Source organism: Vanellus vanellus, assembly GCF_965231255.1.
Source record: "Vanellus vanellus genome assembly, chromosome: 9".
Lineage (NCBI taxonomy): Eukaryota > Metazoa > Chordata > Aves > Charadriiformes > Charadriidae > Vanellus > Vanellus vanellus.
Genome location: NC_138914.1, coordinates 8,052,216 through 8,196,394, shown reverse-complemented (window position 1 = coordinate 8,196,394; position 144,179 = coordinate 8,052,216). Strand labels below are relative to the sequence as shown.

The window sequence follows — 144,179 nt, the reverse complement described above, 5'->3', positions numbered from 1 at the left end:
AATGTCTCGATTACATCAATTAAATCAAATTAAAAAGAAATACTTTATTACAGAAGTGCAGCTTTAGTTTCACACAAGTTTCTTCTGCGACCAATGTTAATATTCCTTCAAGGCACTGCTGGTGAAGCTTTCCTGAGGATGTGTATTGAGAAAGAATCAAGATAACTGGTTACTCTTAACTGAGTTTTCATTTTCCCAAGTATAAGTTTACAGACAGGCTTCCAATCGATGCCTCTGGTACCAAATGCTTCTCTCAGGGGCATGCTGGGTCTACAGATATCTACTGAGATCCATTTCATTTTCAGTTGGGAATATCCTGGTCCATGTATTAGCAGTTGTGAAGAACTGCCTGCTCTGTTACCGCGGCCTTTCCTGCACTCGTGGAAGAGGGAGCAGGATTTATTTCTTTGTATGCTATTCATCCTAAAAGGATTACATTAATATGTCCCAAGGGAAATAGGGGATAAAGAGAATTTGTAGCCATTCTCCCTCACCGTTTGTTAACTGTGGAACGTGATTAATAGATTATGAAACAGCATCATTTGAGTATTTTCATTCCAACTAGTTGAATTTGGAATTGATTCATTTGCCTTTACTGTATACAAGGTTTTCTTCCCAATAGACATGTCACTGAAGGTTATTTTGATAAAAATCACACATTGTCTTGTCATAGTTGTAATCCCTTTGTTTGCAGGCTGTGCTACGATGGCAGTTTCCTCCTTACCCCATTGTTATTTGCCTTGGGTTTCATTGTTCACTTCTTGTTTACTCCTGCTTCATATTTCTTACTAAGCACTTCAGAGATTTTCATGAGTTGAGGATAAGACCTTGAGATTTTGCTTTTGTCTGTTTAGACATAATTTTGAATTATTGTTTAACTTCTCTATAGCTTTTATACTTTTATATTGCAGGTATAGCAAACATAGCTGTCCTTGTCTTCCTCTCTTTATTTGAGATTTAACGGCTAGTAAATCAACTGACATTAAAATGACTCCATGCAATGTACAGAGGTTTAAATGAACCAATGAAGGCATAATGCACCTGATAATCTGAAAACAAGTGATGAAATTTGAAATGATTTTATTTGGAAAGACATCTAGAGGTCAAGGATATTCTGAGTTCTGTAGGGCTGAGTGTGGGTTTTGTGTGTTTGGGGTTTTCTCTTTCATGGTGAAATGCAATTAAAAAAAAAAGAGGTCTTTGTTATTTTAACTGTTCTGATTCATTATGCTGACTCTTAGTGCAATATGGAAATGAGAGGAGCAGAGATGCCTGTTCATGTTACACTGTATAGCCCCAGTGGTACGAACAAGCTCAGTTCAGCGCAATGCAAATCTCTTTGACGCGTGTGGAATCCTTGTGACAGCACTGCTCTTCCCTGCTGAGATGGCAATAAAAAGCTGGTGGCCAAGAAACCTGGGGAGTGGTTCTTCCACTGTTCCTTACGGTCTCAGGGCAATATTGTGAAGGAAGCATCCTTGACGCGTCTTTGTTTGGAGTGCAGGAGGCCAGAGGGTGAGAGGAGCTGTTGCCAGTTTTCTGCACAGTGTGTGCAATTCAGATCACGTCACGCTGTGTCGGCTGCAGTAAGGAGGTCACGAGCGTCCTCTTTTCAGCTCTACTGAATGCCATGGAAAAGATGGACATCTTTGAGTACTGCATTTTACTCAACTCTTTACTCATCTTTTCTAAAATGAAGGATTACCAAACATTTTTAGAAACAACTTCTGGATTGTTTTAAATCTGAGATACTCTGTGCAAGAGGAACAAGAGAACCAGAAGCTGGTAACAATGCTTGTGGTTTTGGGAAGCACTTTAACAAACCAGACTCTGAAACATGACTTTAGATCCCACAGTTTGGGTCTTTGTGGTAATTAGGGAGTAGAACCGGAAGAACCCCCTTTTAACCACAATCAGTTTTGATCCTGGAGGGAGCTACTGGTGACAGTCCACATGGGACTGCAGGAATAAGCCACCGTGTTTGTCTTGTAGGTCACTGGGAAACAAAGGCTTTGGACCAAAAATGTACATGTAGCGACCTGTCCTCTACAGGAGAGGCTGGCAGTTTCTGAAGAGCCACATTGGGTATTTTCCACCAAAACAAAATTACACTAGAATGCAGACTTTGTTGGGAGATGTTTTCAAGGAGACTTATAGTTCTTTAAGAGGTGAACTTAGATTTGAAAGTATTGGGCTTCCAATGGGTTTTGATTTCCATATTGTGCAAATACTAATGAAAAACAAATGCCATAGCCCGTTTAATTAGGAAACAAAACTTCATCGTGTTAAAAAAAGAACTAAATAATACATTATTCATTGCAGATTGTACATTTTGGTTAACTTTTTATGCTTGATGGCTTCCTGGGAGCCACCTTCATCTTTAAGCATTTCTTGTTTGCTGCCTTCTCTGAAACAGGCATCATTTATAGTTTAAACCAAAGCTCAGTGTCCACCAATACTCCATTTGAAGGGAGTAGTTTCACGCTGCATTATATTTTTGACTGAAGTGTAAAAATATCTGTCCATTAATTAATTAAATTTGCTCATAATTCTTCACTTCTCCTCACCTTACTTAATTATTGAGGCTGTTCAGCCTGGAGAAGAGAAGGTTCCAGGGAGATCTTATTGCGGCCTTCCAGTACCTAAAGGGGGCCTAAAGTAGGGCTGGGGAAGGACTTTTTACTCGGGCATGTAGCGATAGGACGAGGGGGAATGGCTTTAAACTGGAAGAGGGCAGGTTCAGATTGAACATTAGGAAGAAGTTTTTCCCTGTGAGGGTGGTGAGGCACTGGCACAGGTTGCCCAGAGAGGTTGTTGAGGCCCCGTCCCTGGAGGTGTTCAAGGCCAGGCTGGACGCGGCCTTGGGCAACCTGGTCTGGTGAGAGGTGTCCCTGCCCATGGCAGGGGGGTTGGAACTTGATGTTCTTCAAGGTCCTTTCCAACCAAAACCATTCTACGATTCTATGATCTGCATGTGGACTCAAAGAGGAGTGTTTTGTAGCTTGGAGCTGAAAGGATTTTGGATATGTATTTGGAAGCCTTTAGCCGCAGCTGAATGTCATTAATCAAGAAATTCACCATTTAATAAATGCCTAATACAATGAAAACCTTTTGTTTTCCCAGGAAAATATTTTCCTTTCTTTCCCATTTATTCCACAGACTCCTAGAACATACTTTAATGTAGATTAAAATTCCTTCCATGTTTATTTCATGTCACACCAATGTTTGTTTGTTTTGCTTTGCTGAAATACCTTCAGTCCAAGTTGATTAGAATCAATCCAACTTTTGTCTTGCACTTATACAGACATTTATTAAATGGCAGAAATTAGATGATCAATGAAGAAATGGTAGTGGGAGTCAAAGCAAACCCTCATAACCTTTGCAGCCCTTTACAGTAGGATTTTGAAATGAGTTTTTTAAAAAGACCTTTATAAAATCTTTCATGAACAAACAATTCAGATAACATTTGTTGGCAGAAGAATTTGAGAGAAGCAGAAAACTAAATGAGCTATCTGATTCCTGATCTAGTTTTCATAAAATGGTCAGCTGGCCTAAACAACCGGCAGAAAAATTAACTCTGTTCTCCAAGACAATGTCCAGAGAGCAAACCAAACTGGATTCAAGTTGGGTGCATGAAAACTTGTAACATCTTTTCCTTTTCAGGATTTTCAACAGCAAGAGCTATATATCTTCTAAAGAGCAAAATGCTACCTTTTCTCTTTCCCTTCTTTTATTACAAGCACACAGCCATCCAGATTTTGACTTCTAACAGCCAACAGAACATGAGCCAAAAGCTTTTATGCAGATCAGCTTAGCAGCTCAAAAATGGACATGGAAATCTCACCAAGGAAAAATAAAAATGATACAGAAGAAAAAATAAAAAGGACCAAAGAGCAACAACAAGCCATTGTCTCAGTGTGAGACTGCTCACACCACAAAGTTCCGTTTTACCGGTGCTGAGTGACTGCATCTCCATCAGACAAATGATTTGTGGGAATTCTGCATGTCTGTAGATCAAGTGCATGTAGCTTTAGGCAGTGGCCACTTTTGAAAATGTCAGCCATTAGGAGTCAAAGCAAGAGCTCAGTGAAAGGAAGCGATCCAAACACGGGCAGTTAGACATGTATTAAGCCATCTTGTTAACTGCGGGGTAACTAATTCTGGGACTGGTTTGTAAAGAGGTTGGCCCATAACGAATCGGAATCTTGACTATATCAGATGAAGACCATCAGTAGAGAGACAAAGAGGTACAAAGTGTTGGAGTGACACCTAAAGACATGCTATTTCATAATCTCTGGGTTGATATGATGCATTGCAGTGTCTCCCTATCTCCAGGAGACCATGACTTCAGAATACTTGATAGCACCATTAAGCAGCTGTGTAGCACTCAAACCAAAACACAAAAACTCAGGCTGAAACACTGGAATTAACTGAAGAGAATACAAATTAGCTAACAGATTTATTTCTCATACTGACATAATAAACAAATATTGATGGTTTCCTGTGGTGTAATACATCCTTATTCACTGCTTCACAACTCACTCGGAGCTTCATCATTTTCTCTTCGCTGCTTCTAAATGGGTGATTTATCCCATACTTCTCGAAATATTAGCCTGTTTACAGACTTCAGATAGCTAACAGATTGTGCATCATTAAAGTAACAATGTGGAGACTTGCAATGGTAGATTGTTGTGCTATTCACCTTTATTTTCTTTTTTATGCATCGGTTTTGAAGAAGAGAATGAAGCAAACTGCATCAGCTTTGTAGTTAACAGAAATATTTTGATTGTGGATCTTTGTAATGCCTTTCGAATAACTTCAGCATCTCAGAATACCTCCTACCTTTTGAAAATTATGATTTGCTAGGCACATAAATCAGAAAAAGAGCACCAGTTTGCAAATAACGTGAAGAATGATGGGCCCCAAGTTGCAGCCTGAAGAGTCAACTCACATAAAATGGCACAGGGTAAAATCGAGTTGCGAGTTTCAAATGAATGGAGCCCAATTCAAACGCAGTGAAGCCCAAACACTCCTTGTGCTTGATGTATTCACAGTTCAGAGGAAAATAGCGACACTTTCTCCTATCTTGAGCAGATACCCAAGCCCTACCTCCACGCTTCTCAAAGGCAAATACAAAGAGTAATCACTGCGGGAACACTGACTGAAACAGTTATGTATGATAAACATTATTTCCAGCCCTTTTCTTTACTCTCAGAATGAGAAATACTCTCATGCATTAAGTATGTAATACTTACTTTTCATAATGAAATAACCCAAATATCGAAAAATGTAATAAGCATCTTCGCAAAATTTGTAGATGGAATCTTTGTGTATGTATAAATTGACAGGGTTTCACCATGAACTTTCAGAAAGCTAAAATCTCCTTCACAGGAATTGTCAGAGTGGTCATAGTCCAGCTCTGGACTTGCACAATCCCACAGAAATTAAAACATTCCAAGTTAAGGTTTATAACCACTACAAAACGTGTTTGAAGATTTTGTACTAATTCTGAAATGTAAAAAAAAACCAAAAAAACAAAAAACCCCAAAACTCTCACGGGATGTAGTATTATTAAAATTTAAATAAATAAAATGCCATAATGCTAGAACTTTTCAGTGCAGAGAGGGTAGTGCTCAGGTAGCACAAGTCTCACGGATCTTTGACAAAAGTTATTTGACAGACTTTATTCCATTGTTTCCACCTTATTATGTGGAATTACTTCCAGATTTATGATTTTATTTCTTGACATTAACACAGAATATAAATTAGAAGTTACTTTATAAAGTAAGCTCTACTGAGATTTTAGAGTTTGGAATCAAACTCTGCATAGATCAAAACATTTTTTTCTGTATCACTTGAGTTTTACTAAATGAATTAAATGCTTAAAAAAGTTTCTTCCACCCTTCCAAGATTTAAGACGGGAAACTGTGTCTAATTAAGCTATTTTGTGCTATATTCTAACACATCAGTAAAGTTATTTTATGTAACATGTAAGATGAATCAAAGGCTGCCCAAAGGTGTAATTTGTTTTTGGGGCATTTTTTGTAAACAGTATGTTAGAAAATGTAATTCACAGTTTAATTTAAATGAGGAAAAAAACAGATACATCAATGGACAGTAAAACTATTTTGCCTAGATAATTGATCTTAGAAAAAGGAACATTTTAATTAAATCTTCCATTTGCAATTTAATACTCCAATTTTGCATGAACAATCGTTGGTATGAAATGAAATACGTAAGAGGCACACCAATCACACTGCTTTCAAGTGTGGTGCACATTTGCCTCATTCAATGTTCGTGAAGAAAAGGGCCACTGATGGCAAGGGCTGGAAGAAACTGGTTCCCTAATGCCTACTTGGAGTTTCGTTGGGTTTTTCTACCTTCCTTCAAGGACTGAATGATTTGGTCCTCTGAGAAAACTGGAATTAGAGGTAGATTCTTTCTATGAATTATCATCCTTCTCCAAGACAGCAAGGACGTTTTCACCAGTGCCTCTGCCCTGGCAAGGAGCCCAAAGCGCAATTATTTTTCTTCTTCTTTTACTCCAGGTTGCAGTAGCTGGTATTTCCGAGTGCCTTACTGGAGAGTCCCAGGACATACGTCTTCTGATCTACCCTGAGGAAAACAGGTCTCCCGCACTGAGCGTTGGGAAGGAAACCAAGCTGCGGTGTTCAGTGTTTTCTTGGTCTAAAGCAGAGACTCGCTGCCAAAACTGTAATAGAGTCAAAATGAAACTGGAGAGCTGTTTTTGTTAATGGTATTAATAGCCTTAGCGGAAAAAAAAATTATTTCCCTTACTCATCACTAAAGTAGCCACTGGAGATTGAAGAGCCTTCTTGCATTCCCTTAACACGGTACAAATTCTCTTATCGAACTCCATTCGCCCCTTTTGGCAGCGCCTGCTGGACCCAGATGCCCGGCTTTGGCTTGAGTTCCTGCTCCAGCAGCTCCGCTTCTCTGGCGGACATCTCCAACAACTGCACTGGCAGCTTCCACATCACCTCGGGGCCTGCTGATGGCTTGCTTGGCTGGACAGCGTTGCTCTCCTGGCTGCCTTTTTATTTTATATCAAGAGGAATATTCCAGCTTTAATCTGTCTGTGACTCTGCCCAAAGCCTTACTGATACCTCTGATCTCTGCAGAGGTTGTGTTGTAGTAATCCCACATTTCCATGTTTGGTTCAGGCAGAAATCTGCTCTGAGGACTTTGAGTCACATACAGCACCATGTGCTTCTCCTATAAATCAGTGCTGTGGCTTTTTGGATACTCCTTGACCTGGAGGTCCTTCACAGTGCAGTTTGATCTGATGGACCATTCTTTCCAATTGCCCAGACTCTCGCCTCTAGGAAACCAAACACATTTCTATAGCATTGGTCTGATCCGTTTCTTGGAGAACCGGGCTCTGGTAGGTCTGTCTGAGGTAGACCATTTTATCTTCCTTAACAAGGTAGGCAGGTAAATCTGCTTGCAGTAGGTGAATCTGTACCCAAAACATGCAAAAGCAATCATTTAGGACAATGAAATTGTATTGGCAAGAAATACAACAGCCCAAGGAGCATGTTAAGTGATCAGCAGGGTCATTAGTATTGACATCAGTCATACCTCTAAGTTAACACAGCATTGTCTGGAAAGGCAGTGCTCAGGAGATATTGCTTAAGATTTCCTAAACTCTGGACAAACTCCACCAGCTTCTACCCAGCCGCATTCTTCATTTTCTTTTTAGAACCTGCAGCTAGAGCAGATTTGAATAGAAACTTGCATTTACAGCAGCGCGTGTATTTTGATGCTCACCTCATACCAAGGCTGCATTAATAAATTTAATGGGATTGCCAGGACCCCAAATAGCATCTGTCAACGTACCTTCATGCACGCCCTTTGGAGGAGAAACTGTTCCCCCCGAATATTTTTGTTGAAGGATTTCTTTACAGCCTTGGTAGCTGCCACTCCTGTCGCATGATCTGTTACAGCAGATTTACTTCAACGAGTACCACGGGCCGCCTGAGGAGCACAGTCCACATCCACCACCTGACCCAGGAATCAATGGACACTTTGGTGTCTGCTTTCACCTTCACCCAGCAAACCACACAGTGCGTGAGATGCTGAGGGACATCTGTAAATCGCAATAAACAGAAAATGAACATACAGTTCAAGCCCTTCTCTGGTCTTTTTCGTATTCTGCAGGAAAACCAATCAATTCCCAGAACTGCTGATAACATGAAACTCCTGTGCGATCAAGTTCTTTCCTATTTCACTGAATTATTTCAAGTGGCTATTCCTCTGTGTGCTTTCCCATTTCTGCATAGCTGTAGATTTCAAGCTTTCCTGTACAGTACTGCAAAACATAATAATCCTACTCCTCTCCATCCAGCATAATAACATCTGGAGATTAGCTAATAAATCTCGTTTTTAAAAAATAATACATTCTTGATTCTTTTGATTTGCTTTCTGGTTTTCTAGATTAGATTTCTCCTGCTTAACTTGCAATTTTTCTTTTCTATATACGGGGGATAGGAAAATAACTTTTCATTTTTTAGTCCAAAACTGAGATTTACATGAAAAATCAGCAGCTCAATCTTTAAAGAAAAAAATCACTGGAAATCATTAAAACTGTGGTAACAGTACAGTAGTGTATAGTGTTTTCAGATTCAGAGAAATCTTGTGGTTTTTTCTCTCTCCTATCTAAATCATAAACACTTGTGATTAATACTCCTGTATGGAATCTTTGCAAATAAATTATTCAGGTAACTGAGCTCTTTTTCTGCTCATGAGTTGCTGTGATCAGATCAGGATTGCTGCAGGTGTATTTATCATTAACAGCTGTTCAATGAAGAGTTGGGGTTAGACCTCTCTGCATACGGCTGTTTGCAGCCCATTCACATCAGTTATTGAATATTCGCTATTTACAGTGTGGGACTGGTCACCCGAGTTATCTGGGTTGCTCTTGGTGTCCGATGACAGACACTGTAACAGTAGGAAATCCACTTGTTTACATGGAAATAGAGACATCTGAGGGAAGAACACCCACACCTCAAAGATGTACAAAAGATTATTCACAAAAATGTTTTTTGAATACTGAATGACTGAAGAGCCTGAATGTAGTCAAAACCAAATTGCTCTCTGGAATTCAAAGGAACATATTCAGAATCTGTTTGCAACAATCGGAGACCTACATTAAGAAACTATCTGAGGCTCCCTTCAGTGTGTAGCATCCCCTGTAAAATTAGTTCCTGCATATGTGTGCTCATGTGCATCCAAAGGAAAGACTGAGTCCTAAGTGAATACCTCTGGTTCTCTGATTTACTGTTCTGTGACTTTTTGCTACATTAATGTCACTTTACCAGCAAGAAGCATATCGGTATGAACAGAGCAACTCCCACCAGTGATCCCACCGCTTCCCCACTCAGCAGTGAGCTCATCCCTGAGCTCGTCTTTACTCTGGTGTAAATCAGTGTCACTGCTACACAAGCCAGCATCTGGCCTCTAGATTTTAAGATGCCATCGTATCCCTGCATTTATTTTAAGTTGAATACAGAACTTGCACATCTATTTTTATCTGGCACTACAGCACTGAGCTGGAAGGGAATAGCCTGGAAAGGAGCACGCCTGACCTCGGTTCTGCTGGTATTTTATCCTATGATTGTTCTGGGACTTCAATACAGTTACACTGCATTAACACTTGAAAAAAAAAAAAAAAAAAAAGATTTGGCTGGGATTTGTTTTCCTCTTTTGGGGAGTGGTAGGGAAGCAAGTGAGTGATTATTACAGTAATATTTGAAAATTGCTAGAAATTAAAAATCAAATATCATCCCTCAAAATTGAAGGTTTGATTTTTTCTGTTCTCATTGACAACAGTGGGTCAGAGGCTGGTCCTGGGAAATGAGCTTTATACCTCGAATGAATAACCGTGGTGTCTGGCTCATACTGGGATAAAACCCTAGCAACCGAAGTTGTCAGATATATCTAATCGAAAAGCAGGAAAAACAGTAAACAGCATTCAGGACCTCTGGGAACAATTCCTTCCCGCGAAGAGCAGACAGGGGAAAAATCTTTACCTGAGCTACTTTCAAAGCAAGTTTTCTATGGAAACCGATAGGTACAGGCGAATACCATGACCGCATCTCTCTGAATTGCTGAGCCCAGATCCATATGGCGCCTGGAGCTGGGTGGTATCACAGGGACAGACCCAAAAGCGTCTGTCACTGTGGAAGTGACATACACTTCAATAAATCTGAGCACATCTCAGCAGTGTTTTTCTATTGATAGAGCGTCTTGATAAGAGCTATTACTATGCAATTCTGCCTTTGATACATTTTCTACAATACATGTCCTGAGTGGAACAGAAGGAGAAGGGATGAAAGAATATTGGGTCAAATTGTGCTACTTCTCGTGGCAAAGCTGCATGCCCACCGCAGTCTGTGCACTGCCAGTACCCTTCTGCTTAGAGCTTCATTGCTTTCAGACTTGTTTGACATCAAAGCAATGCTAATTTGAAAACTGATATTTATCTAAACTATCACCTCTGTACAACCCCTAATTGGTCTTCAAACTTATCTGATTACATGTCTTTTTTTTTTTTTTTTTTAAATACAGGCCTAAATATTTCTGGGTCATATACTTGTGTTCATCGACAGCACTGAATATGACCTCTATTCTTGAATGCATTTGAATGCGCTCAAATCAATATATCTAAAATCATTACTTCCATTCAAATCTGAGCTTAGAAATGCAGCTCAAGGTTCTATTAGACCAAAAATTTGTCTGATTCCTTTTTTAAGCCAGGCCCACCCTGCTTTTATTTTGTTTCAGCTCTGCACAAAATGCAGAGGAACATCTCAGAGCCCCCAACTCACCAGCATCCCTCCACAGCCGTGGGCTCTGTAAAGGATAACAAAATCAGTGGATTTCAGTTTGTAAGAGGTTATATGCAAAAAGTTAAAGGAAACAAATGAATAAAGGGGTGTTTTTTTCCCCCTCATTCTGAATTACATAGTGCAGAAACAGAAGTGATCCATTTATTATTTTGTGGATGAAATAGAGCTGCCAGCATTATCGAGGCAATACTTAGATAACCCCCATGAGAGATAAGCAATAAAAAGTGCCCTGCAAGCAATATTACCTACTAAAGCACCATGGCCAGATGGATATACAGCTGACTTTCATAGAGCATCAGTGATAAATTACTTCCAATTTCGTATGTGATTTATAAATATTCTTTGGAGACTAAAGAAATATCTTCTTATTTTAATTAACCAACATTTCTTCTCAAAATAAGGTGAAAATCTCAAGTGCATCTGATCCAAACCCTTTCACAAAAATTTTAGCTATTAGCTCAGAGAAAGTCACAGTTATGCTTCCTTATCTTTCTCAAACTGGATTTGTTCTGGGCAAATTTTTAACAGATGGTTCCCAGTATCTAATGAATACAGCAGACCATTACAAATGGGACATGAGATACACTTAGATAAAGAAAAAGGAGTTTGAAAGAGTGTTTAAAAATACTTCAGAAGTTCAGGAAAATGTAGCTAAATTAGATCCAGGTACTTCATAATAAGCTAATGACTTGAATTAAAACAACAAGACATAAAATGTTTTCAATTTGAAATGAAATTCATTTAGCATACCTAATAAGCCTTCCTCTTGTTTGAGAGCTTTGCTAGAAGCCCAGGAGTAACTAAGCAGGAGCTCACCCCCTCCCTTCATTAAATACTTTATGGAAAAAAAAAAAAAACAAACCCAAACAAAAACAACAGAAAAACAATTTTATTTTTTTTTTTACTAGAATATACATAGAGGATGAAAAAAGGAAAATGCTATTATTTAAGAAATACAGAAATAAAAATTTGGAAAAAAAAAAGGTAGCAGAGCTGAAGAGCACTCCACAGCTGTAGAAAAAAGAGGTTTCTGAGCAGATGTTTACAAAATGTCTATACAGGGCTCCAGGTGCTGATGGTCAAATGTAATGGGAGAGAATAAGCAACGGGTGTTCTGGGAAAGAGGGTGCTGCTGAAAGAGGCACAGCATGAAGGGTAGCTCTGTGGTGGCTGCTGCTCTGGGACCCTGATCTTATTGTCATGCAAGTAGGATTTTTCTCTAACTTAGCCCAAACTCTTTCAGTCTTAACTTAAATATTAGTTGTGAGTACAGCACAAAATGAAAAAAGGCAATTGCAGGTTAAAATTGTGTGTGAAGCAGCTTCTCTTTAGGTATCTTCAGAATATGTAGGACTTGCTATTGCAAGGTGACAACAGGATTGCCTGAAAACTTTCTTTTTTCAGCCTGTGTTAAAAAGACCGTCAGAGACTTGATGCTCTCTTACTGTCTTGTGTAAATCAGAAAATGTGAAGGAAACTGAGTTTTGTACCTGCCGTAACTAACACCCAGCTGTGTCCCCTGCAGCTTCGGGGGAGAAACCGTTTCTAAGATAATGAAATGTTAGCTCCTGAAAGACTTTCCAGCATTTGGAAAGACATCACCAAACTACTGAAACTTCCAAATAGTGGATACAGCTCAGTCTCTGTGTGTGGGATGCTATAGCGACCTGTGATTCACAGAAGAAAACCTTAATGTGGTTGGTTGATTGTTCTGGCGGGGATTTGTAAAGCTCTACCAGTACTGATTCTAAATGTGGTGGCTCATCGTTGACCAGGCAGCCCTGGGAAGACCAGGCAGCCCTGGGAAGACCAGGCTTGGCTGCTTGCTGGGAGTCTCAGATTGAAACTGCAGCAGTGATGCAACCATGGTGATAAGAGTACTGATCTCAGTGTAACCAAAATCCGAGCAGACAGGAACATTACCACTGGGAACTGAATGGGGCTTTGGGAATTGATGCTGCCCCACTTAATCTTGCTGGTGATTATCATTGCAAACCTTGAGCAACACACCACATCTTAGGGATCCACCTTATTTGGTGTGGTGAGAAGCTGTTGGCAGTTGTTGAGAGATGCTGAAATTAAGAAGGAAGGTGGAGGGAGTGCCATAAACCACGTTCTCTTCCCTGCTTCCCACCATTAGGGCAGTCATGCAGTGTGGAGCTTGCTGGGACTGCTTGCTCCTCTGCTGTGGCATGGCCGTAGGCAAATCATCGTGCTGCTCTATGCCTTTGTTTGCCTTCCTTTCTCCCTCTGTTATAACCCCTTTGGTGTAAGACTGTTGGGTAAGTTGAAACCAAGCCCCTGCGTGGAGTCTTGCCTTGTTGGAGAGGCGCCTCTGAGGGCTCCCAGGCAGCTGGTGGAAAACCCTAAATACAAGGCTTGAGGTAGAGCTTAAACCATCTGTATATGCCACTAAGCGTTTGTGCAATCTGCAAGTGATACTGCAAAACTGATAATACCTGCTTAGAAAAATTAATATTGTGACAGCAGTTATTGTAGGGAGATGCATTGCATTTTTAATGACAACAGCTGTAATTTTCTAAAGAGATGGCTGCAAAATCTGAGAAAGGAGAAAAGCCAGTAGTGCCCTATTTGTCACTATGCAGTCTAAAATGTCTTCAGATGAAAAAAAAAATCCCAGTGTGATGTGTGGGATTAGAATCTCATATGAAAGTGTATTGACAATGAAACTGTTTTAATCAGTTAAATTATCATTTTGTACAAAAAAAGACAGATTTGCTTAATAACCTCACTACTCCGGGGAAGTAAGAAGAAATTGTCAATAAAAGCAATTACAAGTTAAATGAGAGAGGCAAACACAGTACAGGATGGGTCTTGCCATTTTTTATTTGTAATTGCAAATAATTGTCCTCATACAAAGCAACTTACCCTGTGTGTCATATAACGGATCGATTCTGGTAGATCCCCATTAAGATAGATTTTTCCTTTTTTACCTAGCTATAGTTAAGTGATGTTTCCTCAACAGGACTCTTCCTGTATGCTAATAAGAAAGCTTTTACTCGGTAGAGATTGCCTGAATTGAGATAAAAAGTGATTTTTATGATCACAGATTTAAATTGAGGTTTGCTCGTCTCCCCCTCAGTGTGCGTATTCAAAAAAGGCTCTCAAAAAAAAAAAATAATTCAGGGTAGGCAGAAGCCTTGCAAGATTTCAGGCACTGCTATTAGTATAAACCCTAAAGTCCACTTTTCTGTGGTCATAACCACGCTTTACCCCGTGAGCTGGAGCTGCTTCTCCAGCAGGCTCCGTCCCTCCCTCCACCGCTGGGTGGGACTTCGCAGGAGGAGCCAGAGGCTCATTTCAGCAAAGCGTTTGGGCTGATTTTAAGTGGAAAAAGGGCAAGGCCATCTGTAACCGGAGATACCATGCTGGAGAGCAGGACTACAACAAACAGTTTAATAAACTATTGTTACTGTGGGATAGTATTCAGTGGGGAAGGAGTACTTCTGCAGTCTGTATGGCTGTTGAAATCCCTAAGTATGGATGAAAACTGGGCTTCAGCACATGGGGGTCTTTCCCTTTTTCCTGAAGTCTCAGGTTAGAGCTTATTTTACCAATGAAACAGCATGGCCTGCTAAGGAATAGTATTTTTCATTGGTGCATATATTAATTTTTTTACATAAAGAAAAGCTCCCCCTGGGGAAAGGGGTACCTGGATTGAGCAACTTTAAGGTAGTTTGCAACTAATAGCTAACTTGCAGAAATATTCAAGGCCACAGTAGCAACTGGTTTCCTTAGGAGGAGACTAAACCTTCTCCTTGTGAACAAGTCACTGGGTTCAGTGTGAGAGACCACTGCCGTTCCGAAAATCTCAAGTTTACAAGTGAGCAGATGACAGAAGTGTCTCAAGTGCTGATGAGTTTATACGCATAATGCACTGAAGTGCAAATAATTATGACTTGCACTGATCGCAGAGCTTTAATGTAGCTTCAAAATTCAGGGTGAAGTTGCACAAACACTCCTCTCCATTAGCAAAGCTGCTTTAAGCCTTTCCCGTTGGCTCCTTCCCTGCCTGCCCTTCTGTTGCAGATTGCAGTCTCCATGGTGCAGATCGCACTTGTTTTGGGGGCTGTGCTGTAAGCAGGACAGATGTAATTATCCGGATTAAGAAACTCAAAGCACAACAAACCTTCAGGTTATATTTTTTTTTTTTTAACTTGTATTATTTGCTGATCCAATTTACAGCACAGCCCTCATGTTATGATGAGATGGAGGAACCGAGTGAAGGTGCGGGAGGAGAAAGGGTCGAGACCTTTGGTGCTTCAGCCTGAGAAAATGCCCTTCTGCCATCATTGCTTGTGTATTGTTTTGTCAGATGCCACCCAAAACCTTTCTTCAACTTTCTCATTTCGACATAGATACTAGGGATAACACTCTTTTGTGGTGTTTTTACCCTTGAAAAGAATAAAATTCCTCAGATAGCCATGTGCTCTTAGACTGAGTCTGTCTTTTAAATGCAATGTGGGTGTTTTGTTTCAACACACCTGTGTGCAATGATTCGTGGAGTCAAACTTCTATGCTGGTGGAAGCAGCAACCTGTGGCAGGATGGAGGAGCAAGTAACGAGCGGGGTGGGGGGGCATTTCCCAATGCTGCAGCAGTTGAAAGACTTGCAACGTGGAGCTGTGGCCACCACCACTGAGCATCACAGTCCATATTTAACCAGAATTGGCCCTATGGAAACATCCTTCTTTTCAGGGTAATCCTGTCATGTGGCTCACAGGAGGTGAAAAGCAACTTTGGATCTCTCAGATTCTCCTCTTTCGAGTTTATTGAAAATGATTGGGGGATTGTTTCAAATAGCTCAGAGTGAATAAGTCACCATTCCAGGTGTTGATTGTTTTTTTTGATTACAAACGAGTTTGCAGTCCACCTGAAACAGATCAAACATCACTACTGGGAACTGTAAGTGGGGCTTAGGCATGTCTGGAAATCCTACTGCTGTGTATATTATGAGAGCAAGGTAGCAGAGGTGGCCTGTGCACTGCAAAACCTAATTTACATTGTTGAACAGAAAAGGGAAAAAATGAATTCTTTTTTTTAAATAAGATTGGAAATGACAGCTGAAAGAATGTTGCATGTCCCCAGCAAGGGAAAAAGAATGAAGAGGACACCTATTATGACAGAAAGTATTGAAAGTCCAGAATATTTGTTCTCAAAAATAGAAATGATGAGCTGGCTCAAAGACCTGCCTGATCTGGGCTGCCTGTTGATAGATCTGTCTCACTGCTTTGTTTTCCTTTTAACATTCTATTTCCCCTTTAAATCTTTTTTTTTTTTTTTTGGGGGGGGGCGGACGGGGACGACACAGGAAATTGTTTTACATTCTTTTTTTCTAAATTGAAGGCTCAAAGAAGTATGCTTGTAGTTTGGAATCTGGAGCTGTAGAAGACCAAACATGTTTTTTCTCTGCTATGGAACAGCATGAAGATGGAGGAGTTGGGCAAAAGAAGAGAATTTCCACCACCTCAGTTTTTAACCAGAGCAGTGTTCTACTCCCAGCTCCCAGGGGTGCCGGGAGCCTCCCCAGCCCCAGTACTGGGACTGTGTGTTGTGACACCAGCTTAACCAGTGAAAAGCGTGCCCTTGCCCCCTGTCCTCCTGAGTGTCCATCACTTCCGCAGAAGTTTCTGCCCCTCCAGATCTTCCACGCTGCAGCTGTAGTTGTTTCTCAACCCAATTCTGTCAAAAAGATCCAGTTAATTTGAGCACTTTTAATAGTAGAGGTTTTTGGTTTCCTTTTTCAACCTGGATGGTTTTGACAGACTGTGGAACCGAGTGGGCAGGGGAGTGAATTACACTTGGACAGATGGTCCTTTAATTGACGGTGCTATTGCTACTTCTGTGGTGGTGCTGTGATACTGTAATAAACCCGGCAGTGATCATAGCTCTATTGTGGTAGGTGCTATACAAACAGAGATGGAAATAAATCCTGTCCTGGAAAAGTTTACCTCCCTGTAAGACAAAATATCCAAGAAGGGGGAGAAGCTGGGGTTACGCAGGTGAAATGATGTGTCCCCCTCACCACTACAAGCATGATGTAGTCCAGATCCTGTAGGGAAACCCTAATAAGAGCAGGAGCTCACAGTTACTCAGACAGATGCAAGGGGTTTATGACCATGCTGGCTGCTCTCAAAAGATAATTATAAATTAGGACTCCAGCAAAGTTCCCCTCTGGGGAGCAATGAGTGTGAACTCACCTTTGGGGGATAAAACCAGACCGGTCCCTGCCATTGTTCCTCAGTCCTTTTCACGCTTTGCCAAAGCCACGTCCCTCTCGGCTGGGCAGGGGCTCAGCCTCGCAGCTCTGGCACGGTGACGGGAGTGTGAACGTCGGTGTCGCTCACAAACTGACGGGGGGTTGTAGGGATGCGGTGGTGCTATCCTGCTGATACGGGGTGCAGAGCATCCTTTGGCTGCAGTGGAGGTGTCCCCTCTCCCCAGCTTGTCTCCAAGGGAAGAGCTCACCATTACTCCTGGCAGAGTTTGTGGGGTCCAGCAGAGACTTTTGCTCTACGCGCTGTATGAGCATGCAGCGCAAGTTGCATGGCATGAAGGGCATGCATGCAGCCCAAGCAAACAACAAAGGGTTAGAAGGAAGCATTGTTTTCCCACTTCTACAAAGAGGAAAAAAGCACAGGGAAATAGCAAGTTAGATTCCCTGAGGTGAGTCCGTCAGGTTGCCAGTTTTAGTTATCTGATAATTGGACCACTGCTGTCCCGTGGGACAGTTTTAACAGAATTTTAAATTGACAGAATAAACGCTTTGCAATGCAGTACACATGACATTTCCCTGAAAACTCTTGAGGTCCGATTAGTTTTGCTAATATTCTGGCGTATGACAAGGCGCTTTCGCAGGTATTGCCGGGTGACAAGCCTTTCTACACAATGAACCCAAAAGTTGTGGAAACTTAGCGGAGATGTGCCTGTCAGCATGGGGGTGCAGTAGAGGAGGAGAAGTGCTGGGCACCAGAAGCAGTACACCACAGTCTGGGTTTTGGAGCCTGCCTCACCCATGGGGCTGGACCTCCTGGTGATTTGTCAGACTACAGAGGCTGCATATCCTTGGGATACCTTCAGGTTTAAGGATAAAATAATAATTTTACTTGTAAATAACTGTTAGTAGTAATAGAACATTTTTCAAAGAGAAAGCAAGCCAGACACAGGATTCAGGGAACTTTATGGAAGAGCAGCACTAAGCTGTAGCCCCTCTGCTCTCGTCTGCTTTTAGTAGTAGGAACCTGGGGACCGACGTCGGGAAGGCTCTTTTGGATGATTCCCTGTTTCTCTCTGCTTCTGCTGGAGTCAGTGGGGAGGCAGGCACTGCTGGTGGGATCCAGCCCACAGAGGTTAGTCCAGGTTCACAAAGCGAACCGCTAACAAGACCGAGGACCAAACTCATCTGTCGGCTTAATCACGAAGCCATCGCTTCCTGCAACCAGCAGAGCTCTTCCAAACCTGGCTAAATTAATGTGATTGTATTAAAGGGATGCAGAAATGTTAATATAGTGGATAATAATCTAATTATCTTCTTTGTACCACAGAGTTTGTTGTTTTTGGTTTTTTTTTTCATTTTCCTCTAGGCTATGTTACCCATTATATAGAATTACCAGAATGTATAATCTCATCCTAATTGCTGATTGATCATTTCTTCTTTATTCACACATTATCTGACCCTAGAATATGGCTCTGTGTTATCAGGGAAGAGGTTCAAACTTTGTTAGATAAGATCAGGAATTTCTCTGACAAGTACGTGTACCTGGAATACCAATCCAGACACATCAAAGGACTAAAAGGGGAATGGGGATAATCACAACAAATATCATATCCCAACAGCTTACTCTGTGGTTTCAGCTATGTTTTTCTCCTTGCATTTATGTTTAATTAAACTAATACTATATGATGCTGTTAGCAGGGTTTCTTATTCTTCCTTTGATAGTCTCAAAGCCAGTAAAATAGGCTGCGGTGGTTGAACAATTATGCAATTAATGGCTCAATGCGGTTGGCAAGTGTGTTGCTAGGGAGATAGTCAAAATGATTTTTTTTTATTAGTGCTGTAATTCAAGGTGGGTCCCAAAGAGTATTGTAGTTTCTGCCTTGTTTGCTGTCATCTCCGCTCTAGATGTCAAAGCGAGAGAACCTTGCTTGTGTTGTTTTGAGAGCATAAAGGAAGTGGAACAGAGGACATTTTACTGTATTGATTTTTCACTTGTTTTTTCCATCTTCCGAAAGCATTTTCTAGCCTTTTGAATTTTCTCTATCAATCATGTTCTTTTTCTTATTGTTGGAATAGTAATAAGATGTTCTATATAAATGTCTTTCCCTTATTATAGAATGCCCTTAGTCTGGCTGTAGTCTATAATTATTTTCTGCTCCTACTTTTGTTGGTAAACACCAGCATGAGATTTTTCTCTTAACTCCTTCACAGTGCCATGACTGTGATTTTATTTCCCAGGGGTATCAGCTGGGCAGATTTAAACACTCCTACCCAGTATGAGATAGCATGTGTCTATCCATGACTTTGGAAAGCTCGTCCTTAGGAGTTGCTGGCCATAACTATGCCCAGCCTAGGAGACGTTCAGACACTTGTGGTGGTTCATGCATCAGTGCCTGGTAAAACCAGCAATACCCAGCACAGCTTTGCTGGTCAATACCTCCAGGGTGGAAATATCTCTGTGCCAGAAAAGCAGATGGACATGCTGGCAGATCTCTGCACTACAGACATGGCCAAACACCTCTGGCTTCAGGGAAAGGCTCCACTGACCTCCTCACAAATGTTTGGTTTGAGCTGAACAAGTTCAAGGTGTGAATGAAATAAGGTAAGAAAAGAGGCCTCTAGATATGTATAGGGTAATATAGGTGATGTCACACTTAAAGGTGTCTTAAAAATGTTCCTACAGTGTTGTCCAGTGACTTCTTGGTAAAGATGTATATTGAGGAAGCCATATCATGACGCATCTTAAAACTTAACCTTGCAATTTGTGTGCTTTTGTCTTCTGACTGCCGGTATAACAAAAATAGTTAATCCATGTGGATGTAAGTAAAGGTGAGATATATCCTACAAACAGTGAGTAACGCCTCTTACACCCCACCCCAGTCGGCACACTATGCTTCACAGCGTGCAGCCCCAGAAAAATAAACCCTCCTCATCGCTCGTATCGAGCCACTTTCATCTGCAGTGAGATGATGAAAACAGACCTGTGGTCCCAAGAAAAGATGGTTATCTGCTTGGGTTTCCAGGAAAGCGCTGAAAACTTGGGAGGAATTGGCTTCCAGGCAAACTCCCCCTGCACTACATTTGCAATTCCACTCTCTCAATTAGCAGTGAGCTGCCGCCGGGTGAATGGCGTTTAGCTTACAGGCTTTGAGGGACTTGTTTGCGAGACGCTGAGGCTCCTGTGCAAGGCATGCTGTGATTCTGTGTTTTAATGACATGTCAGAGTGATAGCCTGGGACAACAGAAATCCACAGACATGGAGATTCTGTGCATTTAAGGTTTTCCCAGGATTTAGGGTATTCACAAAGATTTCCTGAAAAAATGTGTCATATTTTCCAGCATATAAAGTTCTCACTTTTGGGAAATGAAATTTCTGTTCTCCCTCTAGTCCTGGGAGACAGGCTAGAAAGTGAAAAAGGATGTGTTTGAAATCTATGGCTTGGCAGGATTGAAAAAAACAGGTTCTTTCCTTTCCTCAGGAGTAATTTTAAAAAAATAAAAATCAAACCAACACACCTGTGGTTCCCCCCCTCTGTTCCACATATAATCAGCAAGAAGATGTGGAGGACAACCGGGAGAGGTTTGCCAGGGCACTCTGTGACATCTGTGGCTGTGCTGCCACGCATCCCAACAAATGAATTCATTCTCATTTCAGAGTTTCTACACCAACCGGACCAGCCACCTGACACTGCTCTTGCTCTTTTGCTGCTTCATTAGTATAAGTTTAAACCTCATCTTTCGGCAAAATCACTGTGGATGCTGCTGGCTATAGGACCTCAAGTCCCTGATTTAGAGCACTGCCTGGGGGTCACAGGCTTGATGCTGAGCAAATCTTGTGTGATTAAATAAATATTCAGATGATGAGCAAAACCGCTGTGTGGATGAGCGTCTCTGTAAGATTGTGTTAATGACAAGTGAGTCATAGCATTTAGACTTGTGCATCTGTTTATGAAGCTAAACAGCTTGCCTCTGCTCCTGTTCTGTGTTTATATAGAAATGAAGTTGCGGGAGCTGAAGGAAATAGCTCAGTCTACAGAAGAGTATGATGGGATAACACCAAAGGGTGTTAGGTCTGGAGGTGAAGTAGATGACTGGCCCACTTTTGCACCTTTGAAAATGGTCACATTGGTTTCAGTTCACAAAGCCGCTCCTGGGAAGGAATGTGCGTGGTGGTACGGCAAAGCTGAAACAGTCTGGCTCTCAGGTTTGTTACTGTAAGACGAACAAACAGCTTGTCTGAGCAACTGGAAAAAGCAGGGCATTATGGCACCTGCTTTTTCTGCAGGTATTAGGAAGATGACCCAAAGAAACATTTTGCTGATTGACATAGATTGATTAGACCAAACTGTAGCGGGTCATAAAGTTGAGGATGCAGTTTGGTTAGACACCTGAACACTCACTGTTGTTCACCCTCCACTTCAGGGTTTTTATTTTCATTGCTTTTCGTCTTCTAAAGGGACCAGAGAGATCAGAAAGAGAAGGATCACTGAAGGACAATTTGGTATTTCACTCACAGGGATCTGGACAATGTGAAGATGACTAATGCAGCTATTTCAGATGTAAGAAAATACATCCAGTAGACAGCGAACAACCTTACCCTTGATTCTTTCTAACAGAGCTTCGTAGGTGCATTGTGAGTTGTTTGATTTTAAACGTATCTTTTCAAGAGCTGTGAGCAGAACAAGGCCAAATCCTCGGATGATGAACAGAATCCTCGTGTGGATGAGTTTCTCTGCAGCGTTGTGTAAATGACAAATGAGTCACATCATTTTGACTAATTGATCTTGTCTTGTGTATTTGTTTATTAACATGAAACCGCTTACTGCTGTTCCCATTTTGCATTTATAAAGAAATGAAGGTTGGAAGTAGTTAACAGTTAGGTTCCCATTGAATTATAATGCTAGTGGGTAACCAGGTGTTTTCAGGTGGTTTTTCATGCACTTTTTTTTCCTGAATTAAAATTTGTGGATCTCCACTGGCCAAATGGATGTCTAACTGCATCTTCCCAATCGGATCCTGGGCCGCGCGTGCCTGCCGGGGTTTCAGGCTGCTCGGGGACGGCAGGTGAGGCACAGGCTGTTGTTGTGGCACACTATGTACTGCTCCTACTGTGGGAACTGCGGGTGTAGAGGGACAGTTGGGTACTCCTAGGGTGACTCAGGCCAGCTGGGGGTTGCGTTGCGTATAGGGGTGCCCAGCTCTCTTCTACGCGACTTAGCAAAGCTGCATCTGCCAGGTAGGTGCCCAAGGTTAGGATGGTGATTCTGTTTTTTGTCTCTATCCAGAGACTGATCTGGACTTGAATAGGTCACAAGTATATATCATCCAAAAAAAAAAAAAGACTCGTTGAGAGGAAGGTATGCTAAGCTGGAAAAAAATTGGCATCCTCTTTCCTTGTGTGCTGTTTGGCAGGACAGTATTGTGTTTGGCAAGCGCTGCAAGGTTAGAACCTTGTTAGAAGAATGAGTATCAAATCATAGTTTTCCAGTTTTGAACCTTTCCCCCCCGCCTTCTTAAACAGGAAAAATAAACCAAAGTAGTGTAAAGAAGTTGTTATCCAATGCTAAAATCAAGACACAAGCAAACAAAAGCCTATAGAATAAAAAGGAAGCGTGACAATGCTTCGCTTCTCTCTCCTTTCTCTTTTGGTTATTCCTTTCAAATGGCTGATACACTTCAAAGCTTCTACAACCATTTCCTTTTGTTTTCTGTGTAGTTCCAGATTAGGAAACTAAGGGAACTAAATCCTTCAGAAAATATAATTGCTTTTCATGATGGGACATCCATGACCAAAGAGGTTTTAAACCTTCACAACAAGCAGTACCTTTCCCAATGTGTGAAATGGTTAAAAAATGTCCACAAGAGGAAAGCAAAATTAAAACTGAGGTGTTCGGAGATAACTGTAATCCTACGTGGAGCTCAAGAAGTAGAATTAAGCAATTGTATTTAACTGCAGAGGCAGAATTAATCTCAGTACATTTAAACACACTTTGACAACTGAATTGGCTATCACAAGCTACTGGAAAAGAAGCTGAGAGCAGTTTTCTTTCATGAATTTTTGGACTTTTCTCACCAATTAATAAGTCCAGAGACTTAAAAGCATTGCCATAGATTTTGAAGCTAACTGAATTAAAGGGAGGTTTGCAAAGAACAAGCTGTACGTAGTCATTTTCAAATTCATATTTCTTCCGTAGATTGTGAATGGAGAAGTGAAATGGACTCTGATGCCAGGTCTATAATAAGCCCAGAGAAGAATGCAATGGGAGGAAAGCACAAAGAACTGTGTCCTGTGCTGATGTGGAATACTGTAGCCCCCCTCTCTGTTGGGCTGCTTCGTAACTCGACGAGGCCACGTTCTTGAAAGTGTTCTCAGTAGGTACATGTTGGCTGCCCAGGCATTGCTGTAGCCTTGGGATGGGACCGTGGCTAAAGATACTATTTAACTGGAAAAGGCCAGAGGAATTATTTTCATTTCAGTACTTGATATCAAAAGGAACTTTCAGCACTAAATACATTTAAACAGCCTGAGAGGGAGGAGGAGCACGAAGGAGGCAACTATAGTTCATAGTTGACTGTGCTCTCGGGGTGACACTCACTAATAACTTGAAGATGTACAAAGCCTCTGGTGGAAAACTTCAGTGACGTGTAGCATCTTTGCAGAGGTACATTATCCACGCTGCCTTTAGTGGCCCACAGTATAGCTGGATAGAGAGCTTACGTGACTTTTTTCTCACCAGTTATCAATGGTTTCTTTGATGGAGAATCCTGGCAGTTAGTTCCCCTCCTGCTTCAGTATTGGTTTTAGCAACAGGAAGAATTTTACTGTCTAAAATATTAAACAAGCCTTCAAATATTAAAGAGTTAACATTCTTTTAGTTGTTAAATTTGTATTGCAACCACCTGGAAGCCGTGGTGCAGGCTGTACGTTTGGAACGGGTACCACCGGCGCTGGCAGCACACGCTCGGAAGCAGAGAGCGGCTCTCCACTCCTCACCTCTCGCAGCCTCGTGCTCCACACAAAGGGAAGAGCTTTCTTTTCAGAATTTGTGACTCTGTTAATTGATCTTCTAGGAAACAAATCCATGCCAATGAGCCTAAAGGGCCAGGTGGATCAAAAGAATAATGGACGGGTTGATGTTGAGGGTTTCTTCTTCCCTTTTCTGTTGCAGTTTTAACTAACATGATTCATTAAAATTGGAAAGTAGATAAATGGCAAAATCTGGTTTCGGTGATAACTTCTGGGATCCAAATGCTATCCCTGTTCATCCCCTGTGCTGAAAACAAAGGAACAAATAAAAGATTGTTGTGAAAGGAGAGCTAAAAAGAGCTAATGGTGTTCGGAGGTGAGGTGTCCTCACCCTCCCTCTGTCCCCTGGGCATCGCCCATGCAGATGTGCAACTGCAACACCGTCACCAGTGAATTGCACGAGCAGCTGCTCATCCTCCTGCCAGGAACTGGTGGGAAAGAAAGGGTGCTGAGCGTTTGCAAACCTACCTAAGGAAATCATGCCGTTTGTCCGAGCCCGGCTGCGGACCCCAGTTGCTGTAGCTGCAGTGCCACGGTGGTACAGTGTGGAAATGCCCCAAAGCTTAGTTTTCCAACTGCCACCAGGCAGCTGCAGCAGTGCTGGTGTCAAACCCATTGTCTGAAATGGGATAAGAAAGTAAACATTCAGCTCCAAGTGTCTATATTTCTAAGGGGCAAATGACATTTCATAAATACTCAACTATGCTATTCTCAACATCCAATTTTCTATATTGGATTCATTTCTCAAATCTACTTACTCAGTTCAGAAGACTGAAATGTTAATCTAACAAGTCCTGCAGTTTCATAAGCAGCATGTAGCTTTTCATTTAATCTGACAGTTGCATTCAAATGACCCTGCAGCTTTAGGGCATCGAGGCAGCCATTATTTCATTATAACATTTCTATACAATAATAGATAAATCTATGCATGATAAGTCTTGAAAGAAAATAACATGCATATGGTATGGCTGGTATCAGCTATTGAGACAATGTGCGCTGTTATGAAAATTTGTCTATGAGCACCTCAGGAAACCTCTATTCCCAGAGGCCGGATATCAACTGTGCAGTAAAACCGAGCTGTTCCTCACGATAGTTTACAGTTTCCCTCATCTGCAGAGAAGGAGGCTTTTTGACCTCTGCATTGGGACTGCCAGCAAAAAAAATCTAGTTAATGACAGTTCTGGTACATTTTAGCATTTGCCATTTTGGAGCCAGCTAAGACTTTCTGTTCAGTGCACCACTGAGCAGTTGTCAGTTGTTAATCAGCCGAAGTCAATTAGTGTTCTTGCTGTGGATTTGTTCAGTGTATGACAGCACTGGATGGCTCTATGGGACTGGAAAGCAGCTGGAAAATGGGAAAGAGACATTTCTAGAAATTCTTTGGTTCTGTGCTTCAAATTCAAGACACCTTTGGAAGATTTCACCCTGATTTGTAAAGAGAAAGTTTTAGCTGGACCCAATTAGCCATTTTATTTAGCCTTCCAAAACCACTGGCCAAAAGTACAGGGCAGTCGGTTTATCCTCAGAACGGTCACCTTTAGTTTTGCATCCGGGTGTAACCTGCTGGGTAAGGGATCCCCCAGTAGATGAACATGGGACCACCCTGGCGCTCGCAAAACACCTTTGCCTCAACGGGCTTTTGGTCTGGTCATATATTTTCACTGGGAATGGACTAGTCCTGGGAGCTGCTGGGGAACGTGAAGGGAGTCCGACATACAGATAATGGGCAATAAGGGCAAAGAACGCCTTCTTTTTGTGAGAACAAAATGCTGTGCAGGGAAGTGTGGGGTAACCTCATCTGACCTCTTACCTGACCGTCTTTGAGCCCTAGGTGGGTCTCGAGAGGTCCTGAGGTCCCTTCCAGCCTCAGTTATCCTATGCTCCTAAGAAGGTGGGAGGAAAAGGACAGTTCATAACTTTCTGAAGCTCTAAGAAGCAGCGCTGTGTTGAGTCTTAAACAAAATGCAAGTTGTTGTGTTTCTTCTTCTCAACTCTCCCCTTCCAGAGCAGCACAGAAATCAATTAACTTAATTCCTTCTTGTTTTTAAGAAACGAGCTTTCATGTTTATAAAAGTTGAGATTCTGGTTTAAAGGTTTTAATTTTGTTTTAAAGTTCATCCATTTCTCTCCGGAGATGTATTCCACGGAGCACTGAATATATGCACGTACACGGACAATGGCGATTCATTAACTGGATGAAGTGTGGGGACTTTTCATCTGTTTTGTTGACACTTCCTTTCATATGGAAAATCCAGTGCCAAGTTTTCATCTATTCTTGTTGTGTCACCTCTTGTAAAAGTCAATATGTCACTATTTTCTGTATGTCAGCTGAGACTGATGGGAGTGCTGACTTTAAAGACAGGTCAGAAAGGCATTGGGAAAAAAAAGCAACAACCTTTGCTAAAGCAGAGTGATGCTAAATGTCACAGAACAAAGATTTAGATGCAATTTAGAGAGCCGACATGCAAAATGTGTACACTGTGGAGTTCGGAGACTTGGTTAAAATGTAACGAAGTCTGCAATATTGTACCCAGAAACCTTATTACTTCCTCATTCTCCCCCAAAACTCCAATGTATCTTTTAAGGCGCTTTTAGCAGTGCTGCAGGTCTGCATCAGCTGGTGCAAAACTCAGGGGCGTTTTTGCAGACTGTTGTTCAGCCTTCCCCATCAGTTGGAAGTGTATCTACTCGTATCCATTTCAGGATATCCTCTCCTTTTAGATTAGCCCATTATCCCTCAATGGATTCAGACTAAAAGTTCGGCTTAAAGCTGCTTTCGGCTACCCAGACCGTCATTAAAGCAGCCTAAGGAGAGAGCGGAGGCACTAACTGGAAGTGCTTCAGACCTGGGAATTCTGCCCTGGCGTCAGTCCCATTTCCATTCCCCGTCCCTTGCTATTTTTTAAAATTCATGCATTACCATAATGGTGCGAAGTACTGCAGAAATCCATACTGCAGCTTGCCTTCAGCACGCAAGAAGTTTAGTCTGAGAGCTGAGCTGAGAGACTTTTATTCATACACGTAATTGTCATCACAAAGACCTATCCTCCCTGCAGCGAATGGGATAGAGGGATTAGGATGCAGATATCTCTGCCTGTCACTCTCCAGAGGTCACTATTTTGGATTGATGAATTGTGAACCAGAGTATCTGCCTGTGTACAGTTTAAGACCTGATTTTTGTCTGTTCTTTCCTGTGACCTCTATTGTTATGCCCATATTGTTACTTCAGTGCTGGAAATCAAAGGCAAGCACAGCCAAAAAATACTGTGAACAAAAAAAAAAAAATTAGCTTTAATAACTCGGTCTTACCTTTGCATTTCAAAGGATCTGTCACACCATTCAAAGAGCCACAAGTTTTTAAAGCTAATGCCACCTATACCGGAGACGCTATTTTATTCACACCAAAAATTATTGATTCTTTAACTGAATTTGAGTGAAAATAGAAGTGAACTAGATACTCTCTATTCCAGTGATGTGCTGTAGAATCCTTCAGTTCTAGGTCGCTTCATTTTATATACATATCTATATGCGTTTGTGTGTATATGTGTGTGTGTATATATATGCATATGTGTGTGTGTGTATATATATATATATATGCATGTATATATATAAAAGCATACAGCCAACCCTGGAAATGACGGAGAAGCATTGCTACCCGGGTGTTCAGTGCCCAGTGTGACATGAGTTGGCTGCTTTCCTCCGTGCTTGATAGAGACCTGTTCCCATCACAGATCTGTCATCACAAGTGTCATGAACTGACAGCATCTCTGCCGAGAGGCTCGCAGGTCGAGGAGAAGACACGCTGGAACCACTTGCTTCTCTCAGTTGTTCCTCTGGTTTGAACAACTCGCACGGAGGATACAAAGCTGGGCTCCCTCTGGGAAACACGCAAGTGAAGATCTTCCTTGCAGGCCCTGCCGCAGATGGAGCAGCTTTCTGGTCAGGTATGTCCAGATTTCTCGCGCCGAGCTACGGACAGATTTCCTTTGCTAAACACTATTCAGGGCATCTGTTCCCCTGAGCACTCGGGACCTCTCTCAGATTTACACACAGGTCTTTGTGCTCAGAGAGAAAGCATCATTATTTCACAAAGGGTTCCTGGATATTAATGTATGATTTTATGAGACCTTATATATAGGAGGATGAAATGAAATGAAAGCAATATTCTGTCATTTCTATTTCCATGCTCCACCTTTTTTTTTTTTTTTTTTGGAAAGTATGAAAATAAAGGAAAACTGTCGAAACAATTTAAAACCAAAAGATTCTACTTTCAGCTTCTTCCAATAGTTCAAGCTGTTCCCGGGGAACTTTGAGGGTCTTACATCCAAGATTTTAAGAACTTTGATCAGCACAACAGTTTGAATAATTGTGAGTGACAGCCATAATTATTTAAACTATTGCACTGTGTAGCCCCACCTCCCCTTTAATGGTTCAGGGAGGAATATATGTATCATATTAGCATAAATTTAATTTACTGTCTCGTATAAAATGCAAATCAATAAGGCTAAACTTGAAGTAGCATTCTCTTAGTTTTTAAGGCAGGGCAAGGATTCTTACCAAGGGCGAGGGATAAACAAATCAACATAAATATGTGCGTAATTTGAATTCATCTATGAAGACAGAGCACAGTCCTCCTAAGTGCCCCCTTTAGGGGTCTGGCTGATGCTGGTTTAGGATTTCTAAATTTTTGGCTGTCTACCTGCCCGTTTTCTCAAATGTGATGTGATGCAATCCCCCTCAAATTCTTTGCTAGAAACCCTTATTTACGCGCATTTTGAGGTCAGCTCTATAGCAATGCCAGTGAACACCAACTGAGGGTGTGAATTCCCAAAATATTTGCAATCCAAGACCAAGATCTAGCTTCTGCTTTAAGGCTGACTGATAGCTTAACTCGCCGATGGATGATCCATTTACTTCCTTGGGACAATTAACCCAACAGCAGTTATCATGGCTATGGGTGCCAGCAGCCAGCACCATATCAACATCTCAGAAGCTTGTAGCCTTCAACACTCAATCCATACCTGTAAATGCTGCTCTCCTGTACACAAAGGCTCCCTTCAGAGCCTTGTTTTCTGGCAAGTCTTGGGAAAATAAACAGGCTTTGAAGTATGCCCTGAAAGTCTTTCCAAACTGCAAGTCAAATGCGACTTCCTACAAGATGACAAGAGTTTAACATGATTCGTATGTTTTTTTTTATATATATATATATATATATATATATATAAAGTCAAAGTTCTTTATTTATCATAGGATTTGAGAAACAAAAGTCTTCTGCCTTTGATTGCCTGGGAGAAAACATTTTACAGATGCCTCTATAGAGTTCTAAGGGTTGTTTAAAGTCATCTGCTTTTCTAAAAATGGAAGTTCAAGGGAAATAATTTCAAAGAACCTCAGAGGAGAGAAACCGAACTTGGCATATCTTCTCATTTGTATATTCTTTTGCTCTTATTTGAAAGAAGAAAAAGTCTTGTTGTTTTGTGTAGACAGAGGAACTGAGATGGGAATTGCCAAAAATTTAAATCAGCTCCAAAGAAATGAAGACTTTTTCTATCACCTGCTGAAATCAACAGGGTATTGCCTTTGCTTCATTCCAGAACTGGACCTGGATGTAGATAACGCAAATGGAATTGTAAACAGAGGTTAAAGTCGGAATATAATTGTTAAACCTCTTCAGCCTCATCAATTCTTTATTAAAGATGCTGTTCAGAGCAAGGCATTTGAATAAAATCTCTTTAGGAAACTTTGGCAAGACTGAAATGTTGGAAAATGGTGGAAAAGTGTTCTTTTGTTCATTTTCCTAGCAGTTTTCACTATATGTTACCATCTGTGTTCAAAGTACCATTCTGTCATTATTATCCTTTTTGTGAAGGTGATGGAAATGCCTAGTAACATCTAGGAGATTTTCTAGGATTGGAGGATAATTTCTAGTTGCAACTTGCCTTCTTCATGTACAAATAGTGTTTCTGGAACAGAAGTGGTCAGAAAGAGCATTCTGCATTCCCCCTCACCAGGGATCACTCGGCCTTTGCAACAGACACTTTGGGAATCTGCTGCTTCTCTTCAGGGCTCCATTTAGAAACAAATACTGCAAAAAAAAAAAAAAAAAAAAGTCTACACCTTTATTGAAAAATGTTTATTTTATTCATCCACTGAAAAACATAACCTGCAACAACAGCGAGAGGCTTTATAAACAGCCTGCAAGAGGTCTCTCTGGCCATTTCTGCTTAGAACATAATCTTAAATCATTATATCATATTGAACTCACAAAAATAAGAAAAGGCTTTAATTAATTAAAATAAATAGATTGATAGCCTTTCATTTACCATTGGCATGCTTACACTTGGCACCTCCTGGACGGTTCACAGCAATATGACACAATAATTTCAAATTGGATGAAGTGATTATATTATCTAATTTAGAATACAGTTGCATCATGGGAAAGCAGATTATCAGACAAAATGGTGTGTCAGCTTTATTCAGGGGAAAGGAGAATTATATAGATTATTTTTCCTTCAGATCTAATATCTGTTGTTCACAGTAAGTGACTGTATTTTCTGCTTGGTCATAGTTAATTTTCTTTCTGTTTTTGACATATTTTCCTGATTTTCATAAAAGTATCCTGTGTGTAGTATTCATTACCTATGAAATCAAGTTCTGTTTTAAGGTAGTCTCTCAATTTCATTTATTTGTGTCTTCATCTAGCTCCATTTTTCCCCCAATGTATTTAGGGCTCAGTGACTTAAGACTCTTCTCCAGAATGCTCAGAAGAAAGCATTAGACAGCTCATTTTCGTCCTCTCTAATCTAATCTTCTCCAGCCTGCACACAAGATCTGTGCTCCTCCGTACCTCTTGTCTAACAGCCTGGGTCAAGCCAGACCCTCTCTGGATTTAAGTCATTGAAAGGCAACGGTGGTATAAAGCACCTTCGTCAAACATGGAGTCATTTATTACCATGATCATAATAGCCATTTAAGAATGGTAAGTTTCCGAAGGTCATCCTTAATTAGTTTACTGAACTGTATCAGCAGACCAATATCCAAAGAGCGAGTTTTTGCTTAGTGTCCTCACTGCTTGCTGTCTTTCTGACTCTCATACTTACCATCTTGCCCTCTTGCATTTGATGTTTGATCAATATTATCAGAAACCTGATCTGGTTGCCATTGAAATGACTGCAAAACTTTCTTTGTTTTGACTGGAAACATGACCAGGCTCAGATTTTTGTCTTTTAATTAACAAGAGGTTTTAAAGATGAGTCTCATTATATCTGGCTTCATTTGATCTGTGTAGTGACCTTTTCTGGTGCACTCATGGATGCGTTTCGGAGTCTCGCCGGTGCAGAGGAGAGCCCTTTCCACAGGGTCGAAGGGAGCAAAGCAGCAGCAGAATAAAACAGCCAGCTCTGAAGATGTCCCAAGAAGAACAAAGACTACGACTAATTAGATTACTTTATGGCAATGTTTAATCTTTACAAATGAACTGAGATTTGTTTTCCATCTCCACTCCCTGGTGGTATCTCTGAGCTATACAATATCAGCGTATTCTTTGTAGATGTTCCCAAGACTGAATAAGACCCTTGTGAAAACGTCTAACCATCAGACTTTGCTAATCCACTTTTGCAGATTAATGTCTAAACTGAACTATAGTATCTGTCCAGCAATAGTACCTGGCATTCTCTCTGCTGTTTTCAATACACCTTCGTATAATCGCCGGTCCCAAAGAAAGGATTAGTCTGTCATTTCTTAAGGTTAATTCATCTTCTTTAAATCCCTTTTCAATAAATCTCTGAAATTAAGAGAAATGTTATAAATAAGGGATTTAATCAACAATGTAGTTTTAGTGTTCATTTCCTTTTAGGTCGGTCTGGTCTCTATGCTTTCTAAAGTCTGTGGAGATTATTCTGTTTCTCTTCCGATCTTTTCATCTCATCTATATGAAATATTTAAACTTTCAACATTTAATAATGATGAATAAGATCAAGAATGGAGCTTACAGCAACTTCAGGAAAATTCTTTCATTTCAGCCGGTGACGTCCTGAGAGCATTAAAGTTACAAAATCAACTTTCTTCTGTTTCCTTTAGGGCGATATTGTTGCTGCTCCTTTTTCTTGAAATATATCTTTTTTTTTTACGTTCTTATCATATTTCAGACTTCCTGACTAAAAGATACACATTTTGCCTGGTCAATTTACCTATAAAACATTGTTTTTTAGGTTGTTTTTTTTTCTGATATCTGGGTTTAGGAGTGGCCTCAGGTCTTTTGGCTCCTTAGTTGAGCAGAGGAGAGAAGCTTTGTCCTGTCTGTGAGCCCCACGCAGGCTTCCCCAATGAAATTATTAAAAATACTACTTACTGAATGTGAGGAAGCATTGAACGACAGGGATCAGAGGAAGAACTGAAGTATTTATCACAAGTGCTTCTCAAATCCTAAGCTTTTAAACTCATTTTAATGTGCCAAAATCGAAAAGATTTCTAGTGTCACCTTTATTCTTTTTTAGTTTCACCCCTTTCTCTCTGAGACAATTTTGAACTTCCATAAGACAGATATACAAATAACTATAAGAAGTGGTAATTCTCTCCTTGTGATTCTTGCATTCAGATGTATTGTAATGGATGCTAATAATATATATTTTAGTTATGGGATGTTTATTCAAGTTGCATACTTTTCCAAAGGGCATATGCGATTTGAGGATTTCATTTGTTTGCTTTCCCCAATACTCTATATCGAGGATAACACACCCAATCACCACCAGACATTTCTGCCTTTTAAGAAAAAATATTAATTAATTAACAGTTCCAATTTTTGTTGTTTCTTCTACTAAGTACATGTTTTTTGTATGCATTCATAAGTTAAAGCATCATATCTCTTTATTCAAAAATTCATCCAAGTTATTGATCAAATTCCATTTCTGTCTCGTTTCCATCCATGCTTTGAGTTAGTTCCTCAAATTAATTACCCTTTACACATGTGTGTATTTATTATTTTCAATTTTTTTCATTAATGAGCACATCATAATTAAAACACCTGTATAAGCAAAGCTGGAACAAAAGAGTTCAGTGATTTGAGGAAGAGGGTTTCCTCTTTCTTCATCTCCCACACACTCCCGTTCATAATTCTCATGTTGCCTTATTATTCACCTGTCATTAAGGGGATGAAGACATTCTGGAGATGGAATCCTAACCCCCTCATACTGCTCATGCAGTGAATAGTCAGCAGTTGATCCTCCTGGCTATTGGCAAGTGAAACCGGTGCAGGGGTTGGAAGAAAGTGGTAGAAGAAAGTGATTTCTCTGATGGTCCTGCTCAGCCCATGGTGCTGATAGTGCCTGGGCCAACACAGATGGCAGTATGAAACCTGCGTTTCTGAGAGCTTGGTTCTAAGTGGATTGTGAAAGAGCACAGCAAATTCTGTTGAAGATCTGAAAATATAACTGAGGTCCTCAAAGTCCCAGGGCATCCCTCTCTTAAGCCCATGCATGGCCTTGGTGGTATTAGGTTGACAGTTGGACTCGGTGATCTTAAGGGTCTTTTCCAACCTAATAGATTCTATGATTCTATGTCCCTAATTTGAAATGGACTAATGGTTGTACCTAACAGGAACGGGTTTAATCTCTTCTCTTTTCTCTCTTTTCTTTCTCCTCTTCCTTTCTCCTCTTGTCCTGTTGTGCTTGTTCTAGTTCTTCAGGAAATGCCTGAAAATAGATCATTATGCCAAGATGAGGCTCCTCTGATCCTTCTTTTTATCACCTCAGAACTTTTTAATGGTAAAACATATGTAGGTTCTGAAGGTTGTTCCTTTAGAAGAAGCCTTCATAATTACAGCTCTAAGGCAGAAACACGTCGTAGAGTTTACATGCCATTTTAGTTTCTTGTTTGTTCTGCTTTACTTTTATTTCAAATTGGGAATGTAAAAATAGCAAATGTCTTCATTTTGTTTATGCTGATTTCATGACTATAGAGGGCAAACTTTTTCCTGGTTTCATGGCTTCATTTCATATCTTATTCAACATTTTACTGTGATCTTTTTTGGTCAATAACAGAAGAGGCTTTGGTGACTATCTATCTGTTCCTTACTGTATGCTATTTAATAGTTTTCATTTCTTGGCTTTACTGCCATTGTCTCAAAAAAATGTGCAACGGCCAATGTATGTGTCAGAATACCACCACCAAAATACGGTAATGGTAACATCCTGGAAGGCGTTCCCTGCTCTGGTGTGCTCCTTGTCCTCCCTCCGCTCAAAGGAGCACAGGGAAAAAAAAAAAAGAAAGAAAAAAATGTCTGAAAGTTTCCTTTTTTTCTTTTTTTGGTAAACTTTGTTTCTCCCTGCCTGGCAGGAGGGAGAAGCGGCTAATGTCTCCCTGCTGAAAGCATTAACTGATTGCATTGTTGCTTGAGCACAGCAGCTGTCCTTATACATTTAGACTCCCAGTGACAACAAAATTAAGGCAGCCTCCCCTTCTGTCAGGCAATAAAATGATTTTCTCAACTTCTTTATTTCTTCTGAGAACTTCTTAGTGCCTGCCTTTCTATAAGTGCAGTGAGCTGCTACATTCAAACCGATCATAATGAAGGGGACCTTTTACTCAGTGTTTTCTGCAAAGGAGAAAGGAAAATTAAAAAATAACCCAGATTCCAGTGCGCCCCGAGGACTGATTTCCCCCACTTTTCCATTTGCTCTAAGTTTGTTGATGTGAGTGGGTGTTTAATCTCATTTATACCACCAGTGCTACGCCTGGTAACTGCCCGTTGCTTTCTGGTATCTGACTAAACGGATCTTGCTATGACACCTGTGGCAAAGCACCGTCCCCTGGCAAGGAGGAAGGAGGGTGCTCCTGCGTGGTCTTAACCATTTCATTTTTGAGTCTGGAAGGGTCCTAAAGCTTTCTGCTAGATGGCGAAACTAAAGCATTATCCACACATTTCTGGCAAGCTTTCTGTGTGCCAGTGTCTTCGGCATCCCCTGGCAGGCTAAGGGCTCCCAGTTGGGAGTTGGAGCCAAATGCCATCTGCTCTTGCGGTCCTACTGGGCTGCGTAGCACGAGGTGGGTAACAAGGCCTTTGGATGTCTTGCAATGACTGTGATGGTCTTCTACCACTGCTCTGGGCTCTGTCAAAATCGATCTAATCAGGCAATTCAGGATTTTCCCGTCAGATCTGCAGGAGGCAGCTGCCCGCCGGCAGCAGTGCCAGCGGTGCCAGGGAGACAGACCAGGAGGTGGGGGGTAGCACGGGGTGGGCTCGGACTCGTGAGGCAGCTCAACCAGCCCCATGGTGCTTTTCAATAATTTTATACCTATGTTTTTCAAGCCCAAGGGCTCACTTTTCTGACTCACCCAAAGATTTGGACAATTTTCTTTCTTTTTGCCCTTTGTAGCAGACAATAATGTGACAATGAGGCCGTCTTCAAAAGACACGTAAAAGTCCCACGTAGTTTCCCCTGCCAGGATCTTAAGATGACATAGAAGCATAACTTACTAAGAAAATAATTTTAAACGCAGTCCTGTCCTCTTTCAATGACCTATTTTGGATACTTCTCTTCAAGCGGGCGTCCTACCTGCAATAAAAGAGCTATAGGAATTGAAGGTGTATCACTGCTGCTGAATAGCTGAAGTGTATTTACGTTGTGAATATATACCTGTATTCTCAGCTTCTGATTTTATATATATTTAAATTTAAATATGTACTATATTAAATGGGGAAAGAATCCTTCAATCTTTAATAACTTGTTTTGCCCAGTTCTGATTGTGTCTCTTTATGTGCAGCTGCTAGTTCCAGCTCGATACTCTAAGAGCACCGACTCTACTACAACTTATAGATTACAGGGGAAAAAAAACCCCACAGCACTAGGCTAAATCATCCAAATTTGCCACAGCAGGATCCTTCACCTATTTTCTGAAACATTTAGTTTCATTTTTTCCTCTCCATCTGACCCTTGCAGCTCAGTATTGGTAATTAGCCCCCTGCTTCCTCTGTAGCTACTAAAAACTGGGGAAAAATAAATGTTTCCATTTTAAACCATTATTGCAAAGGCACAGCCGTGGAACACTGGAGACTAAGTCATGATGTAAGGGCAATTTTCATAAAATGACACTCAGGCATTTGGGTTCTAGCCTTCAGAATTAAGAACAGTATATTTTCTTTCTTTCTTTCTTTTTTAAATGAAAAGTTGAGGCAGTGTTATTTCTGTGGTTTCAGAGTATGAAATCTCAGCTTGAGATGCTGTCAACCTGAAGTCCCTTATACAAAACCCTCCAAATTGAGATGATAATAAAAATTAGTATTAATGTAAGCAAAGTAAAAGTCTTTGGGAATGTGATTTCCTCTCCAGTGGTACCCAGAGGAAATGGTGTCTATACGGAAGGATGGCCAAGCGATGAACTTTTTTTAAAAAAAAATGTTATTGCAGAAGATCTGCAAAATTATTTTCTATCACACATAGTCCTAACAGTGCTTGAGAGCTTTTCATAGCAGCGCCCTCAACAAAATATCCTTCCAATTACTGCATCTATGTCACTCAAATCCAAATTGAAGTTTAAAGAATCCAGCAAAAGGTTAGATCAGCTGCTACATGGTTGCCCAGATCTGAACTTTCTGCAGACAGATACAATTAAGCGGATATTTCATTAAATCAGTAAATATGAAAACCAGGCAAGAATTTACCAAAAGCTCTAAGGAAGGATTGCACCTTGCTACCTATGAATCTGCTACTCTGCTTCTTGTTCAATCTATGGATTTAAATTTAAATCCTGTTCTCCTCTTTCTACAAGAGACGTATTAGAACAGATGTTATCGACTCAGAACCTAACCCTACAATGGCACTGTGTCCAACTCACCCATTTTTCTTATGAAATGTGATGGTTTTCTTTAAGCTTCAGCTGCCTGTATCAACCAGTTGTACAAGGAGCTCATTTCAAGAAGCGTATTTCTGACGGGCAGGATTGAGGGCCTGGGTGCACACTGAAGGCTCAAAAGGTCCCGTATTTATAAATGATAAAATTACTGCCCAGTTTGGGTAGCAATTGTGATATTTTTTAATGCATTCACCCGGAAGTAAGCGGGTGCACACAGTGAAGGCACTGATGCTCGTTGCATGGAGGTGCAGAGGAGTGTAGTCGAGATGAGACAGGGCAGGACACCCCACCCCACTGGCGGCTGATGCTACGGAATGGTTTTCAGAGGAGATGGAAACAACTGCCGGAGAAACATGAAGGATCTTACGGTGTTTGCTGGCTTCATTGGAGGACTCTGGCTCCGCAATTCCCGCATCTCTCTCCTCTGCGCTTCTTATGATTTTGAGAGATTAATCTGGAAATAACAATGCCTTTTTGTGTGTTTTTATTGAGTTCCCCTTTTCCTGTGAAGGTTTTATCTTCTCCACTGTTGACTTGATGCCATTCTGCTTTAGAAATTCTACTCAACTTCAACTTTTCTTGTAGCACAAAGGCAACCCGAGAGCCCTTCAAGACATCATTAAAATTTTTATTTCCGTGCCTTTCACAGCCCCTGGAAATACATATTGTACTACATGCCATCATTGTAAATAACATTTCTCTTAATGCAATAATCTCGGTCTAATCTTCCAGTGGTGTGAATATGCTAAAAGGAAGGCTTAAACAGATAGATGCTAAATAAATTAAAATGAGCTAAGGGAAGATGCTTTATAACCCTAGAAATATTGCAAGCATTATTTAAAGTAGTTAATATTTTTACAGCCTTGTGAATGTTAATCTCTGGGAAATCTCAGGTAGCAAATATAGTTTTAATTCTCAATTTTAGTTATCACAATCTGGAACTGTAAATTAATTTCAACACTATAAAAAGTAATAGAGACGTTTATTTTCTTAAGCAATCTGGCTTATTCAACTGCAGACTAAATCTGAATTAATGGTCCTAGTATGCCGAATACAAAATTAGTAATAATGTGAAATGCACATAACGATAATATCTGCTGGAAGAGTTATAATGCTGAGGTCCAACTTTTTCTCATTAATATACTCCATTACTATTAAAAAAATGATACTGAGCTTTCTGTCTGGCACTTGAGTGCTTTTCTGGTGACTTCTTTATAAAAAATGACACCTTTGGCAGTATCACCATAGCCTAAGTGTACTTCATTCTTTTGGGGATGCAGTAAACGTCGAATTATGGTGCCGGTTGTATTTGTATAACTAAGAAGCAAACTAAGGCAAAAAACTTAGAGACGTCACTGGATGTGACAGCCAAACTTTCAGGATAGATGGAAGAAGTTGCTAAGCCCTTCTTTTAGTCATAAAAAATGGAAACTACTGGGATCAACTATGAAACCCCACCGCTGGTCAACGAAAACGCCCTGCTGTTCCTGTGCTGCCCTGTCCCATAGGAGAGGTTTCTTCAGTTGTAGATTGAGGACTTGTATGAAGCTGTATGCACGTCTGCAGAAGCGCCAAGAGAAGCGACAAGGTGCACCCAGAGGAGCGCATGAGGGGACCGAAAACACAGTTGAGAAAGAAAGTGGAGAGGCTCAGAGGCTCTGGGCGGTACATAGTGAGCTGTGAGAAAAAGTGTTTTCCAGTGTTTGATCCTGTTCTGTGTCAGAAAACAGCACTGCTTTTTATACTACTTTTCTTTTTCCTTAAGTGATAGAGCACTGCCGAAGAGAGGTATTGCTTTGTTTGTCTCCCTAACAGCAGCATCCCACCAGACTTTCACTGCCCCTTGACTCACTCAGACCAAGTTTATTAATGCAGGAATTTTCCAGCAATAGCCAGGCTATCCTGGTGTTCATCCAAACATAGCCCTGACAACTGCATGCAACTGAAGTGTCCGGGCATGGTGGGGTGGGGTTGGCCTGGTGCAAACCCGGTGGAGGAGGTGGGGTTGGTAGCCTGATTCCTCACACCAGGTCCCCATGGCGAGCTCAGCCCACCCGTGCCTCCGCTGGGCCCTTCGTGCTCAAAGGTTATTTGAAAGCCCTTACAAACCGGAGGTGAATCGCTCTGTCCTTGTGGCATTAAACAAAAGTCAAAGCAAATAGCAAAGCAAGAATGAACTTATTCTCCAGCATTAAAGATTAACATCTTTGCTGTGCGAACTTGCAGAGAGATCTGTCCCATCCCTGTGGATGCTCAAGGGCTGTCCTCCTCCCCGGAGCCAGACCCTTAAGAGGGGGCAATGCTGGAGGGTGTCCTGGTTTGAGCAACACAGGATTAATTTCTCCTTCAGTAATTTTACTTTTCAGTAAGGTCTTTTCTAATGCTACGGAAAATGGCATTTCTAGAAGAGTCTAAGTGTCTGAATTGGTGAAAATATTTACTTTACAGCCAGCTATGGTGTGTGGGTTTCAAGGTGTCTGTGTTTTCGAGCTCCCCTGGTACGGGGATGAGGAGCAGCGAAACCCGGGCACGTGACCCACTCTGGCCAACAGGGTTATTGCGTACCACGAATGTGACATTTGATATAAATTAGAAAGTTTGCTGCGAAGTGCTCTCTCTCCCTTGATGACTGCTATCCTGAGAACTCCTCTCCCCGGTGCCGGAGCCCTGAGCCCTTCCCTTCCTCCCAAAGCCGCAGTGTTCGCACTGTCCCACATCGGCTGTCCCCTGCTGGGAGTGCACAGCTTCTGTGGATAGAATGGGCTGAGGATAATCCTCGTGTGTTCTATATTGGTATTGAGATCAATACTGGTTCTTTAGTATTATTAATGTTAATTATTTAGTATTATTCTATTAAATCTGTTTATATTTCAACCCTCGGGTTTCCTTGTTTTTCCTGATTCCTCTTTCCGGGTGGGGAGGGGCCATCGTGTGAGAGAATAATTGTCTAAACAACAATAAATTGTCATGGCTTCTTCAAACCATAACAGAGGGCTGTCAGCTCTCCGTTTGTATTTTGTAAATGGGGTGAGAGGGGATGGAAGCATTCCTGGTCACCTGCCGCTGCATTTGGGGAGGATGGTCTGGGGGCAGTGATGCCCCACGGGGGTGAGCAGAGGCGGGGGGGCACTGGGGGAGGCTGGGCTGGGCTGGAGGGGAGCGCGGCAGCCTGCGGCGGGGGCGGCAGCTCCTCCTGCCGAAAACATAACCACCTCCAAACTTTTTTATACCTCAAGGTGTTCCTGCGGTGAAAGTAAAAGGTTTTGTGTTCAACAGCATTTATTTTATTTATTTATTTTTACTTTGGGCTAACGAGCCTGAGTCAGGAAGCCACGCAGGGAAAATCAGTATGCTTTCCCAACAGCGCATGCATCAATTTAAATCTACAAAGTTGCAGTGGGCTATATAAAGACTTATTAATCAAAACATTAGCAAAATATTGACTGCGCACGTACTCTGTTAGGCCTGAGAGATCATCTGCGAAGTAAAGCTTGAATTAATCACTTCTTCTCATAAATTAATCTTTGCAGCATAGAAAATATGTAGGAGATATTTGTGGATATTTTTCTAACTGTGTTTTGGTAATTGCATTCTCTAATTTAAAACTATTTCCACTCAACAGTTGTCATGTAGAGGGTAGAAACAAAAACTCAGGGTATGCAGCCAAAGTACCGCTCACAGAACAAATGTTGTTTTGGAGCGGGGCCGGCTGCCGTCTCCCCCCCGACCCCCCTGAGGGGATGAGCCCAAAGGCTGAAGCTCCCACAGGGGCCAAACACAACCACGGAACAACACCGAGAGCGTTTTGCCACCTCTTTGGGCTTAAACAGCTCTAGTGAACACAAATCTAGGAAAACCTGGTCAGGAGGATTTGGCGGTGCCCATTGCCTGCGAAGATACAGTTGTATCACGAGAATAAAGCAAAAGAGAACGTGTTACTGATTGAAAAAAAAAACGAAACACCATATTTTTGCACCCAAACAAAGAAATGTTCCCATTTTTCTTTTTAAAATCATGGTTTGTTTAAGAAGTCCATCTTGCATCTTCTAAACACACAATATTATGCTGAAGTGTTAAGTAAAGATTAAAACACGAAAACAGTCTTGGCTGAAAAATTCGTAAGTTTTAGGTTTTGTTGCCTGTCAGAAACAAAAAGAAAGAAAACTGGAAAACACTAAAACCCCAACTCTTCACAGCTCCAACAGGGACCTGCATTTTTGACAGCTCTTTACAAACATGAAGGCATCCACATTTCCATCGGAAAGTCCCTGTAAACTACTTGCAGTTCTCTGGCTACCAGCAAATTGCTTTAATGAAGACTTTGCATGAAAAATACGTGAGTGTTTTAGTGTACTTAGTCCTCAAAAGGAAGGTCATAAAAATCGAGCATCTCTGATAAAGCAGTATGTGATGTGTTTCCCAAACTGAACTTTCCCATGCGCGGAGGGCAGATGTCTTTCCGCCCCTGCCTGTTTGGTTGGGAGAGGCTCACAAATTCGCAGACAGCGTCCTGGCCACCTTGAATGATGATGAAAGCCTCATTAAACACTGGATATTGTACCGATTAAAAACCAATGGCATAATTTGGCCCGGGCTAATTAATTTTATTAAATGCTAAGGTATGTACCGGCATAGCCCGGAGTGCTTATGAATGAATAAGTGCTGGCAGGCTTCTTTCACCTGAAGTTGCAAACTGCGGCAAAGTGAGTGTACAACAGCCGATGTCTTTAATTTAAAAAAAAAAGAATCCGTTTGTAGGGCTGGCATAATGGTAAACAACGGCCATGATTTTATTTCATATGTGCCTTTTAGTGGTTTTATGAAGATGTTTCATGAACAAAGTTTTAAAGTGCTAGGCATGCTATTATTTTATTTCCTCAGAACAACTAATAAGCGAGAGAGCCGGCGGTGTGTTTATAGCGGGATGCATTTATAGAAGAAATCTTTCAGCGGCTGAGGGGGTAATGGGGGAGGCGCACACATCCCCTAATGCAGAGAAATGATTGGGAGCTTAAACTTACAAATCTAACAGCATAGCTAAATTAGACAAATTATTATAGGCCCCAGATACCAATGTCTGCTATACACTGCCTACTGTGGCAGAATCACTCCTGTGATTTTCCTTCTCAGAGGAGAGAGGGAAAATAAAAAATGTATTAGTCTTTTCATTGCACAGCGCTCTATTTTCTTCTCCTTATATCTACGTGCGTGTGTTTGTGTATATATAAAAAAGCTCATTTAGTTACTAACTTTTATTTTTAGCGTTATTTTTGCTAAGTGCCCTCAGCTCCTCTGTGCCTGCCCCGGGGTGGGTGCGTGTCACCGCAGGAGATGTTTGTGCCCCACCACGCTGCGCCTGCCCTGGGGCAGCCCAGCCTGCAGTGATTTTGGAGCTGTCTATTCAGTCTTTGGAGACAGCAATTCATTCTGAGGAAAAGAGTGAAACCTAATCTAAGTCTGTAAAACCGATCTATTCTCTGCATTAAATCCATTACTTAATGGAATAAACTTCATCTTTTGCCAACCAATACAAGAGGCATAGAATACAGTATCTCTCTTCTAACAGATAATTGTGATAGATACGGGGAGAGAGGTGTGTGTGCAAATTAAACAGGAGCAGAAGGATTATTTTATGGTTTAGACTTTAGGAGAAATTTTCAAAGCCTTTGTGTGTCTCAGTAGCCTGGGAGAATTTTTCTGTGAGAGAGTATCTCTGAACTGGAACAGTGTAGGTGTTTATAGACGTTCTCTATAGAAGTTATCTCTTGATCTATAATAATTTTACTTTACATATTTCACTAGATAAGGCATATGTACAAATATATAAAATATATACATATATAAAAATAAATATAGTAATACTGACTTGTAAACCTCATGCAGAACAGATTACATGAAATAAGAATAAAAGCGTTCCATCCTATAGACAATTCTGAAATTTCTTACCGCTGTAAATGACAATGGTTCAAACCTTTATTCTGAACTATTCTTTTTCAAAACACTACCAAGCCCTCTTTACTTGCGGTAATGCTGGAGAAATATTGTTTCTAACGTAAACCGACGTGTGTCTGCGCTTGTGCACACCTGTACAAGCTGGAGTGGGAGAGGGTGTGATAAACCAGACACGTCACTCGTTATAAGCTGACAAAACTGCTGAGTGAAATGTTTATATGAAGCAAAACAGTGCATGTAGCAAAAGAAAAAAAAAAGTCATAGAATCAGAGACGTAAAAAAGAATATCCAGTTTAATTCTGAGTCACTGGAAAACATATCTGCTGAAAACATCAAAAATCAGTGTGTTTTGCTGTGAAGAACCAGTGTTTTCTGATGGGAAACTATTTCATGAAACATTTCCAACCGGCTTTAGCACAAATACTGCCAATTGTCATTGTGTGGGAAAGTGAAGAATATATTTTATTTTACCTTCAATTCCAGCAGTGTGCAGGAAAGTGGCCTCTTTAATAGAAGCCTTTGAGTCAGAGAAGTGGCGGTGAGGAACATTGCCCTTAATGGGACAATAGCCCTGATGTTCCTCTGCCCCTCTCTTGACCTTGAGTAAGCAAAAGCGTTTTTATGAAACCCCACTCAGTAAAACGGTGTTTCTTCAGACAAGCTCATAAAATCAAATAATGATTGGACGGCCAAATTTCTGGATGCTCACAGCTGATCATTGCTTTTCCATTTTATTGTATTATTTTTTTTTTTTTTTTAAAGTATCAGGAAAACCTGCTGGCTACAGCAGAACTTTTCTGCAGCTGCCCACCTTACTCTTTCTCTTTTCGGAGGGCTTTAACAATTGATCTGTCCCACTGATGCTTCTGTATGTTTGCTGTAATTTAGCTATATCGCCATACCATTATTGGAAGTAGCTTCCAGCTTTCAGGGCTCATTTAAAATCAAAGAGGAGCCGACTTTGGCACCCCTTGGTGGCTGCTGTGGAGGGAGAGGGGCTGAAAAAACTCCCGCTGTGTCTTTCACTGTGGAGTTTGAGACAAAGTTTTCTCTTTTCTTATTTGTTTCCGTATTTCTTCATCTGGCCTTTTGGGGGCCTTTTTCTCCCCCCTGCTCTGTTACGACTCCCGAGGGTTGTGCAAGGTTCTCCAGGAGCGTTAATTCCATTTGAAATTTGTCACCGTAAAAGAAGCACTGAATCCTCAGTGGGGAGAAAAAAAAAAATTGGAGTATTTGATGTATGGCTTTGCTTTCTTTGTTGGTTTGGTTTTAAATTTTTTAGAAATTCTGCGGGATAGATTTGAAGCTTGGGTTGGCAGAGAGCCTCAAAAGAGAGAGAATCTACCCATGAGAATATCTGCCTTTGAAGTTAATTCAGTTTTCCAGGCTCCTAATGAACTAAAGAAGTTGCAGGAAGCCGCAATACTTTGCCCGGGTGGTGGGCTGGATCCGGTGTAGGGACTCCGGCACTCACTCGAAGGTGGACTTTCCTTTTCCTTAGCCAGGGTGGCCTGAGAAGGCAGCTCCAGCGGGAGAGCTGCCAACCCCCGATGCAGAATAACCAGCCGACTATATCAGGGGCACACGATCCTTCTTACCTCCATTTGGGAAACCTTCAGAACGGCATTAACGGCAGTTATATTCGCTTTATGGTACTGTAAAACAACATCCCTATGGCAGAGCCAGCTAGCAGAGACGCCGGGAACAGCTCTTAGGTGTTTGAACTTTGTTTGCTGCAGGTAACACTGAATATTGAAAGAGAAACATTTCATCCGTTGAGGGGACCTTGGGATGCCTCAAACCTTCACAGAATCCCAGAATCCCAGACTGGTCAGGATTGGAAGGGCCCTCTGGAGCTCCCCCAGTCCCACCCCCCGCCAGAGCAGGGGCACCTCCAGCAGTGGCACAGGACACGTCCAGGCGGGTTTGGAATGGCTCCAGAGTGGGAGACTCCCCCACCTCTCTGGGCAGCCTCTGCCAGTGCTCTGCCACCCTCACAGGAAAGAAGTCCCTCCTCATGTTTAGATGGAACTTCCAATGTCAAGTTTGTGCCCATTACCTCTTGTCCTGTCACTGGGCACCACTGAAAAAAGACTGTTCCCACCCCCCTGGCACCACCCCTTGAAGTATTTATAAGACTCCCCCACAGTCTTCTTTTCTCCAGACTAAAAAGACCCAACTGCCTCAGCCTTCCCTCCATGGGAGCCCATCTGAAGCTCCCAGACTCTTGCTGGGTGAAGGGGACAGAGATACTACGTTAGAAACAGCAACAAGCTCTGAAGAATGCGGCCACCAGTTGACGTTAACAGAATGAACAGCAGTTTAATCCCCTTCTTTGAAATTCAAGTGTCTGCCTGTCTTTCTGCCAGCCAAGCCCTCCAGCTCGTTACCTCGCTATGATCGCGGGCTGGATTTAACCCAGCCAGGGCAACAGCGTAGGGGTTAAGCCTTGTAACTTCTTTCCTCTGCTCTGCATCAGCGTTTGTCTCCTATTTTTCTCTGCTAGAAGCAGGAATACAAAAAAGTACTTCTAGCTCAGCCAGTGGATGATTTTTATCAGCTCATTTTAGTCAATAAAGAAAGAAGTCAATCACTCCTGGAAAACAGCACTTTCCAGTACTGTATATACCCGGCCAGTACAATCGCAGAATAAATCAATAACCGCATTAATCAATACGATGTAAACTGCTGATCTCTGTGGATAAATTGTACTGGTGTAAGAAGGTTTTCAAATAAATTCTAAACCCACTCAAACTGCATAGGCTTTAAATCTACTAAGGGCAGTGGGACACGTGAATGATTTGTGCTGTTTCTCTTTAAAATCTCTGGGATAGCAGGGCTGCAGAATAATGTAATTAAATCAAGCCAGCAGCGCTCACACACTTCCACACACAAAGTCTACTTCAATGAGAGCCCCAGAAAATATCCCTTAACTCAAATCTGCCGGCAACAGGGGATTTCTGGCGTCGTGAGACACCTCGGGAGGAAAGGCCAGGCTGAATAGGAAGGGGTGGACCGAGAAGGTCACCATTGATGAGCTACAATCTGCTTATTTTACAGCCCCTGCAGCTGTAGATTTTGCTCCTCTAGGCATCTCCGTTTTTTATAAACCCCTGAGCCTAAGCATCTCATTACATCTTGCCATAATAGCGGTCCCATGCAAGACCACTGGTGGAGACTACGGACACATGGCTTGTACGGGAAAAACTGGGCAATGCCCAAGGAAATTACCATGTAGTGTAGCAATAGGACAAGGGGGAACAGTTTTAAACAGAAAGAGGGGAGACGTAGATTAGTTATTAGGAAGAAATTCTTTCTTGTGAGGGCGGTGAGCCCCTGGCGCAGGTTGCCCTGAGAAGCTGTGGCTGCCCCATCCCTGGAGGTGTTCAAGGCCAGGTTGGACGGGGCTTGGAGCAACCTGTGCTGGGGGGAGGTGGCCCTGCCCAGGGCAGGGGGGTGGAACTCAATGATCTTCAAGGTCCCTTCCAACTCCAACCATTCTATGTTTCTATGATTCTATGAAGCTGGACTTGCGGCAGCAGTGTGGCTTGCAGCAGGTTGTGCCTCTGCTCCAGCTGCATTGCCCTATGTGTGTGGCTGGCAAACAAACAGAAGGAGACAAACAGGAATATAATTTGTGAAAATTTGTGTTGGGCTTTTCACCATGGGTCTGAATGTGTTGTGGAAAAGACACTTTTCCACAACAGGAGGAAAGGAGGTGATGACAGCCATGAAGTTGTACGTAGCATTAATAAGAATGCAGAAGGGATGGGCGCAGGTAGTGGGGATGGGCTGAAGGGAGATTTCATGCTTTAGCATAATACTTAATGGAGCTATGCTAAGCAGGTCAGGGTCATACCAGCTGTTTATGGCAGAGAAACCAGAGCCGTGCATGGCAGTGTCCAAGCAGAGCCTTAAATAACCTGCCCCATCTCCCACACCATCTGTAGAAAGCTGTATTTACTCAAGTGCAAAAGTTCTAGGGACTTGAGCATATCTTGTGAAAAACTTGCATATTGTAAGGGGTCTTCTAATATCCTCCTGTGTTTCAGAGTTATTCCAATCCATTCTCTAAGGATGGGAAATATTTGTAGCCATTTTTCAGTACTGAAATATATTGGCATACATAGAATAAGTTAAGTAAAGAAATGATACATAACAGTATTATTAATATGACATTTTAATTGCTACTTCAGACATATTTTCAAGCACTAAGTGCTAGGAACTGATAAAAAGAAGTTCATATTAAAAAAAAGCCTGAATGATTGAAGCCACTTAGAGGCGTTTATTGTACCATGCTGTCAAAATGTCCAACTGACCTTTTCTACGTGGTAAATTTCTCCAAGAAAGATTTTATACAAGCTAATTTAATAGCACTGATTTCCCCCGCCCCAATATTTTTTGGAGAAGATAATGGTCAGAGCAAGAGAAATGCCAAATTCTTACATATACTCGGAGGATGACAAGGGGCATTGTATACGAAGTCTCTGCAACCTTGTTTAAACTTTTAGATAGACAGATCTTTGTGAATGCATCGCTTGCCATTCTTTTACACTTTCAGTCCGTAACAGTCCTGTAAGTGGCAGCCCTCCATTAATTCACACTCGGTAGCAGAAGGCTGCACACAGACATCATCTCAGCTCGGTGGCTGAGGTAGGCTGGACCACTCCTTGGCATAAATAATGCACGGACTGCGAGGCGATGCGCCTTCCCACGCTACCTGTGCTTTGAAGAGCTCGTCATCCTTGTAGCAATGGTTCAATAGTTCGCTGCTGGTATTATCGCACCCCAATCCATCTTCACCCAAAGGTGACATTGTGGCTGCACCTACATAGGCACTTGAAACCTAATATTTGGAAACATTGAGATGCAGCAACTCTCTGGCGCTTCGAGGGAATATGTGGGGGACTTTGGAAATAACACTGCCGGAGGGGATCAAAGGCATTGGTTTATTTAGACTAGGACAAGTTTTGCCCAGGGAAAACAGTTGGACACGTGCTCCCTGAAAAGACAAAAATCTGTGGAGGGGAGTAGGGAGGGAGGCAGGATCCCCAGACATCGGCCCACAGCAGCCCAGTGCATCCCAAACCCTCTCTGAACAGATTAATTCTCTCTTCCACACAGGCTCTGCAAATCACTGGGGGAAATTCTCTGTGACTGCAGTACAGTCAGATATTAATAAAATCTTTTTCCACTTTTACAACATATTTATACGTAAGTGTGATTTAGAGCTCTGTGTCAAGTCGTCACCAGGGCTGCATTCCAATGGCCTGCAGAAAACATGGGGTGTTTCTGCACTTCAGGATAATGTTGATTTAGGGGCTGGTACAACAGCACACACAGGCTATTTTATTCAGTTTCTTGGCATTTGTATTCAAAAATCTCCCTATAAAGATGGGAGAAGGCATTAAAAAAAGTTTAAACGCTCTTAAATCACAAAGAAAGATCGTGTTTAGAGTGAACTGAAACATTTGGATAGACTCAAAATTGCTTTTTTCATGGAGAAATATTTTGTTGATGTGTTAACTTTAAAATGAAAATCTCTGACAGTGACTCTTTTTCATTTTTTGGTAATTTGCTTAGGTTATCAAAATAAAATAGGTATTACTCTTCCAGCTATTGGAAAACTTTGGCTGGTCTGTGATTTGATCTGGTGCCTCTGCAACCTGGTAAGACTGGGCCTAAGGCTCCCTGTATTGAGCACCTTTAGGTGGAGTTTTTAATTGAGTTCTCTAGTTGCTAAAAATTGGGAGCACTGCAGAGATGTTCTTTTTCCCCTTTTCCATTTTGACTTCTGTTTTTTGGGGGATTTATACTGTCCCTATTTTCAAACTTCCCTGCAACCACAAGTGGCAAAACTGTTTTTTGACCCTATTTTTTCTTTTAATGAAAGCTGCCAGTCATCTGAACTCTTTCTATTTCAGCATCAGCTGCTTTAATAATATTTTCCCGTAAAAAGGAGAGCTGGGCTTTCACTGCTTTGGGCGACTCAGACATCAGTTCATCCTGGTGAAACACCAAAAAAGAATTGGGGAGCTGAAGAGAAGAAAACGAACCTGCAAAAGTTAGAGGGCTACATTGATTTAGGGAGGATGGGGGAATTACCATTATATCTATATTTAAAGGTATTCTCCTTAAGAATGCTTAGAAGTTCTGCTCCGAAGGCTTAATAGTCACTTGGCAATCCCCTTGTGCTCCAGCTCTAAGGGACTTAAGCAAGGGCATAGCTTTACCCATGTTAGGGATCTTCCTACGGTGCCCCTTACTTTAAAAAGGGCTACTTCCATGGGAATGACAAAACAAGACTAAAGTAGAAATCATGAGGTTAAACACTGGAGACATAGAGAGCCTGATTTTGAAAAGCGTCTTCTACAGCGAGAAGAGCACTTTGCAAAGAACATCAGTAATGAGCACAGAAATGAAAACAAATCTGAAGAAATGATTCGTTGTTTAGTTTTGCTGCAAAGAAAAATGGTTTTACTTCATTAGGATATTATCAAGATTTTTAATACCATATCCACTTCTTTCTAAACTGTTCTCTTCTTTTGAAAGCTATGTTAAACCTCTTCCTAATAACTCCTGCGATTAGCATCTCTGTAGAAATCCCAGAGGACAGGCTTCTAAAAGTGGCATTATATTTCTAGAGCCTCCCTGTAATTAAGCATCTATCAGCCCTTCTATTCAGTTGTATATAACTGCTCTGCAGAAAATCTCTCTTCGCTTGCATAAAGAGAGCTGTTTTGTTTAAACATAGCAGAAGGATTGCATTTATGTTATAAAATATGAGAATTTTAGATTCAATTTAACTGGGAAAAAAAAAAAAGTACCCATTGCTTAATAGAAAGAAGAATGTTTGCGAGCGAGCTGCCGTGGCAGAGGGCAGTTCCCACTGGAGACCTGCTGGAAGGGATGATGCAAAAAGCTCTGTTCAGAGCTCCACCAAATAGTGGTCAACTCTGTGAAACATTTTGTTGAATTCAATACGGGGATTATTAAACAGCACCAGGTGTAGGTGGCATTCGCTTATCCACAGTAAAGAAAAAAGCCCAGGTTTCGACAGTCACTTCGTTAGTGAGACTGCTGCTGCAGTACCATAAGAACGTGAAGCACATGCTCTTTTGGCTTTGATAGTGTCAACACAACATGCAGATGTTTAACGGTGAACGCAACCCCAAGTGAAGTGTCTTGTCCTAGGGACTTAATATCCTGTTCATCCTTTCATCCTTAGATCAAAATTGGACACTGTTCCGTCCGTGTGTGCCTTGGCGGCGTTTTTATCATTTTTGATTTTATTTTATGTTGATGCGCGCGGAGTTCTCCCTGGAAGTCCAACACATGGTCTCTGTGAGCAATCTCAGGTACCAAACTTTTGGTAGCTTCCTACATCTAGTCACATTTTAGACTCTTTTGCTGCCAATTTAGCCTCCTATACCCATGGATAAGAAACATGCTTAATATGCTGTTTGAAGGATTATCATGCACAGACGAACCTCTATCCTTTTGCATATTGGTGTGTATATCACCATCCCCATTTGAACCTTTTTCTTTAAAAAAATATTTGGGGACATTTGATTCACTTGTAGTTATAAATGGATACAAAGTTGACACAACATGCATTTGACAGCAGTGAAAAGAAAATATACTTCAGAGTGAAGTGGGAAGGAAGACAAGGTCCCCCAGTAATGATATGAGACAAAAAAATACCTTTTATCTGATATTGTTAAGGTTGACACGAGTGTGACTTCACATTTTGAGCTGTATCTACTGACTTGAAAGCAGTTCTCACTCTGGTGTTTAATTTGTCGTTCTAATAACTCAATAGATTGAAGGGCTAATTAGATTCTTTTATTTATATTTCAAGATGATGAAAATCAGTGTTCTTCTCATTTACCTTCATACCCAGCCCAAAGATGAATCGTCACTTTCAAGCTACAGCTAAGAATAACGATATCAGGTGAGAGAGCAACTGAACCTGCTTGAAGACAGATCTATCTCAATCTCCCTTCAAAAAAGGTATTCAGCATCTCTGCTAGTTTTGTTGATCAGAATATTCTTTGCATGAAAAAGTCCTTTAAAATGTATTTGAGAATATATAATGTATCTCATATTATAAAAGGTACTGTCTCATTCAGATGTGGTTCAAGGCTTGCTGATGCCATTGAAAGTCTTTCTATTGAATTCAATGGGCTTTGGGTTGGTACATATGATTGCTTTTATTTAAGTTTCTCTTTTCTGAAGAAAATAGTACAGTACACTTCATATAACGCGTTGTATGACACCCCTTGTAATACAAACAAGTGCAAAAAGTAAACAAATAGCTTTTATTTAATTGAAAGTGGTGGTTTTTTTACAGGTTACATTGAAGAAAGAGAGATAAATAATTTCCACATCACATGCGATTGCGAGTCTCTTCTTCTCTCAGTTCTAACAGCTTGGCACAGGTCTTTCATGTCTGACGTACCATTACACTGGAGTTTCAATAACTACTGCTTGTAAAAAATTTGAGACCACTCTCCTTACAATCTCAAGTTATGTTTGGCAACACTCCATTTAATTAATGCATATACATTTAGCCATTAATTTCAAAGCTTATTTTTAAAAATTAATGTAACATTGATATTTAATGTTTTCTTAATAATAGACCACTTCTATCTCCCTCCCCTAACCCCACTGTTTTTCTTTATCAGGAATGTTGATCATGGTGAAGTATTGAGATAAAATCTACAGGTGGTTTGTTTTTAAAAGTCTGTGGCTGAGCATTGCTTTAATCATCAAGCAAAAGGGTATACAGAGAGAACAGAACTCAACAGCAGGATCCCAGATGCCAATATATGTTTTACCCTTTGGGACAATTTTATTACTCCAGAGCTTAAACCTGTAAAAATATAAGCACACAAAATTTTCTGGAAAAAGTAAACTTGAGTCAAAAAAAGAGTTGTTCTATGCATTCTAGCATAATGGTAATCTCTGTTTTATTTTCAACATGAAACATTATCCACAAATGTTATTTCTATGTGTTTTTTTTTTTTTTTTTAAGTGGTAGCAGCAATTCCATGGAGTATGGTTTTGAATCAGCTTCCCACCCTCCCTGTGAACATCTGCTTTTTGGGCAGTTTGTTGCAAAACTATGCTCCATTTTGCATGAATAATAAGGTACTCAAGAGAGCAGAGGCTGGACCCTGGGCAAGCCCACCCCAACCATGGAGCAGGGCTGAGGTTCTCCATCTCAGCAGCAGCAGCTCCAGAGCAGAATAAGAGCTGCATTAGGCGTGAGAGCTGCAGCTTTGACTTTAGGAAGAAAGTGTCTTCCCTGAGCATTACACGCCAGGGCAGATGGAGGCCTACACTAAAAATAAGGTCACATCTAGGTCTTGCGCAAAATACTTTCTCCTCTAATTAATATGAGAGTACCAGAGTCTAATCTACATGTATCCGGCATTACAAGGCAATGGGGGAGAGGGCCCCTACGGTAATGGAAAGTCTGTTAATCTGTTGTACTTCATACAGGCACAGAGATTTCTTATTACGCAATAACATTCAGAGAAAAAAAAAAAATATCTCACTTACTTGATATTTTTGGAATCCTAATTTCCTCACTGCTGCTGCCATCCCCACCGTCACTGACTGTTCTTATTTCTATGAGATAATCTTCTTCAAATGGTACCAGGAGTTCAGCTGAAGTGCTGTTTGTCTCCAGAATATGTGTTTTGCTATGTCTGTTTTGTCTGTACAAAATCTAAGTAAAAACGGATTAGAAAATAAGTTATTTAATTTGTTTTAAGTTTTAATGGATTTTTTTTTTTGTCTGAGAATATCTTCTGTCATGTCCCAAACTTTTCAGAGCACTATCAGCATCCTGCAGAGTATTAAACTTAATTCAAAACATAGAAATATATTCTGCAGAATTTTGTGATGGAGACCACAGTGGAAATTTACTCCAGCTTTCAGGAGAGCCTTTATCTGCTTGAACCGGGGCTCACCTGGAAAGTAGAGTTATGAAATCCTTATCCAATACACTTATGCACTTCTGTAAATATGGAAGTTAGAGCACCTTTAAAGAAGACTTCAATCTGTAACACCTTTTATATCTGGAACTCATCTGATGCTGCAGGAACTGAGGTTTTAGTGTTTGGTTTGTGTTTTTTTTTTTTTTTAAATTTTGCCTGGTCGCAATGAGCTTTTATATTTAAATAGAAATATTCACATTGACTTCTGTTTAAAATTACCACCTGCTAACGAAGACTTGGGAAGTTGCATAGCTGTATGTTTTTAAAGACTTCAAGAAAGGACAGAAATTTGGACAGTTGCATCTGAGTTTGCCCTTAGGAAGCACATTTCCACAACTAAACATGACGGATCCAGTGCCTGCAGGCACTTAGGTCTTTTTGCTAAGGACCGGTTGGGCCAAGGTGCAGAGCAGGCTGGGGGGGCTCGACAGGGATCCTGCAGACTACGAACAGTGTTTTTCCTCCAAGAAGCCTTTTCTTCCTTTCTAGGACATCAACGACAGTGTTTGACTCCTTTCCCTTGACAATCTTTTGACATATTTATGCTAAAAAGAGCAACTGAAGAGCAAAGCAGAAGGAGAAACGGGGATCAGACAATAAATACCGCAGAAAGTACTTAAAGCGCTCTTTCCACATCCAAAGCTAATAAGCGAGTGTAGCCTGGAAGCAGGTAGTTGGACACAAAGGAAAAATGCTTAATAGTCTAGTTTCAACTTTTTCCCCAGTGTGTGGAGCTACTCAAACACACTCACTAGGGTGTAAAAGAATATGTTATCAAGAAAGACTGCAAGGTGGGATTTTTTTTGTGTCCTTTTCCTCCCTAGGCTTAAATAACTCTGTGTAGACACTAAAATGTCTACAAACATGAGGGTCTTCATGCTGAGAATGTTCCCTCATGTAAGCGCTCTCCATCTCCATTACTACAGTCCTTCAGGAGTAAAAAAAGACTTTCCATAAGTCCTTTGGGGTCAGAGCCACTGCAAAGAAACTTTAAACTACATTTTCCTTTCCTTAAAAAATAGATTTATGGAAGTGCTTTTTACTTCACTCACGTTGATCTTTACGCATCTTCCTACCTTTTTCAATGGTACATTTATGAATTGCCAGAGTCAGAACTTTTAAATGTGGTTTATGCCTGTCTCTAATGCTTGAGAGACTGTTCTCCCCTTCTTATATATGTGTGAAACTCCTTTCCTAAAAAGATGTGAATGCAAGAATCTTGTATGATTACAAGGGAAATGGGGCAAGAGAGATCCAGCATTGGGGACAGAAAATCCCAGTGTTGGGATAAAGAGGTCCTACTCTGAACGAGCACAGCCGTTCTTCCTTTGGTATAAATGCCAGCCAATCATCCCAACATCTGCAAAAAGTCACTGTTTTCCAGGCACACTGTTTGCACCTTTATTATAAACAACATGTCTGAATAATGAGATAAAGAGATTACTTACTTTGTAGCCTAGCACCTCTGATTCATTCTCCATTGTTTTCACGTGTTCCCAGTTCAGGCAGATTTTGGAATTTGTCAGCTTCCAGGCAATGTTTGCTGGGGGTTGACTTGGTGCTTTAAAAAAAAAACATGATGATAATCACAAGATACAAGTGAATATTAATTTGCATAGTGTAATTGAATGAGCTGCTGACATGGAAGTAGCAAATGCACGGATGATTCAAATCTAAGAGAGTAAAAAATATTTTCCAGTCCATCGCTGCTCTCGTATTAGTCACAATAAAGATCTATTCATAGCACAAAACCACTTACTGTGAGAGTTCATTTTCGAAATTAGGAAAAGCCTGACAGTGTCTGACAGTTCAAGTTATATTTGATAGATTTTGTTTAAGTACTATGTTGTTCCTATCTGTATTTTAATGTACTAGAGAATGTTTTGCCATACGGATTTCAGAAAAAGCTAAAACTAAGAGCAGAATACAAAAGACAAGATTTTCATCAGCGATGAGGACAGGTTACAAAGAGCTACACATTAAAGTCTCCATGTGATCCATCATGAAACATTGTAGGATTTTATAAATTCTCAGCACAATAGGCTGAGGGTAGCTTTTCAAAGGCTTTTCACGCCTAAGTGCCAGGACTTTGAAAATTTGCCTACAAGTGACTGAAATCGAATCCTGTGTGAACATGTGAAGTTGAAACGGTGCCTTTGAACTGTATCTCAGATTTAGAACAACACATTATCTCCTTCTCTGTGGTGCGTCCTGCCAGACCCTGCCTGGGAGGATGGCGCTGGGGGTGTTAGAAGAAATGAGGTCTTGAACAGAATTAAGAAAAAGAAGGAGAGATTTGGAGGAACAGGTTGTGAGTGTCCCAGACCTGACTTTAAAATTCTTGATTTCTGGGACCCTTCTTTTCTCCCTACAGTTCCTATATACTGACGATTAACGTATACAACTTGGAAGGCACTGTTGATTTGATGATATTCCACAATTGCAATTCCCACGGAGATAGAATAAAGTGATGGTGCCTGTTGTTTCATATCTATATGCTTCATGACTGTGGAGAAGTTTAATCCATCCCACCAGTAGGGAAAAGAAGTGTTGGTGGACCACCCAGGTGAATATAAGCAGATGTCCTTCCATGAGCCATACTGTCAGTGCTGGAAAAAGATTAATTTTCTTTTTAAAGGCATTTATATACATTCACGTACATAAAACTGCAAATTTATTTAGATGTTGTTTGAAACCTCCTTGTCGCTTTCAGCAAATATTTTGTACAAGGAATTTGGTAACAAAAAGCTCACAAGTGGCAAAGGATGTCAAATATTTATTTGACTGAGTACTCTGAAAAGTCTTGGAAGCTCTCAAAAATGGGTGAATACCCCCCTATTCAAAGCTTTTTAGCAGAGCACTTAAAACCATCTTAATTCATAGTCTTAGGGCTGAAAAACTACCAGAATAGGTGGTAACATAGCACTCCCCCAAAACTATAGTAATACCTGCAAGCAAAAACACTGCAAACAGTTATTCAGCTCTAAGATTAACAGATCATTTCCACAACTAACTTCTCATCATCAGCGTTGTCAAGAATAACAGAAGTCCCAAGCATATGCTTAAGTTTATTAAAATAATGGTGTTACTCACAAGGTTTAGGTAACACTTGGCTTTGTTGCTATACTGAGTTGAGGTTTTATCTTCGCAAAATATTTCTTATATCTATATCTGTTGATGTATGTATTTGTAAAGAATTAGAAAAAGTAAAGCAATCTCTAAAGAAAGTAAAGAAACAGAAGAGCTGAGCCTCACAACAGCTCCTAATGGAGCAGGATGTTCATGGAAGGAAGACATCATTTCCACTTTCCTAAGTAGTTTAAACTTAGACCAGGATATCAACTTAGACTTTAAATTGATCTTAGATAAGTATGTTTCAATCAGAATTGCACCTATTTGGCAGAAGGAGTATTTGAGTTTTGCTTAGTCTCTACAATAATGGCATGCACAGATTATTGTAGGAATCCTGGGCAATGAGTAGGAAGACAGTGATATTACCTTGAAGCTAAAGCTGCTGCTGTAGATGTACATTGTTTATATTCTCTTGACATATTATCTCTACTCATATTGAAAGTGCTTGCATCTTTTCAGAGAGCAGAGCTTGAAATTTTAATATATGTTTTTAAATATTAAAAAGATTATTTTGACTTTAATTTTTAAACGAACCATTAGCACAATCCTGAATTTGACAGAAGATGAAGTCAATGTAAAACAAAAGCAAATTTATTCCTTATATGTCTTGTCACTTGACTGCCATGTCTTTAATTTGTCTTTCATACATATACAAATATAGAGAATGATTTCCAAAGCTGAGTCTATTTTCCATTAAGACATCGCCTGTGAGAAGGGTTCTGTTTCAGTCCTTAAGAAATACCTTCTCTGGCTTTATTTTGGTTTATGCTATTTACATTAAATAGTAACTTTTATCATGAATTCATTTTACAAGTTGGTTCCTGTCTTGTATTTTGAGAAATAGCCTGGAATGGCACATAGACAAAAGGACAATCGGTGAAAGACAGGAGAAATATTTTGCTTTTTGTGCAAAAGGGCTGATCGATATTTTACTGGGAAAGCATAGTCCAAGGAAAGTATATAAGAAATGGAACGCTTAAACAGTAATGAATTTAGGGCACTCTAGTACGTAGCAGATTACCAAGGTTTCCTGCTTTATGACTATTTTGCTCTTAGTGAACGATTACTTCATGGGTTCAATCCTGCAGGATGGTGCTCAGTGTTTCTTTGTTACCTTGGAGGACGGGCCCATGAAAGCATTGGTTTCATGAAGCTTGCTCCTCACAAACAGAATAGCATGGTTTTCCTTCTATAATTGCAGAAAATAAATAAATAAATAAGCCTAAATAGTATTTATATGAATGTATCCTATATGCTACCCCCTGTAGTGCACAGTGTAAAGGTCTCACTGAAGCACTGTAGTTGGAGCATTTAACAGTTTTCTTTAAAAAACCTCAAACGTCTTCCCACACCCAAACCTGTTGTTTGACCTGTGGAACATCTTTCCTTTATTGACTCTGCATCCCTTTTGAAATTTCCTGAAAGCAAGCGGCGTGCTCTTGTGATGCAAAAGGAAATCCTTCCTAGCGGTCGCTATGCTGCAGGAACACAAACACCGGTGCTATCTAATTTCGTAGGTGTATAAAATTACTTTAGCATGTAAATAGAATAGGGTAAATGAAATAACCTTCCCAGGTCTGATTTAAGCTGATGAGAATTTTGGCTTCCATTGACACAGAACTGAATCCCAAGCTAAACCTTATATTAGTGTCTTAAATACTAGAGTTTGAGTGAACTTGATGGTGACCACAAAAATATTGTCAGGAAAGAGAGAGAGAAGTTTCTTAGTCACAGATTTTGTTGCTTAAGTTTCTGAAGAAATTTGGGATACAGTTTTCTTTGCTATTGCAACATTTAGCAGAGATGGGTCACTGTAGGCTGAAATGTCACTATCACACTTGGGAGTTCGCAACATTTGTTGTACGAAATTGAATACTCACGTGATTTTTTAGTGGTGACATTTACCAGGGTGCTAGAGGGCCCCGTCCCTGCAGTGTTGTAAGCTCGAACTGTTGCAAAATACACTGTGTTAGCTTTTAGTCCTGTGATATTTTTGGCTGTTACATTCCCATTGACTCTGACTTTACCAGCTGTGCTTTCCTTGGGATCATCAGTCCAATATAAAACCTGAAAAGCGAGAACAAGAAACAGGCAATACATTGTTTTCCATCAATTACAGATTTGGCTGGGAAGCAGACATGCTGACAATGAAGATTTCAAGGAATACAGGATTTTTCATATTCCAAACTAGCAGGAAATAGAAATAAGCATGAATATTTATAGAGAAGAAATAAAATTTCAGAGACTGAATACCAATTAAGTAAATGAAATCCTTAGCTTTACAGATGTCCAAAAGGAAAACTTTGATAAGGTGAGAAATTTTAAAAGCTTGTTTGGTTTTATGGTTTGAATATATCTGAAGAAAAGTTTAAAACATACAAAGAAACATTTGTCTTGGGCATCTAAGAGGTTTTTTAATTATTTTGCACCCTGTCTCTAGTTTTGATTCAGTGGCAGCTATTTAGACCTGGGGTTTTTTTTCAGTAATTGATTTATGAAGGTTTGCGTACAGACATGACTCCTATTGCCTTCATTTATACACTTAGAATGATAGGACAGAATTTAAAGTATTTCTGACCTGGTTTACTCTTGATTTATCTTATCTAAAAAAAAAAAAAAATATTTTTTTTTCGTTGTGCAAATAAAATGCCCAGGAATGATATCTGAGGTTATTTCAAAGTATCTCAGCTAATAATACAAAAACCTGCCCTCCCTCCCACTCTGCTGGAGGGACCTCTGGTCCCATGGATGTCAGATGAGTTGACACAGGGTTTCTTCTCCCACCGGGTGCTGGAGCCCAGAGCGAAGCCAGCAGCAGCACAGCTGGCTGAGTGCCACCGGGGTCCGGCAGCATCCATGCATCCTTGCAGCTCCCCCTGCTCAGACCCCGAAATGTCTGGCCCTGGATTTGGCCCTGGGCTTGGTGCTGTGCCACCAGCGTCACACTCCAGGGCACAGGGCAAAAAAACCTGTCAGACCTTAGTAAATGAGCAGGTGCTCATGAGGAACGGGAGTGAGGAGCCAAAAGCCTTTCAAATATGCCACCGCACAGGCTTTGGATAGTGATGAAGCGCATTTGTCCTGGTTTCTTCTGTAAGCAATGTGATGGGTCATGTGCACGCTCCCAAACCATCAGGTACCCCACGGTGCTCAGACAGCGTTACAGCTGCGTAAGAAGAGGAGGATCAGCTCCGTTTTGTGGAGTCAAGCGAGTCCTTTTATAGTAGCTATCACAAATGATTAATCTTGAGGTTTTAATTTACATTACAAAAAGTCTGGGACAGAGCTGCAGTTCGGTCTGTAAACGCTTGTGATTATCTCAGGTGAAATGTTGCTAATGAGAGTTGGGTGAAGAGCTCCACTGTCTGTTGACTGGGGAGCAAGGGTGGGGGGGAACCAGAACACAAACGTGGCTGGGAAAAGGACATCTGTAAGGTGTCAGACACCAGCACCAGTGGCCTCACCTCGTAGCCCAGCACCCTGCCCGTGTGCCTGTTCCACGCGATGGGCTGCCAGGAGACCTCCACCTCCGCTGCTGAAACGCTGAGTGCCGAAGCCCCCGCTGGCGCTATCTGCGGCTCTGGGTGATGGGAGAAAACACAGCTGGTGGAACATTTGTGTTACCAAAAGGGTGGGAGGTCAGAAACTGAGGGAGATTCAAAAAAAGAAGAAGAGATTCTGGGGAGAAGCAGCAGGCAGGGGCTCGGGAAACCTGGTGTGAATCCCTAGCTTTGCTGGTTATTCTGGAGCATCGGCAAAAGAGAATTGTTCAAAACCGCTCGTTACCCGTAAGATGGGACAGATTTTCAGAGATCAGCTGCGCTGAGTGGTCTGAGAAGCTGGGCCCTCAGAGAGCTAAACTCCCAATTTTCCCAGCCCACTAAGTGGGAGCTCCTTGGGGATGAATGAACATGCTGTCTACTGAAAGCAATTCTGAAAATCTGCCCCCTGCTCTTTTTAACTTCAATTTCCCATCTTCTGTCTCGTGTCTCTTGTCAATCTTCAATGAACAGCTTTGAGCAGGCTCTTTAATATCCCTGTGGAGATCTGTCTGATCATATCTGGGACCTGTTGATGCTACGCAACTGTTATTAATAGCAGTAACACACATTACCATCTTCTCCTGAGTAGACAATGGATACGGAGCTCAGGGTGCCTTCTCCTTCGTTGTTGTAGACACCAACTTTCACTTCGAAAGGAGAGAGAGGTGTAATGCTTTCGTTCCTATAAACGTATTTGCTTGCTTCCACTGAAGCCACCACTGCTTTTGTCCAGGTTGTTGAGCCAAGAGGACGAAACATGACGATGTAGCCAAAACCTTCCCCGTTTTGTAGCTCTTCTGGAACTGGCTGTAGTGACAAGGCAGTCAGTCAATAAGCATTTGCAAGTATACACTGTTTTAATTGAATCTTCGTTCTCTGAGTATATTTTAGTGCTATTGATTTAGTTGACTGCGCCTTAGAGAAGATAATAATGTTTGCTCCATCAGTCAATGTAATATTGAAATAAAAATCAAAATAATATATCTATTGAGGCAATTAATTTAGAAACAAAAGATCTGATCAGCTCCGTTAAAGTTATTCTCTTTCAGGCACAAAATTTTCAAAATTAAAAGCGTTTCACTCAGCACAGGTTGTAGCTGATTTTTTCTCCCCAAGGGGTATAGGAATGCTAATTTTAAAGAAATGATTTTTAAAGGAAAAAAAAGAAGTGGGGAAAGGAGCAAATGTGTATACACAGAAGTGTGCATCAGCTGTATAATTGCCTGCATAAAAGTGCAGCACTTACATATTTTTTTATCACAAATCAAAGTCTCAAGTGCACGAACATATTCTTATTTAAGTTTGTTTAGAGCAGAAATGTTATTGCAAGTCAACATGGCAAAATTAATGTTTCTATTAATAAAATCTCATGTCAAGCTATGTATTAATGACTCATACTGAACAGGCAATTACATCAACACTGTATCCAGTGTGAACTTTTTTGTTTTCTTGGGATAAAAATACTGCTATATTGACTTCTGAAAGCAAGGGAACATTTGTGAAACAAGAAAAGATCAGTAGTACATGGAGGAAGGAAGTGTTTCTCAGCAAAACTTCATTTATTTTACCTGCTTGCATGGAAGTAAGGTGCACAGGAAAGCAGCCGTGAAAAATAGTGCAAAAAGGGAGAGAAAAACACAGGGGCAGAACTGCAGCCCCCGTGATTGTCCCTGCCTCCAAACTCTTCTCCTGCAGAGAATCTCCTGGGAGCACTAACGGTGTGAGATGATGGGAGAAAAAAAATCAGGAAGTACATTAGAAGATTTCAGGGCACTTTTATTCTTTTCTTAATAAATTCCTTCTAATTCTAATAATAACCCTGTCCTGGCATATATAACAAACTCGCCTTTCCTTAGGTGTTTGCAAACATTAATTCCCCAATATGCCCCCTTCTCCCTCTTATCCAGTCCTGAGAGAGTTAAGCATGAGGGATGATGGCGCACTGGGGATTTGCAAGAGTTCAAGCTTCTTTCTAGAGCATTTAATTTGTTTTTGAGGCTTCCGTGACCTCAGATTTAATCAAGATGTTTAGTGAGTTCATCACAGAAAGCAAGAGTCGTGTTCAGTGTTGTTAGCTTGGCATAATTAGTATTTCTTCTGACTGTTTTTCAGGACACACTATGGAGTCCAACAGGATAATTTGATTGAGATCTCTCAGGTTGTTTTCAATTTTCATGTTCTTCTGCTCCCAAAGAGTAGATCAGTAGAGGAGAAAATGAAACAAAATGGTGAAAGATCTATATGGAAGAAAACTTAGTTTAGTAAAAGTGAAGTTCAATTCTATTTGGAGCACGGAGAGGGGAAAGCATTGGCAATATTATTTATCTAGTGGGGCTTTTTTTCTTTTGACCTCTTTTTTTTCCTATCACTTTCCTTCCCTCCCCAACAGGCTGGTTAAATGGCACAGTTTTTCAGCGTCCAGGAGAACACAGGTAACTCACTCAGCTGATGAATAACATCCCTTTTATTAATTCCTTTTCCTTTCCTTCAAACTGTATTCGTGAGCTTGGTTATTTCTTTGGAAAAAGGATGAAGTCGAGGGAGAGAGTAGACTGCTTCCCTTGCTTAAGCTGAATGAGAAGTCTTTTTTTTTTTTTCCCCTATGAATAAATGTTTTCCATGTCTTACGAAGGGATCACTGTGTTTTTTGAGGCCCCATCCCAAATCAGGAACTAAACAGAGGTCATCTTGCGCAGCCCCTGAGGCAACTGATAGTAAGATACATGGCAAGGCTGCCCGGCCCCTGCCCACCAGCCTGGGTGCTGCTGGTGGCAGCGGGTAGCTCCTACTTCAGTCAGATGCCCTCAAAGCCAAGGGAGAAATTTAATTAGGTGAGTCTCATTAACATCACATGTGTTCTTCAGCGGCAATGAAAAATGCAGAGCTGTGTTTTGGGAAGTCTTCTATAGGGGGTGGAGCCCCAGCCAAGCACCTGCCCCATCACCGCATGAACTTCGCAAGATGTCATCATCGTGATGCCCATGGGACGGCTGCTGGGTGGCTGGAGAAGGAGGGCTCCTTCCCACAACGTTTCCCTTTCCGCTTTCTGAAATGACCCGCACTCACCCATGGCAACTTGTTGTATGGTATTAACTGTTTTGGAAATGTATATTCTCTCCTCTCACTGGAGTGCTAGAGAATTAAAGGGCTCATCTCCTTTAACGCATAATAGGATATGTCTTGTCAGCACAGTGTTCCAGAATGAAAAACATGTAAACAAAAGTATGAAAAATGTTAATGCAGAAAATGGCCAAGCAGATTAGTGTGTTAAGCACCTCCTGTACAATGGAGATAAGAGGGTTATACAGACTTCTAAACATCTTTATAACATGCCTCTTAAACTGTTTACTTTTATAAACTGTTCTCTATAACACAGAACACTTGCTGTGTACCTTACAGGCTGTTTCCTTTGCAGACGCAGGGTGAAATCCAGGCTCAGCCAAAGCCAATGACCAAAAGCCTTTGGATTTCAGCAGGGCTGTGATTTCACCCATGGACTCTTCCCCATTAGACAGCTTAGGTTAATTGACCTAGCAATTACCTCCCATGTGATGACCAGCTCAGAACGGCTCCCTCCTCCTCCGCTGACGTTTGTTGGCTCCACGACAGGAACTGAAGAAGAAAAGACGTTGGTGCTTGCAACTGCCCACCACTACTGCCGGGGGTCGTGTCAACTGCGGGATTAGAGCTTTTCCGAGCTCACATGCAGCTATTCTGCCTTCCAACATGTAGAACAGGGACTATATTATACAACAGTACATTTTAAATGAACCAAAAGTATATTTACACATTTTCACATTTCTAAGGCTGAAGCCACAGATGTATTCGATACATGAGTACCCTGGTTCAAAAAATTAATTAAAGAAGCTAGTAGCATCAAGTATCTGACATTATTATGCCTCATCAACTAATTGGCAAAATGATGTTCCATTCAGACTGTAGCTGCAACACTACTGATTTACTAATTATGCATTTGTTCAGTAAACATGTTGTTGGAGCAATATATTAATTTTTTTTAATTGGCTGTGTGCTTTTCTTAGGAAATTCAAAACTCATAATTTGCTTTTCTCCTTCTCCCAAGACTGCAAGTGTCCAGAAGTTTGTTGATTAGAGCTTGATTTCCCCAGCATTGCTCCGGGTGTATGGCACCATAGGTACAGGGTCGAGGTCAAGCAATGTGCTTGATGTTCCAGGCTGAAGGGGCTTCTCATCCCTCAAACAGCTCTTGGTGGAGAGGCAAAGAAAATATCAGCATTTCTTGCCTCTTGCTCTGTGTTTCCATAAATTTGCCCACCCCATTGGCCTTTAAGTATTGACAGTTTTGGGAAACTGGTTTCTGATGTAACAGATGAAATTTAGACAGACCAGCCTTGTTCTTATTGTATAGTGCTATAGATCTACTTACAGGGATGATATCATTTTCCTTTTCAGACGCTAGAGAAGTATAAAGAAGAGGACTTATAAACCCCTTATAAGAGGGCATTTGTACTGTTTGCCATCTCCAAAACATTGGTACTATTTTTATAAATTTCAAGATTGTTTTGTTGTTCACTTCGTTCAGCTCTCACTGTCTGGGAATTGGATGTGTTGAGAGGGCTGAAGACAGGGTCAGAAATAGGTGGGACAGTTATATCTCAGAAGCTTTTTCAGACATTTGGGATAGTTTTGCCATGCCCGTCTCCCCATCCCCATGTCTTCCACCCCACGTTAGCCCAGCTGCAGTAGAGGCAATAAAGGCAATAGACATTTAAGTTCACTTAAATTTATGTGAAACCACTATTACTTCTAGCTTCAACTCCACATATAAATCTTTACCTGATTTCATCCTCTCTAGAAATGTAGAAATTTCACAATAATTTCATTGTGCAGTCATAAAAGTGAGTGCAAGTGCAAACGGACTCTCTTTTGGAGAGTTTAGCATAAGTATTCAATTTTGTCACTCACAATCAATGTCTTTGTGCACATCAGAGGCAAATAATCTAAGACTGAGAAGAACAGCATTAAAGGAAAAAGTGACAAGATAGACTTTCAAGCCCAGTGTTTCACTGTTTTATGAACCAGTTGATGCTCAATTAGTTCATGTGTTAAATGTGTTCGGTACTTACTACATTTGCATGGGGAAAAAATTTGTACTACTGCTCAGCAGAGCCTCAACTGGGTCATAGTTGAGAAACAGATGAAAATTTACAGCTGAGTGCACCAACAGAGGCTCAATTAATTCTTTGATCCATTTTAATGAAATGAACAGCGGCTCATTTGCATCCACAAATCTACTAATGCTTAGATTTCAGCTGGCAAAATAGCTATTATAACAGCGAAGTTCAAATTCACCCTTTCATGGCAGCCTTTTGCTGTCCACACTGTCATACTGCTTTCAGTTTCCTATCCTGATAAAAAAAAATAAAGATAAGCTCTTACTTCTCCCACTGTACAACTATGTTTTGAGACCGAATGATTTACAGCAGTGAAGAAGTTAAGCAACTAAACCTGAACTGAGTCTTCCTATTCCTTTTGTTAAGCTTCAGATGGGGCTACAACGTAAGGAAATAGTGTTCCTTGTGCTAGTGACTTGATAAATAATATTAATCTTATTGTTTCTTTCTCTTTCCAGCCCGAGCCTTGTGAATCCCTCTAATAAAAAAAAAAAAATAAATAAAGCTTTAAAAGATGAAAGCTTTTACTGACTATATAGGTGGTTTTCAATACCACGCTTTACAAACCCCCAAGGTAGCACCAGCAAGAAAGACCTTCTCAAGACTAATTCTTACTTCATGAACAATCATGTGATGGATCTGTTGGGAAATTCAGAAAATCTGACCTCTTCCTGTCTCCAGCTTTTCTTTAGCCTTCTCTTTTCACACTGCCCCTTACTCTTTGCATGTGAAAGTTTCCTGTGGTTCTCCTGCTGGAAGAAGGGGTCATGGACCACTCGTGCATGCATCCCCCAGACACCTAAGCCAGGATCCGTGCATCTGTGCAGGATGGAGGCTCTCAGGCTCTTCCCTTTGCTTGGGAGAAATCTGCAATCTACTGTACTACCACACTGGCCAGGCAGTCCTGACTGCACATAAGACTCGTTTGCACCTGGAAAACTGACAAAGATCTATCAAAATTGGTGTTCTAATGAACAAATAGTTTTTTCTGGCATCAGAACTCAGGAGAAATTTTTGCTTCAACAATAGGCAAAAGAACTTATTAAATGTAAATCAACTGATTTAATACATTTTGAAGTAATTCTGCCTTGGGACAAATATTGTAGGTGTGGATCCCCTTTCTACAGATATATGTTTTTTCTGCTGCATAATCTACTATACTGTATTTTGAGTTCTGTCTTGAAAAGCCCCTTGCCAAACTTCAGAGCTTGGAAAATGAGATAAACAGAGAAGAGAAAGTGGATTGTAAAAGCTGCTTCCATTTTACTGCTTTCCGTCCTATAAATTCTGGGTTTATAGGTGGAAGAGTTGATAAGCAGGGGGCTGGGAGAAACATAAACCAAACCAAAGGTATGGGCTTCAAATAAATTGTACCAAACTCAGCAGGTCAAAGGACTGACAGTGTCGGTCATCCAAGAATGAGTCCTCTTCCTATGAGGTTCCAGGTCCCAGAAGATAAATGTGTAAAGGTTAGACAGGCAGATAGTAAGGATCTCGCCCTGGAGTCAGTGGAAGCTATTAGTTTCACTGGGCTTTGGATGCCGTAATTTATTTCCTCCAGTTAAAGCCAATATCCTGTCCCTACTGATGCCCAGATATCAAACACCCTCTGCAGCAAAGGCGTTACGTGCTTGCGCGAGGATATGCCAGAGAACGGCCTTTATCATTTTCCATGCAAGTCCCTGAGCAGGGTATAAAAGCGGTTATAATCGCAAGAAAACAAAGGTTGCTCCCCAATTGCTTGAATGAAAGCTTGTGTTCAGGCACGGGGATTAGATATACTTTGGGACATATCAAAGGGAGGAAGAATGGGCCAGCTCCAGCCTTTATTGCTGGCCCAAGCGATCTCCAAACCAGAGAACAAAGCGTGCGGTACCTCAATTGTGTCCAAGCATCCCTTGCGTGGGTAGGGCGGGTCAGCTGTCATGAAGCCATAGCAGCCACAGACTAAAACGCCAGACAGATATGTAAGTAACCCTGTAGGAGTGAGTGGCTCTACTGCAGTGAAATTCTCACACCCGGGAGCTGGCAACGTGTCTGTGTGGAGCAAACTGACAAACTAGGGACTTACCTGCTGCTTTAGTCTTCAGTAGAGCTGATGGTCTGCTTGGCTCCCCAACTCCGACGCTGTTGCTGGCAACCACACGAAACTGATACTCAACCCAAGGGCTTAAGTCAACCACTGTTGCCTTGTGAGTCCTACCATTAACGACTTCAGGAACTGAAGGTAAAATAAACATGTCACACAAATTTATTTTTGGGGTAATTAACGGCATATGCAAAAAATACAAAGCAACTCTCAAATTGCTCACCTGTTGCAGCTGCCTGCCATCCAACTGAGAAAGGAGTCCTCGTCTGAATATTGTAGATCTGGACTGGACTGTTATTATCTACTCCAGACTTCCAGGACAACACAGCAGTAGTGCTAGAAATATGTTCAACTTTAACATCTTCTGGTGGACCTGGGGGGCCTAATACGATTAGCATTTTAAGATGAAGGTATTAGAAAGAGAAGATTCATTGCTGGGTTGGGTCTGATGACTCTTACTTTCTCACATCAGTGGAATTATTCATGAAGCTGCAGTTTCATAAAAGCAGCACAATCTCTAAATGATGGCTTCATGCCTGTATTACATTTTTCTAATTAATGAGGGGGTTTGAGTCAGGAAAATAAATGTCTTTATGTTTTTAATATGAAAACTGCAAACAAGAGAATGATTATTTTTTTTTTGTCTAACAAAGAAAGTTACCCAATGTGCCTTTTGCTGCACCATCCCACATTTTCACAATTCCTACTGAATTTAATCAAAACTGAGGTTTAGAAAGAGTGCAAGATGGTGCACTGTACAGATTTCTGATTTCTGCTAGGTTTTAGAGGCTCTGCTCCCATAACATTTCCCTTGCTGCTGACAGTAAAAAGATTAGTTAGTTGACCATAGAAAATAATTTTTCATATTATCTCCAAACAGTGGAAAGGAACCAGGTCTCTTGATCTTTTCCAGCCTGCACGGTGACCCAGAGATGCCCAGCAAGGAGGCAGTGGCAGCGGTCTGCAGAAAATAGAGGACTTACCTATGCCCTGCCACATTGACCTGCGTGGCCAGGACAGTTCACCTTCCAAAGAGGCCATGGCAGAATTGCACAGGTCTCCCTGGGTTAGCTGCACATGAAGATCGTGCTGCCCAGAATCTCAGTCCAGTTCTGGGGTCAAGGGTACAACATACATAACGTTTCACTGTTGAAATATTTCACTATTTCATTTAAACAACAGCTGATGCTCACAATTTCTAATTCCTCCAGAAGATATATGTGTCTACATTTGACAGACATACCTCTTACAATTATATCTACCGTTGCAGATTGGCTGTCTAAAGTTGTTTGTACCGTGCACACATATTTCCCAGAATGATGTAGCTGAATATTTCTTATCATCAAATCCCCAACAGATTCCTGGAGATACAAAGAAAGTAAACTAATCACTCACAACATGCTTCCCATACTGGACATTTTTATAAATTGCTCAATATTAATAAAAAATTCAGCTTTTAAATTAAAATATTCATAGCTATCATCAGTTTCTTTCATGTGGACATTTTTATTATGGCTTCACAAATAACTCAAGCTCTTTTATGAAATTCAAGAAAGAAAAATAAATGGCTGCAGCCCTTGTAAAGAAACAGTGATTTGCCATGCATATAAATAGTGATGGAAGAATTATGATAAATATTTTTGTCGTCTAAAGACTGTGGCAAACAGTTTCGTTAAGCACTAAGGAGTTTAAGAAGCTTACTCTTCCAATTCTTTCAAAATGATGTATTCCTCTATTAAAATCAATTCTATTGCCATTGAATGACCATGTGAACACCACGTCAACGGAGGGGTCGTGAGACACCTGGCATGGAAGGACTATGCTTTCTCCAACTGTTACATCCATATTAGAAGGTGGAATAGTAATTACAGTCCTTTCTGTGGAAAAAAAAAAAAAAAAACAACAAAAAAACCAAACCAGAAATTCTTTTTATTAAAATGCTTATAAAAACAGCGGATCTTGAATGAGTTTTGTACCATTTGTGAAATTATTTTAAATTGGCCCAAATGTTCCATAATAAAGAAAATTATCTCTAATACAGTGATGGTTTCAGAACACTCTTACCCATGTGCAGCCCATTACTTTTGCAGTATCAATACAACGAGCACGCTGTGTGCTTCCGAGAGCGAGCCGATGTCAGAGGCAACGTGCTAAATTAGTCATACGTTACTTTCTAAACCCCATAGTCAATAGACACGTGTTCAGCTCGGAAAAGTGCAGACTTCATTATTAAGACTGTTAAAAATATGCCCACGGTTCTTCAAACTTGGAAATCTTTCCTTACAGGAAACTGCAGCCAAAGCAAAATTGCTGTTCGTCTCCGCTTACTTTATATATTGAGATCCTTAATCTATATTAATGTTAGTGATAGCTTACCGCACGGTGCTGCTTATGTTACAGCTTCAAAGAAGCTATCTTCACAGACAGAAAAACTATTTATGTAATCTTTTTTAACCCCTTACACCAGCAAACTTGCAGCTCTTATAAGGGGAGCAGTAGCTCACTGAAGGGGAATGAAATAGGTTTATACGGCTTCACTTTTGCTGATATGACTGGCAGATAGATTAGAGATAACAACCACTTTGTTGTAAGCAATTCCCTTGAATAAAGCTTTTGTGCATGAAAGTGTTATGAAATGGTGAGAATTTAGAGGCACATGAATAAAATGAGAGCAGAATCTATTCAACAATGTTAATATGTTCTGAAAATAATGTGAGAGGAGGAGAAGAATATTTGCACGAGCTGTATTAGTTCAGCGTTCATTCTGGTTTAACCCTATGTGTCAGGAACGTACTGGAAAATTCAGGATTTTGTTTTTACCAAGGCCTTGGTTCCAAAGGGCTGATGTGTGATAGGGCATCCAACCCCTCACCTCCAAACACTTTGACATTCAGACTATCACCTTCATTGCAGAAAATGATTAATACATAAGTACAGACCGGCGATATGGGCTGAAACTTGAAGGGATTCTTCCCAGCACCTGAGCTGTGCTGGAGGAGTGACTGTTATGGCAGTGGTCAATAGAAACAAGGTAGACTGTTGCATTTTCTGCTAATCTTTTAAAATAAAACTGGATCTCACTGGTTTCAGAGATATACCTGCTGTGGGCATCAAGTAACATTTTCCAAGAAAAACAAAGAAAGAACTTGTCTGATTTTTATTGTTATAGAAAAATTAGGTGTTTTTCTTCTGGTGTCATTAAGAGAGTGTCAGAGGTTCTGATCTTGAGCTGGAGCTCAGACTTGGAACACACTTTCTCAGATTTCTCTGTGCACTCTGATTGCTCTTCACAGCCACGTAAAACTATCATCGTGGCAGGTCCATCAGTTTGTCTGAAGTCAAGGACTGCAAAATGTGAAGGCCTCGGATGACTGTCTTAAAGATACTCGATCATTAGGTTAGAGAAATCTCTTCCTCTCCCTGGAAGCAGTGTGTCAGATGCAATAAATTCCAGATGATTCAAGGGCCATATTCTTTGTTGGCAAAACTCCACTGATTTCAGCACACGCTGGCAAAGAACTTGGCTCCATAAATCTCAAACGAAGTAATTCCATTGTGAAGTACAGGTAACTTTTATAGACTAATTTTGAAAAGCATCTGGGAGCTACAGAGAACCTCCGCAAAGTTTTCTTTTCTTGCTTTTCTTGCTTTTGCTCCTTGTTCTCACAGCTGAAATAGAACTACCTGAATAACACTTTGAGGAGAGAAATTCTATTACTTGCAATAATGCTGTATATGTTAAAAGAAGTAAAAAGAAATAATACCCTGGTATAAGTTAAAAATTGGAAAGTTGTGTTTCTGATAGCTGGAACTTCTCTTTGCCACTAGCAGGTGGAGAGGCATGATCTTCTGGTCTGCTGTGGTCCTCCAAACTCATCATCTCTTCCTACGAAGTCATCCTGTAAGACTCTCTCCTTCCCTAAATCTATAAAGCATGTGCATCTCTACAATGAGCTTTTAAAGCCAATGAAATATGCCATCGAAGAAACAAAGTCTTCCCCTGAACACCATGATAAACCTCAAAGTGGAAAATCTACATTGCTCTGAATATTTATAATACACTCTCTCCCAGACTCTACTTGGGTATTGTCTGCTCTGTCTTTAGCTGTGCAAGAGAGACGTATTCCCTCATAAATGATGCAAAATGTTACGCCTGATTTACAAGAGGGTGTTGAGGGGTCTGGCAAGTCACCTCATGTAGCCCCTGGGTCTGACTTGTGTGGTGGAGCTGGTCGAACCAGGAGGTGGGAACTGGCTCCTCTGAAATCACTGCAAGGGTCAACTCCGCAGCTCCTGTCTCCTGCAGAGTGTAACTGCCCCTGGGAATGGAGAGGACTGGCCCTAACAAGGCTCGTTTTCAATGTCAATTAGAAGGGAAACGGCATGTTTCCCAGGCCTTCCCTTGGTACGTTCTGTATCTGGGTAGGAGTTAACTTAGTGGCTACAGGGTTCAGCTTCCCAGCCCCCTCGGGTAGACCCCAAAGCTTAAGATGAGCTCCTTGCTGCCAAGTATCAACTGCTGCTGGTATTTTATTTGTCTTACTTAAAGTTGACTTGGATGTATCTGTTCTGCACTGCTTTGATGACAGCCTGAAGATACCCTCTGAACTAGACATTTCGTTAAAACTCCAAATCAAGGCACTTATACCAGGGATGAAACTCACCTTTTCTGCTTCTAGTTCATTCAGCATTAATAAAACTTTGCGCCACTACTGAATTTTCCATGTGTCAAGTACTCCCTGCCCTTCAAATTTCTCTTTAAAACATCTACCCTTCATGAGACCCACATCACCCCTACTGCCACAAGACTTAATGCCGCCTCGTTTTGTAACTTCTGCTTCTCTGTATTGGATGGCTGATCACCAGGATCAGTGCATTTTGACTCTTCTACAATGCACTGTGAACAATTACAGCATTCTATAAATAAGTAAAATACTATAAATAAAATCAATTCATTCCTATGGAAAGGTTGAAGTAAAACTAAGCAAGAATGATACAAACAGGATTGCATGGAATTTGTAGTCAGATTCAATAGTTACATTCCAAAATCCATAGAATACAAACAGAAAACGAAGCCCCGTTTTTTGTAAAATCTTTAAGCCTCTATCAAAGCCAGTCACCTATCGTACAGGAAGGGACCATTATCTCCAGTCGGTTGTAATGAAAGTGGCTGGGACTTTTTTGAAACTTTTCTTCATTAGAAGGTTCCAATAATATTATGGTTGCCTCATTAGGTATGTCATGTAATTTCTTGTGTCATTATTTGATCATACAGTCAAGGAGATCAGAAATAAGACATCTGCAATCCTGTCATAGAATGTTATTAGAAGGAATAAAAATTCCAGAAATCATTTATCTGTTAAACCCTATGGAATGCCTCCTTAGGGAAAATATAAATATTCTGAAATATTCTGAAAAAAACGCAGTCTATAGAACCCTCTAATGGAGGGTATTTTGGAGTATCAGAACATCAAGGTTTTTTCTTATAACAATCCCAATAGCTATATGCTGTTAGTATTATAAGAAGTCTGCTTTCTGATTGGCATGAACCTATTTGCCTCCACCAAATAAATATGGAAAAATCTCCCGTTGTGAATTATACTGGGTTTGTGTGCGAGGTGGTTTTTTTCAGTAGTGTTAGCTAAAAACCCCATTTTATTATGGTATTATCATCCTCTGGTATCTCTTGTTCTAGCCCGCTCATATCCAGTGATACCACCGATACAGAGTGGTTCACTTGTGCAATATTTTCTGCTTCTTTTATGGGGTTGTCTTTAAGACTTCCACCTCAAATACTTTTAAAAGCTTCTTAAAAGCTCTTGGTTCTACATTATCTATCTATCTTGCTTAGCAACTGCAGACATGCAGTACATGGCAAATCCCATTCCGGAGGAGAAAATAGATAAGATGTTGTGAGTGCTGGAGGTGTAATAAAGACTTCTCACACAAAGAATAAACAACTCAATGAGCAGCAATAAACTTAATTTGCACATTAGATATGCTTTTCCAAGTTCTGACATTTCAGTTGAAAATAATGCTGAAGCAATGAGGCCTATAATTGAACAGCCAAAACTTCTCCAGAGGGGAAACAAAAACAAATGTTCCCTGCAAACAAGATCATTTTTATACCATGTTGTTACTCGGTGTTTTAATAAACTTCATAAATGCCAAACAAAATATTTTTTTCATATTTTAATGTCGTTTTCCCCTATTGCTCCATGAGGATGTATGTATGTGATATGTGAAATGGTATATAACCTTAATGAAGTCAGAGCTGCCGAAACCCTAAAGTTCTCGGTTTATTCATTGCTAGCTGTGCTGTAACGTTGTCTCAGATTACACATTGATGCACTGCACCAATGCTAATTGCTCTTTCATAATATGAGTATGAATAAGGCTTTTGCCAGACGCAGCAGGTTAGGGAGCAGGTCATGCCTGCAGGCTGCAATAACCATTCTGAAGTCATTGAAAGCAAGAATATTAAGAAAAAAGAGCGCGTTATAAATTACACTTAATAATGTGTTCTTCTTGTAACTACAGACATTATTATTATTAGATGTTTTGCAAAACTGATCAATATGCTTATTATAATCTCAGAAGTTCCACTTTTTAACTTGTTCTCCTCATTTAAAATCAACAAATATGAATACTTTTATAAGAAAGCATCTGTATGGAAAAGATCACATTGGAGCAAACAGAAAAAAAGCATCCTAAGTTTGCCTCAGTTTCCCTTATTTTTTGTCAGTGATCAAAGCTCAGAACACAGTCATGTCGTATGCTGCTCGCAGAAATGTCTATACAAACAATATCTCTTTTCATGTCCTCCAGTTCTGGACTAGTCCACCTGAGCAATAAGTTTGTACAAAGTCTTTTTTACTAAGGGAGAGAGAACATCCGTCAGCGCAGCAAAAACTTGAGGCAAAGAACTGCTTTGGACATAATGTGTTCTAATGTGTTCCACAATGTCTTTTACTGTGTTTCAAAGAAGGATGAAAAATACTGTAGGGAAGGCACTGCGCTACAGAGCATCACTGGATTGGGAGCAGAGCCAGAGTGTGCAGTAACACCAGAAGCTCAGCCCCAGTGCAGACAAAGCAGCAGCTTTGGAGGGAAGGGGGATTATGGCAGATATGACCATTTGCTCTGCTGTGTCTCCTAACCCATAACACGATTTTCTGGATGTTTAAACTGATAATCACAGGATGGCTGTTAGGGAAGTTGTTTACACACCTCCAACTAAAGCATCACAACATCTACAAATAAACCTTCTGGCCTCACCAAGGTGAGGAATCATAGGTCATGGAATCATAGAATCACAGAATCAGTTTGGTTGGAAGAGATCTTTAAGATCATCAAGTCCAACCGTTAACCTAATACTGCCAAGTTACCACTAAATCATGTCCCTCAGCACTGCATCTACAGCCCCCAGGGTTGGGGTTGGCGACTCAGCTGCGAGCTGCCCTCGGGGGTTAGAGCAATCGGGATGAGCAGGAGCCTCTCCGCATCCCATCCTGGGCACCAGCCATAAACATGGCTCTGAGCACTCTGAGCGCGAACGGCGTCTGCACAACATGCTGCGAATTTCAGTAGTTAGAGGAGGCCCAGCTAAAAAGTTACTGAACAAACTTGGTCCTGTTTTACCTCAAACCAGGACATTCTCCCTTCAGAAAAAGATCTGTTTAGTCACATTAACCTTTAGTTAATGGTTGAAATGGTTTAATTTACCCAAAATCTAATGTAAGAAAACACAAGCAAAAAAATCAAATGCTTTCAGAGAAAAGGGAGTCCTGTGAAATGAGGTGTCTTAGTATCAATATGCAGGAAAACGAACTAGTCTGAAAGAGCGGAAAATACCCTAACGGTTCCCTTGTTTTATTAGTAACGGAGCAATTAGTCTGAGGGAGGGCTGTGGAAGATGGCCATTTTAATATTCAGAAGGAAAAGTCCTGTGAAGGGCCAGAGAAAGGTTTTTGCTTGGCTCTGATTTGTTTTGGAGTTTTTTACCAAAGTCACGCGCAGCAGTTGGGATGCAGAGGAGGAGTGGGTGGCCTCAGGGTCTGCAGGAACGCGACGGATGCAACACATATCTGCCCCTCGCTGAATGGAAGAAACCCACCTGATTTTCAGATTACTTCACGACACCTTATTTCTTTTTTGGCACCCCAGCTTTGAAGCCTCTTCTGCAGTCGCAGGTGTAAATGGTAAACTGTAAATGAGCTGAATAAACTCACCCGAGCCCACAGCACGGGGTGCGCTGAACCGCCACGCTGCCCCGGTGTCCCCTCAAACTCCGGCTGCCCACTGCCTGCGCCAGTGCAGCCCCACACCTGCGGCGCCTGAACGGTACTGCCGTGCAAACGTCATTATTAATGTGACTACCCGTTTCTGTGGGCGTCTCGGGAGACCTCCCTGATAAACAAATTGATCATCAGAGCGGTGCCGTCGTGAGGTTTTCTTTGCTGCGGGCAGCGGAGAGCTCAGTTTCAGCGTTAAACTGCAAGGAACAGCCTGTCAATACCAGCGCTGATCGGCACAGACTTGGGCGTCCCAACGAAGGAAAAAAAAAGCAAGCACATACTTTCTAATATTGATAAAGCACAAAAGAAAATATTAAAATACCTTTCACAATCAGGTTCCCGGAACTTCTGGCAACTCCGAACTGATTTGTTGCTGTACAAGTGTACACGCCGGCGTCTGCTTTGGTGATGTTATAGAGCCTGAGACTGCCATCCTCTAGTAAGATGACCCTGGGGAAAAAATAAATAAACAAAAAAGAAGAAAAAAAGACTTCTGTTACTGGAACTGTAATAGAAATGCAACACTACTTTTGATATTCAAATGTTCCCATTGTGCTTGTACTCTCCTACAGCAAGCTGAATACTTATCAGCCAGTTTTCACCTCTGCTTATTATTGATTTCTATATTATGAATGTTATATGGACATACTGGAGTTGACCGTTAGCTTATCTAGCTGACTTTCTTGCAGCAAAATTTGGAGTCTCAAGAGAAAGAAGGAAGACCCAACTTGTTCCCTAATTGTGCTATATTTTACCATGGGGTTTTTGTTGTTGGGTTTTTTTTTTTTTCAGATCCCAATGCTCCTATGCCACACTAATGTTCTGCCTGAGCCCAGCTGCCTGTGCAATTTTGTCAGGATTATTAAAAGATATTAGCAGACTAGCTGAGATGCTGAAATGCCATCTCACAAGCCAAGGAGCCAAATCAAATACATCGCTGTCTCACAGGGCCCTCAAATCACCTTATTAGTCACTATGCTGTTTACACCAGTTTGCAGAGTATTGGGTAAATTGCATTTAATAGTAATTTCAGGACCACTCCTGGGTTTTATGGGCAAAATTAATTTCTAAGCTTGTTCATATGCTTCTTCATGTCAATGAGATACTTTAGAATGTAAGTCAGTACAGAGTTTGGCATATGTTTTCCTTAGGAAATGAGCATTTCATTAGGAAAATAATATTATCCCGTAATGTTTTGTTAATTTTGTGCCAGCTTCTCCATCCATCTGTTGCACTTGGTAGTTGTTGAAGTTCTTGACCTATGTTTTCCAAGTTTAGGACAGTGGGCTGAAAGACACGAAGTTCCTGGAAGTTTCATGAAAATGGGGTCAGAGTCTGTAGGTATAGCCCCTCTTGCCAATAAGGCCACTGCATGAGCACATTCCTTAGTAGGCATCAGAGAATCTGCACCCAACCCAACCAAATGCCACACTTTCTTCCGTCTGACAAAATCCAGCTGTAAGTCACCAATCCACGGGAAAACAGGCTTCATTAATTCCAGCGCTCACAGAAGCACTGCATTATTTTTTTATATTCCTCTTTTAATTGACATTTAAATCTAATACAAGGCTCCTTTTATAAAAAGAAAATATCTAATTCATGCATCACAGCTTGGGTATTTCATATTTATTACTAACAACATAAGATTGGCTGATGTGATGAATTATTAAAGGAAACGAACAATAACAAGAGCAGAAGTTGAAGCTGGCAGTAATATCATAGCCATTAAACACACAAAAACCCCCATCATAGTGTCTTGCTGCATTCCACTCTGGTATTTATACATTTGTAGCTATATGTGTAACACACGTTAGACCTTGTTCTGCTTCCCGTTACAGGCTGCCAGCCTCTCAGCTGGTGGAGACAAGCGCTAGGCTGGGATTTCTGGCAGTCTTCTTGCTTACATCCCCCCAGTTTCATGTCTCCCGCTCTTGCCTGACCTTATTCTGCCGAAAGACCTCCTCCTGAGCAGAGTAGGGTGGATTTAGGAATGAGAAAAGCTGAGATGTCCCCATCCGTTGCTGGGGTGTGGAGCTGAGAGGGGAAGGGATTTAGGTTTGAATGAAAAATCTTTGTTTCCTTGGCAATAATCACCAGGTACTGCAGCAGTCGTTGGCATGCGCTTTGTAGTACGATGAGAAAATAAGTTCGGGTTTAATAATCCATCATATATCCGTACTAAACTGGAGTGGAGCAAAATATGAAGCAACAAAGTACGTTCTTCAATATAACGCTGTAACAACTGAATGGCATTTTTTGGATAAAGAAGGAGGAACAAGCACGAAAGAGCTGAGTCTTTCTGCTGTCTTCACGATGCTGTGCATCAAACCGAGAGACTACCGAGGGTCCCTCTCCCTCTCAGTATGGAGACACACCTGATGACAGAATTTCAAAAGCAAGTTTAAATATGAAGACACATTTGCAAGTATTCCACTTCTGCCTCTGCAATTTTCTTTGTATTAATGATACGTTTCTTCAAATCAGTTTGCACCAGCCACAAGAAAACACCCTCATAGGAAACTGCTGGTGATAAAATAGTTGATTCAATTGCCTGGTTAGCTAATGCATGGTGGCTTCATCAAACAGTCTCAAAAGAGTTTCAAGTGTGAATCAGCAAATGTTCATAAATTGGATACCTGAATAAAAGTTATAACAAGCCACCGGAGTGTCCTTCTCACCATCAAATATTGATGCCCTGTTATTTTTACTGCAGTTGCACCTACAAACTCTAGGTACAAATTGGACTCCAGAAGTGGGTATGAGGCAAAAAAAAGACAATCCCAGGCCCTAAAAGCTTCCCATGTACGCAAATACGCAGAAAAAAAAAAAGCCTGTAAAATTACAGAATAATAAAGGGGAGAAGCTTTGAACGCACAGGCTCTGTGTTTAACCTCCTGTGAGTTTCTGGCGAGGGCTTTTTCACTGAAGTTTAGTAATTTTTTTTCCCCTGCATTCTTCATCAGGAATTGAGACCTGAATAATTCCCAGCTTCCTGATTGATCCGCTAAGAGGGGTTTGTACTCACTCAAGAGCTGACGAGGTAATGTTTGATCTGAAGAAATGCTGTTCTGAAACAATAGTTCAACGTCTGGGTAGGCTGAGGGTGGAATGGCACTTTCAAGGGATCAAAACGGAGCTTAGCAAAGAGAAACCATGAGCTAATAAAAGCTTCTGAGTTGTTTGAAACAGAGGTCGCGCTACCTAAAAACAATTAGGGAGCTAGCAGTAAATAAGATACTAGGGCAGAATTTATGTAAAAGCACAAAGGACTCCAGAGTAATTAGTTAGCAGGGAAGGGAATTAAAGAAAAAAGAAAAAAAGTGAGTAATTTCCAGCTGTACTAAGGTCTGCGTCAGGAGAGGGATGAGAAAGCAGAGCGCAGCAGAAAATCAAGATGATGCATTTCAAATGCAAGGTAAAAAAAAAAAGCAATGTGAAATACCGACCCGGTTGCCACGGACAACAAAGTTGCCATAAACTTCCTCAGAGCCACGACTTTACGCTGTGGTGGGTTCAGAGGGGCTGCACTTTATCCTCTTCCATTTGTCTTTCAAATAATGGAACTGTGCTTCTCAAGGCAATGGGAATATCTCCTTTAACGGGCTTTGGATCAAGCTCTAACAAATGATTGGAAAAGAAGCTGCGAAATGCAGGTCTCACCTGCTGAAGGGCTTGCTGAAAACTGTTACTTTTCACAACATTTTGGACTGCGTGAAGGCTACAGATAATAATTCCTAGCATTTGCATGAGAAGACAACTCCAATTCCAAGTACTGCGACAGGACAGAAAAGTTTAACTTGTCCAATATAATGCGAGTAGAATATTTTGCCTGCTAGGAAAACTGGACTTCTCTCAATAAATAAACGAGTGCCTGTCGAGGGACAAGAAAGAAAAGATTTCAAGCAGATCTGATAAATGCATCCTTGCAAAAGAAGAAGGAAGAGTGAAACGAGGTACTCGGGACACAGCTGTTCATAAAGCCCTCTTGCAGCAAGGGATTGCTTAAGCGTAAGCCTAACTCTAAACTGGCATCTCTGACTAACAAAATGCTTAAATTCCTATCAGAGCAGTGTCGATGCCGATGTTCCTGAATTTCACAGGTGCTACCTCTGGGTAAATAGCTCAATTAAGCAAAGTTGCTATCAGGAAAAGAAGAGATGAAAATCCAGTTCTAGAAATCCATACAAAGTTCCTGCACACAAAGGCTAATTAGAAATACCCAGACATACCATTCCATATGTAACGAGCCTGGGAACTTACCCTGCAAAAAGATGGATACGTTGGATGCAGTTCATGTGGATCACAAGAAGACAAGACGGACCTTAGAGGCCGGATCAGAGACACGTCTCGCCAATTTTCCACCTGCGGGGTGCCCATGGCAGAGGGGGAGGGCATAGTAAGGATGCAGCCGCAGGTGCCGCAGTCCTTTCCCAGTGACCTGTAACCCTGGGTGTGGGTCTAGAGACAGCGCTTTTCTAAGTAGGATGAAATCTGTCTTCAGGAATGAATCCAAAGCTCTTTGAGCCTTTGCAAACCTTTAGTCCCACAACGGTTCACGAGAAGTTTTTCTCTGGTTTATTTAAGCATAGTGCAAGCGGCGTCCTTTTGTTTGTTTTTAATCTACTCATTCCATCGGGTTGATCCTCGTCCTCATCCTCTGTGAGTGACTCCATTAGTACACAAGATAAGTGTTATATGCAGAAAGGGAAAACAACCAACCTACCCAAGATCTGCTGGAGTCAAAACTCCGCGTGACGTTCAAAAAGAAGAGTTTGCAATGTTTCCGCAGAAGACGTGAGACTGGGAAGAACTGAGAGCTCATTAAAATTGTCGCACATCCTTTTTAAGTAAAGAACTTGAGAAATCAAGCAGGGATGATAGGTACAGCTTTTAATTAACCAGGCCAAACAAACCACCTCCGAAAGTGTTGTCTCATGTGAACAAAAGATTGTTGATGGCTATTTGCTTTCATCTTAAGAGCATGAAAGAATAATATGTATTTAACAAGGCTGATAGAAAAACAAAATCTGAGAAAAGAAAGAGGTGTCAACTCATTAGATTTTAAAGTGCAGCAGAGGTAATTTTTGTGCACCACTGTATTGTTCAGCCAATGTGTTTTACAGAGAGGTGCAATTTTAATTCATGGATGCGAGTTGCATTAATTCAATACAGCAAATGTCTTTGAAGTTCCCATCAAAATCGGTTGAGCTGCAATGGTGTAAAACTGGGGGTGAATCAAGCCTCCTTCTGCAGCTTTCGGCACTGCCAGCCGGGTAGCTACCTCTTCAAGGGCATAACGTAATTCCTTTCAAACTAAAGTAACCCCGATACTTAATGTAAAGATTCCCTCTTCTCTTCCTCTGTCTGCCTCTAACATCAAGTGTCTGACACCTCATAACATTATTGAAGTCATCATCATAGCGCCGTGCAGATAAAAGGGGAGTATGCTGGATCTGATGAAATCAGAGGCAAAGTAATTTTTATTATCTGAGAAATCCTATTTGAAACCGTGTCTTCTCAGTCTCACTTTACTGCTCAAGAGCCAAAACACTCTTGCTTTCCCGGGCTGTGGAAAGATATATTGTTTATAAATTTCTTCAGACATGCAGGCAGTCATTTGAGGCAATAACTGACGTTTCTAATTTTACAAAGATTGAGAAGCACGAGAGGGGCTGAATTAAAAAGTACAAGGGGAGGTAAGCGAGGGGCAGAAACATGAGCACAGCTCCCAAGTGACTCGGAATTACCAGTGATTTATGCAGAGGTAAATGTGAGTAAAGTTTGGCTGAGTGAATGAATCGTACCTGCCCATGACAGCTCTGGTATTTTTGAAAAGGTCCCACTGAGTCCCATCTGAGATCCGACTGTCTGTATTATATGTTAATGATCTTTGCACCTGTTTATCAATTCTGACTGTAATTTGTATGCTAATAGTATTGCCATTTAATAAACTATGCTTAAAAGGAGATTTTCCTCAGCTGTATGCTGGTATAAATGAGCTTCAGAGTTGACTGACAATTAACTGGAAATAGAATAAACGCCCTTAAACTCTGTGTTAACTATTTGGATCAAAACAAAATTACGCAATCTAGCTGAACAGACTTATTAAAATATTTTAGAAAAGAATACTATTAGCAGTGAGAGAAGGTGACACTATAACACTGCTCTTTGCTATTTCCTAAAGTTTCCCTCTGTTCCTTAGAAGGAACATTATTTTTGCATAGAATCGCTGCAATTTACTACCACAAATATTTATTTTATGTAAATATATACAGACTTTTGAACTGAGTTCTACTCTGTCATAAAGCTTCCAGATAAAACCCAGTATTTTCAGGAGATGGTACTCCCTTTAGCATAAAATAGCAGAAGTTCTTTTGCCCCGTCTTTAGCATACTCAAGTATTAAATGTGAGGCAGATGTTCTTATGCGATGACCAAAGGAAAAAAGGGACAAAAATACGACGTCTGTAGTCACGTGCCTAAATCTCTTTCAGTAATATGTCTCAAAACTTGCAGCTGGGGAATACTGGGCAACAGCACCTCTGTGTGTACAGGAAAGACGGACGTGTCAACCAAACAACTAGGTTAGCGATGAAACAACCAAACAAGCAACCCCCCAAAACGTTGCTTGCCATGTTTTAATCCCTGCAGCTTTCTAAACCCTTGTGCTAGTTTTAAGGTGCTCGTGAGCCTGTTCAATCCTCAGTCTGCTGCATTAAACAAACATGCATATTTCTGGTCTTTTCCCACATAGACAACTTCTCTCGTGTCATATTTACAAGATATGTCCCATTTATGGCTCTTCTCTTCCCTAGGTGTCTTCTTGCCCTATTTCAAGTCTGCATCTAACCAGTGGATGTCACGAGAGGAGAGATTTAGTTTAATCCTGGACAGAGACAAGAGCCATACCTTAACATGTCCAGGCAAAAAATAAAGATTTCTTGCTTATTAGTCTACCTTGTGCACAGGACATAATGAAACATCATATTTATGTAGCCGTACGTTGATTAGTCTGAACATTCACAGCAGAAAAAAAAAAAATCTAGTGATAAAGTAGTACACTGAGAAGGAAAGGATCAGGAACCAGACTTTGCGAAATTCTGTGGTGAGAATCCAGGTAGAAAATGAACTGAATTGCCAAAGGAAAAGGTTGCCATTTTTTTCTATTTGCCAACAAGTCCTGCTGTTTTTCTGAAATCTTTACAACTCTGGCACATCAGAGAAAAGTTCTTTCAGCAGAGGATGGTATACCCACACTACTACTATTCAATCTAATCCCACCATTAGTCATTCATACAACCAAATTCATTCCAGATGTAAACCAAAACCCTTAATATGGGACTTAAGGAGAATTTAAACAGTACGTAAGGCCCTGAATTACCCTCTGTGTGGGAGTTTAATTCACTTACAGGAATCTTCTTCCCTACCTGCTTGTCAGAACATATTTCAAAAGTAAAAGTACAATAAAACCTGCTGTTAACTTTAAAGTATTCTGCATATACAACAAGCAACAGACACCAGGTACACCGCATGGTACTGGTTTGCTTTCAGAAACCCTGGACAGCCCGTTCAGGTGTACATACTCATAGTAGATACGCGGTATTGGAGATGAACAGTGTTCAACTTCAGTGGTTTCAACTTCCTTGCTCGTGACTCATCTTCTTTCATCTGCGTATTGCCCTTGCTCTCATCTTTAGCTCTCATCAGCTCGAGCTTCTTGTGCCTGTTCATTGGGCTACCTGTTGTCCTGTGGGAAAACCCTAGGGCTATCCTCAATGGGCTAGCGAATTTCTGCTTGATTTGAGCAAAAATGGTAGGGACTGTATGTGGTTTACTGAAGCCTCAGACCCACCTCCTTGCTCAAAATAACACAGATAATAGAAATTTTAGGTCTTTTTAATGTGTGAGCAAAATGTCTGTGTCCCTTAAGCAGACTCTTCCTTTCACTGAAAATTTGAAAACGTTTTCAGTTCTCATAGAAAAGAAGCAACGAAATACCAGTATTGCTTTGCAATAAAATCCTATGACTAAACCAGAGGTGTTAATATCCTCCTACAAACCCTTCATGTTAGGCAAAGCGTTAGCCACATTCTCAAGGTGCTGTTTCTATGCTTTCGCTCAGATAACCCTTCGCACTCAAAATCATCCCAGAAGCTCCTCTTAGGAGACGATTTGTTCATTGTGCCCACAGCATGACTGGCCACAGTCCATTTGCCTGCCAAGTTAATCAGTATCTTATCGCTGCTTTTCACATCACCTCCCTGACATATCCTGATCTGTCTGTTACCTCTAATATTACTCTTAGGTCAAAAACTTTTGGGATGAGGAACTAACTTTTATTTGGTGTTTGTGCAGCATGTTTTTCATCCAATACTAGTATTTTTGTATGCTACAGCAGTACACACCAGAATAGTGCAATGGTAATGATGTTCATGGCAGTACAACTTGGACTAGAAGAGAAGCACAGAAGGTTGCATTCTCTCATTATATTTTGTGCAAACTCCTAATTAGGAACCTTGTTTCAAAGCCTGTTGAAGTCAATGGGAAAACGCCAATGAGATTATCTGGCTTTGGCTCAGATCCTGAACATCAATCAGAATATGTGCATGAAGCCGGGCTAGAACATGAACTGAGAGGGAGAGAGGGCACAACCCTGACGTTCACCGGGGTGTAGTTTATCGCAACTCCGTGTGACATGGAAGAGTGACAGACTGCGTGGGACACCTCAGCATGTAGGACAACCCCTCAGAAAGGCTCACCTTAATGAGGTTCCCAGGAGCTGGGTAGGAACGATTCAAAATTTTATTAGAGAGGTGTCATACAGAAGGGAAACTGTAATAAATCCAACATCACGCCGGTTGTCATTCTTTCTTATACGTGAGAACATATGGTTCATTTGCTTACTTGATGCTCACGCTATCTGATGTGCTAAACACTATTGCATTAAGTAGTCAGTAATACATGATGAAATTAGGTTTATTGGCTTGTTCCATTGTGAAACTCTCTAAGGAGAGAGAAAAGAGAGGAAAAGCCCTTTTCTTATGTCTGCTACTGCACTAATATTTTCCGTCTGCTGCCTGCCAGTGTTTCATTGGGTCAAGTAGCAATGGGGGTCCCCTTCTGCCTCCTCATTACTCTGCAGTGGATCGACTTCAAATGGAAAGATAACAGAGAAAGAAGAAAGAGAGAAAACAAAGCAAAATAAGATTAAGAAGAAAAATAAAATATTGTCTTTTTCTTCCCCTCATCTGTGCTCATTCTTCCTTCCCTATATGTCCCTCCTCATCTTTCACTCATACACTTCCCACTCCCCTGCCTTCGCTCCCAGCTTGGGGGAGAAGACAGAAATAACTGGAAATGTAGAGAACACAAAGAAGTAAAGACTCAAGGTACTTCAGGTCAGTCTGAGGCCTTTTCTGGCATACCTTTGGTTGTAAAACTTTTCTTATGGCAACATCATTAGTTTTGCTGGATCACCAAACAATTCTGCTCATGCATGCTCACTCTTCAGTGAGTACTGCCATGTTTTATGTTCCTGCTAGATTCAATGACATTATTCAGAAGGAAGCATGGGCAAATGCTTGCACACGTATGCCTACAACCAACACTGAAAACAGAAAAAAACCCACTGCTGTTAGCAAATAAATATTCGAGAAATAGATTATAGCTTCCTCCACGAGTCTTTTGCAATACCCTCTTCTCTGCCACCTTTCATATAGAAACTGAGACCATTGTAATCTGTGCATAAGATATTTTTAGCCAGAACAAAGAATAATCTTTGCAGCTCTCAGCATTCCCTCAGGAAAGGCATAATGATGGGTTTGTCTGGTTAGCACCGAATATGTAGTAGTAGTGTGGCCTGAGAGGTGAAAAACCAAAGCAATGCTATACAGCAATCTCAGGTTTTGTAGGAGTTTTCATGTCTTAATACATAAGTTCAGGCCAAGCACTGAAAGCAGGCAGGTAAATCCATGCCTTTGATTTCTGTCAATCTATTTGTTAGCAAGGAATGGTACTGAAGTGATTAATCAAATTTAGCAGATGTGGAATCAATTCCATTGGTTCCCTAAGCAAAATTAGAATTTTGTCAAGAGTTAAGCTTAATTTGTATTCATGTTGACTTACAACGATGGTGTGTAAGATATCTAGAATTGCTCTGATTGCTGATGCCCACACTTCAAGTGCTCTATTTAAAAACTGAAATAGGAAATGAACTTCTTTACAAGCACACAGACACTGATAAGATAGAAGGGTTAAGGCATATCATCAAAGTTATGCAAAGCTTCTTGTGGTAGAAAAGCAAGAAGGATAAAAATGGAGATACACTTAATCCAGGCTTCAAAAATCAGACTTAAAAAATAAAATAATAGTAATATTAATATCTCATTGCTATTCACCTAGCTGCATTGCTGTAGAAAGCTGGGAATAGAACGGCAAGTGCTGGAACAGCATAAGAAAATATGTTCTGTATGAAACTTGCTACCAGCATACAAATTCCTATACTACCTTTATCTGCAAACAGCGGGTGCATAAGGCGGGTTGGTTTGTGGCACTAAGCAGCGTGAAAAGCAGAACTTCTCTTTGCCTGTGCTACTCGTCGGGTTTGACTTCAGTATAGGTAGGGGTTTTTTTCAGACACTGTGGATAGGTTTCATTCCCCCAGCTTTGCTCATCTAAAAGTTAGGCATCTCATTTGAGATGGAGGTGGCTGCCAAGAAAAAGTAAATAACTACCTTAGACTGCATATTGACTTCAGCTAAACAAAAGTTAAATGACATCAATCTCCTCCTTTGTTAGTAGAGTAGTGCAAATTTCGGAATTTTCAATCCATTTTGTCTTGATTCCAGCCCAAGCAGATTTTTTTATTTTTTTTTTTAAAGATAATGGATATTCTGGAAGGTTTCAGTACAAGCTAAACAAACAATGTTGACATTCTGGTAATTGAAATGTTTCACTGAAGTTTGTTGAACTGCCCTGACACATTTCTTTTCAAATTGGTGCAAGCTGAAATGCTATTCCACAGTACAATATGTTTAGTATGTTGTATTTGATCAGTGGATTGAGGACTTCGCCTGTTTACCAATTAATTGCCTTTCTTTTTTTTAACTCCCTATTGCTCTAAAGCCAACAGCTGTCCACAAAAAGACAGAATTCTTTTCCGAAATAACAAAAAAAAGTTTAAAACGTGTCCAAAATTCGTGGGTTTGGAACCTGACTTTGAACAGCGGAGTAGCAGAAGAAAGGCAGGAGCAGATGGTGGCCCCGAGTGCTCAGAAGGCTGTAGGAGAATGGTTGTGCCCAGGAAACTGGTAGAGCCATTCAGATGCAGCACGTGGCTCGTGGCTATGAGCGGATCCAACCTTTTGGTTAATGAAACCCGCTGGGTCCTTGCGTTTCACATGGGAGCAGGAGAATCCCCTTGAGTTTGAGGCTCCAAGGGGCAGCTGTAAGACCTCAGCAATTACCAGATCATTGCCCCCCACCCATAGTGTTAGAAGTCTCCAGTCACAACATCTGCTCAGGGTTCTTTGCATAAGATTGCTGAAAGACAGCTTTTCATTTCAGTGCTCAGTCGTTCCCCCACGTTTCCTTTGAGAAATGGCAATCACTTGAGTGCAAAACACCAAACCCAAGTGTGGCGTGGGAGAGAGAATTTATCATCAATTACTGTCCTTCACAGAGATGGGACTGAAGAGTGTTCTACAAGCAAGTCTAGGAGCCAACAAGTATTGAGCATATTTTATTGACCCCTCAACATACTTCTTGTCCACTCCCCAGAAAAGGATGTAAATTATGAATATTTGCTTATTACTGATTATTAATGCATGGAAAGTGCTGTATATGACTAATGCATTCTTTAAGCCTACCTCATTTCTCGGTTTTCCCTCATCTATCCTCATTTAAATTCTGAGTGGAGTGAGTCTCCTATGTTTATATGCATTCACTACAGTGTTTGGGGATCCTCAGCTCATGGTGAGGGAATAGCACCTCTCTCTGGTAAAGCAAAAGGGCTTCCAATTCCCGTTTATTAAAATGCTTCAATCAAAAAGAATTTTTATAAACTACGTTTTCCACGGGGGTCCTGATCCTGAATCTACTGAAGGCAATAACAAGATATGCATCCGTGATGAGATCAGTGTCTAGACTTGCAAATTTGCTTTATTTAGTATATGAACTGTTCCCTTCTACTCCTTTTCCTCAGTGGACACACGAGGTGATAGAACCGAGACAAAGAAAACTCCCATTGCGCTTACTGAGAATATATGACATACATGAAAATAGCCCATATCTGTGTCACACCCCACAGGGTGGGAGTTCAGAGCACGAAGCTTGTTCTTTTTCTTTGCTGCATTTCATTTCCACATTGAGTTAAAGTCACATCACATGCCAGGTAAAAGAAACCCGTGCATTTGGCAAAGGGCAAGCAAAATCTTTTCAAAGACTTGCCCATCGGACAAGTGGTATTGCTCCTGAAAGCCCATTTCTCAAGACTTTGATCCAAAGGAGGAAGTTAATTGCCCAAAAGAACACCTGAAGCTGTACTGCTAAATGATCCAGAGAAGCTGACTGGGGGGATCACGTGAAGAGAGAGCAGGTAAAACCAGCTAGGACTAGCCAAATGTGGAATTTCTTTTTGATTCCTGCAGCTGATAACCTTGAATGCCCTCTCTAAGGTGGCCAGCAGCATGAGCCAAAGATAAATCCCACTAACTCAGAGGGTGAGTCGTATGAACGAGGGTGGAATTTAGCCATTTCTGAAAATTTTGAAGTCGAATACTCAGCGCAGAGGGGACATTAAGACTGGGAACAGTAAGCTGACCAAGTACAGATATGTTTAGGCTTTGGTTTACTATCTAGTGTAAAAATTTATTGATTTGGGAATTTTTTGAAGGACTTGCATGCATGCTTCAAATGCTATTCTACATAAACCAGAGCATATAAGCTGTTGAAGATTTGGACAACGATGCGTTTGAGCTGCAGAGAAGAGACAAGAAGGTCTGGAGGAAACTGTGCCCTGAAAAGGGGACCGAGGGCTGAGGACCTGCACTGCTGGACCGTGGCAAGAGATTCAGAAGATTACCCTTCAGACTCAGGAAACGTTAACATATTTTTCAAATAGCAGGGGGCCAAATACTGCAGCTTGGTGAACTTAAAAAGGCTTGATAAAAAACCCTCAGAGAACATCAAATAGAAAATATTTCATGGTGCTTTTATTAATATGGATAGTCTGTTTATTAGCTCTTCCTAGTTAGCACATTTCTCTTTACAGACTTACAAACTAGCGTTAATATAAAGCAGTGTTCCCTTGCTCAGATGATGAGGCAGAGCAGTGACCGCGCACGCATGACTATCAGGAATAAACTATTATCATGAGTGAAAGAAAGAAGGTGGAAAAGAAAGAATATCCTTTCCCCTTAGGGTGGAATAGCTCTAGTTGCACTGTTTCTGTAAGAAAAGATTGAATTTGGCTAAATCATTCTGAAGAACCTATGTGATCTGGCGTATTTAGCAATGTGTCCATCACAGTTTTGCTGTCAGAACCCTACGGGATTGACACTTCCTTTTTTCCCAGCATTTATAACCCAACCAAATATTAAAAAAAAAAAAAAAAAAAAAGCTAGTAAAGGAGTCCAGAGAGATTATAACTGCTGCACAATAAAATGGGAACAGAAATAGGGAAAGCTATAGTTAAAATAGTTAATCTGTGTGTGACATGTCAGGGTTTAATCATATATAGAGAGAAAGGCAGAGCAGATTCCTTCTCTTTTTTATGAGCAAAGACACATACCGTTTAAGTACTTTAATTAGCTGTGTGCTTTAATTACAGCCATACAAATCCTTATTTTCATTTTCCGTCACAGAGATCTCTGGAAAAATACGGTATAGATGAGTTATTTTCTCTTCTTCAAAATGGTGGCACTAGCTGTTTTGTCATCTAACAATCAAAAAGCCTCATGAATTCTACTTTGCACCAATGGCCACACTGGTAATAATGTTTTGCAGATGGAGACTTTAAACTCTCTCCCTTTGCCTGAGTGTAAATCCTGCTCCTTTTGTTTACTCCTGCTAAGCAGCAGAAGGTCTTCTGGGATGCTCAAAAATTACAGCGTGCTTATAATTATTGTTAGTAAATTAATACAGGAGCACAAGTAAATACTGTATGCAGAGTGTAAATATTTTTTTATAAGCAAATCAGACGGGGAATATCATGGTACTAGAACCTCAAGATCTAGGTTTAATTCAACAATTTAAGTTGTAAGTTTTAAACAGTGCTCTCCTTGCTCCTGTTCTCATCAATGTCAGAAAATCCAGAGATTGCCTGTGGCAAACTGTATACTGAGCATGTTTTCTGCATCCAGTAGGGATAGGCTGCAGCTAATAGGAACGAACAGGCGTTTTTGTGGAATAGACTGTACAATCGCAATGCAAAAAAGATTTGACTGAACACCAGTTAGAAAAATATTTTTCATCAATAGCTGAGCAGTTAAAAAGAAAATAAAACTGCCGTTAGTGAAGGGGGGAAAATAAATCATTGAAAAGTTCTCTACGTCCTGTGGCATGGATTGTTTACCCAAATTTTTCTGTTTCCTTGTACCTATGTGAAATATCTCTTCTCAGATTTGCACTTTCTTTCCCATACACTTCTGTGATTTATTTTTATCTGCATTGGACATTACTGCAGCGTGGGATAGGGAAATACTTCTTTGTGTCACAGTTTTGAGTAATGTTGTTTTAATTATTATTATTTTAAATCCTATGTGACCCAAACTAACCTCCTCGAGCAACTGGTCCTGTGTGCAAAACCTGGTGTTCAATTGCCAGAGCTTTATGAATCACTGATTCTGTTTTCAGTCTCTGAAAATGATAATGCGATAAAACAGTGTTGCTCTTATGTTTAAGAACTGAAAGAGATGCCGAGAAAGATTACAATTCTTAGACACTGTTGCCCATTTCATCCATCTGTCTACTTTTGTATATGGAAATACCACCACGGTTGTGTATTGCGTATACTACTCGCAACCTACTCAGGTCAGTACGTCGCTTTTGATTCTAATGCTTTACCATTTAATTGACATTAGCATGTATATAACGTAGACAGTTTGTGGCAACTCACAAATATCACAGAAATCAGCCATTACAGACCAAACGTCGGTAAAGCCCTGCTGAAGACCACGCAACCCCACACCAGTTGGTGAGGGAGTGTACCAGTATGTTGGTCCAGTGGCTAAATCCTGCCTAAACAGAAGGGTCAGAATAAGGAGGTTGATTTAGCTGTGGGTTATCGTACAACCTGTACAGCTGCTAAGCAATTATGCGGCAGCCTGGGGGTGTATTCTGCTCCCCCGAAGCCTCCACTGATGTCTCCTGCATGAGGCTGATTCACTCAGGCTTTGCGCGCAGTAAGCAGTCAGCTCTGATAGCGCTGCAGTGAATTAACTGCTGACGAAAACAAACGTATGTATCGTACAATTAGCCGCGCGTATTCGCTTTGGCTTTGTTCTCAATCAGCTTCGTATCTGCAGAACTGTATGGCCACTGCTAAAGACAAATAGGCCTCTGGCATCAAAGTTTTCCATCAACAAGATGTCAAAAACAATACTAAGCCAGCTGTGTTTCGGTGATGTTTAAATGATATTAAAACAGAGAACACCCAACAATCCAGCAACTGGTTTATGACGGTACCTTTTGTTCTGGTGCAGAACCTCTGAGCCCTTTCTCCAGTTAATAACTGCTCTGGGAGAAGCGCTCGGTTTACAACCAATTGTAGCTTCACCTCCAACTTGAACAACAGACCTTTTTTTCACAGGATTTTTGGAAAAATCGGGTGCTGCAGCTAAAAATAGAGAAGTAAGAAGAAAGAAGAGCAGAACAGTATGCAGCTGACAAGTTACTAAATGAACTCGCTAAAAATTCTTCTCTTCGAGTTACATAATAGGTGAATCCAATAATAGCTTTGCTTTTCAGACTTTGGCAAAAGTAGATATATCAAACATGAAAAATGTATTTAAGTACCAAAGAATGGAATTAATTGTATCTTATTTATGCTCTTTCTAAACTGTCTACCTAGAAACTGTCTGCTCTGACAACCTTTCCTTTGAGTTATCTGCAGACTGGAGAATGGGTCTACCCGTGATGACGAGTGAGGCTCCTGAGTAGAGCCATGTCAGCAGGATCAATATCACGCTCCCGATCCCAACCACATGCATTCGCCCACAAAGTTTAGAGTATTCAATTACAAATACAGTTTTTCAATGGCTTTCTGTTCATAAACTGATGCTGGTTTTTTGAAAATGTGTTTATTTTTCCCGTAATTTATGTGAAAATTCACTCTTGGAGAAGGAGAAAACCCAAGACCTGTACAACAGTTAGGTGCTCCTAAAGCCTATTTTACTGGTTCCACTACTATTTGGCTGTTGAACTAACTTTATATTTGGACATCTACAACAGAATACCCTTTGAAATATATGAACAAATTCCATTTTATGTGCATCTTTGGTAATCATTAATGAGATTATTTGCTATATGTTATTTGTTTTTATAGACATATTTGCCATATGCTCTTTGTTTATAGTTAAAATGATTTTTCCCACTTGATGAAATTGACTTTTAAAAACTGCAGAATAACTATTAATAACTCATAATACTAAGTGAGAAACAGCATTCATTAAAATGGTGCATTCATGATAAAGAAAGTCCACACATGGGATTAAAATTTTCCTCCAAACCAGTCACAAAATAAAAAAAAAAAAAAACAAACATTCACACATGGGTGATGAAGATCAAGCAGCAAAGAAATATCAACAGACCTGAACTGCCAGGTGGAATTAAATCTACTCATTTCTTAATTTAATTTTTTTTAAATGAGTGTCCTGTTGTACTCAGTACCTGTTCGTTTTAGTGGCATTTACTCACCTATCACCCGCAACTCAGCATTGGCATAAATAGCACCGTACTTGTTTTCTGCCACACACTGATAGAGGCCAGAGTCTGACATATTCAGTGTAGGTATGATAAGAGTTCCATTTTCTATTTGAATTCTCTCCTGAGAAAAGAAAAACAAGCAAAAATCATTGACAGAGCCAATGACTGTACAATCCCATTTTTTTTGGTATCACACTGATGCACCTGACTGTAATTCAGAAGCAGAAATGTTATTTTCTTGGAAGAAACGCGAATGAATACATCAGGAATACGATTTATACCTCGGCTATGTGATGGTGGGTGTGTTTTCAGACCTCTTAGCTCTTCAAAATTTTCAAGAACTCCAGGCACGTGTTGCAGAGCCATTGCCTTGGGCAGGTGTGCCCAGATGTTCCAGCTGTGGCAAGTGTTTCTCCGCACTGCTGAACTGGGAATCTGTGGATCGGCTTTGCCACGAAGCAGACGCGGAAGCAGCCACCGCAGGGCAGGTACGGCTGCTCCACGCTGGGAGCCTGGAGCATCTTCCATACGGCTCCCGGGAAGCAGCGCCTGCAGCCCTGTCTGGGGGGGCACGGTGAAGCGTGGCCTGACCCCCCCACCCCCCCACATCTGGTTAGTTGAATCTGATGATGGTAATCTAAAATGAGCGGAAAAACTCCACAGGAGACAGAGGTGCTCAAAAAAAAAAAAAAAAGAAAAAAAAAAAAAGGACAAAAAATTCAAATGTCATCCGATCACAAGTCGCAGAAAAATGATGCACTGAAAAAGCTCTCCGGAAAGCCAACACTCTTCAATTCCTGTTGGAAACCCTCAGGCAGCTGTTGAGATCAGAGGGAGAGCATGGCTCCTCGTGGCTTGAATTTGTATACACACTAAGTTTCTCCAGTGCAATTCTGCTGAAATAGAGGAAACTGCTCAGTGGATAAATCAGGACCAGAGCTTGGGTTTTGGTATATTAAAAGGAGTTTTATTTGCTCTGTTTTGGCAAATAGAAAAAAGCCTATTTTGTGCTACAAGCATAACTTAAAGCTAAATATTTTGTGACTTTACAATTATTAGCATCTGGAGACCATAATAGTTCCGCTGCAAATAGTAACACTGAGAAGAAGAAGAGAATATGTTCCCCAAAACAGATCAGTGTGGAAGAAACCCCCAACAGGGAATACAAATGCCATCACCAAATGCAAGTCTGAAACAGCAGCTATTACCGTCAGGACGCTGCTGCTCCTTTAGTCTGGCTCCGCCGCCTCTGAAGGAGTAAGGGGAGCACACAGCATCAGAGTACGCAGCCGTCTTTGCTGAACAGCTACAAACATCTAAAAAGTATTTGGGAACTGCTGAATGTATACACCCCAACTCGCTGAGTTGCCAGAGAGACGCCAGTCGCACAGCCTGGTGGGATTCCTCCTGCCGTGCTTGCAGAGGGGAGAGTGCCACCTATTGAGCTACGGAGCTCTATTTTCCAATACTCCGGCTTTTCCTTGGAGGTCTCCCAGCCAAGAACTGACCCAGCCCAACCTTGTTTGGCTTGGAAGTTTGGTGAGAACGCAGCCTGCGGTTGTATGGCTGGTGTCTTGCGAACTAATTAACAACATTACATTACTTATCCACTGGTTTGGTGGTTTTTTTTTTTTGTTTTTTGTTTTGTTTTTTGTGGGGGGTTTTGTTTTTTTTTTGAGGCGCTCAGTACAGATATCTTCTTTGCATACTTAGTTTTACCTTCAGGCTCTTTGCTACCCTCTCAAAGCATTCTATTTTGACAAACAGCCTTTGAATATAAAACCCCCTTCTGAAGCAACGCTTGTGTTTCATACACACGCCGAATTCCCTGCCATTCTCTTTTGAGCGATGCAGACAAAGAGAAGAATAAAGCACACCGTGTACACAAGCAGGAATAATGCAGGGATGACCAGCTAGGTGGTCAGGGAGAAAGGTTTGACAAAGAGTAGACAATATCCTCAGAATCAGCCCCAAGGCGGAACGTGTCTGGAAGGTATTCTTCCCGTGGTATTTCCAACAAGCAGGGTGCTGTGACAGACTGAATATTTTATTACTCCTCCCTTGTACTTTCACCTCCAAACTATCCATTTTGTCCATTGAGCAATAACATTCAGCATTTTGTTGCCTGAAGTATTCCATTGACAACACACTGTAACTACTGCGAAAATGTTGGTTGAAAATGTGTCTGTAGAGTGTTTCATTCTTTTTTATTGAAACTATGCAATTGAAGAGTGACAGATTCTAAATATCGCCGTCTTCAAAGAGAGATAAACTAGATAATCTTGCTTAGGAAGAGGTGACAATGAGTAGAACAATCAGGCTCAGAAAAATTGCAATCCAATAAATTTTGGCTAGCCTTCTCAGATGCTAGTTGGGCTCTGCTTAGGACTAATCCAGGGGAAAATCATACGGAAGATTGGACCCCCCTCCAGTTGGTTCAAATAAGGTCTACTAAGCCAAACAAGTGCTGGTTCTGCAACCCAGCAGGTGCTAATTTGCCCCATATGTTTTGGAAATGATTCCGTATCTGTTCTTGCTAGAGAGAAATTAATCACAGTATTATTTCTTCCAAGCAAGTAAGAATGCATTACAGATGAGCCACGCCATTTTATGCCCGATAGGTGCTGAACAGATGCTTAGTAAAAAGGAAAACTTGGCCTCAGCAGAACGCAAATGCAGCAAAGACTCTCTTGCCAAAGAAGCTGTTCTCCGTGAGGTCACCAACAACTGAAGACCGGAAGATGGATGTGCCAAAGGTTGGCCACCACAGGAGTATAATTACACTGCCTGCAAAGAGACAAAGCTGTGTTCACAAAGACCTGTCTACCTAAGTAGCCGATCAGGTTTCTTAAATATGTGAGCTCCACTTGATTTCCCCTCTCCTCCTGCACTCCTACCACTTCACTACTTTCCTTTGGTCCTTCTTCCTTTAAGTGAGTTTTTTACTTATTCACCTTTTCCTTGTAGCTTCATATGGTTTTCTTTAGTCTATCATTCCTCTGCATAGTGCCAGAAAAGCATTAACCTCAATATTAGCTGATTCTCAGAGCTGACTGATTAGTTCAGTTAAAGGATTAACACAGCACCAGAATGGCCAGACTGCATGAGACCAAAGGTCCGTCCAGCCTGCAGATGAAGAACAGAAACAGAAGAAAAGTGCACGTGAACACGCTGATCCGTTTGCCACGCCAGCTCTGAAATGCTCTTCCACAAACAGTCCATTGGCACCCTACCAGTTTCCCAAATTACAGATTACGTCTACAGATGTGCTTAGTGTTTCTGGACAGACCCTTCTTTCCCTAACTTTAATTGGTATTTTTAAACCCATCCATACTTACTGCCATATCTTGTAGCAATTAGATGCTCTGTAAGATAAATCACATGGAGAAATTGGTGTCTCTCTCTATCTATATATAAACTGGCAATACCATACGTTTTCAATAAAGATCTCCAAGAATCGAGGCTTTGTGCTGCAAAAAGCTTGTGCTGTTATGTTTATTTTGATATGTAAAGCTTTAACAAAATTTCTGAAAAATGATAACACACTGCAAAATTAATGTTGTGACTAAATAACGCGAAAACAAAAAAGACGAGCAAGAAAGCAGACAAGACGACAGGATCCTTACCTCTGATGTGAGCGGCTGCCCGTTTTTTAACCAACTGTAGGAAGGGTTTGGTTTTCCTTTTGCCTTACATTCCCAAAATAAGCTGTCGTAGAGAGACAGAAAGGCATTTTGGATTTTTTTTTCCCATTCCGGGAGTGCTGAAAAGAATATGCAAACCATTTTGAGCAGGAGAAAAATTATTTCGCTGGAGGTATGTTGCCATTAATTAATGAACTGAGCAAGACTAATTAGTATTTGTCCAACACGTTCTTATTATATTGCAAGTGAATTCTGCACAACAATTCCCTGGCATTAAACTGCGGGATTAACTTGGGAAAATGTTCAAGCCCAAGTGTCTAGTGGACAGGAAGTACATTTTTATTTGATTCATTTTATTTTATTCATTTTAATGGCCAAAATTTGCAGAAGAAATGATTTTACATGCCCAAAATTCTGGACGTACTTTCTGAAAGCAATGAGATGCCTATTTCTAGAAAACAGTCCTCCTCTCAAGGTACTTGAATCTGTGTACCAAAAATAGAAATATCAAAATCATTAGTCAGTAGCTAATAAAAATAATGGATTGTGAACATTACCCCTCTGTTTTACCCACATAGCTGAGACCATGGGTTCAGACCGTGGGTTCTTTGGTTGCAATTTAGAACACAGATATTACTCAGATGACAGTAACACTTTCTGAATACTTGTGCCACATCGACATAGATTTATTGCTGTGTAAAAGCAGAATTTGCAAGAATCACAGACGAACTCTGTAAACACCCAACTAAGTACTCAAGGGCTGAGCTGGAATCAGCTCGAGGCAGGCTGACATGTAGAATAGCTGTCGAGATACAGGCGAATATGAGACCTTGGGAGAACAACTAAGACCCACTTAAATTTGGGATAGACCAAAGGCATGTGCAAGCGAGACACTAAGTTGCATCCCTCTGCCTCTAGCATAAGTGGCTGGGACCTCGACGTCCCGTGAAAGGTTTTTGGCTGGGCTGTTAAATCATGATGGTGTAGTCTCCATACACACACACACACACACACACACACGGTTCTTACACAGAGCAATTTAAATTCAGGAGGAGAATCATTATCCTTTGAGACTGGCAGAACAAGGCGCTAGAAAGCCTCCCTCTACGGCATGACCCTGCGGGCAGCTCGTGACTGCCCCGACAAAGTACCTCGAGACTGTCCAACACAAGATTGATTAATGTGATGCCAAAGAGCCGCTTCCCGGAATGGGACAGTTCCTGGGATACAGCTCACCACGCTTAAAAGTGATTCTAATTACACATCATTTTTACTTCTCTGGGAGCCTAAGGCACGGGATCTAAGTATCACACGGAAAGCAGCAGACGCTGTCCGGGAAATAAACCCTATTTCCTAGAGACAAGCTGCCTACGGAGTAAAAATACCGCAGCACAGAAATTAAGCAAGAGGAAGTCAATTACGTGGATAATATACCGGCCCACTCGTAATAAGATAAAAAATTCTTGTGCAAAAGCTTCATGAATGCTGTTTATATATTTCACTACGAACAGCTATTAATTAATTTACAAAGCACATTTAATAAGCACATTGTTTTAGATTGTATTAACTGATCATAATTTTGTAATTGCCTATGCTGTTATCAATCATGTCCAGGTAATCTACTGAACTTAATTTTAATGGAACTGCTTGATTGATGTTCTGCAAAAATTAGTGAGCAGTGAGAACAAAAATAACCCCCTAAAAGCAAAGAAATAATTAAATATTCAAAACAGCAGCAGACTGCTCTATTCCTGGCATATATCTTGATATTCGCCATGGCTGCAGGAGACTGGTAGCTTATCAGCAAAGCCTGCATCTCTTTATTGGAAGAGATTTACTTAAAAAAAAAAATAAAAATACTTGCCAAGGCCTTCTCAACAGATGTTAATTGTAGGCTCAGTTTAGCTTTCTCCAATTTCTTTCTCACTGTTATGTTTTATTTTTTATCCTTCTCTTTTGAAAGATTCATGAGGTAAAGAAAAGATCTCCCTTCTTGTTCACATCAAAATACGTTGCTTTCCCTGGGTATTAACAACGGGACTAAAGAGCGTGTAATTCACCTTGGCTATGAGGGACCATCGTGTGTGAGTCAGATCCCAGGAAATTAACGCACGTGGGGCTGGAAAAGGAAAGTCAGAAGAGTTTCACAGAAATATTATTCCCCTCTTTTAGGCAAGGAGGAAGGCGAGGGAGGCAGTGGGATGAGTTTCCCCTGCTTTGCCCTCGTCTGTTTATGGAGCAATACAGTTCAGCTGGAATAGGAGATGAAATAATCTCACACTCACACGAACCAAAACCTCATGAATCCTTCCCTGATCCGCATCTGGGGCAGCACAGCTTTATGCTGCTGTGAGCTACTGAGAGCAAATCTTCTCGCCTGCCCTTAATGTTTCATGTAAATGCACCAGGGATTTCTTTCTGCCTCGTATTAACCTTTACAACTTCATCATGGCACAGCCCACATTTTCAATCTGAGTTTTAATGCAAAATATCTTTATTTGCTGAGGATGTAATTCAGTGAAGGTCACTGCAGACCTCCAATCATTTTTTAATCAGCTTAACCTGAACTACATTTCGTGTCTCCAGTAAGGGGCTAATAGACTTCATCTGCAAAATACATCTGACCACCATCATGCTCTGTAAGAAAAAATAAATGAAGAAATTAATCAATCTGCTTACCATAGACAAATAATTGACCTCTTGCAATGTTTCTTCCTCGAATGTTTCCTGCAACGCACTCATAAGAGCCTTCATCTTCTTGCTGAACATCTGGAATCTCAAGAACTCCTTTGGTTTTGTTGTGTTTGATTTTCTTTGTCAATGAGTTTCCATCAGACCTCTTCCAGCTAATACTAGGGACAGGACTAAATAATTATATTTCATAGAGAAAAAGAGAGAGCATTTGTTATAGCAGAGAAAAGATAATGTGAAATCCTTTCATAAGAGTAATAATATTTAAAAAAAGAAATAATTTCTGTTTCTAAGCGTGACATACAGAGGTTCCTAAGGCTGAGATTTTATAACCTGTCTAATTTATTTAGGGGCACAAGTCCAACAGTGGGATGAAGTCCTCAGTCAATTCTATAATTGCTTCTTAGGCCAATTTGGATTTTCCCTGCAGTAACTTACTTAGGGCTCGAACCTGCTTTTAAACACCGCGACACTGAAGGAATGACTTTGGAAGTCCAAATAAACACCATAGAAGCACTGAATTATTGACTGGTTTTCAGAACAAGCAAATTCCCTGTAGCATTAGAGGTATTTTCACACCTCAAACTGAGAAATATTGGACAAGAATTCAAAGGACCTAAAAATACCAATAAACTAGGTATAAAAAAAGATGGGAGGCGGGGTAGAGGAGGGCAGAGAGAATTGAGCAAGGGAGTGGAAAGCATGAGACATTGAGGCTGAAAAGAGATAGAGACAAAAGAGAATACTTATTGTTTCATGTTTTTGTACCTTTCTATCATTTTAATTTATGTTTGGATCAACGTATTCTATAACGTAAAAAAAATAGTCAACTGTGCAGGTGCCTATAAATACTTCTTGGATTTCTGGTAATATCGCCAACCACACAAGCCTCCCTTTCATGATCTATCATGTCACCAAAACACTTTGAAATATTAATAGTCTTGGATTTCACAGTTGCTTTCTGTTTCTGCAAACTAAAGTAAGCTGCTTTTTCTAAGCAGACGAGCAGTTACATTTTGAACAGCTTTTAAGAGAGATTTTGACTAAACGCTGACTTCTTTTCCATTGGAAGTAACATCAACAGCAAACAGTCGGTACTGAACTAGAAAACATAACTTTCGTGGGTATTAGAAGTGCACATTGCCCTCATCTGGCGTTCCCCAAGGTCTCCGGCCTGCAGTGCTGACGTACAAAGTATGTATTCCTTTTTAACAGAGGGTATACCTGCTCACACTTTAAATTATTTCACGGAATCATGGAATCATGGGATTTTCAGAGCTGGAAGGGACCTCTAGAGATCATCTCTATCCTATCTCTATCTAGAGATCATCAACTCCCCTGCCAAAGCAGGATTGCCCAGAGCACATCCCTCAGGACTGCATCCAGGTGGGTCTTGAAAATCTCCAGAGAAGGGGACCCCCCCCCCTCCCTGGGCAGCCTGTGCCGGTGCTCTGTCACCCGAACTGTAAAGAAGTTTTTCCGTGTATTTGAACGGAACTTCCTGTGTTCCAACTTGTGCCCATTGCCCCTCGTCCTGTCACTGGGAACCACTGAAAAGAGCCTGGCTCCGTCCTCCTTCAACCCACCCTTTAGATACTTGTACGCCGTAATAAGGTCTCCCCTCAGCCTTCTCTTCTCCAGGCTAAAGAGTCCCAGCTCTCTCAGCCTTTCCTCATAAGGGAGATGCTCCAAGCCCTTAATCATCCCTTAATCATTTTAGTCATTTAGGTCCCTGGTTCAAATCCTTGTTTATTGACCAAAGAAATCAAGTCACAAGATGAAGGTTAGGCCTAAATATCTTATGTTTTGAGTTTGTGTTGCGATGACGTTTGCAAGTTTACCCAAAGCCAGAAGAACCAGGACCCCGGAGAAGTGCGAGAATTCAGCAGATTACACAGATTGAACAGCTGCGCAGGTGTTAACAGAGTAACTACAGCCATAAAATCAACAGAAATAGACTGCATACGGGGCAGTTCACAGCCATTCCACTCTGATACAATGAATAACAATCCCATAAATTTGCTTAGATCTGCATTTAAGTGTGAAAGATGGGACGGGTGCACTGGAAGCCTGTATATGGTTTCCTCCTGCTGGTGGGAGTTCAGCTGGGCAAGGCAATCCCCAGGCTGCCCTTCCCCCTGCTCCCTGAAACAGAAACTCACAGTCCCAAGAGCACAAATTTAACCGAGGGATCTCTAAATGCTATTTAAGCAGCGTAATAATTTCTCTATCTACCTTACATTCCCCACCGTAACTGAACTGCCTGTGAAAATGGTTTGGACCTATAAGCAATTTGCTCCATATTTTGGTGTTTGCTCTGCGCTGGTATGTATATATACAGATAACTCCTATATACGTACACACACAAGTTCTGACTCTTACATGACCCCTCCAATACAGCTGAACGATTTCCCACAAATGGGAGCAACTGGGACATGCAGACATCATTAACCAGGGAAAGAGCTGGAAAGAGCAACTGAGATTTTATTCTTCTATTTCCCATTTCGGTTCAAGACCTTTATAGTTGTTTAAATCCCAGATCTTTTTGGACAACATTAGTTGTCATCACTACCTTTATTAATCGCCCTTCACTATGAGACCAAAACCTATTTCAGGTGCAAACTTGTTTAATATTGTTCCTGACAAGGAACGTACTGGGGATTGTCTGTGTTTTCTCCAGTGCGCCGGTTGGTCTGTTAAAAGGTGCTGTCTCCTCCGCAAATCTTGCGTGACATTATTCACGCAGAGTTTCTGCAAACCAAGTTACTTTTAGTTATTTAAAAGAACCACAGCCCTAGCGCAGAATAGGTCCGTCCCGCGATTGCCCTGCTCTAGTCAGGAAAGCAGCCAGAGGGGTTTTGCGGTTTTGCTGTAGATTGATACAGACGGTTGACACCATGAAGGAGAGCATGGCTGGCTTTTTAAAATGCTATTGCATATTAAACAGTGGGTGAATAGCTACCGTAGAACAGAAGCATGCAGCGCATTGAATGCCAGAAGCATTTAACTACTTACTTTAAAGGCATCTCTTCTGGATTATTATTTTTTTTTTAACACAGAGATTAAAGGAAACTAACAGCCATATGGGAGAAGAAAAACAACAATTAGATGCATTCATTCACGCTCCGCTACCTGAAAGTGCTTCACCTAAATATTTCCTATTCTATTAGCCATTTGTTTTCTCTTAGCACCGACTATTCATGAATAAGGCAAGTCTGCAGTGACACCAAGGCCAGAGGCAGAGCTCTGTGGAAAAAGGCCCCTTCTGTCAACTTGTCAAGTCAAGTTTACCAAGGTTTGAGCTGAAGACGCTGTCCTGTTTTCCTCCTCCACACCACATCCTTATAATGACATCCTCGGGGATGTTTCAAGGCGAAGTCGCCTCATTTTTTGGCCAAACGCAAAGGTGTTTTGGGATGCCCTCCCTCTGATGTTAACCGCAGCAGGATGGCGTAAAAACCTGAGAGTTCAGTTCATCAACTTTGCTGTGTTAAAATACATAATTGCAATAAATAGTTAACAGCAGTCTGTTCTCCTGCCAGGGAGTCTTGCACCAAGTGCCCTATTTTTATCAGCAGAGGGAATGCGTTTGTCAGGACAGCAGCTCCTCGTCAGCCTGAGCTATAGGTTAAATGAGCAGACTGCAGGAGGATCCATAGCTCAGCCATCTGCCTTCATCCTTAGGAAGGACCTTCGTTATCACAGCTGCTTGAGAACATCTGCATTTCTTCATGGACGTTGCTGACACCTCATTACCATACGCTTTCCAGCATCTTCAGTCACTGTATTTTGCAGAAGGCAGGGGTGGTTTTTTTGGCTTGTTTCACCTTCTGATGTTACTTTACATATTTATAACCAAATCTCTTAACAGCAACCGTTACTACAGGCCATATGAAACCTTTCAAGGTAAAAAAAAAAAAAAAACCCAAACCAAACACCTGAATTTAAATTTAAAATTTACTTTAGTAAAATTGCTTTTTGTAACAAATTTTAAAGGTTAATGCTGTAAAAAGTGAAACTGTCCTTAAGGTATAGGTAAATGTATACAAAACCTAGTTTAATAAATATAGCCTTGGGAATTTTTGTAGGATTATGTTGCATAATCACATTCTGTGGACGGCCAGTATCTGACATTGCTACACAGACCAGTACCTTCCCACGCAGGTTTGGGGTGATCCTGCAACTGGTGGGTCTTCTTTTTCACTTAGCCACTACCAATAATCAGATTAAAAGACATAACTGGTCGGGCCTAAAAAGTTTTGTAATATATAAGGAAACAATGACTACACTTTTTAAAAATTTATTACACTTCATAGACAAAGTCTTGCTTTCACTTGAGTAAATAAGAAAACAGGGCATAAATATGAGAATGTCTTTGTACATAAATCTGTAGTTTATTTGAAACCTTCAGAGCATCTAGGAGCACTAATTTAATTTGTATTCTACCATACAGGCAGCAGAATCACAAAACCATAAGTTACTAACTCAGAAAGAAAAGGTGATGGAAAATATTTTTTGGTTGGTGACAAGTCTTGTCACACTGAACATGAAATTAATTTGTCTGCAGCATTACGGCCCGCACCAAGATGAAAGTTCCACCTTTTTGCAGCAAAGACTCAGCAGCCGGATGATACATTGCATCTGTGCCTCATCTTTTGTCCTATGCATGTGAGGGCACTTCACAATAAAATTAAGTCTACGGCTTCGGTAAGGAAGACCATGCCTGGTTAAACAAATGAGACAAAGCTGAGGTTTGAAAGCTGCTATCACATCTGCATCAACTGCTGGCACAAGGGAGAATTAGGATCCAAGGGGCATAATAATTAAAGCACTCAGGCTTCTAATTATCCTGATGTATTACTTGGGAACCAGTAAAGAAGCACAGTTTTCTGAAACCCCATTCTCCTGTGGTCACAAGCCACTCACCTTAACTATGTAAAAGATGTTCCAGAGCTGCTTGCTTATCCCTCAAAGTTCAAATCTTAAGGTAATAGCTCTATCAGGAATGTGGGCTGAAAATAGGTAACTTCATTTTTGCTGGCAGAAGTCATTCATATATATATATATATATATGATTTTAGAATCCCATAATTGGTCTTTTTATAGCCTCCTACATAAACTCCTTGAGAACATACTAGAATAGCCACCTAATGAAGAAGTGAAGCCTGGTATTTTTATATAAGTTTAGTAAAGATGGTTGTTTGGAACCCCCTTGTAGCTGTGTGATTATCTACTTGTACTAACAGCCTCTAGAAGAAACCCTTCCCTAAATACATTTACAGGAATATGTGAGGTCTTCCCTTGAAAAATGAATATTGTGGGTTGAAAGAAATCCTGGTTTATATTATTCACATATGGTCTTTACAACCTCAGCTGGCAATGGCCCATCTGCAGGGATTCTGAGCAGGTTATTTCCCTATCTTCGAGAAGAAAGTGAAGAAAAATGTAAAACACAGATACAGTTTAATAAAAATGTGCACCAGACATGGAAACTACTTTGTTTATTTTCACTCCAGAAATTATTCTTATTTGTGCATCAAGAAAAAGTGATTTGGGGTGAAATCTAGAGAAAGAAGCTCAGTAACTCAGCTGAATATAACTCTCTCCATGGTATGCAATCCTCTCAAAGACATAGCGAACAATAATTTAGATGTACGGCATGATTAATATCGCTTCATCCAAAACATGACTTTTAATACTGGCATAGTATTAAACACTGTCAACATAATGAATATTAGTGCAGAACACAAAGCCTCATCTCTCCTATTAAATTGCCACAGGCTGCAGTATTTGGAACAGTCGAGCTACTATTTCATATTTCAGTTTTCCCTCTTTAAAGAATTAAGTATAAGGTGCATTCTTTTTCCTGTTTCGATTCCCCATGCCAATCATCACTTGCACGCTACTTACATTCCTTTTTACCCAACTGTATTTCCAACACTGTGAGGACTAATTTATTTTCAAAATCTTCTCTACTATTCACCGTCTCCGTTCTACAAAATAGGATTCTGAGTCAAGAGCTGGCCCAAGCGCTTTGGTCCATGCGGGCTCCATCCCCTCAAACCCTCTTCCCAGGAATAAATACCGACTCTTTGGCCCCCCTTATATTTATCTTCCTCAAAACAAGCCAGAGTTTATGCCTGGGCTAGAAGACCATTTGTGAGAGTCAGTCATGATATTTTCACGTAAAATGCAAAGCGAGAACTTCGCAACAGAGCTATATGGAATATATCTATCTACCAGTGTCCCCCAGCCTGGCTGAAGCAGTACTTCTTAGGTGGCTTTGAGTTCCCCCAGGTAAAAAGGCATCTTAAAACTCGGCCAAAAGTCTGACCTCTTGTACTTGCGTTTTAAATGTGGAAGTGCTTTTTGAGCAAGGTCCAATAGGTATGATTTGCTGTTCCATATAGAAAAGAGATGCTATTTCTCTAAATACCATAAAAGTACTTTCATTTAAGACTTTTGGAGACCAAAACCGCAGCAGGTTGCCTATAATCTGCCTTAGATGTGAAAGATTTCTGTTATTCATAGCGCAGAGGTAGTAGCAGCTGACAGCATTGTCTGAACCGGTGGACTAACAGTATGAATATAGAAAATTGTGGATAATGGGAAAGCAGTTCTGAAATCCAAGAGAGATAATAACCGTTAGTGCTCGTGGCAGATCATAGGTAGAGCTCAACAAATGTTGAGCTGAATTGATTTTAACATAAACAGACAATAGTAAGGGCTCAAGTTTTAGTGGAATTTAAGCATCTAAAGGTGCAGATGGCCACACTGCTGCATTTATGTGTGCCTAACTACAATTGTAAACAGCTGGAGGTAGGAAACTTCAAGCTTTTAACAATACCACTAATCACCTACATACCTTTAGAAATCTGGCCTTATCTGCTAAGTTAAGAGTATTTCACCTGCGCTCTGTTTCTCTTGCTTTATTCACATATAAATGGCAGCTCTGAAATAAAGCTTTTTCACTGATTGACACGTTAGTGCAAGTGTGGTTCAAGGCTCTGTTCAGAGAGAAAAAAAGCAGACTGAAAACAGTACAGTTCTGTATGAGACATCTAATCTAGCAATAAAACCTAGAGAGGAGAAATTCTCCAGCAACACCACTAAAGAGCCTTTATTCACAAACAGCACCTCTCAAACACATGCACTAGAGTAGATGCACATTAGCAGTACAATATAAAATAAAAATTGTGAAGAATGGATTTCTCCCCATAGATAACTGGTATTTACGCAGTATAACTCCAGGGAAGTATGGCAGCACTGGTTGCAGCTGCAGTCCTATGTATGAAGAAGAAAATGTATATTAAAGCTGCATTAACCCTCTCAGCCATTCCTTTTTCTAAGCACAACATAGACGGTTCTGTGGTCCCTGAGGGATTTCATTATCTACATGTCCTTTCAGTCCACCTTTTTTTTTCTTTAACCTCCTTAAAATGTTCTTAAAATGGCAAAACCCATGCACCACGTTAACACAACCCATCTTTACCCCTTCAGTAAGAAGGCACTGTTTTGTACATATCATTTACTCTGTTTTTGAAATGCTTTTCTGCAGTCAATGTATCATTGTTAAATGCTTTCCGTGCAACAGATGGAAATATGAAATGACAACTTGAAATGTAAAGCCTGCACTGACTCACACACAATTACGGAGGTATTTAAAGAGAAGTAGCTTGACAGTATTTGGAAAGGAAAATCAGCTTTAGCAGGAGCGTTCCAGTTTGGTACTTGTTTTGGGCCAAAAAAAAATGCATACGCCTTTGAATATGTCTCTGTAGAAGCATTCTTCATCCTTAAATAAAAATTAGCCCTAAGATTAGTTTATATAAAAATCTCATCTGAAAGGGAAGGCCATTTCCCATCTTATTAACTTTTTATTTGCTTTATTTTCCTACTTCCAGAGGAACATTTGATTAATCTGTGCTGTCTGCAAGTCAGGCTTTTAACCTCTGGGAAAGCTCTAAACACTTTAAAAGCTTACAGCCTTAAAACGGATCGTCAAAGTAAACTTAAACTAAATAGAGGTCAACAATCTAAGGTTATTTTAGCTTTTCCAGGGAAAATGGGTGCTCATTGGAAAGACTGGTTTTCGTAGGCTGGTTACATTTATTCAGTTAACCAACTGCTCTTTGAATACAGAGCACCTCTTGCTGTTTGAGTGCACTGCATCTCTGTAAATTAATACAACAGCGTAGGCAACCTGGGAAAAATATAGGCTACCACGAGCCTAATGGACCGGTAGATTTGGGCAGGAAGGACTAGTGCTGAGGATTCCCAGGGTCCCGCAGCATCGCTTTGGAGAAGAGGGTGCTGAGAGCCACGTGAACCCGTTCGATCCATTCTAGACATTCTCTAAACACAACCTGTTTCCCCAAGTTTCACTCTTAACGATGGTGCCACACAGAAAAACATTCCTGTTTTGATGTGGATTGGATGTGAATTGTCCAGTTGCACTGAATGCTGTAACCTGGAGTCAGGTCTCATCCCAGAGTTTAAACCACACTCGAGGAATACAGTCTTTGTTCTGGTTTTCCCTCCCTTCCTCACCCCTTCCTCCCCCCCTTACACTACAACCAAATGCACTTCAGTCAAGGTATAGTTTTTTTTCTCATTTCCTTGGGAACACATTACGCAGAAACAATCAAACCAAGGCAAGGTAAAAAAAAAAAAAAGTAAGTTTTACAAATTCACATTCTGACCAAAAGATTGTACTGTGCAAATTAAAAAGTACTATTGCTTCTCACTGCAGAACAGGGTTAGAACCCACATTTTAATAAAAGACAGAAAAAAAAAAAAAGTCTTACTTCCCAAGGGCAAAGCATTCCAGTTTAACAGATGAGCCCTTCGCTGCATATGTTGTTTCTGGAAAACGCACTTCAATCTTTGGTTCGTACTCCCCCATCACACCTGTTGAACATCAAAACAGCTAGCACTCCAGTTGAGCCTCAGACCTGTCTAGTACAACAGAATTTCAGTGTAAAAGAAAGGACGGCATTAATCATGTTAGAGCCTTATGTTCCACCCGTGGCAATCAACACGTGACGTCTCCGGAGCAGGCTTAGCCTGCTGGGTGGAATTCAACCCTAAGCTGAAAGATTGTGTGAAATCTGTAAGTTCTGGGCATTTGAGAATTGAAGAGCGTGAGTTTGTATAATACAACTTCTACATCTACAAGTATGTTGCATTTGCGCATTGAGGTTTGAGAGAGAATTTAGGGTTCGCACCTCTAGTTAAGGAGGTGGTAACAAGCAATGCCTTTAACGTTGGTCACCTCACTGAGCGGCCACTTATTAGGACACTGGATAGATTCTGGGTGCAAGAGAGAATTATGGAATTCTGTGTCAAAAATATATATAAACCACATAACTTCTTCAAAACATCCAAACATGAGCTCCAGGCATGAGAAAGACTGATGTAATTAGATGTAATGATTGCATTTGAAGATGTGGCTGAACATCTGATAAAACACAGATAATCCATTATCAATTTAGGGCAGACCCCACACTGAAAATAAACTGATTTTTATTTTATATTTAACAGGGATCTGGCTAACTTTACACATACAATTTGCACCAATGCCTTAGAGGCGGCTTCTTTAGGACCCAATCCAGAGGCCACCAAAGTGAATGGGAGAAGATAAAGAGACTGATAGAATGAGTCTGAGAAAAGGAATAAAGTAGGGTGATGAAAAGGAACAGAATAGTCAGAAAAGATCTTTAGCATTTACAGTCACAGTTTCCACCAAATTATTAAATTTTGAGCGGCGAAACTAACTTTGTTTTGGGTGATCTGATTGAATATGTTATAAAGCAGCACAGTCTCATAGTGGAAGTATTATTCTATAATGCACAGTTGAGTCTTATTTATCCTAGAAACATAACTCTATACAGAGTTTTGTTACTGATTGCCGACACTGCTTCACAAACAGTACAAGTATATTGAAATTTAGGTGAGCAAACTTACAAAACAAACTTTGTGTAAAGATTTCCCAGGTATATTTCTCACCACTGTGAACATTTAATTAGAAGTGTTGCCAGAAAGGTATTTGTATATGCGCGGGGTGAGTTTCTCACCTCAGCGACTCACTTTGAAAGAGCTTTCTAGATTTGATAGTTGAGCTATACCTACATTATAAATTTAGAAAGCTTTGCTGGATTTAAACCTCAACACAGGCATTCCTAAGATGAAAATCATTAGCATACCATTTGACATTCTCTTGCTATTTTTCAATGCTATTGAGCACTGTTTCCTTTGCATTTTTTTTATCTCATCATCCCTATCCCGACAGCTCAAATCCAGCAAAAACCGTGGGATCGCGTCCCACCACACAGCTTTTTCTGAGAACCTTTTACCTCCATGAGGATGTATAGCAGTATCAATTCCCAGTAACCGGAGATGGACCAGTTAGCGCGTTTTTAGCCAAGCATGCCCGGAAAACTTACCATCGCTGCGGAGGGTGAGAGGAGTGGGTGGCCCCTGCACGCTTTGCTCCGCTTTAGAGTTCGTTACAACGCAGGTGTAATTGCCCACATCAGACGGCTCTACTTTGGCAATGTACAGATTTCCCGTTTCTTGTGAAACAAAGCGGCGACTATCTTCCTGAACAGATACGGTATTATTGTTGAAGATCCACGTATAGGACAAGCCTAGAAAACACCAAATACGTATCATGCAGCCTTTCCGGTATTATTTGCTTCCTGTGAGCGCTTAAGTGCAATATCACCAGTCGAAAGAACGAGTCGGTTACAGGGCAAACCACGGGGGAGGCACCAATTAGCGACGGCAAGGTAAGCATTGCTTTAGTTTTAAACTCATTTCAAGCCACTTCAGAAGGTCACAAAAGTTTTTGTCCCCTGCTACTTTTCGTTTTCCTGCTGAGCTTATTTTTAAGTAGGAATGGCAGTGCTGCAATGCTATGAGAAAGCTGTTTTAGTAAATAATTTCTATTTATTCCATTTTCCCTCTGAACATCCAGAAAGTGAATTGCTGGTCAGTGTTACAGCTCCTTTCTTCATTCTGAGTATGGAAAAATGAAACTGGTAACGTGGAGCTTTGTCATGAGATTCTCGTGAGCTCAGCTGCACACAGATATTTTGTAGATTATTTAATATTTGATCCTATTGCACATTCGACCCTTTGCTTTTCTTCCATACTTACATCTGCTCCGTGCTTCTTGTCCTATCCTGGCTTGGAGAGTCAGAAGTGGAGCATCTCTCCTGGGAGGACAGGCTGAAAGAGTTGGGGCTGTTCAGCCTGGAGAAGAGAAGGCTCTGGGGAGACCATAGAGCCCCTTCCAATATCTGAAGGGGGCTACAGGAAAGATAGGGAGGGACTTTTTACAAGGGCATGTAGTGGTAGGACGAGGGGGAATGGCTTCAAAGTGGAAGAGGGGAGATTTAGGTTAGGTATCAGGAAGAAATTTTTCACTCTGAGGGCGGTGAGCCCCTGGCGCAGGTTGCCCAGAGAAGCTGTGGCTGCCCCATCCCTGGAGGTGTTCAAGGCCAGCTTGGACGGGGCTTGGAGCAACCTAGGCTGGTGGGAGGTGTCTCTGCCCAGGGCAGGGGGTGGAACGAGATGATCTTTAAGGTCCCTTCTAACTCCAACCGTTCTATGATTCTATGACTTCCTAACCTTTTTCCATACAGCTTTTCACAATGCATACCTTAATAACATACATCTATAGTTTCGGCCACTTAAAACTAATTTATTTGACTGGCCCACTATGGAAGTGCAGATCTCCATCTGAGCTTACCATCCAAGAACCCTGCTTTTCAAAAGGGCTTTTTTGGCCAAGCCTTGTAACGCTGCCATCAGTAGCGCAACGAGCAGGTTCAGTGCTTATAACACAGCGTACTGTGGCGTGGGTACACCCGAAGCGTCCTGCCAGCCCTGCGCTGCGGCTGCTCCGCGTCGCTGCTGGCGCCCAACGGTGGGAGCAGGACTGAAATTGTGTCTTTAATAAGACACAGTAAATCAGAAGTTTCAAAATCTACCAGTTTAGCTTTCCTTAATTAAATGTATAATTCATAAGCTAACTGTGCTCTGCCAACAGCTTCATTTTTACACATTTCCCCCATCAACAATCCCATTTGAAAAAGATTATTTACGTTTCTTTCCCTCCTTCAGTTACAACATGGGTACAGTATGGTAATAAGTCTGCAAACTCCAGTAGTTTTGTGGAGTTTTATGTTATCATCTTCTAACATTTTAGGACTCTCATTAGAAATGATGCATCTCCGGGGAGCAATCAATGACACTTTCTATACTTGGCTAGATCCCGCAACAGGCTCTGTTTTACTACAGCTTAATGCTAAACTTTTTTTCCACGATGTAGAGGAAACCTAGAAGATGCAACAGTTCCTAAAATAACGCAATGCAACACGTATGTCTACATTTACGCGTGCATACACACAAGATAAAAGCACCATGTTTTCACATTTGCATGCCCATGTACTTTTAGGTACCTGGTTAAAGCATCTATTTACAGAAGAAAATCAAGAGATGTCCACAGGGATGATCAGCTTATAGCTGGATATAAGTGCTGTAGCTATGACCTGATATGTTTTCCAGGCTATGTTCCTGTCCCAGGCACAAAATTTGATGACTATAGTCTGGCTGGACAAACAGACCAAAGTAACTGGTGCGGGAAAAACTCTGGTTTCAACTCATTCTTTGAAGTTCTCTAACCTGCAAGTTAGGGAACATGAAGAAAAAGGTGAAGATCTGCAGGGTAAACACTTTAATCCGTGTTCAATCAAACTATGTGGTAAACTCAGGATTTCGGTTGGAAGAAACACCTTGGATCTGCCATCGCCTCAGATTTCACAAGACCACCTGAGGGCTGTTGTCCCTGATTCCCTCTCGTTACAGCTGGAACCTTCGCTTTCCTCCTCACACAGGCAAAGGCACATATGGGTTTACACATGATAAAACTGCTCTGAGAGGTTGAACCGCTGATAGGTGAACACACAGACTTTCATGAAAGGTTAGTGCATCTAATGATGAACTGGAGGTAGTTTATAAAGCAAGATAAATAGGAAAAATGAGTTTGGAGGTTCCTTTCCCAAAGTTCAGTTCTGGTGCTGGCAACTACAGGGCTGAAGAAAGCACTGACCCACTCTAACAGGACACCACTATACCTACTAAGACACCAAATGGATGTCTGTGAAGGACCTTCGAACCATCTTATGCTGTGCAATCAGAAAACAGATTCCTGCTGTGGGACCTGGTGATGCAACTAAATTTTCTGTGTAGGACAGAGTACATGAATGCTAATATAACTCTATTAAAACAACTTTATGCTACCCAGACATTATTCATGAGGTCAATCTGTGAATTAATTAATAAGTAAAAGAGAGTCAGTCCTTGTCTGTCCTGATTTCAGTTCTCAGGGGGCTCCAGTTGACTTTATCTTCCAAAGTTTCTGGTACTCTCTCCAATCAGTACTCCACCATTGCCTTGGGGCCTCTTTATGAATTTTCCCATTAACTGGGTACAAGCGCAGGCCCTTCCTGTTCATATTTAAATCCTTTTTTCTCCCAGTATGAGGGATATAAATACTACCACTCTTCTAACTGCAGGTTCATCGTCACCAGTCCACAGGCCATACTTGCCTAGAGCCTAATTCAGCTCCACTAGGCTCCGCAGAAACCCTTATTTTAATTGACTTCAATGGGAGTTGGATGAAGTGTCAAGGGAAAGGAACCAAACTTTGCAGATCAAACTTTTTTTCCTCCTCTAAAGCATAATCCCCGCAGTCTACTCCCTTACATAACGTATTTTCTTAGAAAGTTCATTGATAACATCAACACATGTAATAGACTAGAAAATCCAACATTGCATTATAAAAGAAGCAACTATTACCTAAACATTTCCATTTTGGGCCACTTTGAATAAATCAGATGTGGAGCATACCCATTAAATGAGTAAAAAAAAATAGCAAAAGTCCCATGCCATCACTTTTAGGGTTACAGTCATCAGCACGAGTAAATCAGGAACCGGGAAGAGTTTGTTGAAGGTAATGCTGAACAGAAAGTAGTAGAGGCACAGAGAGGAAAATCATAAAAAGATAGTAACCTGCTAATGAAGTCTAGCTAAAATGAACTTGAAAATCGCGGCTGCCAGCTATTTTATGGAAGAACAAATCAAGTTACAATTATTTTTTAGGCTTTCTTTTGTTTGTTTTCCATTTAACCACAGGATTTCTGAAATAGGTAGTGGCTGGGATCACACTTCAACATACCTGTGACAGCAGAATTTGGTCCCAGATTGTTGTGGGTTTTTTTCCCCCATAGACTTTAGAAGGAAATTTCTTACTGTAAAAGTTGGGCTTGTTTCAAAGACAGAGAAAAACTATGGTTTACCCCTAGGTTACAAAAAAATTCTGCTACCCTCATGGATTTTTAAGGCCAGAGAGAATCCCTGTGCTATCTGGACCTACAAATAATGACAATACAAAATTCAGAGCACTATTAAAGTTTCAGGGTTTAGTTCACAAAAACTACTAATAAAATATTATTCATATAATTTCTACCATCAAATTTTTAATTTAACATCTATGTATCAAAATGTTTTCTAAGACAAGATTTGAAAACATTAATCACCCTCAGATAATTAAATTTTTTTTTTTTTTAATTCTGTCTAGCTATGGCATAATAAATACTGTAGCACAGCTCCTTTTCACATGTACAGCTGACTCGTCTCAGCCCAAATTAACACATTGTAGCAGTGAAGACTGATGTTTTCCCTCAAAAGACAGTGATCCCAAAGCTGTTATGGACTCTGTGAGAAGATGCCTCAGAAAGCACAGAACTGCCTGTAGTTCAAAGGGGCTACGTGTCAGTGGAGGGATAATTACAGCAATGTAGACTTCATTATGCATACACCAGAGCATGAGCTATTTTATTAGTGCTGCAATCCTCCGTTTGCCTTTTATTTTAATCCAAGGCAGGTGACTATGTGGTGTCAGTCTCCCTTCTCATCCCAGAGGTCCTCAATATGTAGGTTAACTCCACCTCACCTTCCAGCCGAGCACTGCCTGGTGGGCAAGTCCTGAGCTTGGCCATGCAGGAGAGCATCCCCTGCACCCGCCAGCTGTGAGCGCTTCCGTTCAGCGGAGCGGCTCATAATCACTCCTGATACACTAGTCTAGGGAATATAGCATTTTGGTGCTTTCCTCACCCCGAGCAAATTCAAATCAATATTGCTCATTCGGCAGGAGAAGAGCTACAGGCTGATCTCAGGGAAGAGGCTCTGCCCCTCCTGCCAGAGCCGGCAGGAAAGGATGAAAGATTCATAGGAGTATTGAGCAATAGGAGCTGAGAGAAAGAGAGTCTAAACCCATGACTAAGGCACTCGGCTTTATAAGGGGAGATACGCTTCAAACCATCACTGTAAGATTACGCATTTTATCAAGTGATTGCTTCATATAAAATGCAGAAACAACCCGAGGCAGAGGTCAGAGACCCTTTTAGGTAAGGCAGCACCGCTCATCCCATCCCATCCACGTTCCCAGTAGTTTCCCATCTCCTGCTTTCCCCTGCGCCTCCCTTTTCTTTTCTTTTCTTTTCTTTTCTTTTCTTTTCTTTTCTTTTCTTTTCTTTTCTTTTCTTTTCTTTTCTTTTCTTTTCTTTTCTTTTCTTTTCTTTTCTTTTCTTTTCTTTTCTTTTCTTTTCTTTTCTTTTCTTTTCTTTTCTTTTCTTTTCTTTTCTTTTCTTTTCTTTTCTTTTCTTTTCTTTTCTTTTCCTTTCTTTTCCTTTCTTTTCCTTTCTTTTCCTTTCTTTTCTTTTCTTTTCTTTTCTTTTCTTTTCTTTTCTTTTCTTTTCTTTTCTTTTCTTTTCTTTTCTTTTCTTTTCTTTTCTTTTCTTTTCTTTTCTTTTCTTTTCTTTTCTTTTCTTTTCTTTTCTTTTCTTTTCCTTTCTTTTCCTTTCTTTTCTTTTCTTTTCTTTTCTTTTCTTTTCTTTTCTTTTCTTTTCTTTTCTTTTCTTTTCTTTTCTTTTCTTTTCTTTTCTTTTCTTTTCTTTTCTTTTCTTTTCTTTTCTTTTCTTTTCTTTTCTTTTCTTTTCTTTTTTCTTTTCTTATTCTTTTTCTTTTTCTTTTCTTTTCTCCAAAGCAATTATCCACTACAATCTCATTTAATCAGACCACCTTAGATCAAGAAATCTCTTGCAATCTGTATTTTCATATTCAAATTCCATTTTCATTTCAAATTCTAGCAGTAATCGGGCAAGGATCTACATAGACTACTTTATATATAAATATATATATATTATGTATATTATGGTCAATGTTCAGGCTGCAAGAGGTGTGCATGTGGTGTTGTGCTAATAGTCATACCTCCGTAATGAAGTGGGGCCCCACACAGCAGAACCACTCCTTGTCCTTCTCTGACTGACACTGTGCTTCTTGTTTCCATTTCAAAATTTTCAAGGTCTTGGAAGAGAGAGAAAAAAAGAGGAGAAAACAAGACCAGGTTATTAGCTGTCAGTTTTACACCTGTACCCCGACCTATGCAAAGTATGTGAGTTGCCACCCTGCATGGAAAAATGACAAACAGTATGCAGTCCTTCGGCTTTCATGAAACAACAAATTATAAAGCCGTTATACTCTCTCTATATATATAACAACAATATATAAAATCGTTGCACTGGTTTTTAGAAGGTAGTAGACATTTCATTTTAAATGATAATTTATAAATTAATAATTTTAATTTATAATTTATAATATAATGATAAATAATACTTTATTTAAATGATAGTTTATAAATGATAATTCATGTACAAAACCTGAAACATTAGATGTATTTTAACTGATTAATTACTTTATCATCAGTTATCATCCTAATGAGAAGACGCACTACTTTTGTCGGAGTACTTTGGGAAATGATTGCTTGAAATACATTCAAGATGTGTTTTAATATGGTAAACAATATCAGCTTCCCCTTAAAAATCTTTAGTCCATAGTGTCATATATTGATTGCATTGAGTCAATAGAGAGAAACAGTTCTCTTTGGTCAAAACAATAATTTCTTTTCTCTCTGCTCTGGGAGAAGGGGCAAGCTTTGTATGATATGAGGGGGGGAGGGGGGACCTTGAATTTTCCTATTTATTATGTTAAATAGAAAAGAGATTAGAAAAGAACAAAAAATTCAGGCATTAGCAACAAAGAGGGGGGATTTTTCAACCTTAAAAATCTGTACACAGGAGCCCGAACTCTTTCATAGCAGGTTAGACAAAGCAGCTCAGCTTTTCCCAGAGAGAAGATTTTCACCCCATTATGCTAACTAGTGAATCATGGGTATGAAAAAGTAGACATGGATGGTCATTTAATAAATGGTCATTTAATCTACTTGTCTGGCCCATGCAGGTCCTTCCTAACAGATACTTATTAAAAAAAAAAAAAAAAAAACAAAACAAAAAAAAACCCCAAAACAAACAAACAAAAAATAACAACAACAAAATCACACCTCTGAAAGAGGTAAGTAAAAATAAGTCCTTAGGGCACTCAGTTTTACTTCTGTTGTCATCTTTATTGGACCTTTTCTCCAGGCAGGGAGCATCTCCTATGAAATATTATGACACAGCAGTCAGATGAGATTCAATAATGAGTTATAAAATTGTCTATCTTTGTTATGTAGCCCAGGGTGATAAAGAGAGAAAAGAGACATGGCCCAGAAATGATGGACCTTTTTGCTGGAAGCAGTCTTTTTTTTTTTTCCCAAAAGAATTTTGCATCCTTTTTTTTCCCCTACAACCTTGGGGGGTTGTATGTATTTTCAATGATTAATTGCAATCTAAATTGTGTTAAATATATCTATATAACATAACCTGAGGAGGAATATACATGTACTTATTCCGAAATCCTGGACCGCTCCATTCTCCCAGTTACCGGTAGGTACCTAGCATAGCTTTGTAACATGACATCATCTAATAAAGCATAATGTTGCTTGTCAAAGCAACCAAATAAGATCGCTAAGATCAGGTGTTTGGCACACATTTAGATTGCTAATACACACTTAGGAATAGTACAACTATTTAACAGATGGTATATTCGCTAGCTTCAGTGTTTCTGCAGAGATCTATAAATAAATTATCACCTAGTTCCCACATAATGCCTTCCATCCATTCTTTGTACTTATCTCACTTGATGAACAACGACTTCCCTCGCACTGCGTTGCTCTCTCAGCTGTAAGTTTTAACAAAAACCCAACTTTTTTTCCAGCTCTGTGCCTGTTGGCAGATTAATATTGGTACGGCACAATTAATCAGTTGGATGTGATAATGAGGTCATGTAGGCAAAGCAAAACGCTCTGGCGAACAAGTGATTCTTCACAGTGAAGAATATATGGACTCAGCTGTGTGTGGCAAGGAGAACGTTCTGCTGGGAACGTTTGCAGACCTCAGCAAGAAAGGTGTGTGCTCACAACAGGCACAACATATGGCATTTTGCGGAAACAGAATTAGAGAATGACGGGGCTTTCTCTGATGTAAGTGGGAATACTTGAGGTGAAGGAGGTTTTCAGCTCCATTCCAGGTAGGATAGGAGGAAAGAGGGAGGAGGAATGGGTCAGCTCTAGTTTTCACCACTATTACACACTCCCCCCTGTTTTTTTTTTTTTTGTTTTGTTTGGTTTTTATATTAAAACTGCCTTAAAGTTATTAGAGTGCTAGGTTTAACTTGCATAACAAAATGTGTGAAGACACAATCGTTTTTTCTGGAATTACGGAAATACTTCTTAAATATGTGTGATAGGAACAAGTAGCAAGTCATTCTTTTCAACCTCCCAGTTATGGGTTTGAAATTCCTTGAACAGCTGGGGGATAGGTGTAGCACTTCCAAACCAGTCCATTTTAATAATGACATAGGACAGCTCTGTATTACTGAATAGAAAACAAGGAAACTGGGGTGTTTTAATATATGAAATTGTTACAGGCAATTAGAGAAAGTCCAATTTATCACCTTGCATAATTACTAACAGTTCATCTGAATTAATGTAATTTCATGCTTTCTTGAACTTTTGATTTTTTTCATAAATGTTTTGTCATTACATAATCCCAAATGTTATCATTGTAATTACTTGTTATTGAAATGTGCGATGACTGTTAAGGCATTAGTAGTAAGAGCACTGTACAAATTAGCTATGCTCCTGAGGACAAATCAATAAAACTTTTCATATTTCCATGTGGCTGTGTCAAATTGTGATATATCACATTTGTTCCACTTTCTTCTGTTTCTGTTATTGGCTATGATATATTGCAATACGATCGGTGTTACAAGATGTGATGTATCACAATAGAAATCCTCTCCCAGGATAAAAAATTACAACCTCAGCAGTTTTTAAAAGAAGTTTATCAGTCTTTATCCAAATATCTCCCAAATGAATGGCTAAGCTCATTTCCTACAACTTTCACTGGAAACTAAAGTCCTTTTTCAGAAATGTAGTAAACTTGCTAAACAAACCCTCTAACAGTTCCTTTGTCTTGATAATAGTGTCAATACGTTAATCTTTTCACTTTACCATCTAATCTCAATTTTTTTAAATGTTCTGATTGATTTTCTATGAATTCAATTCAGTGATTAAGAGTGGTGTTATCTCTAATTAAGGTGTCTGAAAGCTGCTTAGTGTTTCCCATTTCCTGATTTTTAAATACTTACATTTTCTACTAAACACCTACTGAGGAGTTCTGCTCCTTCCCCATTTGAAGCACATGTGAGCCTCCACTGTGCCACTGTTGTAACATCTCGGGGTCTGTAGGACTTGAAGCTGCTTCAGCCAGGATGAGCCTGGGAAACCCCATAGTGTCTCCTTTCACTAGGACGGGTTAAAAATCCAGAGTAATTCTCACTTTTTTTCTATTTTTCCACCTGAGGAGAACACCACGTCCCACTCTGGTTAAAAGAGAAGGTTGCCCTCTCCGTCCCCTCTGAAGAAGGCCACCAGGAGAGCCGCGGTCTCGCCCCAAAGTCCTGCTCCTCTCTGTCCCGACGGAACAGTCTGCCAAACCGAGAGGCAAAAGCACAATCGCTGGCTCTTGTTCTTCTCCAAAGCTGCATAATCAACCAAGGGCCTTCATCAGCGCTCCTTTATTTAGTTAAATTGCTTTGGAGCTTCTAAGGGGAGAGGAACTGTAATTTACACATTAGGATGCACACAGGCCCCAGGTCTTCAATTCAGCTTAAATGGCATGAATAGCCAGTCCAGGCACTAATTTTCAAGGTGGGGAACAATAATTTCTGCCACAGCCTGATTGTCTTTTTCAATTAAAGAGTGAAAATGCCCTTTACAAAGTAATATCAAGCTTCTCTAGAGGAAAAAATGGAAGGTCACAATTAAATTAAACAGGGAGAGCGGGGGCAGGGGGGAAATCCTTAGCTGACTTGATTTTTTTTGTTCATGCACCGAGAAACCAAGTGCGAAGAAACATATGCCGTGGAGCTGTAGTGCTGGTCTACAGCTGGTTTTTGTTATTTTTTTCTGCTTTTACAGAGCTAGCAGCGTAAAATATTAAAGCTCTCTTCTGAACCGAACACGGGACTCGCAGCGAGCAGTAAGTGTTGATGCAGCCTTAGGGCTCTGGCACTAAACCCCATCTGCAGGCCAGAGGCACATCCAAGGATCCGGCCCTCTCAAAGGCAGGGGGATGTAAGAAATATATTTTTAATATTTTATATTCCTGAACAGTTTTCTCACTTGTCACGGCAGAGTTCATTTGTCACCTGTCATCACAGAGTCGCTTCGCCGTCTGCATGAGTTTTCTCCAGATTGGAGTGCTCTTAAAAACAGATTTCTCCCCAGTCTAAATCTCACTGGTCAGATTTATCCCTGCCAGGACTACGCTGGTTTGACTGACTGATACCGGAGATGGCCCTGGCTCCCTGTGCCAAGCTACCTGGTGGCAGTGCTGTTAACTCTTACCCAAAACCGGCTTCTTTCATTTGTATTTACCCATGCTCCCCCAGAGACCTGTTTCCCCGGGGAGTGTGGAGATGGTTCCCGAACTCACCCCTTCCCTCGGACCTTGACCTTCCAGTTGGCAGTGAGCAGCCATGCCCTGTGTCCCGCAGGGACCCCCATTTATCTCCGTCCAGGGTCCTGCTGGGCACCTCCTTTTAAACACCCCACAGTCCCCCTTCAGGCTATGAATTTCTTTTTATAATGCCTCTACTGACAAAATAACAATCTTCACTCGTAACACATACAATTAAAAAAAAAGGCAAGGAAGAGGGGGCTCCCATGCACTGCTCAGAGTGTGTAGCAATTATGTTCATGCATCTTTCAGTCCTTCCCCAGTTGCTGCCCAGCCCTTCAGAGATCTCGATCCAGCACAGAATTACTTCTCACAGAATTAATTTGGGCTGTGCCCAGGCACCGCTGCTTCACCTCCCTCATCCCAGCTGCAAAGCCATCAGAGACTTGCTTCCAATGGGAATTGCAAGGTTTACCCAAATGATTGATGTAAAGGATTTTTGAATGTGAATCTTTAAAGTGGGATTTCAGGTGTGGAGTACGTCATTAGTTGTTCTTTCAGTAACATTTAGAAATGAAGCTTTGCAGCTCGGTGCATTCTCCGTACCAGATGTGGGTTACCTCTTGAGAATTGTTCCTGGGGTCTTATTCCTTCACACCATGGAAAATACCAATGACACAGACTGTTCCTCCTTCTTGAACATGAGCTACAGAATAGGGAAGTTTGTCTTGTGCCTTAAAAGCTTTGTATTAGACAGAATCAAGATAACTAATCAACTTAATTATCTTTATTCAAAAAAGCCAGTCACTTTTGCCAAAGAATTTAATTCAGTATTTCTTTTTTCCTTGCAAGCCTCCACCTGTGACTTTTCATTTTTTGTCATACCAAAGAATGAAGAAGCTCATGTGGACATCATGGATATTTCATTCAATAATTTATTGGAATCTAAGTCATATTGTCGGCAATGAAAGTAGAACAGATAAAAAGAAAATCACCCAGACTGCAAATACAGACTGGTTTTATCCTTCAGAATTATTAAATTTTATCAATCAGAATCTGGGACCTGTAGGTGTTTTTTTACCTCCCGTACGTCAATGACATATATTGCTTTTCCAACACAACTTGCAAGGGGCTGATTTAGGATAACCACTTTCATAGGAACTACAGAATAGTAAATAATATATAACTAAAAGATAATCTTCAAATACTTACACATTCCCTCTTACTGCTTTATCTGACTAGCTCCCTGCCTGTAACGCTCCCTACAACATCTCTGTAATGTATGTCTCCATTTCACACATAAAGAATTCCTATACAAGAGACCCTCTTTTTATAGTAAAAGTTTAAGCAACTAACCCAATGGAATAAACCAGCTTTAATAGAAGTGTCCTGATGCAGCATAGCCTGGAACACGGTGGTTAGATACTCTGATAGAGATGTTTAAAACCTTTTGAGAGAGAAAAAAAATGCAACTTGGGTTTCTGATGCTGCTTGGTCTGCTACGACCTTAAATAAAAGGAGAATGTTACCACCATCAGCTCCAGTTTGTGTGTTTAAGAAGAGAGAGGAGGTCATGACTGTGTTTGGTGTCGACAGATGTTAGATGGGCTCTGAGAACACAGAGCAGACTCAAACCGTTAGGGAATGATGGAGAAAGCAAAACCCCTTTATTATGTAGACATACCCTTATCTGCTGGTTTTAAGATTTCAGGCTGTTCTTTCTGCCTTGGGGAATGTCTGGATATTTCCATAATCTATTCTCGTGGTATCTGAACTTTAAAATATTATCACCCTGCCTTGTCCTGTCAGGAAGCAGGTGAAACCCTTCCAGGCTTCCCGCTTCAATGCTGTCAAGTGGTGGTCGGTGGCTCCTGCTTGTCCTTAAGCCTGTGAGACCCGGTGTGTGCACTGACTTCTGCAAAGAGATAAATGCTGGAAAGCTCAACAGAGATGCAGAAAGATGAGCGGAACGTAGTGAGGTCTTGTAGCATTTTTGGTCTTTGAGTGAATAAGCTGTATCGCTTGTAGTCCGTTCCCTGCAAATACTCGGCTCCGAGTAGCCTTGAAGGAAACACGGTGCCCCACTTCAGAGTGGCTAGAGCAGCGTATGGACCCCTTACAGCAATGCATATCAGGGTCTCACCATGTTTTTCCTAATTTTGTGTGGAAGCGTTGTGAAGAAATGTGAAAAAAAAAAAGAAGCTACGCCTGAGGTTGCTGGGTCTGCTCCATGGAGAGCGCCCATTAAGCAAGGAGCTTGATGTAGACTCCCACCGTGGCGAACTGCTGCAGAGCGTTGGAGCACTGGCACAAAGTGTCCATAGCAATCGGAGTTGATAAATGAAAGTTCAGATTCTTTTTACTCCAGGCAGAGTTTTGACAAAATGTGAGCTTTATTCCCAAGTAATAAACTGAATTCTTGTTATATTTGCTGTTAACTCATTCTGTTCAGAAGCTTGCGTTCCACCGACCCAAACACAAGGAGACGTAAGTGCTGCTGCTGTAGTTATATTGGATTCTTGAACTTGGTTAAAAGTCCAAAAGGCAATTTTGAGCTGTAAGCCTATTTAGTGACATAAGGAAGGATGACAGTAGCATTTCCATCCTGCAGACAGGATTGGTCCGCAGGGAGCGTTGCCGCTGCAGGTTGCGTTCTTTTCTCACCTGCTCACAGGAAGATGCAGATCATGAGATGTTGCCAGGATCATCAGGAGGGCTGCGCAGAGCCTGGAAACTACACCAGTTTAGATTTGATTCTCCACATATCTGCAAGTTGAGACATGTCTCTGCATTATACGTAGGGAAACCCTTTCAAAACAGGGAGGTGGGCTTAACGCATTTGTAGGTTATAAGATGATGTGAATAGAGGGAAGTCTATGACTTTGCCTGAAGTCTCCCTATAGAGGATAAGGGAATGTAGTGAATGAAATGGCCTCAAGTTACACCAGGGGAGGTTTAGGATGGATATTAGGAAAACTTTCTACCCAGAAAGGGTTATCAAGCATTGGAACAGGCTGCCCAGGGAAGTGGTGGAGTCGCCGTCCTTGGGGGTATTTAAAAGACGGGCAGATGTGGTGCTGAGGGACATGCTTTAGTGGTGATTTTGGCGGTGTTAGGTTGATGGTGGGACTTGATGATCTTAAAGGTCCCTTCCAACCTAGACAACTCTATGATTCTATGAAGTAGAACTTTGGGGGATTTATCTTTGATGGTGACCAGTGAAAGTTGAGCTTTTCCTCCTATTTGCTCTTCAGTTATCAGTTGGCCACCTCTGAGTGCCAACTGAACACTAAATTGAGGAGCATATACCTCCTTTCGAAAAAGACAGAAGATGCGGTGTTCATTCTTTCAAAATCAGCGGCTAGACAGCCTGATCAGTATGCCAGCCCTCGCCTGCCGTGATGAATTAACAATCAGTTTAAAGACCCAGAGAGCTTTACTCAAGGTGGTAGTTACAACATCTAGCACACCTTTTAATCAAATACAATTGTTACAGAGGGATTTCTGGACGCACACAGTACCGCAGTACAACCAATCCAGAAGTGTGTGTGCCATTTAGGCTAAAATTCATGCATGCCCAGACTTTGCAAATTCAGGCTATCTGATCTAACTGTATCGATTTTCCCATTTGCTGTTTCAAAGCGTATACTACAAGTAAAAAGGGTTATGACACTTTGAGGCATGCTGCATTGCTTTGTGATGTTTGTGTAATTTGTGTGCAGTCAAAGGTAAATAACATGATGAAGTAATCAGATGAAAAGTGGGCTTTCGTGCTGGCTGAGCATCTCCCAGGCAGTCACTCTAACCGGGCTCTGCAAAGGCTCAGACTGTCGTGATGTAGCAAAGACTAAATGGACTTGATTGCTTTTAATGTATTTCCCCTGAAACGGTTAAATGCTAATGCTGGACTATTATTTTATGTTTCAGGATGGAAAAACTCTGTCCAGGAGGAATTATTGCCTCTTTAATGCGTTATTTCGGCAAAGCTCTGTCGTCTTCTGTCTATCTGACAAAAAGCACCTGAGAGCACTTGGGAGCTGCTCCAAGTGCTCCAGCACTGTCACTCTCATCCACGCTGCTGGGAGCACCCTGTCACTGGCCAAGAGGAGGGACGATGTGTGTATTTGGAAAAATGCTATTGAGAATAAGCACCAGGCAAAACCCCTGAGCCCCCCCTTTGAAAAATGTGAGAATATGGTTGCAGCCCAAAAATGCCAAAGAAAAACCCTTCCTTGGTCTGTGGCACTGGGGGGGAAACTGTTAAATATGTGGTCTAATGTCTGCACTGTGCACCCTCCTGTGTGATTCGGGACAAAATGACTAATCCTAATCCTAGTTATGAATTTAAATTGTTGTCATCGTTTCTCGGAATTCATGATTAATAATGGGGGCCTGAGGTCTGAGAAAGCCGCAATCATCACGACTGTCTATCATGGTAGAACAATTTGGCTGAGAATCTCATTTAAGGTCCCTAGGCTGCTAGATGTTTTCAATTAATATTGAATTTTATGGGTTTATGTCCTAAATAGTTGTGAATTAGGTTCACACTTGATTCTTTTTCATAGCAGAGTACTTTTTTTTCTAGTTTGTTTAATTGCACTTCTTGTTTCTCCTACGCATCTGTTAATGTCTCTGTTACGGACACGTATGAGAACTAAAAGAATCAGTAACAGGCCTGGACAGACTGTTTTACTGCAGCCAGTTATGGGGATTTCCCTCAAGACCAGTTGTTTGCACACAGTTACTTTTACTTAAAACTGATGAAATAATTAAAACAAATCTCCTGTGTGCCCTGGGATAGAGTTCCGTTTGAAGCCGTATTTAAGCAGCTCTCTATAGCAGGTTTTTTGTTTGTCTTTTTTAAGGCACGAAATGCAATTTAGATGCTCTCTTCATTAATAAAAACAGCTTCTTGCAAATCACCTCATTAATATGCGTGCGACTGAATCTTGGCACCGCAGAATAGGAGAAACTCCAGTTTTGCTTATCAAAATGTCGCTTTAAACCTGGATGCTTTTTTTCCTTCTGTGGGTTTTGAACGCGACTGTGATCATGCTGTCTCTGTCTCCGGCTCAGAAGCGAGAGCGGCGGTGGTTGTGCCTGGGAGGGGGCTCTGCAGTTTCCCTGGGAGGGGGCTCCGCTGGCGGCAGAGTTGGGGCAGCTGCTTTGTCAGCAGTGTCTGCTCCCACCTGCGCGCAGGAGAATGTCACGCACCTGTGACACCTGGAACACTTGCGCACAAGCCTCTTCATTGCAGTTTGGAAACTAAAAGTTGTGTAAAACCAGAAGGAAAACCTTCCCTGCCCCCCTCTCTCGGCATAGTTCGCAGAGGTGAACTCCCCACGGAGTGGTCTTTGACCTTCCCTTTACGTAGAGCTGAAGGGTTCCTGGTGACCTTCTGCTGGATGTCAATGCTGACCTTAGAGGGGGGAAACCACGTGGGTGAGGGGTTGTGATTCGGGAGCAAAGCTCAAACTCGGGCCTGCGTGAGGACCCCCGCGCCTGGGGCGGGCTCTGCCACGCGAGCTGGTGTGTGACACCAGCGCTTTTCAACCCGACTGGAGATCCAGATCACCAGCTCCAGCTCTTGCAAAACACCCGGTAGCTTCTCGAAATGTACCGCTTGCCGGGTGGCAAGAGACACACGGGATTTATAGGGAGCTTTCAACTTTATTTATGACAAAACAAACCTTTGCCGGGAAGTATGAATAACACAGGACTGCCATCCCCTGTATCCCGCTAATGCATTTATGTGCTCTTGCTCTGCTCTCTCTCGCTGACGCTGGCTCTCATTTTCAGCTTGTAGCTTTAATAATCTATGCCGCTTCCTTCTGTACAATATTCCTCCCGCAGCTTTCATTTGACAGCTCTGTTTTTAATCGAGGATAAGCACGAAACTCCAGCTGAACCTGCAGACATATTTCTAATCTCATACCGCATTTATTTTGCTGCTCAGAGGGCCCGCTATCTTGAACAGAGGAAAAAGGTATTCTTCACACGTTAAGTTGAGATGTACAATAGGTTTCCAGAGGTATCATTAATTCAAACTCAAGCTCGGAGTTAGTTACCTTGTAGTAAGAAGACAAATATGCGTAAACCCTGTTACTTGGATAATAGGCTTGATTCAATTATTTATCACAGCGATCGCAATATGCCAATTCAGGGAAGGGTCCCATTTTGTTAGGTGTCGAATGAAAGTGTCATAATATCCACATGCCTTCCTGCCTGGATTTTAAGATATAGCCCGAAGTATTGGCTGAAACAAAGAAGTAAATTGGTTGACAAGATGAAAATAAGAAATAAGAAAATGTTAACTGTGAAATAACTGTTTCAAGGCAATTTGTTCCACTGTTCTCATCAGGTCATTATAACATTTTCCATGCACTGTGCTTTTTTCTGTTGTAAGACAAGTTAAAACTCCTAGTTTCATAGTGATGCTGCTAAATTGAAGCATTTTCCTGTATGTTTGTGTTTGCCAGTCTAAATGACAACCTTGCATTTGTATGTCCTCTCTCTTTCATATGGGAAAAGAAATGAAAGTCTGTCACTGCTAATGAAAAAGCAGTGCGCTTGTTGAATATGGGATATATCTGCCATGATGTGGGTGCTGCTAAGAGCCGGAGGATTAAGGCAGGATGGTAGCTGTGAGTTTGTCTGCTGTGGTCGACAAACGAGACCTGACTTCGTTGTGACCCACTCCCCACAGTAACGTTGGGAAGCGTCTTGGTGGGGGTATGAAGCCTAAATGAGGGAACTGCTTGATATTTAGCCCATTTTGATTGTCGTATAGTGGCGTGAGGCTTTGAGCTATTAGTGAGTTAAGTGCTTCAGAGGGAATGCTTCACCAGCATGGAGTATTAAAGAAGTGGCATTTAACAGCTGAAAATACTTAACACCGTTGACAATGTCCGTTTTCTGGCAAACAGGTCCTCTAGCTGCTAAGTGGCATCAGCTGCATCGTGCTGGGATGTGCTTCCCCAGAAATCACATGTGATTACTTTCAGGTTTGTGTGTCTGAGCACGGACCCCTGGTCCACAGCCGCACCAGGAGTGGGGGAACAGCACCAGGGCTCTGCAGAGCCACTTCGCTCTCTGTTGGAAGGTGCACACCCATGTTTAGATCCTTAGGAAACGCAGTCTCCTAAAGAAAACTGTATGTTGTGGTGTACGGTTTCTCTTTTCCACTAGGGAAAACTTCCAAAGGATCACATTTCCAGCAAGAGCTTGAAGATGCGACACTTCTGTGCCAACCAGCATCTCTCATTCCCCTGAGGACCATCAGGCGTGCACTTGGGAGTGCAGGGACAAACATGGACAAGCGTCCTGAGAAAGGACTTTTCTCCTCTCTCTTCCTTACCAGTGAGGCTTTCCCCATAAACTTTCCTTCCCTTCTTTCGTTCTTTTAGCTTTCTCCAAACCCTTCTCCTTACAAAGAGTTAAAACAAGACAGTTTTCCGGAGCTAGCTTTGGTTATGAAATGGCAATAGGTAAAAGTGAACATAGAAAACCATAGGCAGGAAGCGCAATTAAACATTATTCCAAGGAGCAGTGGCTAGAAGAGCTGTTTATTGCCCCAAGAGACGGTGCACCAAGCCAGCAGCATTCCCTAGGGGCTCGGGCAGCTGCAAACAGGAAACCAAAGTGCTTCCGGGAGTTTGAATCAGAGGTAGAATTCTCCAGAAAAAAAGATTAAATAATTGAGTAATATGCTATGCTGAACAATCACGGGAGCCTTCTTTCTTTCACAGATATTCCTGTCTCGTCCATCACCCCCCCCTTTATTTTTATTTTTTATAGCTTCTTTTTGCCTTTGTTTGAGGGTATTCCTTTTCTTCAGGTCTTTTCCCAGCTTCATTCCTGGCCTATCCTGGTTTCTTGGGGATTACGGATCCCACAACCTTGAGGAGGCCATCTATTCTTCCTTCTTCCTAAAATGGGATTTGTTCTGTCACTGAACAATTTTCACCTCCAGGTCTTGAAATAATTTCCCATAGAGAAATGCTGGCTTGCAAAGATGTTTCAGAAGAAGTGGGAAAATAATGAATCAAAATTTTTGTTTCCATTTGACCAGCTCTTGGGAATCAAAAGCTCTTTGACAAATTCAGGGTAAAACATTATTAAATGAGATACTAGAGATACACTGTTTGATCAGCTCTACTAAAAGAGAGCCTGTGAACCACCATGACCTCTAATGTCTCCTTTGTATAACCCCTGTGACATGAGATTTGCTATGAGAAATGGAACAAGATTAATAATTAATACGTTTGCTGGTGTCTGAAATAGCGACACAAGGTTGGCTTTAGACACATGTTTTATTAATGAGGTTTGAAAACAATTGCTTTCTCCCAGCAACAGACAGCTCAGACCTTTATACTGAAGAAAAAGGGATGGAGGTAATATCTGGGGGTTTTGTTGTTGTTGTTGTTGTTGTTGTTGTTGTTGTTGTTGTTCCCCCCCGGGGCATTAACAGAACTCAGTCACCGCATATAAGTGTTGTGAAAAAAGATTCTGAAGTTGTGAAGAAGCGAAAAGGGGAGCGAGCCTAAAATGAATTTTAAATTGTCTCAAGGCAGCATACGTGCTCTCGCCAGCCCAGCTGAAATATGAAGCATTTCAGAGCATTGCTCATCATTTCGCGCACTGTGTAAGGAAAAAAAGTGGTTCTTACTCTGTTCATGTAACAAAATGTCGGTGTGGCAATTAGGGGTACAATGCTTTTGTGATTCGGTCAGACCTCATTACGCTACAGAAAGTGGAAACCCTAACTTTTTGCAACATTTCCCCCCCCCCCCCCCCAAATTGTAACTACCTGCAATCTAGCAAAGACAGCGCTGTCTTAAAAAGTGAAAACACCTTTATTAAGTGAAAATAATTGCACTCATCTTCCTCGACCTTTCAATTTTCTGAAAGTTATTCTTGTTCCTGAGGGTTAGCAGCCATCAGATGACTGTTTTTGTTATTAATATTTACTAGGAACGATTATTTTTAAGAATAAGCACTGCTGAAGTAAGCCAAACCTTTTGAACAGAATCATCGATGATACTTTAATTATCCAATAAATTACAGTTCATGTGCAGAATTAATCGGAAAATAATGCTCTAATAAATATGATCTTCCCAACTTACATGCAAATTGAAGCTTTGCCTTCCTGCTCAGAATTGTTCCAAATGAATTTGTGGCCAAACACTGGTATGTTCCAATATCCTGGTTTTTATGTGGGTTATTGATTGCCAAGCTGCCTCCAACCAACCTGTAGTGATAACTCATGGTAAGATCAATATCTGTGCCATTTTGCTTCCACCTTTGAGGGGAAAAAAATCAAATTATGCTTATAATTTACAGAGCCTATTCATATTTATCTTAAATAGTGTGCTGTAGCATACCTGAAATGATAAAAATGTAGTTAAATATCACAAAATTATATAATTTTTCACACAAGACTGCTTCTTGTATCAATCTTAATGATATCAATAATTCTGTTCCTTGAAAAATCTTTACTGCTTTTACGCTAGTCACCACTGTTCATCCAAATGTCTGCAAAAAGTAATTATAACTTATTCATACAAACTAAGTTATCCATCCGATTGGGAGTATGGCATACACCTCGACTGCAGCTCCCTTGTTTTTTACAATATAAATGGAACCTGAATGTGCTTCACGGGCCTTGCAAATGGTGCCATAAATTTGGTTACAAAAATGATTTGGAGATATAAATCAGGAAGGATTACACTTCAGAGGGCAGAAGAAAGCAGGGAGAGAAGTTTTTATCCAGCAAGTTTGAGACTGATAATTTGATGATGAGAACGCTGCTATTTTAAAGCACGATTTGTCCCTGTTAGTCCACGAAGTAGAAAAGGGATTGTTTCTGCAACATTACACTGCTATTTACAAACGTCAAAATAAAATTTATATTTCAAAGAAAATAAATATTATCTGTTCTAAGGAGGGAAATTTTGTGGCTTCACCGTTCGTCACATAAGGGTTGGATTTTCACCGTCCACGAGGCCCAAAGGAAGACTAAAGGACCTCAGACACCGATGTCTGCAAGCTTTGGGCTTGTTTATGCCACGCTTAAGGCTGTCAGCAATCCTAAAACTACATAACCACATATTTTCTTCTCCTACTTTTGTACCATGACCATCTCTTTAGCCTGTACCATTTCTGCTGACCTGCGTGGGCGCGATGCCCAGCCCTCCATAGGATGCAAAGACCACACGGGAGTTGCTAATGGCTCACGTTGGGTTTGCAGAAGGCTTTATGACAGTCCTTGAAACAAGGGCAATCATCTCCTTGTTAATTATATGAAGGATCACAGCATAAAAATTTTCTGTTTCTTGTTATTTTAAAAAAAAGGGTAGACGTGGTACTTGGGGACATGGTTTAGAAGTGGTTTTGCCGGGTTAGGTTAATGGTTGGACTTGATGATCTTCAAGGTCACTTCCAACCTCAACCATTCGATGGTTCTGTGATTCTATTTGCATCACTGTCAGTGATGGTAGTTTCCACAGTTAACAAATTGAAGCAAACTTGCACCATAACTATATTCCTGGAAGCTCTGACCAGGATACACAGCCCGATGCTTTAACACCCACAGACCTTTCTCTGCACCATCAGACTGAGCAGGGGGTTGTTCTTTTGGAGGAAGATTTTCAGACTGTGCTGTGAAATGCAAGTCCGCTTTCCAAGGGAAATCTTGACAACCATGTACGGAGGACGCGAGGATCCTCACTTTTTAAGTGGGCACTTGTTGTTTTTAAAGATGAGTAATGACTGATTCAAATATGAAAACAATTGAATACTGTGAACAAATTCTAGTAATATTAAATAACTTATCTGGGTCTGACAATCTGCCTCCGTAAAGGCATCAACATGAAGAAATTTAGAGGCAACAGTGGACTATCTGTAATTCTTCCTACCAAATGCTGATTTTTTGCCCTTCTGTACCTCTGCTCTGTTCCTTTCTTATATTTTGCTTTCGTCAGTCTAGGGTTTTGCTGTTGTTTTGGGGTTTTGGGGGCTTTTTTTTTTTTTTTGAGCAAAATATTAGCTGTTGCCAATCCATGAGCCTTTTCTATGAAACAGAAGCTGTATCAGTGTAAGGATTTTGGCATATTTCAGGATTTACATACCGTACATGCAATCTAAACATTTCAGTTTTCTAATATAGGATATTCCAGTATTTAGTTTGCCAGTTCTCTTTAATTTCAGAATCAATCACTGAAATAACTGCTGTCATCATTATATGGCTCCCAATTAAGCTATATAATTGTTTTTCAAAACAAATGCAAAGTTGCTGGCTTAGTTGCCGCAAATGAATTCTTCACAGTATCCCCATAATCATTCTAATCACCGTGGTACAATGATTGTTAAACTTTGCATATAGATCAGGGGTTCATCTCCTGGTGTGGGCTTTTTCCTAATTAATATGTTTACATCACCGAAGGAAGCGAATTAATGAATTCATGTGATAAACAGTGATTTAATGACTTTGTGTGTTCTGCAGTATACTGTCTAATACACAGAAATATTTGAGGAAGTATTTTAAAAGATTTTTAATATAAGCTTGTTAAGGCAGGATCACCTACATATTTTCGTGAACTTCTTCATACAACTATTGGAAACCACTTTTCATCAGTTCTAGGTAATGCAGCCTGGACCAATTGTTTCAGAATTTAAACTTTTTTAAAAATATGCCATATTCTGAGGCTGAATTCAATAGTGCCCTAGAATGTAAGACATCTCACATCATATCGACATGTGCAAACTCAAAAAAAAAAACCCAACAAAGATGTGTTTTATGAATTCATAGAAATGATACTCGACAGAATCATACTCCATTTGCTTCAAAATCTAGCTTTTTATAGAACACCAGTTATAAATTGTTCCAAATAAGTTCTTTATTAAGTTAAAGACTTTGGGAACATATCTATAAGTGGGAGCAACCCCCCTTCCCATCTTGAGCAAAAAGTAGTCTATTCTCTCTTGTGCTCTTTTCTTAAATTGTTACCAATTTTTCCTAACATTCAAATATACCTATATACCAGTATTCTTCGAAGCCACGGGGTTATGTTAAATCTTTGATGCTGAACTTACTGGGAACTTCATTCTACGGTGGACTGCAGTCAAATCACTGATATAAGGATAAACTTGTAACATATGATGATTTCCTCTTATTTATACTATTTACTCAATAGGGATTTGCTATTCAAATAGTCTCCATCTCCAAGCAAATTAAAATGAGGAGGAGTAGAATTTATTAATGAACATGAATATGTGAGTAATGTGTGTTTACAATGCAACTGCAAATTATGCAATCTATCTTTAGGGTAATATCTATTGTGGAAGAATTGTGGAAAAAATAATATAATGAATTTCTATCATCTTTTCACACTGAAAAAATATTGATCTAGCTAAAAATGTTCAAAGAACACAGAAGCACACAAAACTGATAAAAATGGTGAAATATTAGAGAACCTTGCAGAATACAAATATTCTTAGGACGCGTTTGAGAAATGTCAATATGTTTCATTATACACAAGCCAACTGTCAAGCTGCATACCCGCAGGTTTCACTTATTCTCTCTGAGTAGAGTTGCTTCTGGGCCATGTATCTACTGACACCATGATCCCAACGCCTCTCCCTACACCCCAACCCGCGTTCGAGTAAATCCAGCAGATCTGAGGAAGCAGAGCCTCCTGCCTGGAGCCACCACTTTCTAGGCAAAATAGAGGCACGAGAGAGCTGGTTTGGCATCCAACACTTACACAGCCTGAAAAAGAGTTTCAGAGCAAGAACTTTGTTTCAGAGGGATAAAACCGCTGTTCGGTCACCTACGATCTCTGATATCTTGGGAGGGGGCATTTTAACTTTTGCAATAAGGTTATGATTTCTGATAAGTGGATAATTAACCAGCAAAATTCTGATCGCATCTGTAAGGATACTATACAGTGCTATGTGATGTCTAAGTAGCTATAATTAAATGGGTCCCATTTCTATGATTAATGACTCCGGAAAAGAGTATTGTTTCATAGAAACTATTTAGGAAAAGAAAACATTTTCTTTCATATGTGACTTCTTTTTGGAAATGGAACATGAAGGTGTATCATTTTCAGTGAAACTACCAATGCGTGAATGTTGATGCAATTAAGGAATTAGTAAAATATTCCACTTAGTCAATGTGCAAATATTTTTGATAAATTCATATACAGTATTTCATTAATCTGTATTACTTGCCTTTGAAAAAAGATACGTTTAGGACTATTAGAATTTCCTGCTGAAAGAGCTTTCGCCAGCTCTACGAGTAAAATCCTGGAAGTATTACAAAGCACGCATGGCTGCGTCACGGTTTTGTACCAAAGTTATCCCAGCTAGAAGCTCTTACTTTCAAATATCTTTCCCTAATTTGAATTACTTTCTGTGTGGATGTACGCGTGCATGATTTAATGCATTATCTTTGGAGTGTACTGTTATAATGAAAATACGTATTTTTTTAAGTCTTTGCTGTGTTCTATGTTTCTTAGTTTATTTACGTTCAAATGGAAATGTCCTGCCAAGTCACTTGAGACTTTCTTATAATTGGGAAAAAAACTCAAACACCCCCCGCTAGCATAGACTATTTCCGTAGAGGAAGAAAAGAGAAAGTTTAAAAACTATTGACTGTGAACAAGACAACAGAGTTTGAAGGCATTTCTAATTCTACTCCGCTTTTGAAGCAGAATCGTCAATGAGCCAAGGGAGAGGACTGTAGTGAACAAATACACTATAGCAGGGCTGTCATTTGTTTTCCAAGGGTATGAACAAGATAAATGTATTTTGGGGGTTACTGGGAATCATTTCTCAATTTTATGCAATTATTATAAACATATTTTATGTCATTTGCAATAATCGTAGACTTTGTGCTTCTGTTCCCCTCATTTTTATTTGTCTGTTACTGTTATCTTCTGTGGTACTTTGATTTGGATTGAATTTGAATCTCTTTATCTTATTTTACTGCATCATTCTCAGTTATGCTGAAATACTAAAATATTGCTATAATGAATAATGCTTATGCTGTCCCGTGGATTTCTTGTTTATTTGTTCAATTGACTGCTCGCTCTGAAGATTATTGAGAGGAAAAAAAAAAAAATCCTCAATTTCAAACCTGCACGCAAATGCTAGATTACATGATTACTCTGGTTACTGAATATCAGTTCAGAGAAAGAGTCAGGACCCAGCACCTGAGATCAAACAGGAAACATCAAAATACTGCAGAAAACACTGGCTTGGCGGGCTCTAGGTGACTTCTGTGTTTTTTGGGTGTGGAGGAAGGCTGACTGTACTGAACTAAATGACTTAATGGAAGCAAACTGTGGAACGATGGGTTGTTTATGGATAGGCTGCGAGCAGAAAAAGAAGTAAAAATCATTACTTAAGTTAGCTGTTGATAATTCCTCAATCAACTATAATGGAAAAGCTTAAGTGCAAAGAATTATAAATCTAATTTGAAAGGTTATGTTCATTTACCACCACCATCATACAAGGAAGCAGTTGAAATAGTGTACCTGATACTATAAACAATTTTGACTCTCTAGAAAAAGGCATAATAGATAAAATGGTATTTATCAGGACATTTATGGAGATTTCCTAACACACGTGCTGATTTTAGGGATATTTCTATCCTTTTTTTTTTTTTCCCCAGATCTACGTTCTCTGTTACTTCCAACAGTGTCCAGCGGGAAACCAGTGTCTCTCATTTTCCATTACTTAGCCCTTACGCCTACTTCAACTTGCTCTGTGGTTGTTAGACACACAGGATTTTGAAATGAAGAGGAAAAAACTTACTATTATATTCAATGGACCTATAAGACTAATACAATACAATACATAATAAAATAAAACTTATAGAAAATTATAAGCATTTTTTCTTTAAAGAAAATGCATTAATCAGCATATTTATTTACGTAAAAGGTGCTAAATAGTAAATTAGCTTGGAAATAACTTTATTCCTGTTGTGGGGGTTCTGTATTTCTTATTCAAAGAAAAACCTTGCAATAGTCCTTGAGTTTCTTTTCCATCACTCAACAAAGGATGTGATTAAAATTTCATGCTGTGCTTGATTTATCTAAAATTGTTGGAACTTTAAATATATGGGCTCTATACTTATGTGATAAAACTGGCGTTAGCTCTAGTAAAATCAAAGCAAAGTGCTGAAGACTTCCCATTCCTTTCAAGTCATGGTGAAAAGCTCCCGGGCTGTAACAGCAGCAGTGACAGCCTGACAACTTCTAATTGACCTAGATTGCTCAGGATCCATCCCCAGATGTTGATCTGGTCTTGCTAGAGTAACTGGGGCTTTGCAAAATGTCCTTATAGTGCAAAGAAAATAATTAATCTAATTAATGGATGGGTAGGAAAAAAGTGAAAGAGAAAATATGAATATCGGCTCTATGATGGGAGGAGACTTCATAGCTCTCCTGCCTAATGAAACCTGCCGTCTCCGCTATTCGTGCACGTGAAGAGTCCATGGCTGGAATACAAGAGGCAGTAATTTATATAGGTCTCTGAGGAAGCTGTCTGTATAAATGGACATGAAGCAGATGGATGGATGAACTGGAAGGGCTGGAAATTCATGACACGAACCAGTGGATGTTCATGTTGAAAATGGGAAGAACAAATGGGGTGGGAAATGGGTGGGGATTTCTACTCATAGGAAGAGAAGTTACACTGTGAAAAGGAGATAAAGTATTCCTTTACTAGCATAGTGTTTGGAAACAAATTAATACATGAAGTACAAAAGCCAAGTTGATTAACTAGTGCCAAGTTGATAACTAGTAGTGGTACTTTACAGAGAAACTGTTCTGTAATCAATTAAAAGCCATTGAATAGATACTAATTATTTGGTAGGACACAATTTTCTTTCATGTCTTACATGAATGATTTCTTTTTTTTTTAATTTTCCTTTTCCCAGACCATTACTTTCCCTGTTATTTTCTGAAGAAAGTGACGATTCTTTTTCCAGATTTCCAGCTTTTCCCCTTATCAGACTCAGGTTTCCAGATCCCTGGTGCAACAGGTTACATTTTAAATGATGAGTCTATAGTCATTGAATAAACAAACAATCCTATGTACCAAGGTTTCATTGAGTCTACAAAGTATTCTAAGCTAGATATAAGAGCTGTGCCTTGCTTTTTCTCTAAATAAACTCTATAAATATATACATGAAATGGTAGAATTTGAAATGGGCAAGGACGTTGTTCTTTTTCTTTCCAGGCATTTATTGATGTACGGAAAGTTTTATCAAATACAGGTGTGCGGCATTTCAATTTTTCCATTTTTCACAGTTCTTCTGGGGATTCAGAAGTAATTTTGTATGTCTTAAAAGACTTTGGGGACAATTTTCAATTATGTGCTTTCTTTTCCTCTGTTAATTTTCCTAACAGTAGACTAGCAAAAATATTTTTCTTTCCTTCCTCAAATTTACTATACCTATGTATACTCTCTCTCTGAGTGCTCAAAACATTTTGAGATATATATGATGGTGTACCACTGATTAAAACACAGTTAAAAAGATTTACAGGGAGACAATACTTTTCCAAAGTTGACTTCACCTGTAGTATGGGAGTGGATATCCTTTAGCTGTACAGTTCAGTAGGATTTCTGGATTTGCTGAGCCCATGGAATAAGTGATATCATATGGCTCTTGGATAAAAATGGGTCCATGGAGGGTTTCTTCCCCTGTGAAAGAAAAACAATAATTTAACATTAAACCTCTTTAGTGTGTCCTTACACACATAAGTGTCCTTTGGTGTCCTTTGCTTTCGGACAAAAGTTAAGGTCCGCTATTACATTCAGCAGAGAATCCACCTCCAGACATTTGGCTATTAAGGAGGAAATATTTCAAGCCTGATTGATAATAAAATCGCATATCCCAGGTGTTGGTGATTTATTTTGCAGGTGACAGTGAAGCCTAGCTCCTTTGCATATTTCCTTTGGAAGCTCTATGGCCGTCTATTAAGTCTCCCCCATCTTCCCCATACTTGTGCTTTACGTCGCGACTGGAAGCAGGAAAGGATGAAGCTGTGGCTTTCTGCGTTTGGCGCTTCTACCTCCCTACCTCCCTGCTGGCCTGGTGAAGTGGCTGTGTCAGACAGGTGGTTCATTGACTGTGGCCACACTCTGGCAACAGAAACATTTTGCTATGGCCCGTGAGGGTGCAGGGAGGTTTTGATTTTATTTTTTTTTTAAAAAATTCCCCCTCCCACCCCCCCCAGTCTTTTGAGCCCATTGAAAACAGAAGTAGCATAAAATAAAGGCTGATTATTCTTCATTTTCACTAGAACCTGTGTCCTCCCAGTGACCCGCGGTCTAATTACAGCATGTAAACACGGGGACAACAGACGTGGGCTGGGGCGAGACCCGTTTGCTTCCTCAAGATCTCACAGGTGTCTGCAAGGAAAACTTTCATGGAGATTGATTTTTGTCACAGCTATAACTGAATACTAGTGACAGAACAAATAAATGACCCCAGACCCCTGAACAGAGCTTAGCGGCTGGACCATCCTCCAGGTCTCAGATATCTTACGTGAGTCCGAGAAGCCCAGGGAGTTTGCAGGACAGTCACACAGCTGGGAAGAAGAGGTATTACCCTCCAAAAATAGCTGCTCTACAGTTGTATTCTGGAAACAATCTAAATGTTGGCAGTAATCATGTCTGATTTCATTCGCCTGTTTTGTCGGCTGATTGATAACAGGAGAGGGCAGGTACAACTTACTTCCCAAAGGCCACCGCTTCACCGCACCTTGTGGCATCACTTCGGTCCCCAGGTTGCCAAGCGCAACCCCTCTCGCTCTCTAACCGCTGGAGGATTTTCTCAGCTGCTACAAATAGGTCTCGCTCTACCGACACCAGCAAAGTCTCCCTCTGCGTCCCCAGAGATGACGAGCTGTCCCGATGCATTAACTCAGCGCGCACCCCCAGGCAGCTCCCCAAGCTTCACCCCAGCCAGGTCAGCTCTGGCTGATGGCTCCCTGTCAACCCAAACGCCTTCTGCGGGGCCAGAAGCAGCTGCACTGAGGGCACGTCAAAAATCAGATCATCTGACTCTGCTACCAGCTGTACGCATATTCATCTCCCTTTGTACTTCCCAACCACTGCGATCTAGTTCCTCTAAATTTTCAAAAAGCCAGGTCAGCATTGTTGTCAGCTTTCCTCTTTTTGTGACATTTGCTGTTTTTTCTGAGAGTCCTAATCATGGAACTGTATGAATAATTTTTATCTGAAGTAATGGGAATGTACTATTTAATTTTTTTAAATATCATTGATTTTTAATCTTTATTTCATATCTGCATTATTTTTAACTAAACCAGAAAAGTTAACAACCCAAGCTTTCTGGGAGCAAAATTGTTTTTTACTGATGAATGTAGCCAGAATTTTCAGCTTCAGTGCATCTAAAGTAAAGAACAGCTGGCAAAAGTCTAGAAACTGATGAACAAATGAAAATGTTTTATACTTAAGCTTTTCTGACCAGAAACCTTTTTAAGGATGGCGTCTGATAATCACAATGTTTTCCACATATCTAATCAAGATGCCCATTCCTATGAATCTGTTAGCCCGATTTACACTGTATATCCTTTGGAAACTCAGAAAGCCAGCCCAGCTGTGAGTGTGTTTTCATGAACAGTATCTGTGAGAAATAGCCTTCAAGAAAATTGGAGTAAAATTCAAAGTAGCAGTCAAAAAAGATTGATTTGTTTTATACCACAATAGCTGTTTGGGTAGACACATCTCATTTTAAGAATATCTCGTGTTATAAAGGAGATAGCGTGGGCATACTAGAAAGAAAAAATACATCCTCTCAGTTTAGGATATAAAGTAAGTCAGAGTAGTAAAACAGCTGAGACAAGCTAGTGGTTTGAAGACAAAATATTAAACTTGGCTGAACATTATATGCGATGTTAGAAGTGACAAAACAGATTACAAAATGGAGTAAATCACATAAAAAGTATCTATTTCCATAACTTTTTCATTATGTTAAACTTTGCAGACTGTATGTGAACTTAGAGTGGACTCCGAATGGTTCATGACTGTTTCATAACTAGTGGACACAGGTGAAAATCTCAGAAAATACGAAGCAAACCCAATGAAAGAAGCTGTCGTTCAACTACACCCAAGACATGACAGGACCTTGCTGTTTGCTGTTGATGGGGTTATGCAAATACCTAAAGCTACGCAGGTGTTTCAGCCCTTACCTCTCTCTAGAGCTTGAATTCATAATTATTTTATTCTTTAAATTGCTGTTCTTCCAGGGCTCTTTAGTTATAGAGCAAGATGCTGTAGGAAAAATAAATAACTCTTATCTTACAGTTCCAACTTTCCGGTCAGAAAGATTACACATCTCCCAATATTGACTGAAGACCCCAAATTATTTTTCCTTTATTTCATACTTTCAGAATCAGGAGGCTGAGGGGAGACCTCATCACTGTCTACAACTATTTGAAAGGACACTGTAGAGAGGTTGGTGCTGGTCCCTTCTCACAGGTGACATGTAATAATAATAATAATGACAGAACAAGAGGGAATGGCTTCAAGCTCCAACAGGGTAAGTTTAGATTGAACATTAGGAAAGAATTTTTCACAGAAAGAGTGGTCGGGCGTTGGAATAGACTGCCCAGGGAGGTGGTTGAGTCACCATCCCTGGATGTGTTTAAGAGACGTTTAGATGTGGTGTTGGGGGATATGGTGTAGGGGAGAACTTTGTAGAGTAGGGTAGATGGTTGGGCTCGATGATCCCAAGGGTCTCTTCCAACCCAGACAATTCTATGATTCTATGATTCTACTCATATGATTGTAACGTAAACCAGAACTGTTTCTGTTTCTCACGGTAGTCTTTCTTGTTGTGGGGAGTAGTGGGGAAGACAGTTTGTTCAGCAAACCATGCAGGGCAAGGCAGAGGGCCTCTCAGAGGTGGTGGCTGGATATAGTTAAATAAGCTTTTTTACTTTTCCTGCTACTATTCTATTTTTAATCCCTTGAAATAATTTAAGACTTCTTCTTTCACTGTTTCTACAGTTGATCCTTTGGCTTGTCTATTCCATGGTAGGAATTTTCTTCCCTCTTGGGTTAATTTACTCAGCCTGTTAGCCATTCTCATTACCTCCCCAGAACTGCCGGTGAAAAAAAGCGTTTCTAAAGCACCAAAATGACCTAGGGTTCATCGTTCCATTTTTGAAATCAGTGTAGCTGGGTGAGCCTGAAATTAACAGCGGTGAGCTACCTGAGGCACATAAAAATCCCTTGTTTAGCTGATAAAAATGTAAATATTTTGGTAAATCTGGTATTAAATTCCCATGATGAATTCTAAATGGAATTTAGACTCATTTGTCATTTGCAGACTTTTGAATATCTTAGTTCTTGTATCCCTTTTCAGTGTCCTTAATACAGCAGACCCTTATTGTGTTGAATAAGGACACAACAGTTTACATGTACCCTGACAGCTCCTCTACAGTAGACACGTCACAGTCCCTATCACAAAAATACTGTCCATGAATTTTAGTAAAGGTGGTTTCATGTTATCATTTTGTTTTCTCTTTAATATCCTTTTCCTGCTGCCTGATCTGCAACAGAGAATAACACCAAATTTGTGAGAAATGATGTGCACTTTCAGAGCCAATGGTGTACTGTGAGTCCATCTCTTATTTATAGAAAAGGTCAAGCTGGTCATTTCTAATTTCCTGATGCATCCTTTTGTGTTTGGTATAGAGAACGGCCATCTATTTCTCCCCCGTTCTCCAGATTCAATACCAGTCACCACGATTTCTCCAGAGATACATATGAGAAACGAATCTTTGAAGGACTGTTTACTTTTGTTAAGATTTAAATAATGCAGATTTTTTTTAATCTATTGGAATATGAATATTTGATTAAATGTATCATTTTTCTACATAACATTTGTGTGCGAATCCTCAGCATGGTGCTTGAAAGCAAATATAAACTCTTGTTATGAAATGTTTTATAAGAAGTTAAAATGTATTTCTTTATGATACCCAATCAGTTTGATCCCCATAAAGACCATAATTATGCCAGTCTGAATTCAAAGCTAAAGTGTGAAAATGAATCAACATTTCTTTATTCATTATATGATATTGTCTTCAGCCAATATAGAGATAAACACAGTGCCAATGGAAGAGGAGGAAGCCTATTTTTCTCATAATTATGTATCAGCGGAGGACATCACAGTGCTTTCCTCTCATTGCTTTATAGGCAACGGTTAGTTATATTGGGCTGTGATATTCACGTCAAATGTAGTCAAAGAGGTTTTGGTTACTCTCAGTAAATATTTAAATACTTATGCACTGTCTCATCCAGAGGAGGGGAATGAAACACAAATCTGGAGCCCACACTTAATCAGCTTCATTTCCAGCCAAATCCTGCTCCCTGCTCTTTCCTGTTGTCTGACTCTGGTTGGCTTCATATTTAGCTCCTTATGAGGTATCTGCTCAAGTGGAAATGCCAGGCAATACCTCCTGAGAGCAACTCAGGCGGGCCAAGACCCAGCCTGTAGCATAGGTATAGATAACTTAGTAGACCAATATTGCAAAGCCGCTGATTTTTTTTTATCCCTTTCTTACCACAGATTTTCCTTTCTATTATGAATTTTTTTTTTTTTTTTTTTTTTTTTTTTGCAAAGTGGGGTTGTAATTACTATAACTCAATTCTGATCAGTAATACCAGGTAAACTCTGTTTGGTGAAACTGAAAATGTCCTGGAAACAACACGCTCCGTTTGCAGAGAAAGACCACATAAGTTCTGTTGATCTGAAAGCTCCAAAGTCTGCAGTATTTGCAGCTTCTCTGATGATTTCAGTTGCCACAATATTTGGTGGAGCTGCTCAGAGATTAGGAGTCCCTTGTGCTGTGTGCTGTAGAACAAGGCAACAGAGGTCTTGCATTGAAGAATCCCAAACAAGTGATGGACTTAGGGCTGTTCTTTCCCGGCTTGGACTCGTTGCAGTAGGCACGGAGGGGTGGTGCTGCTGCCTAGGAAGGTACTTATGTATATCAGTGTATCCTGACTGAAAATAGTAAGAATAAAGGGGCCAGAATAATGGTAAAACCTGTACTCTAAAAAGCTTCTAAATGTAAAACTGCTATAATTCACATAAGCAAACCAGATAAGGAGGAATTTATCCAGGCTATTAAGTTCCAGGAAGGCTGTAAATTCCAGGGGTAGTGAGTTTCTAATGAATCTTTCTTAATGTGCCTTAGATAGAGCCTCATATCTGATCCAAAACATTAATATGACTTTATGGGCCAAAGCTGACACCTGATTAAGAGGCCTCTTTTAAATCAGCTTGGTAGTAAAACACCTGTCAGTTCTAGCAAAAAGGATGGGACAGGTGAGTTAGAGACTTCCTTTAAGTCAGCATGGGTAGAAAAGATACGAAAAATCCAAATTACTTCAAAATCTGTTTAATTTTCTTTACAGCTGAAGACATTGGCGAGCTTTAATTGGAAGGCGGGGAATTTATAGGGCCCACAGATTTTTAAACGTGATGGAGCCTTTGCCTGCAAATAACATTGGGGCTTTTGATTCAATCTGGTCAGAATCAGAACGGAATGATTATTTTCCCCATCAGAAGCCCGGAGCAGGCAGCTGAAGGACTTTTAAGGGAGCACGATGGATGTAAACCAAGAGGCAATGGATGAGACACCGTTTGCTATCAGGAAAGCACAAAGTAAGGCGCATCAGTTCAAGGAATCAGACATTAACAGTGAAAGAGAAGATGGGAAAAGAAGAAGCAGAAAAGGGCCATGAAAGCATTCTGGAAAAAGTAAAACAACTTGCCAGTAGTACAGGCAATGGGAGGCAAGCATCCCTCCTTTCCCTCTCAGCGACACTCAGTTCTCAATCAGAGAGCGAAGCAGGAGACACATACAGGGAGAGGGAGATTAGAAGAAATGTTATAGGCTTGAGCAGGCAGAAGCAACCTAAAACCGGTAGGATTTTCCCAAAGGGCCTTCAACTTTCATGTGTTTTCTCCCTTCAGACATTGAAGTACAGAGCTCCAGAGACACAGGGCTCCTTTCAAGTTTCAGCTTCTATTGAAAAAGTCAAATTGGGAGCAGTGGTGAAATTCCACATTGTCTCTGTTATCAGACACCAAAACCAGAAAGACACTTAGCTAACTCTGATGTGGGGAGAAAGGTAGGCGTCGAGGAGGCGCACAGGGTGAAGTCCTGGCCCTACTACTGAAGTCAGAGAAACTCTCGGTAATGAATTGAAGCTTGGCGCTCAAGCCCAGGTTTTATGTACGAAGCTGTCTAGAAGATGACAGTCAACAGAGCAAGGCGTCCCTTTCATCCGGGACACAGCGGGCTGGCGATACCCCTTCCACGCAGACTGGGAAAACCGTGAGGGTGAGCAGATGAAGGGAGGCAGCTGTGAACCTGCCCTTTCCCAGCAGGTTGGGGGGCCGTCACCCCCCGCCCCCGCCTCGCTTTGCGCCCCCTTCCCACGTGCGGTGCGTGGGGGTCGCCTGCGCCTCCCCGGCAGAACCACAGTCGGGGTTTGGGTTTGGAGACGTAACTTTCAAGACCGGAATAATTAAGGCTTCTCCAGCCCTGGCAAATGGCACGCAGATATTAAGTGTCTTCAATTAAAATAATTCTGTACCCCCTAAATTTTATTCCTTGAAATATTATTCAAATATCCCAATATTTTTCCTAATATTTACACATAAACTGTGTGGTGGTGTAGGTAGGGTGACGCGATGCTAAAGTGGCAAGCAATGCACTCAGGTTATATAGCAACTGCAGATTTTCCTGAAGTACTGGGGTGTGAAAACAAACAATAAAAGCATAAAATATGACTTTAATCACTAATATATCCAGCTGTCAGGATTGCCAGACTCTAGCATATAAAATTAGGATGTAATATATCACAGGTAATAATTAATGAAGTATTATGCAAAACCGACCATATTCTTGAATTATAAGCCTTTTTCAATTAAATATATATATTAACAAGAGATTTTGTCAAAATCTGATGCTTCAAACATTTTTTTAACAGTTCTATTATGATAACCAGAATTGCTTCAACACTTTGAGCTAACTTTCTGTGAATATAATTGGGTATCAGCGAATTTATTACCCATCTGCATTTTGGTCTGACAGATACACACATCCTAATTCCAAAATAATTAATGATAGATCTCTAAATGCCAAAATGTGATGTTTCTCATAATACCATACTGAGTACAGCAATCAAACTCTTACTTCAGATTTACATGATATTAACTGCATTCAATACAAAACCAAAATATTCCCTGAAGATTCCAGGCCAGAAGTTCAAGCTACAGGGAAGGAAAATTGCTCATAATTGATGCATTCTGGATAGCATTCAATGGAGCCTCACTAATTCACGCTTTTGGCTACAGACGGACACAGATTTATGAACAATTGATTGTGGAGACCCGTGTAAAGGTACGATAGCCTGAATAGGCACAGGGGCTATAAATACACCAATGTGTGAATGGTGTTAATAATGTAATATTTTATTAGAAAATAAAAACAAAATGTGAGTAACTATGCTAGAGTTACTAACTGTGCATGAATTCATCGGCTTCACGGTAAGAATTTCTGAAGATTTTTGTGCTGTTGAGCAAGATGTAGACAAAATAAAAGAAGCCTTTTCATTTGTGCAGGTGATTTGTTTTATGTCATGAACTTGGTCATGTCCTTCAGATACAGAACTATTGTGGAACAGACATCTAATTACCGAGACAAATATCCACAATGAAGTTAGAGGGATGTGTCTTTATG

The 144,179-nt window shown here is 40.6% G+C and overlaps 1 protein-coding gene across 1 annotated transcript; it reads right to left on the bottom strand.

The window, feature by feature from the left end:
- Nucleotides 1-51,707: 51,707 nt before the first annotated feature.
- On the bottom strand, nucleotides 51,708-128,664 carry LOC309675412 (contactin-6-like; the record flags this gene model as incomplete). Its single annotated transcript, XM_082487727.1, has 20 exons — nucleotides 128,508-128,664; nucleotides 114,752-114,847; nucleotides 108,859-109,062; nucleotides 107,221-107,323; nucleotides 98,402-98,586; nucleotides 95,705-95,841; nucleotides 92,070-92,199; nucleotides 90,840-90,990; nucleotides 75,479-75,606; nucleotides 68,561-68,736; nucleotides 68,103-68,220; nucleotides 67,083-67,241; nucleotides 66,842-66,991; nucleotides 63,159-63,229; nucleotides 60,190-60,424; nucleotides 59,540-59,655; nucleotides 57,956-58,142; nucleotides 54,392-54,504; nucleotides 52,504-52,672; nucleotides 51,708-51,811 (listed from the first exon to the last, which is right to left on the bottom strand). Exons 1-20 carry the CDS (start codon nucleotides 128,647-128,649, stop codon nucleotides 51,708-51,710), a joined length of 2,874 nt encoding a protein of 957 aa, XP_082343853.1. The 5' UTR covers nucleotides 128,650-128,664.
- Nucleotides 128,665-144,179: the final 15,515 nt, after the last annotated feature.